Consider the following 144,179-nt stretch of genomic DNA (forward strand, 5'->3'; position numbering starts at 1 on the left):
CCTTTTCCTTTCCTCCTGGCTCCTGACATGTGTCACATTTTGGGCTTCTACTCTCGAGGGATAAATGCCAGATTACACGGTGTAGTATTTTTATCCGTAGTACATTAACCGGCAGAGCTTACAGCATCAAAGCTTGGAGGAGATCATCACACAAGGAGACACACATGCGTTCACATGCATGCAGATAGACACACGAGCACGTGTGTGTAGAAACATTCTCATATGGGGTAAAATGAAGAGTGTAAAATGTCTCCTTTGATCTCTCCTTCTCTCCTATTCCTAATTACCCTAGTGACACACATACATGCTAACTACACACACACAATGCACAGATGTTCTTGCATGTATTCACAAAGAAACGAACACATCTTGGGAAGCCATGAAATCTTAATTTATGCTAAAATGTCAAGTTAGAAGGCACACACACTTTCACCAAAATCTTAATAAAAAAAGTACTTGTAATAACTTATTGTTTCTTATTACCTGAAAGGGTAACTTAAGCCATTATGAAAATTACCTAAAAACACAAACTAAAAAGAGGAGAGTAAAAAAAAAAAAAAAGTCAACAGTCCAGTCCATTCAAGTGCTCAGTACTTTTTCACCAGATCATTGCTTGCCAATGGGACCTGATGTGGTCCATTCAGCCAGCTGAGAATGCTGCCTTGTTGACCTTTGGGTCCGGTCAACCGATCAATGAGGGGGCTTTGCTCGGTTTCCACCACCGTTGCTAGATTTGTGAAGAGCCTCACCCTACTTCATGAGGTCATTTAGGAGAGCTTGGAGTGGTAGGGAGAGGCTTTGTGATGTGTGTATGCACATGAGATGATGCACTGAAGATTGAAACTGTGTATTGGTTTATGTGGTGTGCTTATGGAAGCGGTCAGTTGCTCACTGTGGAGACAGTTTGAGGGAGTTGTTGAGAGGTTGAATTGGCCCTACAATACAGCCCGTTTAGATGAAATCAATAAGGATCTATTCATTGAGAGCCTCACCCCGGGCTTGCGTGCCTCTTCCAATAACAGGTGAAGAAAAGCTTCTCTGTTCATCCTCAGTGTGTATGTTTTTGTCTTTGATAACATTAAAACCCCTGAGAGAGAACTTCGATCTTCTAGTTTGACCTTTCACCCACAGAGGTTGACTCTTGTAAACTCACTTCCAGGCTCTAATAAAATTTGTCTTAATGCAGAAGACACAGTTTGTTTGTCAACACTTCAAATCAATATCGACAAACTTTTGTAAATACAGAGTATTTGTAGATAAAATGCTGTGTAACTGATCAAACTAGCTTCAGTTGAAATAGAGCGATATGTCATTTGATTCAATGACATTTTAAAAGGATTATAGCTTTTTCTCTTGCCGCACATGTGACCTACCTGTTGTCCCTGTCATTACAGTATTTACACTGTAGTTTTGGGTTCTTTGACAAAAAGATTTTGTAGTTTACTATGCCATCCCTTCAATCACTTCTTCTTGAGACATAAAGTCAATTTGAGTAATGTCTTTCTTCTGTTCCTAAATGCTGGTATTTGTGGGTGCTGGAGGACCTCCTTTCTTTTCTTAAATGGTTCCGCTTCTAAGGATGTCAGCATAACAGACAGCCCCAACAACCTCTAATAACGCAGCAATGTGAAATTAGGTAAAAACAGGAGTTTATTTTACAGGTAAATGAGTTTATTAAGCCCCTGGTTCCTAAAAACCTGTCATATGTACAAAGTTAAATGGCCCAGTCAAGACGTGAGAAATCATTGTCAAATCAGAATCGGAATCATTTTTTGTCATTACTAGAGCAAATTGCAATAAAATTAGAGCAGCTCAAGACTGGGAGGTATAGGGATACAGAATACATCAATGTACAAAAGTGAAAGGTAGTCACTGAGCTAAGATAGGGCGGCTGGATAGCTCGAACTGGACTGGCACATGGGAAGTCAGGGTTTGTTTCCCAGGAAATGCAAAGAGCTGAATCCAGAGTGGGTCCTCAAGCAAGACCTTTCACGCTACATAAGTAGCCACAGGGGGGCGCAAGTCTGGGTCCCCCTGTGCCAGTCCCCAGCCTGGATAAAATGCAGGGTTGTGTCAGGAAGGGCATCTGATGTAATGATCTCTGCCAAACCAAATGTGCGAATCAGTGAAAGTTGATTTGCTCGGGATATCCCGAAAGGTGAGCAACCGTCACTGCAATTTATGCAAAGATATTATAAGTGAAGGAGTTTGAGTAAATATATACAAATATGTAAGTAAAAACCAGTAACAAGTAGAAACATTAGATAGAAGGTACAGAGTTCTACTGGGTGTTCAGTAAGGTGATTCCTTAGTGTAACAAGCTTTTCCTCAGTCTGGTAGTCTTTGTCCTGATGGACCGGTAGCGTCTGCCAGGGGTTGAACAGGGGGTAGGCCGGATGGGTGCAGTCTTTGATGATGCTGGTCGTTTGCTGAGGTAGCGTGACCAATAAATATGTAAATCAGTCGTCTCCAAAAGTTCTTTTAAGCACAGAAAACATATCTTTTCACAGGCTCTTCTTTTGTTTTGTTTTTAGAGGTTATTAACACAAAATACACCACCAGTTTTTTAAAAACTTCTTAAAAATCTTTAGTTTTATCATATTGATAAGATAAATAGAAAGACAAGTAACTAATATTCCTTTTTTCCCCCAAATCAACAATTTAAACTAAAAATCACTTCATCATATGCATATAGAAGACGATGCGAGTGTTAGTAGACAATCACTCACAAAATAATGTTAATATAACTAGTTGTCATTCATTTCCAACTTCGTTTACATTGCACCTGCCTGCCTATAACAGTGAAAATCCTTTGCAGCATGTTTTTTGTAAGGGGTACAACTATTAAAAGGAGCTGTGATCGTTTACTGCTGTTTACTGCATGTTTTCTTTCTTCTTTGCATAAATGAGTCATTTGAGGCTGAGCGGAGAGTTAATGCCTGTCTCTGTTGCTCCATGTGAGGTATACTCACCAGGGGTGGCTGACAAGCGATGACTGTGACTTACCACACACTGCGAGTGCCTCTCTTCTTTAATCTCCCTTTCTCTCGTCTTTTGCAGTGTTTCTCTCTCCTCCATCTTAATTTTTTCTCATCTCTGACATGTAAAAGCCTTCCTCTCTATCTTAACTATTGCACTCATCCTTCAGAAGCTTTTTAGGTGGCATCACGCTGTTTGGGGGTTCTATCCACTGACACAACAGTTTGTGTCGTAATGTTGTGCAAACACCTTTCTAATTAGGCTGATTGTGATGCACCTCAAAGTGCTGGACAGATCCTGTGGCGCAGCACAGAGATTTAGTAAATCAGGCTAAAACGCTTCTGCTCTGGAAGCACTTTTGTGACAAATGTCTTTTTGTAAATCCCGGTTTAGTGAGGTAATTGAAGGGACTTCAAGAGTCAACTGTCAGGAAATGACAAACGGGTTTCTGCTAAATTTAAGTTGCAGTGTCAGTCTGCTCTGTCACAAAAACTGAAAGAATTACAGGTTGTCTAGTGTTTATAGGACAGTTAAAGGTTAAATTCAAAGACTGAACTTGGAGTGTTGCACTTACTTTAAGATCCTTCAGGAGGAAAGGGTGACAAGGCATGACACTGACAATAAAAATCACTTTACTGAATCTTGACTTTAAACAGGACAGACCTTACAAATAAATAGCATTTTCAACAATTCCTATACCATATCCTCCAATGGTTTCAGTTTGTTGATGACATGTCAGGCAGTCAATAACCCTTAAAAACACTGTGATATCAATATTGCATGAATTAAGAGGAACATATTTTAAATGTGATAAATATTATACAACTAGTTAAATAATTAGGTAATTTCTTGTTTAAAGCAGGCTCCTATTTAAAATGAAAAAGAAACTAAGAATTCTAAAGCCCATTTAACAGTACTTTGGGGAAAAAAATGAGAAGAAGAAAAAAACGGTCTAGGTCTCATCTGGATGATTAATGTTTTTATTTATTTATAGTTATTTCATTTGTGGCATAAAAAAATGTATGTACTCAATGGATGCTTTGCAATACATCCTATTCAGTTTTTGGATATTATTAGCCTTTTTCTGGGCTTGCAGCTTTTGCTCCGTGGTGAGCTTAATTTATCTTTAAATATTGAGTAAAAAAAAACAACAACTAACAAACAAACAAATAAGAACTTCCTGTTTTTTTATTTTTCAGACTTTGATTGTCAGGTTTTGTGCATTTGGATCTGCAGATGATGCTCCGGTAAGTGTAGAGGTGATGGCTGCAAATTGAGAGCTTGGTTTAGAAAGACCTCATAACATAGGGCAGACTGGTAACAACTCATTGTGCTGAGATCCAGAGATGAGGCCTTTTGAACATCTCTTTTTGTTTTGTCGCACTTGATCACTCTTTTGTGCACTCTTCTTTTCTCTCATTGCATCCATGTACTCTGTTTCTCCCTTCAGCCAAACATATCGTCTTTTTTTTCTTCTCGAATGTGATTAGAAGAAAGCAGTTGTCAAAGAAAGACAGAAAGAGAGATGAATGGAGACATGAAGGGACATGTCATGCCATTTGCACAGCACCAAGGCTGACAGGAACCCTCAGGACATGGTACTTGTATCAAGTGGGGACCAAATGTAGGTGGCACCAGGCTGTCACAGCTCCCTAGTTAATTAGAAAGTGTTGCCATTTTGGTTTGCAGAGGGCAGCTGGAATGGGAGTCAGTTACTTTGAGGTAAGAACATGGGTTTGACACGTCAAGTCAGCTTGTTACACGTTATCTTAAGCTGACCAGAATGACTGCATGCTAAAATGCAGCCGTGATGTCAATGATGGCATGTCTCCACATATTCTACTGAAAAAACTTTGTGTTTATTGTGTGTGTGTAAAAGAATCTAACTGAATGTGTTGTTATTTATGCTCAGCATTTTGGATTTTTAATCAAAAAGGAGGGCAAATGAATTAGTAGTTTAGCATAGCAATAAAATTACAATAATTTAACAAAGAAAGGAGGTTTTACAATACATTTACAAGGCATTTAAATTAAAAAATCAGCTTTTGAAGCAATCAATTGGTGCTTTCTTTTTGGTTTGATTTAGTTTGCTTTGTTTTGTTTGATTTTCCTGGTTTAAGTCATGCTTTTGTTTTTTGTTCATATTCATTTCAGAGCACTTTCTGATATGATCATCCCCAGTTAAGTATGTTTTCATTCATGGTTTTCAGCCGGTTAGTGTCAGGTCTGCTGTTTTCTCAAAAAAGAAAACAGAGAAGTGCTATTAAAAATACAACTTTGTTAATTGTTTGCTGTTTTATTCCTTTTTATTTAAATTTTAAATTTAAAGCAACTCTGTAAAAAAAAAGTTTCTGAAAAGAAAACATTGCTGCACCATCTGGCTCAAATTTTAAATCTTATCCAGTGCTAAAGAACCCCCCCCCCCACCCCCCCTCCCCACCACCACCACCAAATGCACAAAAGCAAAAACTGCCCACATGAGAGTATTTCATTTGCTTTGTTTGGCCACATACAGAAATATACATAAACACGTCTCACATTTGGCCTTTTCAAAATAAGTTCAGGAAAAATACCCCTGGTCTATATGCAGAATCTTTCAACAACACCATCAGCACCGAGCCACTCAGGGCCAGATCTTCCTCCCTAAACACAAAGGAAATGGCTGTCAAGTCTTGAAAGAAATCGTGTACTTGCATTTGAAAATCCATTAGGCAAGGCGTACAAACCGGAGTAACTGAGAGCAGTAGAAGCAGATGAAAGGGGTGACTCATTTGATGGTGCCACTGTGTGTTTTGAAGATGGAATATGGTTTCCACCTTGGCCAAATGAATGGAAACAGATAAGTTTATAGACACATGGTCACACCTCTGTGTGAGCATGCACAAGCTAAAGGCAGGACTGAATGCTTATTCTCTGGTTTGTGGATAGTCTGATGCATGCACATTGCCCTCGAAGCTCATACCCCCTGGTGTTAAAACCAAAAAGCTAAAGGAATGCACACAAATCACAGCTTGTAGGCAGGAAGAGAAAAGTAAGAGGGCAGGGGCTGGGGAGGGGGTAATCAAACTAGAGAGCACTTCAGTAGAAATCGGCAGTGTGTTGTTCGGCTGTCCTCTTCCTCTGTAAAATAATGGCCTGTCCTTCTCTCCATCATCTTTGCTTCTTTCTTCAATCTCCTCATCTTTTAGTCAAACCCATTTACCAGAAAACTGCTATCTCGGATTGAAATAAAAGTACTTTTTTTTTTTACTTTCATGTTCTGGATTGGCAACTCATTTTGCCTTTGAGTGTGCATGTTTGTATATATGCCTCTATGTGTGTGCTTTAAAAAAGAAACGCAAGCTTTTTACCATTTGCAATGACGAAGGAAAGCCTCACTTGTTTGACATCACTATACTTAATATCCTTAAGAGGTACTGGAAATTCTGGGAAACCTTGATTTTAAGTTGGCCTCATCTGGTGTTATTCTCCTCTCAAAACCACTCTGCAGCAAATGAAATCACTCAGGGAAAGACAAGGGAAGCTTGCAAATGACCAGAAACAAGGAGCGGATAATGGAGCCCGTATCCACTTCCTTTTAGCTAGAACAGATGCAATAATGAATAAACCCCTTTGAATCATATTTATTTAGACCCAAAACCTGTAGTTCTATGCTACATAAAAACATTTTTGGTTTTTGTTTAAAAAAATGTATTTTTCTGAATTTTTATCTGCATTGCAATTCTATCCAATAAATGCTATTCAAATATACTTTTGTCTTTACAATTCTAACGACACAGGCTATTAAAATGTTATCCTTTTCTTTAAAACAGCTTTATTATTTAAAACATTTCAAATGCATAGATACACCAAAAAAGGTGCCAACAAATTGTATCTGATTTCTCATAACTAGTTTGGAAAATGCCCCTTTTCTCCAGAATTACAATTTCTAATATTTTATAATAGTTTTAGAATTTTAAAAGTTCAAATAAAGATGTCATCAGAGTTCCAGCTACTTTTCACAGTGATGTGCGCAGGGCTTTAGTGAAAACACAATTGTAAAAGCACTATCAAAAAAGTTGTCATTATATTCATAAAGTGGACATTTTTGCCTAAATTTGTGCACAATGTGCTCTGCAACTTCAGAAGTGATGTCAAGAGTTAAAGACTAAATGATGATTTATTCTTCCTGATAAACACAGTTTTTTTTTTTTTTTTAGCAAACATTCAGTAAAAACCTTTTTTTATCTTTGTCTTACAAAAATTCTAGAAACAAAATTTGTAGTAGGGATTTTCAGAGCTTTTAGCCCATGATCACAATTTTGAGTGTACAGATGAAACGGCGTGATGTCTTTGTGTTTTCTGTCTCTTTCACCTTTCTATCAGCTGTCTTTCTTGGAAAGAAAAACCTTATTTGCTTTACCTACTGGTAGTTCTGAATGATTTCTTGAGAAATGGTTGCATAAAGGGTGTGGAACTGCAAGGGGTACGTCAATTAACACTTATCACAGCTTCCATCAAAGGGACAACAATTACACAGGACTTTAGCAAAGCTAAATGCACCTATTTACCGTGCCCCTGTAATAGAGTACTTTTAGATAAAAGCTTTCAACACATCGTTATATAACCTATTTAATTATTGACTGAGAGTAAGTTTAAGTTTTGTATATCTGAAGTACTGGTTTAATAGAAGCTGATCTGGTGTTTCCAGCGTTCCCACATGCTTTTAAAATGTCTTAAATTCCCAGATCTATAGATAATAACCTAAAATAAATTTGATCCAGCATGTCTTAAATTTTGTTGAACATATTTAGTGGCTTGTTACAATATGTTTGCAAAATGCAGAAGACCAAAAAACGGAAATAATTATAGTATTGGTATTCTTTCTTGGCAAATGACTTTAAAACAACATAATTCTCTTTAGAGGTGGTCTAAAAAACTAAAATACATGTATTTATTGAAAATGTTTTAAATTATATTTATGATTTAATAAGTAAATCTGATCGTAATCATAGATTTAGTTGTAAAGATTGAAGGTTTGCAGTCACCAAATTCACCATTCAATAGCAGCACCTGATGCAACTAGTTTAGCCTAAATTTGAAGACCCAATTCGATCAACCTTTAATCTTTTTTAAAGATCAAAAATGGAGGAAAATGAAGACATAGATGGACCTAGTCTTCGCCAAGTGGATGCATCAGAATGGAGCAGAGCAGGGATCTTATGGCACCGCATATTTTGTACATCATCAATCAGGATATTTTCATCTGGTCCTGTTTCACAATGATTTTAATGAAGAAATACTCAGAAGTGCAAATTTAAGCCTAATATACATTACATATGTCCTCCACCATCAGAAGAGTGCCACAGAAAAATGTTAAAAACACAATTTTAATCAAAGTGATGTTTAGGAATTAAAATACTTTTAGTAAACTCTTACCAATTTTAACTTTGTTTATTATTTAACATTAGTTGTGAATATTATTACTAAGCCCTAAAAATATATGTGTGGTACCAAAGTATTACCAAATTCACCATGAGGGTTTGTTTTCACTTCAACCAAGAATTTGTTATTAAAATATTTGACCATTTTTCTATTTTTTTTTTGTCCTGAGCACAATATTGAGCTAAAATCAAAGCGTGGTGACTTAGGGGGATTGTACGTCTCTTATTTTCAAAACAATCAAAATTACTAAAGATGAGAAGTGTATTCTTAAATCATTATGATGAATTTTGTTAGGATAGGCCATGTACTTCTGAAACCTAAATTTCCCAAAATGCAAAATCAATTAAGTGTGCTTTGTATTTTAGATTTTACAGTTTCTCTAAAAGTGTTTTCAGTTCATCATTTGACGCAAGAACAAGTTAGAGGTTTAAAGTTTTCTGTTTTTTTCTTTTTTTTTAGATTCACTTTGTAGATGATCCTAGGAGTTGCATGTCTTGGCCAGATCAGTGGTAAGACTATTGTTTTGATGAGTATGCAGGAGAATAACTATTTTGGAGCTTGTAAATGATTCATTAGTTTACAATTATTGTTCCTGAAAGTCAGAATCTATTGGTGTGTTACCCATTTTTTGTAGTGATGATGTTTCCTTCACCAAACAAAGATTGTATTTAAGTAAAGATGCTCCACACTTTTCTGATTCTTGGATCAACAATTGTACGTTTAGCCACTTTGTATATGTTTTGTTTTTTAGTGTGTTTATAGGGTAATAGTAATAAGTCCTTGTGCTCATTGTTGTCCCATAAGTATGAAATTGTTAGTCTCTGCTACATTCTCCTTGGACAATGGATTTCTTCTCACTTTAGAAGATTTTTTGCTAATACAGCCTGAGAGCACAGAGTAAAAAATGTGGCTGTGTGGACACGGAAGAGGCAAAAATATGTATACTATAATAAGGAAGGCACTGAAGAGGAGGAAAAGTGTATGGAAGTTGGTCCTCACAACACATTTGCTATTGAAGTGTTAAAAGATCTGGGAGTAGAGTTTCTGACTGGCTCTCCAACAAGACTTTAGATGAGTCACACAATGAAGTTATGTGAAAGAGTAATAGAAACAAGACTGTCAGAAGTGGGCATTTGTGAGCTACAGTATGGTTTTCTACCAAAAAAAAGGAATGGAGGCTTTAAGAAACCTTTTGGAGAAGAACAGAGGAGCTGCTTTGTGTCTGGTGGATCCAGTTAAAATGTGCAGCTGCAGTTAGAGCAGCTACACAATAACTGCAGCAGGACAGTAAACCTTTCATATTTCGGAGTTACCGGTAGTCTTTTTGGAGTGTGTCTTTGTAAAATTTGTTGGAACAAACAATAACATTTATTCAGTTCTAAAAGGAAACTAACCTTCCTCTGTTCAAAACATAAAACCCAAATGAAGCTGTTTTTACCATGAAACTTCCATTTTTGTCAGATTAAATCCTTTGTCACTTTTGTAGGCTGTATTTGTCATGTTGGCAGTGTTTTATCTTGTGGCATAACATTTATAATGGACCTATTCTCATTAATAAATTAGCTACAATTTGTTTCTTTTTACCGGATTTTGTGGATTTTGCTCCCCTTTGGAAATGTTGATGTTAAAATATGCTTTTATATCACAGCATTTTAATGACAAACCATGTGTTCCTTACCATTGGTATTTTATTTAGGTAAAAAGTGGCGGTGTTCTCGTTTACAAGCACCTTCTTCTAAATGTCAACCATATTTTGTTAATGCCTGGTAATTTTACATTATTTACAATTAACTTATTTTGTTTAATTCTTTTTATTGTTGTTCTTTGTTGAGTTCCTGCAGTTTTCACCAAAGGTTTTCATTATATTAAATTAAATGAAGGTGAAAAAAATATTGTTGAATAAAAAACCTCTCAGGGTACACTGTGCCAGTCACACAACTCAGCTGAACAGCATTGTTGGTGTTCATAAAAAATAACTACTGCAATCAAGTCAGATTTGTTGACATATTTAAGACCCTTTTCCCACCAATACCTTTATTTGTATATTTTTTTTAATTCATTTATTTGAATAAATACTCATTTGTAATACTTTTGGCAAAACTGGGTCATCAATTCAGTCCTAAGAGGCCCTTCATTGGCCATGAAAAGTCTTAAATTCCACCTATAAAAACCTGTAGGAGCCCAAGTCTTGTTGTATAGAGCTACTTTTCTTACTTTGTGTCCTTTTACAATTACAAAATTCTTATTATTTGTGTATCAACAGATGTTCTGTGGCCCAATAACCTTTTGTCTGAAATAACATGCTAATTTTTCCTTTGAATCCTCAAATAGTCATTCACAAGAATAGTGTATTAAAAGTACTAACTCCTAAAAAAAAAAAAGTTTTACATTTTTATTATTTTGAGCTGAGTCCAACAATTTATTTAAATCCCAAATTAAGTTATGCTGTGATCCAGGACGTTGTATGACATGCTGTAAGTCATCTATCTATGTAAGTGACCAAGACCTAAGCACTAAAAAATAAAAACCCAGAGGACAAGAAAAGGAATACATAAAACATGTTAATAAATCCAGATTAAAGGTTAGAAAAATACAAAAAATGTATTTTACAGACATATTTAGGCCACATTAACTGCATAAGCAGCACTCTCCAATATAAATGCACATTAGCATATATTATGACTTGTGGGCAATGCTAATAAGATGCATTAATTAGGGATCAAAAGTAATCTTTCGCTCTTAAGGAATTTTTCTCCTGGCAAATGCAGCACATGGGTGTCAACAGGGAATTAGCTAAACAAAAGCTCAGAGGAGAAGTGCAAGTTTTCCTCATCTGACTAATTCTCAATGTTTTTTTAGTTAATGGTGTCATGATTAGTGCCTCCCTCCGTGGTCTCAAAGCTCTGCTGCTGTGGACTTGGGCTTTGAGCAACTTCAAACCCCAACTGAAACAGTAAATATGATGGGACATTTCTGGGTTGACTAGATGGCATGCTGGATTAGTTGCTCTAATAATTATACTTTTAGACAATCAACAGCTAAGACCAAGACTCTGTTTTGATATTAAGCTTCATTTCTACATCGCAGACAGTGTAAGTCCTGCTCGGATATGTGCTGAGCCAGAAATGAGTGTTTTTAAATATAGTACTTCTTTTGCATACCAAAGAGACACATGAAACTTGTCAAATTAGTAAAGTTGGCTTATATGACTTAATTCCTTATAGTTTTCTGGAAGTTCTTCTCTTCAAACACACTTTAGTTCAGAAAAACTCCAGTGAAAATGTTGTTTTTAGGCTGCATTTGATGAAGCGATCAAGATGACTTATTGTACAATTCATTTAATGGCATGTTCGAGTCTTTAAGAAGTTTTAGTCCAGAAAGACAGATTTTAACCACTTATTAGCGCAATAGCTATATTTTATCAGTCGCATTTAATTTATTTGTCACACCTTCAATAATTCCCTGGTTCTATTTAACATGGAACTTAAATTCTTATTCCCACTTTTAGAAAATAAGGGTGCATTCAGACTGAAAAAATCTGTTGGTCCGAACTGAGTTCGCTCAGTTTGGTCTGTATCGAGTCCTGAACCTTGCATTTGGTCTGTAGTCAGACTGCATTTCATCTGGATGATTTTGAACCAAACCTTGTAAACAAAACCACATGACTAAAGATTTCATTGGCCAGAAATTACAAGGGTGGGGCAAAGCAATAAGAGAATGAATAATGGAAGTCCTTATGCAATCCATATTGGAGTAGTACACATATTCAAACTTTATATTTCAATTACCAATTTTGAATGTTTGTATCAATGTGAGGTATAAGACTTTTTCTTGCTCCTTTGCTTCTTAGGAATAGCGGAGGCATGCTGCAAGGTGGTTATTAAGGAGTCAAGGAATAAAGGGGTACGCTGGTAAGTGTTTATGACATAGATTGTTGGGTAAACAGTGTGAGAAGAAATGTGTATCACGTCAAAAGTTGTTTTAATGAGGCTACATTCATCCGACTACATTGGACCTCATCGATTGCTACGTTCCTATTCTGTTACATCCCTTTTGGCGGATCAAATGTGTCCAGTCTGAATACATCCCAAGACTGTCCAAAAGGATTCCAATAACATGATAAAGTTCATCCAAATATCGGAAGTGATAAAGACATTTCTTTGGATTTGAATAGACACCTATTTTTTAAGTCTTCAGAAAATGAAATATAAAAGCTTAACCATCCAGTAAGCTGCAATTCAATGAATCAAATGCCTTGCTACGACCATTGTTGAACAGAAAAGTTAATTTGGGATGACAGGAGAGGAAAAAGTAGCTTTAGCAGCAGCAGACTACAGAAACACAAGAGAATGCAAGGTGTACGTAACATAAGAACATTAGACTGCAGATTGCACAGGCTCATCGTGATCAGATCATGTAAATTTGGGAAAGTTTTGGTCTTAGTGTTCAGCAATCACTTCTGCTACTGAAATGGTGAGTTAAGTTTACAAAGAAGTCCCTCTTGTCATCTTTGGTTCTGGATGGTGCTGATATTGGATACTTTATGCACCTTCAGCCTACTTCATTACCAAAGCTGTTGAGACAAATACGGAACCACTCTAGTTCTGAAATGTAATTTAAAAAAGAGAGTTTGTATGCTATTAGTTGATCTGTGTGTAGATCTATTGCTTGAGTAACGTATTTTCCGCATTATAAGGTGCACTTAACAGCCTGGACTTTTTTCAAAAACGACAAAGCGACAAGACCAGTTTATATTGTGCTTACTGATGTCAAAGTGTTTTGGGAGGAACACGGCGAAGTCTGTTTTTTACGAGTAAAAAAACATGTTTGGGTGTTATTGTGAGTACACTAACTCAGCTAACATGCAGTGCTGTTGGAATCTGTTTTGTCTACGTGGTACGAACAAGGTTGGGAGTTACAGGCATTGTGGATATTCTAAAACGGCCAGCGCTTCTATTGTGGCTAATGTGTAGCATGTTACAAACAAGTTCTATTGTTACTGTGAACGCAGTTAATAAAGTCTGACTGATCGACAGACTTTTCTCTGACCCTTTGTCTCGCCAAATTCACCTTATTATTGTGTGCGCCTAATAAATGTCATAAGATCCAAAATAGACCATTCATTGACAGTGCAGGAAACGCAGTACTCTGATTTGGAGGTTTTGCTTGTTCCACACTTATGAACCACTATAAATGGAATCAAAGCTCAGAGCTAATGGTGAGATACAATGTTATATAGAACATCTAAACTCTGCCTATAATTCACTTTATTTTGGCAGGAATACTGTAACTAACAGATTTCACCATTTTGTTGTTTTCTTACTTTAGCCTTTGTTCAAGCATATTTTGGTCTGGTCACATGGTCATTATTGATTTTTTTTCTTCTTTTTTTATGCCACTGGCTACTGTGCATCACCTGGGAATAAGGAGTTGTGTGCTAGATTTCATGGAGTTATTGTAAAGACACATGGGGGCTGGGGTAGTTTGAGGAGCCCATGAGCACGCACAAATGTACACACACAAGCACATACCCAATTCTGCTTCGTAGGGGCCGATTGTTTCGGATGATGGATGTCACACTTTAACCCGTCAACACAGTCCCCCTGCTGCCTTTAATTGCCCAATCAGAAGGCTGGAACATTCGTTATTGTAGGGCATTTAGGGCCAAATGGCAAACAATACACATGCACACAAGCATGTGCCAACAGCATCTACCTTATTGTAGTCACTTTTTTTTAAAAATTCAAGATAAAAAAGGTCTAATGTTGATGACCGCACCTTTTTGCTGTCATAAAGCATTAAAACACTGTGACACCTGCAAGCAGGTACTCTCCTCAGAACATTCCACTTTAATCTTCAAGAACAGCATTCAATGTTTAGCAATGAAAAGTAACAGAGGGCTGTAATGATGACATGACTTTATGACAAAACAGAGCATTTGTAGACAAAAAGCAGTGACGTACAGAGAAGGATTAAAACCAACGACATTTTCTTCATTGAACTAACTGCCAAGCTCCTTCTTTTTAGATGTCCGTAAGCACGAGTAAATCTAGTTAATGTTGTCAAACTGTGGACTCCGTTAAAAGCTTTGCATGTTGTCTTGGTAGTGTCCCTTTTTGTAATATTTGCTGAAAAGATTTAAGACAGGTCCAATCAAACAAGCAAAACCCAGTGTTTTTCTGTGTATGAACAACAGGGGGCAGTATAATATCAATAAAAAAAACAAATCCAATACTTCTAATGTTCCTTTTTTTCATTTCTACCATTTCCCCCCTTTAATTATGCGTCTTACTTGTGATTTGACTTCTCCTGCTAAACATTCAGCTACTTCTTTTGCGTCTCTTTCGCTGACAACTTTTGCTTTACCTCCCTCACACACACACACACACACACACACACACACACACACACACACACACACACACATATAGACATTCATATCACAATAAAACACACATACACACACATGCATGCGCACAAACATTCACGAGGGTGAAGTAATCTCAAGTCTGATACACCAACTCAATTATGAGCTACAATGCGTGTAATTAGAAAAGAATAAAAAGGCATTTCGGAATTCATTAATGAATTTCATTGATTGTCTCTTTGTCTTTTGTTCTTTGTTTTGATGAAGTTAACTTTTTAAGAATAATAAACTCATCAGAACATTTACCACTATTAGATCAGGAATGGACATGCTGTCACTCAAGTGTGGTGCTGGGGTTTGTTGTGTTCAAGGAAGGATGGTGGTGTATCTTTGAAACATCAATACATGCTGGCACACACCTGACACTGGACACACAATAATAGTTGAATTAAAATGAAAAAAAAAAAAGTAATAATCCTTTAAAAAATGATGTGGGAAGAGATAACATACATTGTTTATGTAACATATGTAGTTTATATTAGTCAAAAATTAGAATAATCTACAACTAAATTGTGTATTATTGTTCACAACTTTTGTTACTTTTTATGTGTGTGTATTTTTGCCACAAGTGTGTGCTTGTGTGTGTGTGTGTGAGTCCAGTCTTCCCGAGTATGTGTGTGTGGGTGCACATGGTGGAACAGAGACTCTGTGTCAGCAGTGGTGTGCCCTCAGTGAGCCTGTCTCTAATTACAGTCTAGGGTTTCAGCGTTTCAGCCCGTCCATCTCCCTGTTTAAACCCAGCTAAGGCAGGCAGGCCCCACTGAGCCAAGGTAAACCATACAGCTAATTAGACAGACTAGCTTCCATCTCTACCAATGGAGAAGGTAGGGGCTGGGAGTTGAATTGGGGGGGGTCAGGAAGGAGAGAAGTGTAAATGGAGGGTGGGAGACACCAGGGCAAGGACTCAAAAAGGGAAGAACGATAAAAATGGAAGGAAAAGAGGTCAAGAGATGGAAAGGAGAAGATTTTTTTTTATTCTATGGTATAAATATTGTCATAAGTGGAAAACCTCAGAATCAATGAGCAGAAAATCTCCCCAACACCTCATCAAACAGGATTTCCTCCTAAGTTGTTTCTGTTTCATTTGCACTTGTTCACTCACGTGCATGAGCAGGAGGAGGCAAGTGATGGGGGGGGGGGGTAGGCCATTTTGTTCTATTACAATGTTAGTCTAAAGGTGTTTTGACACTCTCCACTGTGTTTTTGAACCCAGTGGTAATTTGCATATTGTAAACAAATGTTAACAGGGGGTAGAAGGTCATTGGTCAACCCCGGGGCAAGCTAATCTGCATAATTGGCTCCAGTGGTTCAAATTATAGTATGCTGCCACTCTGCTGAGGGAGTGAAAAAGGAGGAGTTTAAAAAGAAGGGGTACAATTATAGTCATTTTCAGCCAATAGAAAAACTATTTTTTTTATTTTTTCAAGCATTTGCCTCTCCTCTCTGGCTTTTTCTGACCAATAAGATTGCTCTGTTCTGCCCAACAGCAATCAGAAATTCATCTCGCTCAGCGACAGCCAAACCCCCCCCCCCCCCCCCCCGTGCTGAGAGAGACGGAGAGCAAGGGAAAGTGAGGGAGACAGGAAACAAATGAATGAGAGAGAAAAAGAGAAAAGAAGAATAGAATGAAGAGAGTGAAAACGGGATATGGCAACTACATTGGCCAGACTAGGAGGTGCAAAATATAAAAGGGGGAGGCGTGGGGAGGGCCGGGATGGGAGAGTAAGGGTGAGAGGAAGACATTGGCTCCGAAGAAAGAGCTGAAATGAGAAGAGGACAGAGGGAGTGGAGATGGGGAGAAGAAAATAAGATGCTACTGCAGAGGGAGATAGGGTGACAGATCTGTTCTCCTTGTACCAAATGCCATTTTCTTCTGCCCGTCCTGTCCTGAGTGGAAAAAAAAGCCGCATTTGCAGATTTTACCTTATCACTGAAATACTAGAAATCATGTGTCTGTGTGCAGAGAGCTGTGGGATAAGGGCACAGTAAATAAATCATGGGGGACTCATTGGAAGAAGGTCACCGGCTGGACCCCGGTTGCACACACAAACATTTGAAAACACACAAACGCACACATGCACGTGTGTTGACAGGCCCCTGCCCCTCATTTCGGGGTGCTCTGGGTGATTCTCCCAGCGTAATGGCTTCTACCCCATTTCCAGTCTCCTGTCTGAAAGAAATCACATACAGACCCTACAACAGTATAGCTCTCACACTGACATACACACACCTGGCCAGTCGGGCTTTGGGAAAAGGGAACGGATGGAAACAGTCGGGTAAATAAATTCTTTTGTAAAGAATATTTTGGTATTTGCTGGCATGCTGTCATTACAACTAATATTTTTGAAATTCATTGTTCATAGTTTTGCATATTTCCGATCTTACCAGTGTGCTTTTGTTCATCACTGATTGTAAACCTGCTTGCATTAGGTGTGTTTGAAAAAATAAAAATAAAAAAGGCCACGGCCTAACTTTGGCCTGCGAGGATCTCGTTTTTTTTTTTTTGCGGCCGCTGCATCCTCAGATACGGCAGAAATGCAGTTAAATTCAGTGCAGTAAACAGTAAGGTGAGCTCTTCTGTCAATTGTGAGGTAGACAATTCAACCACTGCATGTCACATGTTTGGGCTGAATGTCGAGGAAAGTTGACACTTTGCTGTCTTTTAAATTGTTGCAATGACTTATTGAAAACTCCCATGATCCATTGAGTTCATTTATTCACATTACTTCTGTCCTGAATAGCTGATGGTCCTCTTTACAGCAGGATAGTGCTAAAAACAACCTTTTAGATCTAGCTTCCTCTCATGTGAAGGCAAATGTTCTGACGAAATTTATCTAAAACTGAATATCATACATGTGTTAAGATCTTAAATTACTTAAGCAATAAACATCTGATAACCTGTTGCCTATTTGTGTGTTTTGATGAATTCGGCCAAAAAAGTTAGTTTGAGACGGTGAGAAGTAGAAGAAAAATGTTTTGAAGGAGTTTGAAAGATGCATGTGTCTGGATTTCTGTCTGTCTGTTGTGGGCTGCAAGAGGGAAGGCCTATCAATCATTCCCAATCATTTATATTCAACAGTTCATATAACTTCACCGCAACTGGGAGTGGGTGAGGCCTGAATTATTTGCATAAGATGGAGTTGAGCAAGCTGTCTGTTTTTTTTGTTTTTTTGTTAAAAAAAAAAGAAAAGAAAGCATCAAATGTGCACATCAATACCTGTAGCTATATACATAAATACATACATTTTGGGGTGGGATTTTTGGACGTTTTAAAAACAAATCCTAAGGTCTTTTTGACAGCTTACCTTTATTCTATAGAACATATATGTTCTAACCTTGCACCAACATGCTTCAGCCAAAATGAATTATTCAGGTATGAGTTTTATCATGTCATTCACACTGTCAGATACTCGTAAGCCTTTTTTCCCCCCAATAAACTTAAGTTAAAATAAAAAAATTTTGTGCAAATAAATTATAGAAACAAAACAAAAACAATTGTAAAAGAAAAAGAGGTATTTTAAAAGCAAAATTTTAGAATTTAATGGAATTTATTATCAGTATAAATACAAGCTTTCTACTGGTGACAGGATACAATCTAAGAAAAAAAATGTCTTGAAGGAAAATTAAGCTGCATTGTTAGACTTTTGTAATGTGCTAAGGTTTCCCCAAATACTTTGTTTAATAAAAGAAAATCAATTAATGAAACTACTAAGACCTAGTGGAACATTTTGAAAGACTAGTTTGTCATAGAAATTTAAAGAACTACAAATTTTAAGTAATTAATTAAGATGGTTATTAAAAATAATTTTACAAAGTATTTTGTATTCATTACATTTACAATAGTTTTTTTATTTTTTGGCTAAAAGCACATTGTTTGCATCAAAGCATAAACATTACTATACTGGGCTTTTTGTGTGTCTGTGGTGGTTTTTATGAATATGAAACCACTAGGAGTAAAAACTTTGCAGCCTTTTTCCTCTTTGTTTTATGTATTTTCTTAAAATTTTAATACTCGCTCTCAGGTTTGCTTTATCCTTTTAAATTTGTTTTTTAAAAGAAAACAGTGTGCAACCGCTTCGTATGCTCGACACTTCGGAGACGCTGCATGCAGCTTATCAGTCATCCGTTTTTTTTTTTTTACTGAGTGTCTCAAATAAAAAATGAAGAAAGAAAGAAAACAGAAACGCAAAATGTGGTCATGCTGCACCTTTCCTTACATCTGTATTTCTTTGTCTTTTACTTTTGTCCTTCATTTTAGTCCATTTCTTTCTAACTCTTACTGTGTGACCTTGTGTTCCTTCTGTGTTAGTGTGTGGAAATTGGGCACACCTAACTACAGGGGCTTAAGTATAATCATGTATTTAGCTGCAGAAATGTACTGACATACTGTTCCTCCGTGGAAAAAGAGAACTCCCAATGTTAATTCAGGGATATTACTGTTCGGATCAATTTCCATGTTTCCGACAGTGACATTCATTCCCTTAGACCTGAACAAATATTTATGTCTGGGTATAAAAAAGAGAAAAAGGATTAATCTAAAATGATATCATTATTTCAGGAAAATGAAAGGAAAAAAAAAACTGTAATTGTGCAATTATTTGTTCATGTACTGTCAATTCAACAACCAAAATGTCAGTTTGTTGACTTTTAAATTTCCTTAAGCTCCTTTTTAACCATATATGGTTGGTGAAAAAAAACACACACACAAAAGGATAATATGATTTAAAATGTCACATTTGTACAGACCTTTTGCATATTTTAAAGATTAATTAATTTAAAAACAAGTAACAAGTGGAATCCATCATTTTCTTAAAAGAAAAAAGAAAAAGGACCCTGACCATTAGCATGCATTACTCACATCTGTCCAAGTGGTAAGACTGCCAATAGGGGCCAGTGTGTAACCAAGTATGAGGTCTTACTGAGGCCAGTGTTCAGGTTGTGGAGTGAAGCGGCTTTGAGAGCAAGTGGGGAGGAGGGAAAGGGGTGATTGTTGGAGGGGTTATGGTGAAATAGGAAACGGCAAACAAGGCGGTCTTTACCTCTGCTTATAGAATATGTTAAAGTGATTTTTTTTGCCTTGTTTGAATTGTTTTGCTTTTCATAAAGTGCAGTTACGATGCTCAACCATAAAAATCCATCAGTACAGGTGTTCTCCAAATTGAACCACTTTCCTGCTCTTTTTGTCTTTTTACATTTTTCTTTTGTATGAAGATAACGCCAAACAATATCTTTAAAATGTGATCCTGGACCAGATCTTTCAGAAATATTTTCTTTTCCTTTTTTAGTTGGTCCTCCTCTTCCCCCTTTAAATGTGTTTATGAATAATTGTGTAAAATTGTTTATCAGTCACAAATTAATTAGAAAATTCTGGAAATAAATGAAATAGTACCTCTGATAGTGGTAGAATAAGCTGCCTTCTCACTCAGCTCTTCTCTCCGTCACCTTTGTCACAAAAATCCTATTTCTCATTTAAGGATTTCAGCCTCAACTTGAACATAACATATTCTTAAAACACAGATTAAAATATTTCTTTACAATCTTTGTTTACGGCATGTTAAACTATTGTTGCAGTTGGTCCCAAAAGCCAACCCTACCCCTGCAACTGCAGCCTGACTTCCACAAACATTAGCTGCAGATGCTCTAAATGCACATTCTAACACAGCACACATTCACAAACCTCCTCCAGTTCTCCCTCTTTTGAAAGTAAAAGACTGCAATAAACACGGTCTTGTATTGGAGGACAGTTAATGAAAGTAAGGATTATAGGTAAAGGCAGATTTAAAAAAAGAAAAGGCATAAGATCTTGACAAATACCTCATAAAGCACATACATCTAACAAAAACCCCACCTGCTTGCAAATATATACCGGTACCCTGATTTGTGTCTTTGAAAAACTTTAGAGAGGTGTATGCATATATCTTTGCAGACTAAAACAGGGAACTGTTGTGTGTATCTTGCAGGTGACATCCACTGAAAAACTGCATCTCCAGTGACATATTGTTGCATACAGAACCGATAGTCCAATAGTGAGGGATTTGGCCAAGATTTTGTCATTTAATCTCTTCAGAGGAATCTGGAGACATTAAGCATGAGCCTTTCATGTAATATTGTGTGTGTGTTCTGTGTGTGTGTATGTGGGCTCAAATCCGCACAACAATGCAAAGAAGTTCCAAACACAGGAGGCTATGTTCATCTACGGTCCCAGAATATTTGCTGGCCCAGTTTACAAAATTAAACAGTTCAAATTACACACAGTGATTTTTAAAATAGTGTTGAGGCCGTTCTTTTCAGCCCCCTTCCCCTTGTCCAGAATGAACACCTTGTCTGTCCACCAGCTCTACCTACATCCAGACAGGCATATGGTCTCTTTAAGTAGAGTGATAAGCACTTCGGCCTCAATGCTGAACAGGGAGCAAATTGAAAGTGAAGATTGCCTTCCCATAGACTTTATCTTTTCCCACTAAAACAGGGAACGGGTGGCTACGACTACACCTATTGATTTTGCAATTTCAGCAAATTAAGATGAAGCCAGCCAAGACTATTAGAGATCTGTCTGTGGCTAGGGTTAGCATGGCAGCTGTGGTCTGTGATGGAGAAACTGAAATAGAGAATCCATATACATTTTGCATATTGTTCACTTGGAAGGATATACATATAATAAAATGTCAGTCATTTCTAGATTTAATGATATAAGTCAGTAGAGTGGCTGAATCATCAAGCGTGTATGTATATATATAAAACACAAGACATTAGACGCAATTACCAACATATGGCCTTCTTATGACTTTCAGCAATAGAAGCTAAGGGCCAGTCTAGTGATCTAATATCTGCAGGAATAATCACTGAAATGCAGGAAGAGTAATGAGACAAATGGAAATTTCTAGAAGGGTAAAAAGAAAAGATACAGTTTAATTATATACATCAAACAGAGCAGGTTCCCATAAATGCGCTGGTGGTTTGCCCATCTATAGGAGTTTGATGATGCTTTTGAGTGTTGTGCTGTTTCTGCTTGATTGAGCTTGAATGCAACAAGAGAGAGCACAAGGTTTGCGCATCTTCTAAGAGGTCAACAGATATCCTATTTTTTTTTCCCTCTGGGAAGCAACCATCCAAGTGCACTAATCCGTGATATACATTTATCGGCAGGAGGTGAATTTTTCTCAATTTTCAATCTGATTGTGTTATCAGCCTATATGACTTCCACATTGGAGTTTTAATATGGGAAATTCAATAGGAGAAGTGATGGATGATTTCTCTGGTAAAGGGTGCACATTTTTCATACTGATAGGTTTTTGAATCTTCTAAAAATGATGACATATGAGGTTTTTTTTATTGATCATTAGTCCCAGGATTGCACCTGCTTCACCAATTTGTTTCCAATCAGAATTGACATTAAGATTCATATTTTGGATTACAGCTACAAAATGTTCTCATTATTCATTTGATAACAAGCAGGAATTACAGAGACAAAGAGCAATACAAGAGACCCAATATGTTCAATTTCCTCTATTGTAATTATATATATATTTTTATATTTTTACTCAGCCTATTTTACAATGAATTTTAAAGTGTTGCCTCAAGGCATTAGTGGTAAATAGAAAAGCAGAAATGAAAATCTTGACCACTTTGCTTACACAAGAGGCAAAATTGTTTTACAGCTGGCCTTGGGATGTAAAATAAGCTAATTGAACACAATATAAATGAATTTGTACTTTCCTGTAAGTGTTTGCTCAACGTGTATAAGTTCAGTATGTGCCTGTGCAGCATAGAAGACCAAGGGTAAAGCAAAAGGGTGTGTGAATGGGAAGGCTTTGTAACTCAGCAAGGGAATCGCAAGGCAATTCATTGATTGCCCTTTGGAAGAGATGGCTGCTAATTGTTAAGTAATTAACACGGCAAGCTGTAATTATGTTCGCCTAAGGACCCGATTAGTGTTTCTACATGTTTTATGGACGCTGAGGGGCTGTACGTGTGTGCATATGTGTGTGTGTGTGTGTGTGTGTGTCTAAGCCTATCTGTTGGCTCGAGGACAGATGGCACATTGTCAAAAGCTGACATGTTTTGTTTTCCCTGATGTGTGTGCCTGTGTGCGTACAGAGAGCACTACATGGAGAGAAAACGAGAGAGCGGCGCCCAGGGACTTGTCCTTTTGTTTCAGCTTTGTTAATTAAGTGCTAATTGAGTGTAATTATTTACATCATCACACACAGCAAATGGAGATGTCAAGTGGCAGAGGCACAAAGGCAGTTGGTGGGAGGCTGGCAGCTGAGAGCTTCCAATCTGTTGATGCCCGCTTGGTTGCAACCCACTGGCAAGAGCATAATTAGCAAGAACCACAAATCACATCGTTAACATTGTGCCACAAGAATATGCTTGGATCTTGAGATGTAACAATCATTTCATTTAAATCGCAGCAAGGAGAAAAAGGTCTTTGTGTATCGAAAGCCAACTTCAGAGACAAAGAGAGTATAGAGGAAGTAACGAAGAGGAAAAGGAAGCAAGACAGAGAGTGACATTGATCAGTCAGGAGGAGAATGAGATGAGGCAGTATCTAGTGTGTTAACACCTACAGCTAATCAACATGACAGAGTTTAGACTTGCCCTAGTAACAGCACATAAACACTCGCCAAGGGAGGACGCATTTGTTTTTCGTTAAAACACGCACAGTGACAGCCACAGTTAAATAATGGTCATATTAAATTTTAAATCCTGCTTTTAACAAATTATATTTTTGTTTTGCCTCTATCCAGGCCTCTGTTTATGCTGCAAGTTGGAATCTTTAAAATCACCTCACACCACTTGCATCCTCTATATCTTCATCAGAAAATCACTGAACCCTAACTCAAATTTGGCAGCAGTTAAACTCCACTCTTGTGGTTGGGCTAAGACAAACGAACAGCAATAAATCTCAATCATTTTCTACACTTGTCTGCACATAAATATTTTAAGGGCTGCAGAAGGCAGAGCCTCAGTTGGCTTGATTGTGTGAACCATGAAGAACATGGAAAGTTGAATAGTTGCAAACCTTGATAACAAAGACAAAGTGTGCCCCGAGACAGGAGAATAAATGTCACTTGAGTATGAGTTCACAAAAGGTCACTTAACTACAAACTGGAATAAAACAAAAGTCGTTCATTTCTGCAAACATGCATGCAGCATTTTAAATCATTACTTTTATAATCACTTTGAAACCGCAGTCAAAACTTTGTGACAGATTTCTGTTTTTAGAGTTTAAATGTATTAAGTAGAAGAGAGCTATTATTGATGCTGTGAATCAATATTGCTGTAAAGTGGAGCTTATACTCTGGTGTCAAGTGTTGCTTTGAAAATGTACACATTTTAACAGGCTCAGAAGATGCATACCTTTTCACCAAATGCTACATGTTTTTACCACTTTTAAACTTTCAAAGGAGGCCATTATGTAATTTTTTAGCATATGTTCGATGCAATGTTGGAGCATAAAAAATGAAGAAGAAAATGCTTTGCTTAAATGCATAATAGTTTTGCCAAATGCTGCAGCTTGCGATTGGCTGACAGGCGTGTGATAAAGACTGAATAGTGAGCAGCGAGAGCAAATGAGTACTACTCCATATTCAGATGGTGTGCTTGTGTGCGCACATGCATGAGTCTGCATGTGCATGCAGGCACTTCAGTGTGTGTGTTTATGTGCTTGTGCTGGAGCATGTAAGAGCTTAAGTGTGTGTTTATGGGGGTGTGAGTGTGTAGAGGGGGTTAAGCAGTGGGGTATTCTCGCCTCTGGTCAGAGGTGGAATTAATTTTAGCTGGAAGTCCCACGCTGCGGTCATTTGGTTTAAAGGGAGGTGTTATTATCCTGATTTGCCCGTAACGGCTGGGGATTGGATACCCGACTGGCAGCTAGACACTCTTTTTAAAGACAAAGGAACTGGAGATTGTGTGTTCTTTTATGACTGTAGAATAAATAAAAGTGATAAAAAAACCCAGCTCTGCAGAAGAATTGCAGCCAGGTTAACACAGAAATATGTAACCTGTTAAAAATCTAACATTTGCTTTTTTTCAGCACGTATCTGTAGTATAATAAAGTTTTTGTGATATTAAAAGGTATAATAACTTCATCAAAAAGTCCTAATTTTTATTTATCTGTTTTATACAAATTACTCCCATCAATAGAAAATGAATAATATGATGTTAACGTGTATCAATATTTGTAATAAGATTTTGCACACTGTTATTTAAATATTGTTCCTTTTTTAATATACAATCTTGGATGTAAGGTTTTAACACTAACATTCAGGAAAGCACATGCACAAGCATACACACAGAAAAAGCAATAGACTTAATCAGGGCTGGTAGTTATAAAGTAATTTTATTGTGTATTCTTCAGATCGAGCCTAAGCCGCTATTTCATTTAATCAAAGATCTATCTTCTGACAGCAATACCAAAATGACCACATTTGAAATACCAGCCATCTGCCAAGGACGGGCCTTTTCTGGGGTCCAATCATTTGCATAACCAAAAGATTATTATTTTTCCCCTATGAAAGTTGAAATGACTGAATAATTATAATGTAGTGGATTAGAATGAGGGAAAAAAAAAATATGCCTTGATGTCAGAAAAGATTGCTGAGTAGTCACTATAATCGCTGCTTAGGTTTTTAATCAGAGTGAAATATGGGCCATAAATTATTGCCTTTCATGCAAACTTGTGTTTATGCACCAGCACATCACAAATCTAATTTTTCAGCATTTTTTTAAGAGGCTTAAAAGATAGTTATTTTTTGCTCAGGAACTCTGAATTAAAAATCGTTCGGATATACTTTCACTTGTTGGGATTAAGCTTCATACTGTAAGGTTTTTTTTCTTTTCTTTCCCAGAATTACATTCTAAACTTTAAATAACCTGCCCCTTGCCTCAGCACAACAGCTTGTGTTTCAGGCAACTGAAATGCACACATAATATTCATGCAATAAACCCTTAACTTGCAGGGGGTAGAATCTGGAAACCTTTACCTTAACTTCTGCTCTGCATGCATCGGGGGACTCAAGAATCTAGAATTCCTAAAGGTGTGTGCTGTTAAATCCTATCTTTAATGTACAGTTACTGTATGACAGTCAAAGAGAAACCCATATATTCTATTTATTTAATTTATATCCTTCAGCCAGAGAGTGAAAGATAGTTTTAATATTGCAAAACACCCTAGGATTCTGCTGCAAAGATAAGGTACTCTGAGCTCGGAACAGAAAAACAGCACACATAAGTACAATCAGTTTATCTTTGAGCTCTATTCTTGCTGCTCATGCACTGAACACACCAAAGTCTATGATTCCTGCACACCCCTTATCCTTAACAAAGCAGCAAAGCCAATCCATTGTGCTGGATCCGTGTGTAACAAATTCATACATCCATATCGACACACCAGGAAACAAGACACCCGAGGACAGAGGGATGAAGCGACGGACGGAGATATGGAGGGATATATTCCTCTCTTTTTGTTTCATTGGGGGTATTAGTAATCAGGGCCCCCACTTCCTCACCCCACCCTTTCCAACCACCCCTGGTCTTTACAGCTGCAAATTGCTTTGCCACCTCTTCCCCCAGCAGTGTGTCCTGCCAAATCCGCCCATGATGTATCATTATTGCAACTTTGGGTGGAAATCCATAGAATCAATAGGTTTGTCAGGGAAACTCGTGCCTGGGATTGCTTACATGCTGTGCTGCTTGTTCATCTAGTGCTCCGGCCTATCCCGCCACAGGCAAAGGGAAAGCATTGGTCTGTCCAAGATGCACATAAAAGCTCAAATATACATCAGACAAAAGGTGCATGAAGACTCATCATGGTAGGAGTGCTACCATTGCAGTTTTTTAATCGGTGCATTTGTCTATCTGTCCTTCTTGTCTTTCTGTCTTTGCCTGTCTGTCTGTGTTTTACTTCATTAGTTGAGCTGGTCAGCAGGAGCTGGATGGACGTCTCTTCCCATGTAATTACTGTCCAGTAAACAGGTCAGAAGGGTAGAGTCCAGCCACAGCTGCTGCCGCTTTCAGCAAGTCACACACATACACACAAGCATGCACACATTTGCACCCAACCACACACACCAAGTGTAGATCCTGAGCTTTCAGAGTGGTATTGATTGGTTGGGCTGTGACATCTTCTAAGCCATGTCACCCCTGTGAAAGAAGCCTCCAAATTGACCAATAATAAAGTGGTGGAAGTTGTAGTGGTACTCTCCAGGGAGCTGTCTGTGTGGACTGTGTCACTGTGTTTGTGGGTGAAGCTTGTGCCTATGTATGTGCTTGTGTGCAAAGTGGATATGTATGTGTGGCCTCTGCTTTCTGTTCCCACCAACACCAGTGACCAACACTGTTGCAACATATTCACACATTTTTTGTCATTTGTCATCGCGTGGGCTTCATTTATCAACTGTGTTAAGCTAACAGGACTGTAAAGTTAACAAAAAGGTATTTGCATTCCAGCTTATATATTTTAATAGTTTTAGATTGATCAGGACCGTATGCGATCGATTTTTTGCTCACATACTTATTCTTCTAAATACAAATCTTTGCTCCCTCTATTTAAACCAATAGCAGGATGAAAGCAGAAATGTCTTTGTTAGATTAATGTGAATGTCGTTAATTGAACTAAAAATACCAAACTTCATAATTTTACTACTGAAAAAGAATCTTCATAGTTGTGATGATAAAAAGGAATAAAATTGCATCTCAAAGTTTCTCTCAATGTGAGCTCAAAAATAGCTAAGGATGGACTTAGTATGGTGGCCCTGATGTGCCAATCAGATCAATAAATCAGTCAATACAAAAACATAATCAAAGACCAAACTGACAATCAAAAGAGCAAAACAAATAATAAAAAAGTATCAAAATAAATTACAAAAATCAAAATCTAATAAAAAAACACAACAGTATTCCTGAAAAAAATAAGAAACCAAAAGTAGGCATTAAGGAACATCACTGATTGGATGATTACGTTTGTTTACCTCTCCATCCGGAAATGATTTGGAGTGATGTTCCATAACACCCACCTTTTCCGATGTCTTATTTTTGTTTCATTTTTTTAAAATTTCATTGTGAATACTGGAATTTTTTTTGTTTTTGATGGTAAAATAAGTTTGAGTGGAGCCACAGATGGTGAGCAATCAGCCCTCTGTGGCACTGTCGGTTTGGCACTGCCCTACTGGTGTTCTATGAGTAGGGTTTGAAAGTCTGTTAAGAATGCAGATATGGGCATAGTATGTTTAACCTTCACCCCCTTGCTCATGTGCTAGGTCAGAGTATGATCAAAGGAGATCATGAAAACAAACATGACTGGGCAACTATAGGAGATGGAAGTTACAGGGGAGTGACTCGGAAAGAGTTCCTGCTTCTCTGCACTGAAAGGAGCCAGTTAAATTGATATCAGGATCTGGTCATGATGCCCTTAAAATGCCTGCCAGTAGGGAAGAAGATTCCTGGAAGACCCAGGAGAATTTAGCTCTTAGCAGGTCCCTCGGAAGAGTCAGCAAAAGTGTCGTGGGAGAAGAGGGCATGCAGATCAGCGCTGAAAATGGTAACCCCAATGCCCAGGTATAAATAGCAGCTTAAAAGGAGAGAGAAAATTGAAGTATTTTGAAGTAAAGACAATTTTTTACATTGATTAATGCCAAATTCAACTACAAATTCACTTAGTATGAATTCAGTCTATACACATAATTTACCATAAAAAAACCAATCAAATTTAAAACAAAAGCTGCATTTTTTTATTTTTTAAATGTAGTTTAGGGGACCTCAAAATTCTCAGATGCAAGGTATTGCAAAAAGCCATTTAAATGTAGCCTGCCCTAAATAGACCCTTCATGAACAGACTCATTAATCTTCACTTTGTGAGAAATCAACCTTAATACCAAAACAAGTGTTTGTTGTGTGCGTTTGTCAAAGTGTGTTTAGACGTTCCAACACCAACCTCATTATATTGCCATTTTATGCACAAAGACTTTGGGGTCACATTGATTTGACTCCCTGGAGTGTCAGCATGGGATTACGGCAGTCAACAGGCCTTCATTAATGTGTGTATGTGTGCGTTGGAGGGAGTGAATGACTAGGAGAGATGAGAAAGACGGACCGAGGTAATTAGTACGTAGAATAGCACGATCTTCTGCTTCTCCACGGTGGAGTGTGTGCGTGCGTAAATGTGTGAGCGAGAGGGCAAGTGTTTGTGTGTCCTCATTAATTCTTTGTACTCATACAACCAGCACCCTGCTTTAAGTGCTAGACTCTTAGAGAGCTTCTCATCTTTATGATTTAACACTTTGATCCAAGAGTTTGATTGTGTGTGGGTGGGAGCAAGTTAGTTAATGTTAGCATGTATTCCCCTTTGTATTAACGTGTGTGTGTGTGTTTCTGCTCCTGTGTTCAATAACAGTCAATGAATATGTAAATGTGTGTATTATATCTTCACCTTTGTGTCTCTGCACGACTTCCTACCATAAAGAGAAGTATCCAACAATCACAGCGTGCATGTGTAATGACAGCCATTTCAAATACTTGCCGGATTACTCATCGCCATTTGCATAACTTTGATGCATTCATAGCATTAGTGAGGCAATTACAGTAAATTAACATGGGAATCCATGTCAATGGGCCACAGCCATCAGGCAAGTGCAATTACAGCGATGCTAATTAGGGTTTGATTAAGCTTTTAAAGAACAATCGGCTTATTTAAGTGAACATATTCAAGAGGCTAGAGATCCCCCCCACCCCCAACCCACCCACACTCACTGCTCCATGAACACACGTGAATATCTGTGAGAGAAATATGCATGCAAACACATCATGCACAAGTGAGGTATACCAGGTCAGGTAAAAAAGACCCACATAAGATCGTATACTTCAATAAGCGCACTTACAAACATTCATGCACAGCACACATATCTGCCCCCCTTTCTCTTTGTCTTTGTCCACTGCCAATCTTTCCTTTTTTTTTGTTGTTTTTTCATTGCACAAGAACAATTTGCTGTCTGATGTCGGAAGCCTCATTGTAGTGACGGGGCCTAAATTAAAGTGTGGGCTTATTTAAGCCCGTGTGTTTGCATGCATGTGTGTCTGTGTGCGCATGTGCTTGTGCTCCTGACACTGATCCGCCCAATAAACTCACTGTCTGTGACTAAGAGAGTGCTTGCAGCAAGACAGACACAATTGCCTGTTAAGTCAGCGTTGCTTTTATTGGACCTCTCTGAACAATGCCTTGATGTGTGTCATGGCAAACATCAAGACAAACGGAGATTATTTTAATGAATTAACATGCCATTCTTTTCACTGTGAGGCCATTTTCTGTATCTATGCACACATTTTTTACAGTGCATCATTTTGTGGGGTTCCACATCTTGTTTTGTTTTTTTTTCTCTTCCAAATTTGATTTTTCACAGCTGGAACCAACTGCTCTCAAATAATTTTTATGGCTTGTTTTAACCTGAATGGAAAAGAGATTTGGATTTGTTCTCGCTGGATGGTGCCAGGAGCTTTGGTCTTTTTAGTCCAATGTGCCAAACAGAATAAAATATAAAATAATGTTCCTATATTCAAAATTATTTGACTTTTGTCTTAGCAAAGGTCTCTAAGCCATTTTTCAAAGCACAAATGAGTAATTTAATTTTTTATCATGGGCCTGGGCCTCATTAAAATATATTGCTTCTTTTGTCCAGCAAAGACTTGACAGCTACAGACCAATGACTCATTTCCTGGTATAAACTTATAGCTGATGTCAACTACTTTAAAGAGACTTTATTTTAAGAGATTTTATTTTCCTTTTTGGGACATTTCCTTGTCCCATTTGCTGCTTTGCAAAATTAGGAAAGCTTCAGGTAAAGTCAAATTGTGTTTTACTACAAGTGTGTGTGTTCAGTCAGTCAAGATGTGTCAGTTTTATGCTGGGGTCACCTAAAAACAATCAGATGATGGCTCAGATAGCCTATAGTTACTGTTAAATAAAGCAGTGGTCTCCGACTAACTTTACTGTTATCTAAAGTAGTGGTCTCCGACTAACCGGGCCTGTAACCGGTACCAGTTTGTGGAACAGTTAGTTCAGGGCTGCGGACAAAGAAAAAACACCTGATTTTTCAAATGTTATTTTTTATTATAAACTAATCCTGAAGGAAGTTTTATTATGGTAACTAGTGGATTCCTACCACCACATCTGACTCATTCTTGACGCATGTCAAGTTGCTGTGTCTCGTATCGAACATTCTTCCGCTACTTTCTTGAACCAGTAAACCATAACCTAGCTAGCAAAGTTAACAAAAAGAAACATATTTGGACACATAATTATAATATTGCATAATATCCAGCAACCAGCTGTCTAATGTTACGAGAATGCTGCTAATAAAGTTACTCAAATGGTGGATTTATTATGATATTTAAAAACAAGTTTTACTGACCTCATTATTTTGTTGTTTTATCTTAAAAGTCTAATGAGACAGGCGTCCGATTTTTTTAGCTTCTACTCTGACCCTTCATTCACTTCTTCCCTTTCTCACCAATTGAGAAAGTGCAAAAACACATGTTTTTGGGTGTAATTATTGTTGATAACCTTTATTGGAAACCCCATATACATTATTTGCGTTCAAAAGTGGCCAAATGTGTTGGATTGATGAAAGACGTAGCTTGATGCTTAATTAATTCGCTATATTTATTTTGTATCATCCCTTCATAATGGCATATTTGAATTACTGTAAAGAAGTGTAGGGAAATTGTTAGAAAGCAAATTTGCATCCTCAAATTATACTCCAAAAGCGAGCCATCGGATTCGTTCACAAAGTTAAATAATGAGCACACCAATCCACTTTTTCTTAAAACTTATTATTTAAAATTACAGGATTAGGTAGATTTTAGAACTGCCCAAATTATGTATTAAGCATCAATAAATTATCTGCCAACTAATGTTCAATCTATGTTTCAAAACAGAGATGCTGTTAATAAATAGAAATTGAGATGAACCAACAAATTCTATCAACCTAAAGTAAAGACAACCCTAAACTCGATGTGTATCTCAGTAAAGGGTGTCACACTCTGGAAAAATGTATCTGATGACATGAAAACTTGTTAAAAACTTGTTCATTTTAAAGGTATGTTTAAAAGATACATAATGAATAAGTACCAAGATGCAATGTAACATTGATGAGTATGTGTATTGTTCTGGACTGTTGAATGATCATTAACAATGGGCGGGAGAAAATAAATGGGGGAAGAGAGGAGGGAAAGGGAAAAAGGAAAGAAAGAAGAAGAAACATGTTTATATGTGTTCACACATGTTGTTGGTTTGTTTTGTTTTTTTCCCGTTTCTTTTTTCAGCTGAGCCATCTTGTTTCCTTCTTCCTTTTTTCTAGGGGGTGTGGTGTGTGGTCGGAGTATTGGGGCGTGTCTATCTGTCTTTGTCTTGTGTCTCTCGTATGTTAGCGTTAACAGTCAAATTGTTTAAACTTGTTGTTTTGTTGTTACAAGTGTTGTTGAGTGGGGGATTGGATTTTTATAAGCATAAGCTTCTTCCATTCCCCTTTCAAATCGTATTTTCAAAGTCGTGTATAGACTTATTCTTCATTTAATGTAAATTTTGAGTTGAAATAAATCTTGCACTTACTTCCTACTAAGACATGGGCTAAGAAAAACGCCATCACAATAAATGGTTCCTACACAAAATGTAGAGTACAATAAAGTTTAAAACCAGCTGCAGATATTTTATAGAGGACGCTGATCAACTTTACCCAGAAAAGTTGAGGGAAACTAGATTTTAAAAAAATCGGACACCCCTGAAAATATTGTCTGAACTTAAACTGATTGGTTGGGGACCACCTGTTTTAGAGGAGTACTAAAACATTTCCTTCATGGATGAACATAGAAGTAGGCTCTATAACAAAATTAGAAAAGCCTCAAAATTGAGCTTTAATTTATCTCCTATTCTAAGATATAGTTTAAAACCTGTTTTGTCTGACATCATGTTCCATGAGATGCACATTAATACTGTTTCTGTATGTTTACACAACTGTGCATACACGTGTGCGTGCATGGCTGTGGCTATGTGGTCGTGCAGCTATCATCATTACCTCGGTCAATACCCACATGTCCACATATTGATCAGTCCATCGATGAGCAATGAAGGATCTCAGGCTGCTGCGCAGGGCTTTGTGGATCTGTTTGAATTTTTACTGAGACCACACAGTAAGATCAGCTCAAGTTCAGTTAAGGATCCCCTCCAGGGCAAGATTATTGGCTCCCAGACGGTTTTACAGGCACTATTGAATATACACTTGATTATACAGTTTCAAGTAAAATGCACATTGTTGCATGAGCACTGTCCTTTTGGTTTCTTTTCTGAAAGGAATCTATGATTTTTTTTAAAATCATTATTTTGCTGTGTTATCCTCTGGACATTGATACTTTTTTTCTAATCATTATATGCAAGACACAGGGTTGAATCCTTTATCTACAGGCAATCTGATCAAAAGTTTGATGCATTTCAAAGCATAAATTATAAATCAGTGTTATGTTTGTTTACTTCGTTTTGAAATTTAAGCTCTCTTTATAGATCAACAAGGCTACAGTCAGAATAGTTCATCTGTATAGTATATGCTCACTGATACTCAGCTTCGTTTGACAAGTGCTGAAAGTGATTTGAACTCTACAGACTAAAGGTCAGGGTCTCTGTTCACTTGTAGGTGAATTTTGATTACTACCTTGAATTGAGTCAAACTAAGAGTTAGTGACATGAGCCTTGTGCGCCCTAAGTAAGAAAAAAGAAAGAAAGCCCACATCTTAAATCTATAGGGAACACAAATTAAAAATTATATAAAAAAAAAAAGTTTGGGGCAGATTTGCAGTAGTAAAACTGTTTATAAGTCTATATATATATATATATATATATATATATATATATATATATATATATATATATATATATATATATATATATATATATAAGCAGTTATAGCCTGATAAATTGAGACTTTTAAAGAATTGAAAGTATTGAAATGATCATTGTTAAACATGTTTGACCTTCAGGAACATGAGTTACAAAAGAATTCTGAACAGACAAGCATGCTGTACAAAGCAACAAGCACTAATGTACGTAGCATAGTACATTAACCCTCTGCAGCTAACCCTCTGCCCCTATAAATACAGTGATGAATGTGGGCTTTGCTCTTTCATCATTTCAGAACGGACCTAAAATAAAGGTTTAGTCCCTCGCTTAATAAAGAAGGCTCATTAAAACACATTTATGTTCTTGATTCGTGATAATGCACCAGCATCCCATTTACCTCTAAAACCAGAGTTTATTAAAAACTATAGCGAACTTCTGTGCATAATTAACACACTCGATACACTCTGACTCAGTAGTTTTTTGTTAAACTTCCCAATGAAAGACCTGTGAAATAATGATTATTTAAAAAAAAAAATGTTTTTAAAGCATTTTCCCCGTGTTGCCGTTTTCCAGTTCTCTACCAGAAGTTGTTACGTGTGATGAAACCAATTTTAATGTGACCAGAAATGTTGCATTTTTAGCGAATTCTTGTTTTTTTCATTCACCATTGAAACAAAGTATGTCTTGATAGGATGAAATTATCCAAACTAAGAAAAAAACAGCCACCTCACAGATGCAATAGTGAGATTTCACAAGAAGTTTAATTTTTTAGGAGTTACAAATGTGATCATATGTTTTGGTTGGGAAATTTCTTTTGTATATATTTTTTTGAAAATGTTGAGGGCATTAGAAAACAAGTTGTTTATTTATTTTCTATACCTTTAAAAAACATTAATTGTTACATTCTGTTTATGTTGGTTTTACACAGAGCCATTGGTGTTGTTAGTTTTCTGCTGGAACACTCATATCCATATATCTTAGGGACTTTAAACCAATGGAATTTGGTGTTTGAACCAAAAGTACAGCTTTTCTTTCTGGCCTCTATGTTATTATTATTATGAACCATTGAAATGTTTTGCTTTATTAAATTGTTCACTTCATGGTTAATGATGCATTAACCTTTTTTGGAAAACACATCATGCTTGTTAGTAAAGGCCTACTCCAATCATCTTTCTAGGACATAGTTTCTGCAGATCTGCAGTAGTTCATCAAAAATTTGCCTCTGAGTTGTGGGCAGGACTGTTGGCGAGCAGTGAGATTTCCTTCATTTCCCATCATCCCTTACTCTCTGTCCCGCTAGCTTACAGCCCCTTACAACCCCAACCTAACATGACTTGTGCAACAAAAATGGCGAGCAAAAACAGAGCCATTCAGTCGTACAGTTTTGAGCCAGATACCAGCTCAGACGGGGAAACTAAGACGTACATGGATTTTTTTGCCTGCAAGTGGATGCCTCGGAATGGAGTGGAGTAGGGAACTTGTGGCTCGCTGATTTTAGTTTTTATACAACGACAAGTTGACACAAACTGTATTTTTCCATGTGTTCCTAATACACAATATTAACATTTTTCTTCATCATGAGAAAAATGCCAAAAGAACATGTCCAAAAACATTATTTAAATTGGAGTGGGTCTTTAAAAAAACTTGTTTGATAGAGTGTAAAAAAACAATTTCCGCAGCAACTTTACACACAGCTGCCTTTCTAAACACAAGGGTTCACATGTTATTCTCGCTTACATATATAATGTGTTTTTTTTGCATGAAAAAGAGGTTATGGATCCCTTTTTGGCAAGAATCCAATCTCAACATGCAACTCAGCACTGCTGATGGGTTAACCTACAGGGTTAGGGGCTATTTATGACAGAATGAGGTAAGCTCAGGATTTAAAATTACCTTGACATACATATTTATGATTAGTTATTTCGCAGAAGTACATCCTGTATTCATACTTATATTGGTTTTTACAGTGTTTGTTGAAAATTGCAAGTGGATTTATAAATTAACAGTTGTAGCAATTGTGGGATGTCTGATGTTAACCAGTTTATTTCTGTGACAACATTGTGGCATAATGTGTGTCAACATAGTCTAGAAAACAAGCCTGCAGGCCTCTTACATTTTCATTCTCACCATTTTTCAATTTTGCCCCCCCTCCCCTTACTCTTCACCATTACTTTCGTTTCTCCCTCCTCCACCCTTGCCTGAACCCCTCCTCCTCTGTGCCCCCAGGGTGTCCTGAGACCCTTCATTACTGTAGTCATGGCAACATCTCAACCATTTGACAGTGGTCCTGGACCCTCCTTTTCATTCACCCATCTTTTTTGCTTAACTCACTCTATCCCTCTGTCCCAGTCCTCATCTCCTTCTTTCTCTTCATCCCCCCCCCCCTTTCAATCCAAAAGTCCCTCTTGCTCCTCTCACAACATGGCTTCCGGACAACAAATCACCAAATCACAGCAGCAAGTGGGGCATATGATGATGGGACGACCCCCCGAGGTTTTCTTTCACTCTCCAACCTTTCCTTAAATGGCTGCAGCAATCATAACGTCCTAACACTTTGAAGTCAAGTCTCAATTCCACTCTTCACTTTTTCCATCTGTCTCTCTGTCGACCCGTCTGTCTGTTCGCCTTTTTCGTACAAGCTTTCCTCAACGGCTAAATTGGTGAAACTCGTGGGCCTGTATTGGCATGACAGAGGGATGTCGTGCTGACTATTTCTCAACCAAATCAGCCAGCATCCAATTAAACGTGGGAATATTGATCTCACGCCTCATTTCTGAGGATTAGTATTCCCTTTGAAACATGTTCTGTTTGAAACGCGGCCATGATGAAAACGTGGATGGACAAATGTGCACGCACATCCATAATGTGCAAGCAGAGAAGCACAAGCGCTGTTGGCTCTTTGCCCCCAGGAGTGACATGATGATCAGTTGTCATTATGGATCGCCTTTATGTTGGCGACAGTTGATGATGTCAACATTAGCTTCAAGGCCCCTGTTGCTTGTGCAGTGCCAATCTCATGCATACACACAAGCACTCCATGGCACGAGAACTACACAAATACATATTGGGTGAGTTCAGTTCTCCCTGGCCACTTCTGTACTTTGTATCAATGTTTTAATCATGATCGGGTTTGTTTGTAATTATAAACACTCTGATACGCCCATATCAAAGAGTTTGATGAAATTCAGGCCCATGGGTACTCTTGGTTGCTTTTGAAAAATGCACACACACAGATACATACTAACAAACACACATACTACTATGCTTAACTTCAAAAACGGCCTTCTTTCTGATATGTCTGAGCAGGTTTTGCATACACCTTGAAGGCCTTTGCCAAGTAGCCCAAGGTCAGCGCTAGTAGCTTGTGCTTGTCGTGTTGAGCTGTCCCCAGGGCTCAGCTGCATCACAGGCCTGAGCCTGTTTTATTTTTTTTATTTTTTAACCCACAAATGCATCCTCAGTCAATCATTGAAGAGAAACAACACTTTGATTCTGGGACTGTGCCCGAATTCCCTCCCTACTCCCTTAATGTAAAAAAACGACCGTATATAGTGCAGGACTATCTAGTGGGGTCACCGATTTCCCAAAGAAAAACTTAATAAAAAATAAACATTTTATAAATCCACTGTGTTCTGAAGATGAAAACTTGGTTCTTTTAAAAAAAAATTCACTGTTACATTTTTTTTCAATTTCTTTATTTCTTTTTATTTCCTTAAATCAAGAAAAACAATAGCTCTTACACAAGTTCTTATACATAGCAAAAGGGAACAGAAAGAAGGGAAAATATTTTTATTCCCCTCTTTACATTATTTAAATTAAGAATCCCTTTGTTGAAAAACAACCCCAACGCATGATGTTTCCACCTCCATGCTTTACAGTACGTATGGTGTTCTTTGGATGCAACTCAACATTATTTTGTCCTCCAAATATGAGGAGTAGAGTTCTTACTAAAAAGTTATATTTTGGTTTCATCTGACCATAGGACATTCTCCCAATCCTCTTCTGGATCATCCAAATGCTCTCTAGCAAACTGCAGACGGACCTGGGGCCTCACGGATGAAACATAGGACGTGCGTACGCACAGAAATATTCGGATTTATAAAACTGTGCGCACGCACATCCTACGCATCTTTCCCTTAATAAATCACAACCAATTCTAAATGCAGCGCAGCTTTTGCGGCTTCATGACACGCCCATAGTTGCCCATAAATAGTCCGTGAAACGCCCACAAATGAATATTCATTGATTGCGAAACCATGGCACACACCGAGAGGAAATGAAAAAAACGTAACTTCGCTCAATGTGAAGTAGAAGTTATCGTTGGCGAGGTGGAAAAGAGGAGAAAAGTGTTGTTTGGAGGGCACAGTGTGGGCATTACTAATGCCAAAAAGGCACTTGAGTGGCAAACGGTGGCAGACGCCGTAAATGCTGTAGCCTCACAACCTCGGACCGTGGCCAAAATAAAAAAGAAGTGGTCGGACATTAAAGTTGAGGCAAAAAAACGTCTGGCGCTGCATCGCCAGAGTGTGCCTGCCACGGGTGGGGGGTGGGGGGACTGGCGGCAATAATTGGGGAATCCCTTTTAAGTGGAGTGGTGACCGAGGTGCAGGGAGAACACCGACGCGCCAGATGCACCGGGTGACACATCCCCAAAAGCCCTCAGAGGTCCAACAGGACGGCTCGAGGAAGTCGGAACCGGCTCATAAGAAACTCGTCCTCGTTTGCCAGCAAGTCTTCTTGCTGTCTAAAGATGCGTTCACTCCGAATTCTTCCATTTGCCACATCTTCTAAGAGCGCAAGATCAGCCATTGTGCGTCATTACGCATTGTGATGGGCATGTTATTTCCCTCCATTTAATTACATCTGACAAGCTACAGATGTCGGTAATAATCGACGTGGAAATGGGAAATTGATCAGCGCAAATGTAATTTCTTGTTGCTTTCTGAATGGTTGAGACATACGCCATACATTGTTTTGTCAAAAATAAAACAAACTAAAGGCATATGCATGAATACCATAATTCCGTAGCTTATGAAGAAATGTTTTACTATGAAAACAACTTTCTCCAGTGGACAATTAATATGTCCGTCTGTCTGTCTGTCTGTCTATGTAATTGCACCTATATCTGCTCCACCAGATGGACACATTAACGAGAATGTCAGTTTTGTACATTATTTCGTTCTGTTAACTATATTATTTATGAGGATGAATTGCACAACATGCCAATATTGCAGAACATATTTCACTTTTCTTTCTGCAAATAATTGTTCATTTGAATTTCTGTTGTAATTTCCGTTTAATTTTTTTGTTTGTTTCACTGCTGATCGATCAAACGGGTGTTGGTGTAGGCTGTTAATCGTAAGACTTGTTTTGTGAAGTCTTCATGTTATTTATGAGAGGCAGTATTGTCATATTCACTTTCACGTGTTTCTTCCATCTGCCGACGGTGTCGCCGTTTCTCATTTCACCCGTTTTTGTGCGTACGCCTGGGTCAGAGCTTGCGTGAAGGACCGCACATTTTCCCGTCAAGTTTGCTTTTCATAAATCTCAACTAATGCGTAGAGAGTGGTGTACGGCTTCTTTTGTGCGTACGCAACGTTTATAAATGAAGCCCCTGCCCATGGTCTGGCTTTAGCCGGGGACACGTCTGGCTCTGCAGGATTACAGTCCCTGGCGGCGTAGTGTTACTGAATGTAGCCTTTGTTAGTTTGGTCCCAGCTCCACTGATGATAATGAAGTCACACATTTAGAGGGCAAAAGCACATATGAGTATACTCTGTTAATAAAACTTTGTGATATTGACAAACCTTAAATAAAACTTGTAGTTCCATAATACTTTAAAAGTGATTATTTCTTTTTGGACTTGGCCAAAAACAAAAAGTAGCTTGACTCAACAAAAGTGATCATAGCATTTTTTACCATATTTGTCACATGAAATAAATTACTTTTTATTTTTTAAATATTTTCCAAATAACATTTTCTTCAAAATTATGTCAAACACATTGCCAGAATAACCACAGGAATGTAAGCCATTAAAAAGTAATGGCACAGTCAAAATGCTTTTATTATGTTTTGCAAAAGCTATCCAGCTGTGCTGTCAAGAGTACTGGTAAATAAAATTGTCCGTTCTTTAATGTATCCTCAGATTTAAAAAAAAATCACTCCACATATATGCTGGTTTATAAAATACAATTTAGGAATTTGTTGGGGGGAAGAACTGTATCCAGAATTTACAAAAGAAAATATTGACCTCAGGTTTTTTGAAGTGTTAATTTTATGAAATAAATATTTGATGTTGGACAGGTTAATAGTGCTTGTTTGTTGAGTAACCCTTACAGTTTTTGTGCTCCTTGCACTTAAATGAGGCGTTCTTGCTATTTGTTAATCACAGCATCTACAGAAACAAGGGTTTCTCATGCCTTAAGATATGAACCGTTTGGCTAATGAATCTAAATAAAACATTATGTAAGGCCCTAGGTTCAAGTCGAAGACCTGCATCTTTCTTCACCATGAATTATGAAAATGATATCTTTGAAAGCGACCTTGTGCTTTCACTTTACGTTTTTCCCGCTCTCTATGAAGACCATGAAATGAAAGAAATATGTGTTGTTGTTGGGGCAAAGGAGTGCATGGTGTCTCCAGAGTCATTTTCATTCACAGATAAACACACGGCAGCATCGGTAAACAAGATTCACGGGGAAGGAGTGAGACACATTTGACAGTCATAAAGGATTTTTTCCCCTCAACGAACAGAGATCAAATAAACTATGTGTCTGAGGTGCCGCGTATAGCCTCAAGCAGCGAAGCATAAATTTAGAACAAATATTGTTTCTCTTACAAGAGTATTACTTAAATTTCTGCTTGGGTAAATACGGGGAATGTAGGGGGGGCACATTATGATTAAAAATGAATAAAAAAACTTAAAGAGTTATGCAACATGTCTTCGATCTAACCTTCATATCCAGTAGAAAGCTTGCTGTATCCGTATGAGTTGTCACCTCATATACCACCTGACCCTGCAGCTCCTTTCTAAAATCAGTTTTGTTTCAAAATGAAAAAGCAATTTTCCTTGGGTTTATAATCCTTAGTAATAGTCAACCATCATTTTTAATCTTTAGATGCATTTTAAATCCAAGCTGTAATGTCTTAACTCTCTGCCAAGGTCAAATATCTTAGCAAATAAGGCTTAAGCTTTGTTTTATATGAAAGAATTACATGATTAATACCAAAGAATTAATCACGTACTCTTCAGATCTCCCAGATTGGGTTTGTGCTAAAGGATTATGCTGTCCTACTTTTTCACATGGCATAAATTGACATGGTGGTTTGTTTAGTAAAGTACTTCTAAATACATTCTTTTTAACTCTTTAGCTGGATGGTGTGCCTTGATTGCAGCAGTCTGAGATAAGTTTTAGGATCATCCGAATAATTGAAAAACAGTGGTAGATGATTAAAACCACAAAACTGAAACTTCTTCAATGACTGTTTTAAAAAAAAGTTGTTTTTTTAAAATCTGAATTATCGTATAGATCGCTCCGGAGTATTAGTTGCAGCAGCCAAAAAATGCATAGAAAAGAAGAAAACATCATGAGTCGCACTTTTGGCAGAAAAGTACAACCCTTTTGAACAAATCTGCCAAGCTTGGCATAATGCTGCGTTCCCACTGAATGCAATTTACACATCAAATTTGTATCCGCTGCCTCTTTTGTTGTGTGTCAAACACACAAATGTGTTCATAAACCAGACGCTCTGGTCGCTAGGTAGAAAAGCTACTACCATCAGGTTTTTTGCCCCATCGCTGCAAAGAAGCATTGACCGTATATCTCATTTACAATGCATGAAAGACATAGATAATGCCAACAGGTCAGGTTTCTTTTTTTAAGAGCTCAACAAAAGCGTCGGTAAACACGTCTATGTGTTTGGGTTCATGAGATCACACCTATATGGTAAATGGCGCATACTTATATAGCGCTTTTCTACCTACAAGGCCCAAAGCGCTTTACAGTCACACACACATTCACACACTGATGGCGGCTCCACTGCCGAACACTGGCACCAACCTACCACCAGAGGCAAGGTGGGGTTCAGTGTTTTGCCCAAGGACACTTCGACACATGGGTGTGCAAGGCGGGAATCGAACCTGCAATATTATGATCATGGGTCGACCGCCCTACCGCTGCACCACGGCCGCCCCATAATATATATAAATATATTGCCCTCTAGCATTTACTAATGGGAAACAACTGTCAGAGGACAACTGTATGTAGGAAAACAGTGTATGATTGGTGGTCCTGCGACAGACTGGCGACCTGTCCAGGATGTCCCCTACCTTCGCCCACGAGTGGCTGGGATAGGCTCCGGCAGCCCGGTGACCCCGAAAGGGATAAAACAAGTTTAAAATGGGCCAATATTAATTTAAAAAATGTTTTAAAAAAATAAGTCCCACCCCTGACCAAACTATGCAAAAAGGGTGACACTTAAAAGCTAAACTAATACGTCCTTTACCCATCTCCTTTGAGGACATTATGACTGAAGGATGGTAGCAGTCACTCTCTCATCATCCAATCCGTCTTTAGAACTCCAAACCCAAATCAGCTGCAGTCTTATGTTTTAGTATATACGACCACCCAGGAGGGCACCTTAGACTAACAAACACCGTTGTAAGCTGGACAGCAGTTTCACTTCTCAGTCCCCCACCCTCCCTCTTGTAAGTCCAAACAAACTATGATTTATAATTCACATGATTTATGTTCTATCTGAGTGCTGAAGTACCACCATCTACTCAGCTATTCCTTTATAAATGCACCCACTACAGATAAAGCAAAACTACATGTAGATGCGTTGGATGATTTCATTCAAAACCTGCTCATGTGTTTATTATGCACAATAAATCTAAAACCACTTGGAGTGTCAAAGCAATCTCTCTCCTCCTCTGCACTTTTATTGCTGGGAAAAATGATAAGTTGCTTTGTAAATTGCAGGGATAGCAACACATACATAATAATAAAAGATTTTCAGATGCTGGTGCGATTTGTCAGTGCAAATTAATTATTCATGACTGCTTTGTGACAAAACTTTTGTCAAAATTAAGCAATAGACATTTTAGGTGAAGGGCAGAAGCAGAAAAATGCATTTTGACTTCTAAATAGGGACTTTGAGATTTTATGTACAGTTCAAAGACAATTGATCTCACATTTTAAAAAGACTGACCCTGTTTTTATTTCATTTTACATTTTTATCAAACACTTAACAAAATGTATGCTGCAAATGTTGTTACCATAAGAAAGGTTATTTTTGACACTGCTGATTTTGTTGCAGTTAGCCTCCATCTTTGGACCTTTTTGCTGCAGATTACCTGGCTGTGACTGTGAATCTAATGAATGTTGATGTCTCTATATGTAACATATATTGCACAATAAAAATGTTTCAGTAAAACTCACTATGTGGGGTAATTGATGCTACTTATAAATGCATCAGGTTCCAGCATGCTGATGTGGTCGTCCGCATACACACGCGCAGTTTCACGCTAGGCACTTTCTGATCTGACCCGTCAAAACTCATTAAGGCTTAAAACATATTTCCAACTGACACCCAAAGTCTCCATTAGAGAACCGCCAATTACTGCTGAAAGACATCCCCCCACCTGCCTGCCACATTTGCATATGATTGGAGCGATCAGTTAAAATGAGAGCGTTTTGGCGCTGCTAAAAAATTCACAGTACGCTACCAGATCAATGGAAGGGGGGTTTTGGGGGGCATAGTAATGTGATGTCAGCGCTTTAACTGCAGGTTTAAAAGTTGCTCTGACTGCAGGGGGGGAAGAGTGGGGTTATGTCCTCAAGATTGTGGTTATACAGTAGAAACAAGTTGGACAGCAGTGCCCCATCTTTGTGCAGCTCTCAGCAACAGAGAGCTGCGCAAAGATGCCAGTGCAAAGTGGAACTAAATATCTCTCATTTAAATAAATTTGAATACAAGGACAAGAAATAATAGGCACAGAACATGTATCTTTATTGTCGTGGGAGTAAAGAGCGCTAGCAGTGCAGTTTTGCACAATTATGAATGTTTTAATGGCAAAGTTATGCTGATAGATGTTTTTCTTGGCATGGTTTTGGAACATATGAGGGTTTTGTCTGTGTGAGCGAAAGAGGGAGAGAGAGCAAGGAGAATTTAGAGTCTTTGCATCATGTTTTCAAGGCAAAGTATGGGTCTAAGCAGCACTTAGACCCATTACAATCAAGATCATTCATGTCCTTTCCAAGTCTTTGTCTGTCTCTACTCTTTATTCTTTTGTCTCTTTGTGTCAGTCTGATCCTCTGACCATTAATGCCTAGATAAAGTTGTCTGGAAATGAGAAGTCAAGTCTTCAATCAAGGCAAAAGTAGGCCAATAGATGTGAATCCAAACATATGTCAATCAGGGACATAATCACTAACCCTGTGGACGAGGTGGGGACTGGAACAGGAGACCTCGTGGATACTCAAACACACACAAATATGGCCATTTATTTCTATGCATTGACATGTAAGAAAGTGTGCACGCACTCAGTTATTTAGGGTCACTTAGGGTTTTCATGTAGCTGTTAAGCAGGGTTTCCAAACTTTTTGAAGAGAGGGGTAGATTTTGTGAGGTGGTGAAAATGAAGGCTAACCAATCAACTTGCATTCATTGAACCCTTAAGATTATAAATGCAAATAAACCATTTAATAAGCATAGTTTTGCAATGCTTTTCATTTCTTTACATAGAACAGAAACATTTCTAAAAACATTTTTAGCTGAATTATTGGGATTTGTAGAATACAAAATGTCTGGGGGAAAAAAAAGATCAACATTAGATCTGGGTTTTTATAAAATGTTACACAATATTAAATATTAAATGTTCACTGTAGACTTCTAAATGTAAATTCTGCTAACAGGACAAGAATGCAAATAGTTATGTTATCCAGCACTATATACCAATTTGATTTTGATCTGGTAAACAATTTTGTTTACAATCGACATTTTAGAAAGCGTCACAAAAGGGTCCTGCGACAGTGTTGCCACAGGTTACAATGGATAATGACAGATTTTAGCCAATCACAATCAAGAAATTGTATACCCAAATTTTAGAAAGTGTTGGGGGCAGCATACTATTGATTTTTATGACCAACCCACGGGATGGTAGAATTTTGAATGTGGGCCGGATTTTGGACATGCCTTTATTAAAGGAATTGGAATCCATGAACTGAGTACTTGTCTCTTCTGCTCACTGGATTTGGAAGAACTACCTTTGTGAAACCTTCACTGCATGCAAGTGTGTATTTTTGTGAATAAACTCTGCAACCAAATGAATGTAACTCTAAAAGCTATGAAGAAAATATCCCATAGATGAGATGTGCTGCTGTTGCTCAACTTTGGCAGGAAAAGTTTTTAAGAGAGGATGCCATATGTTGTCACATTTTCAAAATGGCAGTTGTGAATGGAGGCATAACGACATCTAAAAAACAGAAAAGTTTGACTCAATCTGCTCGCAGTCAGCTGCTGTGAAGACTTAATGTGTGAACTGACCTCACATCACACAAAAATGAGGTTTTCAAAAGATGCCAAATTAAAATTAAAACATATAATAGGTTGAAATAATGAAAGTTGTTTTATAACAATCTTGTAGGAGAAAATTGTGATGACATTGATTGTATTTTCTGACATATTTCTTTATATGCAACAGTAATGACTGTACCGATGGCAAAAACGATCCTTATCAACATAATTGTCATTGGTGCAATCAGCACTGTTTTCACTGGGAGATTGCTTTAGGCCTTCTATTGGTTGTTCAGAGGAGGTTATTGACAAGATGAGACAGACACACCCAGGCACTCGCATATATACACACACATGATAAACCCAGCGGCTCTTAACGAGACTCTTCATTGTTTCCCATGTGATTAAAACCAAGACTCTTATATTGTCATCAGCCTGCTTTTGTGATGTGCCGTGCATATGTGTGTTTGCTCTTCCTGCAGTGGCCCTGCTCTAAATGAATGTCAGCTTGCTTTAGTCCAAGCATGGGCCCCGATGCGGCCGATCGATACTTCATTAGGCCTGGATTGTCTTGTGTCCATGCAACCTTGAAGCTGTTCCTTAATTACCCTGGCATTAAGGGCCTGGACAGTGCTACAAACCACGATACACTGAGGATGGCTTGACCCAACAAAGCAATGGGAACCCCACCCCTCCTACACCCCCTGCCTCTCAGCATTAGATGCAAAGATGTCTGGACATACATCGAATCAACACTCTTACAAGGACACGTATAGACATGCTCCCCAGACTACTTTTTTTTCTGCATGCTTCTGTTCCCTTTTCTATTTATTCCTTACATGAAAATACACAGCACCTCCAGGCTACAGAGCAGGAGCTTGATGGGGGGAGGAAGCTTAATGTGGGGAGGACAGGAGGGGAGATGGGGTGAATTGAGGGCAATGAGAGATAAAAACAATCAGCAATAGAAAATGGGATAAATTTTATGTTTTTCAATTGAGGGACTTATCTTTTGTTTGTGCGTTGCCACATTATTTCTCTATTTTCTACTGATAGAAAAGGCTTGGTCTCAGTGTTTCTTGTGCAGCATCCATTGCCAACCTCTCTTTCAAGATCTGAGGCAGACGGCACACAGGATTAAATGAGTAAATGTCACCAGGCTTGACATTTTGACCATGCATTTGTGTTTCTATGCATTTCTAGAAAGTGTGAAAGTGTGCCCTTCATGGCTGTGTGTATATGTGCGTGCTCGCACCAACTATGCAATATATGTCTATGGTGATCCTTTCCATTCACAAATAACCGATTTCTAGGTGGAGACCGGAGAGTTTTTTTTTTTGGGGGGGTGGAAGAAGTGGGAGGGGCAAGTAAAAAATGTTACGTGGAGTCGAGGAGGAGAAAACAAAATGGACTGTAAATAAATCAATTTCCTTTCTCTTCCTGAGCGCTGAGTCAGAAATTGGTGAATTTTTTACAAAGTTAGTAGGAGTGCGGTGCCGTTAATGTAAGCAGCTGGAAAAGTGAAGTAATATTGCAGAGAGTAAGGCGATGTGAGGATGCTCGGGATGGAGGATGAAGAAAGATGAGAGGCAGCCGAATGTGTTCAAATAGATCATTACAATGAAAAGAGAAAAGAAAGGGGAGACAGACAGACAATGAAAGAGGTAGAAGAAGAGGAAGTTAAGGAGTGTTTGGGGGTGGTGGGGGTTTTGTGAGATGAGGAAGAGGAGGCAGATGGGAGGGAGGAGGTGGGGTGCAGTCAAATGGCACTCATGACAAATGACATCCCCTGTCTCCCAGTCCCTTCTCCTCAGCACCATGATTTGTCATCTCCACTTCTGACATTTTTCATCGCACTATCAAATCACCCTGACAGAATGATATTTTCTAATTCTCCCAGCCTTGGAGCACGCCAGAAATAATGGCCTCAGCATGCTATGCACACTCTTTCTCTGTTTCCCTACCGCTCTCTTTATTTTCTTCTGTCTCACATAAACATCCGGTGATTCTGTAATAATGAAAATGCAGAAGCTCAAATATATTGTTGGCAGAGTCATTCACGTTTGCCTTATTTAAGAGGTGGCACGTGTTACTGTCATTTTCTGAAGGTATACCCACTCACTTTTTTTGTGTGGAACATGAATGAGTGATGGAACAACAAATAAAAGAGAGTCTGCTTTTGAGGACGCTGAAAAAAATAATCACTTTTCCATGTAAAAAGAATTTGTTATACACATAAGCAAATATTTTATGCTTGAATTCGAAAACGTTGAATAAAAATCAGCCTTATATTCTGAAGATTTGGTGACATGAAGATAATCGGCACAGTAATCCCTTATCTTTTCCTGTGCTAACAGAACTTAGACGAGTCCCCACCTGCTGAGCCTTGGCTTTCCACTGAACACAGTTCATTGTTTTATTGAATACTAATAAGGACAATGGCAAATCTTCCATGACCCACCTTCTCCATAATCCAGGTCAAGGCCCTGAAAATGAGTTTATGGCTAATTCCACCTCAGCATGAGATCACTATCACTCTAGCCCAAAGGCAAACGGAAGAATATAAATCCCTTAGTCTTTGCTTGACTGCTACTTTAGGAGATTCTTAATAACTCCGATATTTTCCACAAAGCAACATTCAGATAAACTTTTTAAAATGCTACTATAATTAAGCAAATGTTTCCTTTTTTGGGGACAAATATAATTAGTTATGGTTATGACTATAAAAAATTAGTAACAAAAATGTGTAGGGGCTTAACTGACATTTTGTTTTTTTTTCTTGCATACTTTAGGTCCAAATTGTGTTTTTCATAAAAATTTGCATATGTAGCACATTTTTAATATAACACATTTTTATATAAGTAATCAATGTATCTGTCTATATCCACTGGGAATCTGATCTTCGCTGCTTTTCTCTTGCCACTGTTAACAGTGTTACATCAGCTATAATTGCACACCACCCAACAGTGGAATCAGTGTCTTGCTCTAAGCAGCATCCGGGTGTTGTTGTTTAATGTAATAAATGTCATGTATGCATGGCTTCACTTGCGCTTCGTTAGCAGCTTAATGCTAACCATTAAGCATCACCAGTGCCTCCCAGCTATAAGTCAACATCTGTTAATGACACCAGCATTTAGCTGTCCTTATGTGGAGAAAAAGGGGGCTGTTGAAGTGTTGCTACTCAACACAGGTTTTTTTTTTGTCTTTTGCTATAACTTTTTGGAAAATGGGAAACAGTATTTGGCTAGATGATGTGAGAATTTAGGAAATGCATATTATTTTAGGTATCAAAAAACAAAACATTTAACAAGCTCCACTGCTTCACAGCCTTTTAATTTAATCAGATTTTTTTTTTTTTTTTTGGTTATCAGTTTCTGATGTGGAAAATGAAAAAAAAAATGATGAAACGGATATAATAGTAAACTGTATTTTCTTTGAATTTAAATAGCTTGTTTCAAATACTATGATGTCAGGGCCTCATTCAGGGTGTTTCATATGGGAGCAATAATTTTAAAAATCAGGTTAGGGAAAAACTGCAGTTAGAAAACGATCATATTTCTCTTTTTCGATTCAGTTTTTGTCATTGGCCGTTGAGAAGTCTGGCTGCTGTTTTGCTAAACTTTGCCAATGAATACTTAGTTACAAGAGGCCAAAAGATCAGCTTCATAAGTTTAACATTTAGAGTTAACTCGATTCCTTTTCCGGTAAGTCAACTCTTGGACTGCACTGCAGAAATACAAGGTACTATAGTAGCAAGACGTTAAAACTGAGAAAATGTTAAAGCAATTTCAACTCTGCCCGCTTTGAGATTGGGCTAGAGTCAAAAGTGATACCAGAGCAGAAGAGATCAGTTTTCTATCTTCTGTGAATTATCTACAGATGAGATAGGGCTCATAAATGAGTCTCAATGATAACTGATATATGGTAAATGAAAGAGAGACGATAATATAGCAAAATGGACGAGTGTCTAGAGAACAAATCTATTCATTTCAAAGCGGAAATCTACCTTCAGTCTTTCAGAATTTCAGGACAGTTTGTGCTTCACTGTATATTCTTTTCTGAATTTGATTTCATTTACTTACATATGGCCCATATGGTGAACCATGTACCAACAAACACACTATTAAAGGAGCTGGCTCTTTTTCTTTTTTTACTGAGAAAATGGAACAATTGCTCAGTCGAAATCAGTTTTCTGTTGTTAAAAAAAAGGAAGATAAACACCTGACTGCTGATGTACTCTTGCGCAATTACGTTAAAGTCCCACCCTCATCATCTTTTGATCTATTGTAAAAGTGTTCCCAGTGTTCTTTTAATTATGATTATGACGTTTTCAGGCTAAATAAAAATATTAACAATAGTAACAAAAAAGTGTCGTTTTCTAGGACAAAGTTTCTGCAGAGCGGCAGTACTTCTTTAGAAATTCATCTCTGAGTTCTGGGCAGGGCTGTTGAGATGGAGAAACCCCTCCCCCTTCCCATCGTCTATCTCTTTATGTGCTCTCCCACTAGCTTACAGCCCCTCACAACCCTAACCTAACCTCATTGGTGCAACAAAAATGGCGAGCAACATCAGAGCTATCCAGCCGTATAGTTTTGAGCCAGATGCCAGCTTGGACGAGACAAATGAAGGTGTTTTATATTTTTCTGTTTTGATATTTTTCTGCAAGTGCGATGCATCAGAGCATATGGATTGCCGATCCTACAGCCTTGTTCCAATGGCATTTTTTCATCTGCTTCTGATTCACAACAATTTCAATAAACAAATGCAATTTTAATCTTAATTTTCTTTATATATGTCCTCCATCATGAGAAAAATGCTACAAGTACATATTAAAAACACCAAAAATATGACTTTCATTGGAGTGGGTCTTTAAATTATGTCTCTTCATGTTGTGCTTAATAAAACCATTTTATTGAACCTGTGTGTAAAATATGTGGGATTAGTGGAAGAGGGAAACAGTAGATGACATCGGAGGAAAAGATAAGTAAAAAGAAAAGATTGATTTGGGCACCAGGGGACGACAGCAGATGAAGGTTTCTCATAGACAGATGGATACGACGTTGGTTCCCTGCTCCTATAAACCCTCAGCCAAATCCACCTTAAATTTCCCTCTGATTGCCTCAAAATTGCCTTCACCCATAGTTTCCTGCTGGTTTCTCACTGTAAACTCCTTCTCTCCCAGCCTACCTCTTTGAGCCAGTAATGATGTCAAGCCTGGTGAACTGCTTCCTACAGATTGACCATAGAATATGCTAGAGAGCAGTTGGGGTGAGTGTGAGGGGTGATGGCTCCTTCACCCTTGTTGTGTATGTGTATGTGTCTGTCCTCTCATAAAACCAGTCTCAGGCCTCGTCATTAAAATGCATTATCATCTCACAGTGCCAAGAGAGGAGACAAATAGTCCTCCTCTCTGACTTTCTATCTCTGTCTCATTCTTATTCTCTCCTTCATACACTCTCACTTCATCTTTTCAGGTGTGAGGGGGGAGAAAATGGGCATTTGTCTTTTTTTTATTTAATGTTTCTCTGTTTTCATTTGATTTGATAGTTATGGTCTCTCTTTAATATTGTGCCCTGAAGTGTAAATCACCAATAAATCACAATGATGATTAAAAAAGCAAAACAAATAATAATAAAAAAATAAATAAAATAAAATAAAAAGAAGGAAACAAAATAAAAATGAAACGTGTCCGAAAACAAAAGTAATTTCCAGAAATCAAGATGAAATGTTGAACAATGAAACACAACAAGAAAGCAGAAAAAAGTGGCTATATAAATGGGACGTCGCTGATTGGACAATGAAGTTTGATTTTTGACGTTTGATTTTTTTCAAATGTGTCTTCAATGTTCACATACAAATGAAAATGTTCTGTATCGATCCAGTATTGCTTTGTTCCAAATAACCTTTGGTTGAAATGATGGACAAACAGCATCATCCAGTAAGCGATGTCCAACAGTACCCACCTTTTCCATTTTCCAAAAAAAAGGAAAACATTTCAGAAAACAAAAGTAATTTACAGTAATCAAAAAGAAACATTAGAAGAAAAATGAATAGGTTGGTGGGTGGGTTTTCTTTTGTTTTTTTCAAAATTTCTTTTTCATTTCTAAAATGTAATGTTATTTTATTATTATTTCTTTTGCTTTTTTAATTGCCGCTGTGATCTTTAAAATGTTTCTCCATTGAGGAATTGGTTGGATTGATTTGCAATTCAGGGCCACCATACTTTCAATTGTAGAAACATTGATTATTTTCAACCTTGGCAGATTAGGAAAAAAAGAGTCCTATTGTTGTTTTCTAATCCAGTCATATTAGTTAACATTAATAGTTGTCTTATATTGTTTTTTTTCCAATTGTAACAATGAATCTAATTTTAAGTATATTTATTTTTTATAGTAACCTTCCAATTTCTGTCAGGAACATGGACATCTTACATTCATGGATTCAAATTATAGTCACCTTTGCCATTTACATTAACACTTGATGTCATAACTTATTATAATGTATGTAATTAATATTAAATACAAACGTTATGCATTGTAAAATAAAACTGTTTTAAACACTACTTTTGCTAGTTTTTCTCAGGCACAATTGCAGAAAAAACTGCCTGAAACTGAACGTCTAAAACCATTGAAGCCAACAGTCAGAACCATTACAATACTACAAAAGTGTCCTTTTGAAAGATACGTTTGAACTCAAAAATTTTCTGATTTTGGCTGAACTAAAGACAGAAGCTGCTTCTGTTTGCAACAATATCTGGACCTTTTTCCTTTTTTGCTTCGTTATGTTTTTTTTTAAATGTTCCTGCTGTTTTTCTGAGTGGAGCAGACAGAAATGTAATGCGGGATTATCCTGAATTGGGACGCAGTTTTCTGTCAGTTGGTGCCACGAAGTGTGAAAGTAGAACTGCTGTTTAACATGCTCTGATTTGTTTGCCTCTCACTTATCATGTGACCTCTGAAGCTCATTAATACAGTGAGACAGACAGAGATGGATAGAAAGAGGCAGAATGCACATATAGTGAGACAAAACCAGATTTAGAGCAGCTTGGTTTAGAGATGCGGAAGGAAAGGTCAAGCAAAGAGTTGAAGAACAGAGAAGACTTTCAGAAAGAATGGATGCTGAAGAGAGACAGAAAATTGAGAGAGCGAGATAGCAGGGAAGCAGCAGAGAAGATTGTATTTTAGAATTACTGGCCAGCACCTAACAATTTATGCCCTCATGCGGTGCTTGGCAGCAGCTGGAGTCTTCAAAGCCTGCGGCAAGTGTGCATGTGTGTGTTTTTGTGAGAGGGAAGAAGCAGAAGAGAGTAAAGGTAAGCTGCGATACGCCATAGCAGTGAAGTGACATTATCAAGGAGCATTAACGGGATGGTGTATCACTGCCTCCACACGATATATGTTTTCATTCAGTGCCGCAAAGCTCTCATCATGGCAACAGCGATGTCCTGCGGAAAGAGAAGAACACTGGAGCTTTGTTAGATCGCTCTGATCCATCTTCCTTTCATCTTTGGATTATTTTACTAATTTAATCATATTTCTACAGTGAAACAAAGTCTTAATGGACTGTCATATTAAAAATGTTAACATAATTTGTACTTTAACATAAAAAAATCGGTTTTATCAGTCTGCAAAATATTTTCTTTTTCACTTCTGGATTTACTCTGCAACGTCTGGCAAGGAACTTTGTTGAGCCTGAATTGAGCTGTATGAATAGAAGCTAACAAAACATTTGTTATGCTGCCATTTACAAACAGTTTTTCTATTGCAACACGTAAATCCAGTTAAAGACTACTCAGGAGCAAATAAAGATTTCAGTTATTTTGTCTGTTTGTTGCTGGTTTAGAGGATTTAAGTCCCACTGCAATCATCTTTTGATCTATTTTCAAAGCATTCCCAGTGGTCTTATAATTATGATCATAATGTTTTAAACCAAAAAAACAGGTGTTGTTTTCTAGGACATAGTTACTGCAGAGCGGCAGGAATTCATATATGAAAATTTGCCTCTGACTTGTGAGCAGGGCAGTTGGTGTGGAGTACTCATTTCCCATCAACCCTTTGTACTTTCCCAACCTAACATTACTGGTGCAGCAAAAATGTCGAGCAATGTTGGAGCCATCTAGACATACAGTTTAGAGGCAGATGCCAGCTTGGATGAGGAAAACGGAGACGTATATGGATCTATTCGTCTGGAAGCTGATGCATCAGAATGGAGTGGAGCAGGGAGTTTGTGGCCCACCAGTTATAGCACCTACATCCCTGATACAAGCTTTTTCAAAGGGCATTTTTTTGTCTGCTCCTGTTTCACAAAATTTGAATAAAGAAATACTCAGAAACGCAAATGTTGGCTTAAGTTTCCTTATACATGTTCCCCATAATCAGAAAAAAGCCACAAGACCATGTTTAAAACACCAAAAACTTGTTTTTCATCAGAGTAGGTCTTTTACACGATGAGTGCAGCGTTTGATCCTGACTGATCTGCACATAAAAAGTGTTTAAGCAGACGGTGGAAGTTGAGTTAAGCCGAAGAATGTCTTTAAAGGCATATTTAGGCAACTCTGTCGGGCCTTCGTGGGCCTTCACCTCGGGCCTTCACATGAACACAGGCTCCTGCTTTCTGCAATCAGAATGATGTGAGCTTGAGCTTGAAGGGGAGAGACCATCGAGGGTACGGTGGGCAGCAGGGGTGCAAGTAAGAACCCCCCAAAATTAAACCATCTACAGGGAGCTCCACTTTGAGGATATGAACAGAAAAATGAAGGTGACATTTGAAGGAGGTGGTGGTGGTAGTGGGGGGGTTATATACTGGTGTGGCTGGGAGGGGGATTTAATAGGTCCCTGAGACGCGAAGGGTGTGAGATGAGATGATGAAACCAGAGGATAGAGAGAGGGGAGGGTTGGAAGAGAGAAGGAGATTGTGTGTCAAAATGTGGATGTTTGGAGATTGGGCTTCCAACCCTGCCAAATGATTAAAATGTTCCCTCTGACATTCATATTTCCGTATCTAGAATCCTGCCAATGTACGTCGAGCTGCGCTGAATAGGAATTGAGAGATGGCTGTATAGAATGACATGTGAGGAATGTTTATGGTTGGAGATGCAATTTAGGTATGTTGCGTTTGTGGACTGTACTAAAAACAGGACAATAATTTATAATTTGTGGTTTTTCAACATTAGAGACAATTGTCCAACCGCAAGCGACTCCAAGCACTTACCAATAAATATTGGTATTAATGTATAATGAATATTGGTGGGAATTTTATTTTGGTATGTACCGTATTATTTGTATTCTTAATCTAAAAATAGAAATGACTGAAGTTAGATGTGGCCTGCAAATATTAAAATGAATCAGTTTGGACTCCACACACACATTTGTGTAAACTCCCTCATGGACGCACACAAAAAAATTGCACAACAAAAGAAATCGGGGGGGACCTCAGACATCAGAATCTCCCTGAGTGTAAGTCACCATCCCTTCTTTTCCAGCGGTCTCAAGATGAGAGTTGTCATGGTTACAGGGGCAGAAAAATCACCCCATGGCCCACCCCACCCCCCATGATGCACACATACATGCACACATAAACAGATACGCCATTTGTTGTTGTTTTTGTTTCTTTTTCTTGCTGTTGTCCGGACATTGTTGATGTCACTGCTGAAACTGTGAATTTACCATATAGGTCAGAGATGCATATCAGGGCTGTTCTAAGCTGTCTGGAGACTTAAAGGGAGAAAAAAAAATGTGCCTGACAGAGTGCCTGACGGCGTCCAAACGTCCTTGAAATTTAAAAGAGAAAGTAATATAACGGGAGAGGGAAAATCCAAATTCAATCTCAGAGAGATCTGCCATTGAGGGTGCTCTCTTTGTGTTCCTCATTCTCCTTTGTAGGTGCAATTAGACCCCTTTCTCAGAAAAAAAAGGCGGGGAAAGGGCAGAAAGAGAGAAACCAAGAGCTTTGTTGAAGAGATGGATGGTGAAACAAAGCAAAGAAGAGAAAGGGAGGAGATTCTCAGAGAGTTGCTTTTGTTTTTGCTTGTGATTTCTGTGGCATTACAGAAGGGACTTCACTAAGCACTTAGGGGATTACAGTGCACTTGCCTCTGATAAATATCTTAATTTTGATGTGATTTTTAAGCCATCAACATAATTATTATTTTTCATTTTTCTTCCCCCTTCCAACTTGTTTTTAATGAAGTCTCTTTTCAATAAACAAATGGAGATGCATTAAGGGGGATGATGGAGCTTTCAAGTATAAACCTCTCATGTTTATTAAGTGCTGCCATTACACTGTCTTCATCAAAATAATAGTGAAAATACATCACTGAAAAGGAAGCTTTTTTTGTTATTGTGATGGGCTACAACCTTTTGTTTTAGACTAAATATTAAAAAATACACGTGGCAAAAAATTAGTGTTTTTGACTTATATGAATGTACATGTTTATGTAGGCGACTAAATTCTTTTTTTTTCACAGAAAATCTTAAATTTGTTATTTCTATCATGAATGTTCAAATATGGATTTTTCTTTCAAAGCTGAATAGAAATAAAATCCTTTTTAGGAACTTTCAACTACCATTAAAAGTTGCAGCCATTAGAAACATTTGAAAAATAGCCAATTTACTTGATGCAGTGAGTCTAGACACTATGCACTTATAATTGGTGTTTGATATCTCCAATTGACTATTGATCGGCAGTGAGATTTGACCCCAGCAATAAATCCAGACCCCTGGTGGTCAGGACACTGCATCGTTGAATGTGAAATATTCTATCCGGGGCTTCAGAGGAATAGCCACTTATTCTCCTCTTACACAGGTTCTTCCCCTTTTTTATGACAGCAGTGCTCTCATCTTTCCTCTTAAGTTTTACCCTTTTGTGACCTTTTTGAGAGACCAAATGTGTCTGCATTATATATGGACCGTCCAGCAACGACGGGGTGCGGGGCTGCATTAGCAAGTCTCCCTCACCCCAACCCATCCCACCATGGCAGAGTCCCCAGCCCTAACCCCTACTCCGCTTCACTTCATTCATTTTGTTCGTCCCCTGCGGTCGGCCAGCAAGGCCTCTAAATCCTCCCTTTATTGTGCACGGCTCACACAAAGGCTTGGCCTGCTCTCTCATTTCCTTGATGTGCCTTTGGACAGCGGCAGTAGCTTTGTAGGCATCGGTGCAAACATTTGCATGAAGCAGCTCCCGGGGACTGCAGCATCATTTTCCGGTCAATCTGGCTGAGTTGTGACCACATTCTTCACATTTAAGACGCCGAGTTCGCCAACATAAGGTAGTCGGAGATAAATGATCAGACATGGGGAGGAGGTGACCATCTCTGGTGGCATGAACCTTTGGCTTTGACCCCAGCGCTGTGTCCCCCTTTTCGCTCTTCACCTTTCTCTTCACAACCAACAAAAGTAGGATTATCCAGAGAAATAAAGACTAAGTTAAAAAAAGAAAAAAAACAGAAACAAAAGCTTATGTGTTATGGCCGAGTTAAGCTTTTTGAACCAGGGGGTTTCCATGCTAAAATAGACTTGAAGCCGGTTATTATTGACCAGGACAAGAGAGTGCCAAACAACACACTCATTACACATGGAGATTGCTTGCTCACCACTGAACATCAGAATAGCAATGCAAATTTAGGCTGCCCTCTTTTTGTGTGGTCAGAAATGTAGTCATTAGGATTTTGTTGGGCCTTTTTAATGTTCCTGAGATGCATGTGGGAGTCAAGCTGCCTTTGAGGAGGTGGCAGCAGCTATGAGGAGGGAGTCAGTGGCCCTGGCGCCTGCTTCAAAGGCTTCACTCAATCTTTCATGTGTTTCGTGTGAAGTGATGAGAATATACAGAAGAAAATTGAAGTTTCATGTGTGGATGCTTTACCTGTCCAGGAAATGAAACTTGTGTGAAAAGGATTTTTTTTTTTAGAAGTGATGTAATAATTTATATTTTTCTGTTACTGTACTAGTTTTTATTCATTTTCCAAACCAAAATGTTACTTTATTCATCAAAAACGTGAGATGGAAATAAATAAATAAATAAGACCCTAAAACAAACTAACAAAAAACCTTTATTTGTTTATTTCTGATTTAGAAATAAAGTCAATTGAGAAAAAGGATATTTTTGTTCAACCAGGAAACAATGGTTTAATATGAATACAATATGAATTTACTATTATCCTTTATTAAAAGTAGTAAAGTGATATTTATAATTCATTTTTATGAAAATGTATCTGCTAAAATGATTAATGCCAATGTATTAAAAATAATTGATTTTGTAAATTATGAAATAATGGCAAATCAAATTGAAATATACTTTTTTGTAAATCATGCATGTATATTTTTATTTTATGGTGCTTACAATTTTGTGAATCAGTTTCCTACCGTTATTTGATTTTATTCTTCGTCTTGAATTGCTTTACTATAAATATAGTCGTTCCAAGAATACAGAGACATAAATACATTTCTTCAGCAACAGTGCACACTGCACATTTAGTTTATTTTTCTCCTTACTGCAATACTTTAAAATGCCAAAAGCATCTACCTTTATAGCATTTTTCATATGCTAAAAGTTTAACAGTCGAATGAGAATCAGGATATTTGCTAAATTTGTGTTTTTTGATTTTAATTTGAGCTCGGTGGCACGTTCCTCTTCGCTTTTTGCCTGGTTTATTTCTTCCCATCAGGCTTTGGGGGTGTGACAGTGGGGAGGTGACTTTAGGACCAAGGTCTCTATATGTTCCTTGATGTGGACAGACATTGCAAACGACATCACCCAATCAGATGTGAGATGGCGACCGGGGATAGTGGTGTTGGACAGTTGGGTGTGTGTGGTGGGAAAAATAGGAGAAAAAAAGGTAGCAAGGGAGGAGAAGATGAGAAAACATGGGGAGCCTCATTTGATGCAGTTAATGTGCAGATTTATGTAGAGGGACAGTGGTCAACATTCATAAGATCTTTCTGCCTCCCCTCCCTGTCTCTCCGCCCCCGCCTTTTCCCTCCCCTCCTCTTCCTATCCCAATCTGTTTCCCCCCACAGGCTTTCTCCTTTCTTTCTCTCCCCCTCATGCTCTCCCTCATTCTGTCACTCATTATCATACCTCCCTTTTCTCCCCTGTCTTCCCTGTCTCTTATCTATCTCTCCTGACTCCCCCTTCCTCCTTTCTTCTATGTCCTATGAAAGAACTGAGATTGTTGTGGACTGCAGCAATCACACCAATAGGAGGCATAGGTAGACCGCAGAAATACACAGGCCCCAGCACAGACAGAAACCGGCACAGATCATGCCTGTATATTAAATATATTAGTTTTACTGCATGGTTCTGCAAAGCTGGGAGTATTTTTTATTAAGAATTAAAACAAAAAAAAGTTCTATCCATTCTGAGTTTGTGTAGGACAACATGAAAACTAATAATTGTAATTATTTGACAAAATATATATTTTCTCAATAAAGTTTTTTGTAGTTACTCTATTTTAAAATGCGGTTATTTTCTAAAATGTATGAAGAATAAAGAATATATTTAATTTTTTGTGCCAGTTTTTGTGGTATTTATTTATTTCTGTAATCTTCTGTTTTTGTACGTCAGAATTCAGTTCTTTTGTTTTATAATCTTTGCTTGCTGAACACTCTCTGTAGAAGTAACTCTGCAAAAGTAGTTCTTTCTAGCTTCCGTAGCTCTATACAGTTTAAGTTCCAGTAGTTTTTTTAAATATTTCTTTACATTAGGATTTGATTACAAGTGGATATGAAGTATTATTGAAAATGAGAATAAATGTATGAAAAGAAAGATTAAAAAAAACACCCCAGTATCTGGTATTCCTTCATCTCCATTGTGAAATAGAAGCAGAAAAAACAAATCTTGACATCGAAAGTGGCCCTACATTAGTTTAACTGAGATGAGTATCTGTACATATTGAGTACTTTTTGTTTGCATATGCTTGAAGATGCACCTTTTTTGGATAAAAAGCTTAGAAAAGCAATAACATCAGTGCGATTTAAATGGAAGTTTCACTTTCATGCTAGCAATCATTTTGTCACACGTTCTCTAACTGGGAATATCTTGTTTTGGAAGGAAACTCTTCAAGCTCAGTGTTTCTACCGGCAGCAGCAAGCGTCTGTAGTTCTCTCTGTCTGAGAGCCTAAAGCTGCAGCTTTACAAGTGAACCTGCCAGTGTGATCTCAGACTGCCTGCACCCTGGGGCAAGGCAGAGGAGACTATACGTGTGTATGAATGAACACCGAATGTGTGCGTTTTTGTGCTAAAGCTGGCACAACCACCCCTGAAACACGCTCTCAAGACCCTTGATTCCATAGCTCAATATTGTGATCTCTGAGATCTGCCTTATGCCAGGATGGAACTTTTGGATTTTGGGCATTCGCCTTGCAGCACCATTAGCCTTCTATTTCCATATATTTGTCTTTGGCCACAGGAGAAGAGGGGGTTTTATCACAACTGGCTGGCTGTTGGTCACGATTGTCTTGCTAAAAAATGTCCAATTCTCACTGTCCTGATGACAGAAACACTGCTAAAAAACAACAATCTAAAGGATTCTTATGACCTCGAAGTTTAAAGGACATATCTTTTTATTTTCTTGTAGCCATCCCTGTCTTGTTGGTTAGACGTCTCTTAGGGATTAATTGTTTTGGTGTGAATTCCTCCACACTGGATGATTTGGATTACTTCAGCTCATGCTCCCATGTGCCTTCATGGGTTGCACACATCTATTAAAGATGCTTTTACTGAGGGTAAATTTATTCTAACGCAATCTCTTAAAAGTGGAATTACACAGACGGTGAAGTTAGCCCATACTGAACATTGCTGTAAGATGAACAATTACGCTGAAGCTGAAAGTAATGGGTGGAATATTTCGTTTCATTTTTCCACAAATAAAGTTACATTTAACAGGGTTTAGTAAGTAAAGCTTTAGTTGTCATCATGAAGTAAGATTCTGTGGGGGTTTTTTGAGTTAACAGAGAGCCCCCTTTCACTCTAGTTAGGGGAACGATGGCTTGATTGACAGAGAAACACTTGAAGGGTGGTACAAAGATAGCTTGCTGGGATGGTTAGAGATAGTGAGAGTGAGTTGTGCTTGCTAATTAAAAGAGAAGAAGCTGTCTTTCTTTTTTTTGTTATTCCCTTGTTCCTGGGAGTATTAATGTTTTATTCAGGAGAAACATAACTACAGATGAAATTAATAAAATCAGGCTCTTCCTTTCCCGCGCCATCTCTTGGGGGGGTGGGATATTCAAACGCTCGTTTCTGCCGGCTTTGAAAGTGCAAACTGAAATGCTCCATGTTCTGCAGTTTTCATTTCTTCATTTCCTGCATATTAAGTTTCTATTCCCTTTTTGTTTCAAAGTGCATTGCCCTGAAAATAAAAATCAATTTTTCAGTGAAAGAGGCTTTAAAATCACAGTAATGTTTTCCACACTAGCAGGATGATTTACTGTACTTACTACATTATTTTTCATGGACTGTGTTATGCGTATGCATAGATCTTTTTTTTCCCCTTCGCCTTCCTCAAAAATTTCGCTTCACAAATAACAAATAACAGTCTGTGGAGCTTTTAGTCCTATTTATGCAAGTCTACATGAAAAAGAGAGAAGCGAAGTGTTATTACACATTTGTGTGCCTTGTCTGCGTTGCTGTATTAAGTCGGCCTGTGCACTTTTGTTTGTGCGAGTGTGTACGTGTGCATACGAGTGTGTTTCATTTGACTATACATCTAGGCCCTGGGAGTATTTGCCTGTCTGATCACCTCATGTGAGTCTAAGCAGGGAAGCCATGCGAGACTAACACGCACTTCAGAGTTGAACTAATTGTGTCATTTTTAACATGAATCTGTGCTTGCCCACATTTTATTCACTCCCTTTCCTCTCTTTCTCCCCTGAGCCACGCAATGAATGCAGCGCGGAGCAGGCACTTGCATCCATCCAGCATCCAGAAGAATTTTCAATGCCGCATGCAGGTGCATCATTTATTTTTCCCAATGCTGGTGCTGATGTGTGTGTTTGTGAAAGATTTTGAACCTTTATGAAGACCAAATGACATCACAGAATCAGATTAGGAGAAGTCACATATTTATATTCTGGTGGTGAAGTGTGAGATATTTCTGAGGTTCTATTAAGATTGTAACTTAGGTTATGCTTGGATTTCAAATTTGCTTGGTGTAAGAGCCTGTGAGCATTGATGGAGACTTTTATAAAAAAAAAACTGCAATCACTCACAAAATGATTGTTTTTTATCTAACTGTAGCAAAAATGTACACACAACTGCAAGGATTTTGACTAAATGCAGATTTATTACAGATATTTATGATTTTTTTTATTGGATGGATCAGGGAGAAATAAGTTTTTTTTTTTTTTAAGTTTGAAACAAGTTTGCATCTTTGCATTTCTTTGCTCTTTATCATTGACATAAAAAAGGCCTTCTGTCTGTCCATTCTAAAATCCCAAGCAGGATGTTGATGCCATCAGGCTTTATGTAGTTTTGTTAATTGCCACTTTATTATGAGTGGCCAAGTTTTCCTTTGCAGTATATGTCACCAAAAAGGCCTCTAACTGCTTCAGAAATGGTGAGTTTTCTTGTCTGCATCTGCTGTGAAGCTTCTCTCACAGCCATTTATTCAAGTATTGATTAGCAGCTTTGACCTATTATTTATAAATACTATATTTAAATTGAGATGTACTGCACTAAATGTATACATTAAGACATACATATGAATTTGAAAAGATTATATTAGGATTTTTTGATTGTTACATATTTTTAATTTTAGGTTAAAACACTTGTTTTGGGGGGAAACAAGTAATTAAAAATGAATTTTCAATTTTTCATGACACTAATTAAACTAGACGTACCCCCCTACTACTAAAGATACTATTTTTACATGTTTTATTGAGACAATTTTTTTTAACCCTTTTCTTTTTTAACTTTTATGTTTGAACTTTGCGCCCTTGCTTATACTTATGTAGTGTCATTTTATTCACCTAAATATGTCTTCATCTTTATACCCAGACAGTGAAAGAGAGGTGATGATGTGTGTTCTCCAAATATCAGTCTTCATCTTCGGAACCAAATAACATCTGATTGTGTGCTAAAAATGAAAAATGTAAATTTCAAGCTGATTCACTATCTGATTTGTAATTGGAAATCTAGAACCACAGGCCTCAAAACCCTTAAACCATTTTCTCTTTTTGTCAACCTAGAAATACTGGATCTAAATACTGGATAGTAGTAAGGAGTGGTTAGATTAAATAAAATTAGGATTAACTAGTTTTTTTTAAAGCAGTAAAATGAAAAAAATCTATAAGTTTATACATTTACTCCTATTAATATGTACATTGACATGACATATTATTTCGTTTTCAGATTTTAATCAGTTGTGTTACAAACTTTGACATTTGGACAAAGTCTTATTCTTGCTAAACAATGATCTCTTCAGAAATGTTTCCATAAAGTTTAGTTTTAGCAAAGATTACAGTCATTTGCTGTGAATAAGCAGCTTTCCCCTCAGTATTCTATTACTGTTTGAATATCCTTTCTGACATCTATTTAGAATGTCGCAAAACACCACAAATGTCTGGGCTATCATCTGTCGTTACCCAGGACTGAAAGTTTAATAATCAAATATCTACTTGCTGACCATGCAAACTGTGCAATTTCACCACGTCACAACATATTCTCTCTGGGCAAAGAAAGGAACATCCATCACTTTTTCTATTTCAGGACCTATGGAAAATTGATGGATGATATTTCTTGGCAGTAAGTAAGCCAGCTACAAGAGTTAGAGAAAAAGCAAGAGGCGATGAAGGAAGAAGTTCCTCGGAAATACAATTAACTTTCCCATACCTGAGGCACTGGAAGTGGCCAAACAAAAACTCTGTTCCTTTAAGAAGAAAGGTTTGTGAAGATGCACCAAAGAAGCAGAAGTCATGAGAAGAAATGTCATGTTTAACCTTTGACAATGGAGGATTATTCCTGTAAAAGCATCAGAATCGATTCAGCAGTTGCAGAGACTTAAATGAAAAATAAACTCAACAATGCTAACACCATTTGGCTTGTGAGAGCTAACAAGAGAAATGTATAAAAACAAAAACCAGTGACCATGGCGATGGCAGACAGCCAATAAGGTTTCACAGGTATGAAAAGTGGGCCATGACCCAAAGCTTCATATATAGAGTTACTGGTTTCAAAGTGAAGCAATTATGAGTCACTTCTTCTAGATTGATGACATCAGGCTGTGTTCCAGAGCTGAGTGGGACGTTGACTCTCTGACCTTACAGGATTGTAAAATGTTTGACTAAACCCAGGTAGCCTCTTGAATCCATAACAACAGGATTTTCAAAATCAACCTGCAGTCCAAAAGAATACACCACTCTTACAACAGCATGCCCACAAGGAGACAGGAAGACTTTTAATGTTAATAAAAGGAAGTAAATCACGATATATTTAGGGGTTTCTCCAATACTTCCACCCCTTACAGTGTACAGTGAGCACAAGAAGACAAGTGAACATCAAAACAGCTGTTCTAGAAGAATCTATAAAGATTCAGTAGAACATCTGGGAGCCAGACACCAGGGATGAACTGCTAAGTGAATGCCTCAGGCAGCAGAAACCCAAAAAGAACAGGAGAGAAAAGTCATCACGGAAGGATAAACCAATGAACACTTGGAAACTTAAGGTGGGGCTGATGGAAAGAAGTCCTGACATTTCCGATCCTGACAAGTGGATCCAAAATAGTTGAGAACAACATGGTCTTCAAGTGGATGGAAAACTTCACTTGAGTATTTGCACCAGGGAGGGGTTCTAAGTTTAGAAGTGGAATAAGACTTCATGTGCAGAATTTAAAAAAATAAATAAAAAAAAGTCCTGCACATATTTGTGATGCACCTATGCACTGGTTACAGTTCATTTGGTGTTCATTTACCTGCTTGAGTAGACTGTGGAAAAATTACTGATAAATATTTCCACTATTACCTATATTTAATTAAATGACAAAAGAGGGAGGAGCTAAAACCTTTAGTCTGTGAAGATGTTCTTCACATCATAGAGAGTATAGGGCCTGTTACTTAGCCATTAGATCTGTCTCACTCATCTAAATTTACAGAAATGTAATAAACTTCCTGTTTCACTTGAAATAAAATACGGTAAGATGTCATTGAGAGACACAAAGATGTTATAAACAATGTCAAAGGTAATACTTTAATGGCTAATTCTACGTTCAGTTTATGGAGATTATGTTATTTAAATACCCACTCAAATGAAAATCGTGTTTTTTTAGCATGTTCTTGTGGTATTTTTCTCATGATGGAGGACATATATGAAGAATTAATTAATTAAGATTAAAATTGCATTTCCGAGTATTTCTTTTTTCAAGTGATAGCACATCAGGAGCAGATGAAAAAAGGCTGTTGAAAAAGGCTTATTGCTGTGCTACAATCTGCTCCCTGCTCCGCTCTATTTTGATGCATCCACTTGTAGACGGTTAGATCCATATACATCCAAACTGACATCTGGCGCCAAACTGTACGCCTGGAGAGCTCCAATATTGCTTGCCATTTTTGTTGCACCAGTACTGTTAGGTTAGGGTTGTGAGGAGCTGTAAGTCAGTGGGAGAGAGTAAACAAAGGCCTGACTGGAACTTTGCTCCAACAGTCCCGCCCACAACTCAGAGGGGAATTTCTAATGACCTACTGATGCTCAGCAGAAACTATATTCTAGATAACAACAGGACATTTTTATTTAGCCTAAAAACAACATAATAATAATAATTAAAAGACCACTTAGAATGTTTTACAATAGATCAACAGATGATCGGAGTGGGACTTTTAACTGTTCGTCCATACTCACACACAGACCAAATGCACACATTGTTACCCACTTGTCAGCAAAGCTGACACCAATGTGCACAGTCTGTCTCTCGCACACACACAAACAAGTGAAGGTAGTGCTGTCTGGTTGATCAATAGTTTCCTTTCCTGGGGAGGGGTGATGAGTGTAGAAAGCAGTCAAAGCCCCGAGGACCAGAGGGTGACACCCCTTATCAACTGAGCAAGGTGAAATGTCAAACACTGGATCTGGTGCTCTCTCCCTCTCTTTCTGCAATCTTTCTCTGCCTCTTTTTTTTTCTTTTCTGTCAGAGACTAAGCTCCTTACGATTCCATTATTTGCCATTCTCTTTTTCTCTACCTGAATTTTAACGGTGCCCCGCTGCACTGCATCAGCTTTATCATTGTGTGCTTTATCATTGTGTGATGCTGTTATTAACAGTATCCCCCATTTCTAGCGTGTATTTTTCTTTATTTTTCCCAGCATGCACTTTGAGCATCTCCTAGAAATGCTTTTACGCATCTTTTTTCCCAAACCTTTTCATATGTAGCTGTGACTTCATCTAATTTGTTCTTTTTTCCCTTCATATTTACACAAAGACAGTAAACGGCTGAATAGCACATTCAGTGAAGCATATATATAAATAGACTATGAATGTATGGACAATGTTTGTAAGGGTGTGTCAGTGCTAATCTGGTTTATGAGCACTCTGCATATCTTACATGCTGTCCATTTCCAGAGCCTTGAGCTTAATAACAACATAGTAGGATTAGTGCAGGGTGACTTCACACAATAAAGAAGAGAGCACAAAAATGCTGCTTTTATCCAGAAAAAAAGAACAACAATTTTGGCAGCTGGAGGACAGAAACTTAAAAGTGTTGTCATTTTTTATTGAATACCTCCAAAACCAATTTGATAAATGTATTAATTGCTAAATTTGTTGGTCAATCACTAAAAAAAACCCGTAGTTATTGGTAAACATCTCATCTCCTTTTACTATACCGTCACAAACATGTCATCTCATTTCGACAACTGCATTACATTTGACATTAATTCTTCATATGGCAAAAGGATTATCATCGATAGATTGGATTCAGTATCCCAGTGCTTAAGCAGGTTTTGCAGCCACCATATGTAGAATTATCATTAGTGCTGTAATCCTGTGCAGTGTACTCTCTCTCACAAAACAACACTCACTGCCGCTAAATGTGCAGAGATGATTGTGATTGGCAGTTGTCATGACTTCTGCCTTTTTTTTTTTTACAACGTGCATGAACATGTGTTTTTGCTAGGTTAAGCCGGTGATGTAAAATAAAACAAAAAGATAAACAGGGATTAAAAAAATACTCAGATTTTGTGTCAAAAGATGAAATTTGGGAATAAAAACCTGTTTTTAATATGGTTGTTTTTCTCTATTTTGTTTTTTCCTCTGTCTTTACCAGTTACTCACCCGGTGAGTCATTACTTATACCTTTTTGCATGTCTTTACCGCCTTCATGTCTTATTCTATGACATTTTTCTATTTTACCACCTATTCTTGAACTAGTTTTTAATACTTGAAATGAACATTTCACCTTTGAAGGTTTATATAATAGAAATAACAGCCTTCCTTTTCCCTGTACTTTTTTCTAACACATAAACTGGTTTTTAAGGCACACCAGCATTATGTCCTTAGTTACCATTATTACTTGACAAACCTGAGTGAATCTTAATAATATGGATATGTTGCCACCCCACTGAGGCAATCAGAGTAAATCCAGATGAGACTGCTGAGCAAATATGGTTTTTCTGTTATGTTTAAAAGTGGCTATTAAAAAAAGGAAAAAAAAAAAGTTGCATTAAGTTTAGAGGTACTAATTTTGACTAATAAACATGAAACACCAGAGAAAATTGAGGCAAATACTGATGGCATGTCAGCAGGGTGCACAACTCCCACCCATAAGACCAGTATTTACTTTCAGTCTTAAAACTTAATATAAAATATGGTTTGAAGGGCTTAAATAATCATCTAAACAGGTCATATCACAGCACTTTTCCCCCCCACAAAATTTCAGAAAAGCTATAACACTTAAAGGGCGTGTCACACAGCCACTTTGTTCATTTTGCGCATTTATCATGCATAAAAATTGGTCATACATTAATATACATAGAAAAACTGAGAAAAGTTGTGGTCTTTACGTGAAATTTTAACGGATCTATCACAAATGAACCATGTTAAAACCACGGAATAAGTATGAATGAAACGTAAATCAACATAGAACATGAACCGTGTGTGATACCCAATACAAAAGTTGTACATCCGTTTTACATATGTTAAACACGTACGTGGACATACTTTGAACAGTCTTGGAAAGCTACAAATTTGCATATTCATCTTGCAAAAATCACGCATTATTGCGTAAGATTTAGGTAACAATTGCATAGAAACTACCGGTACTTAAAATAAGCGTACATTTTCAACCGACCAAAAATTCTGTGCAGCTCAAACCCTAGTTTATGTAAAGCAGCATCTGCGCGCACCGATGAATGAAGAACGCACGAAACACTTATGAATTACATATATCACTCATGTATCACGACTGACCTACATTTCCCATGTGAAAAATGCGCAAAATGTACATAGTGGCTGTATGACATGACCTTTACTAAAGGCACTAGTATTAGTTACACATAATGAACAGATGGACCGAACAGACTGAAGAAAGATAAAAAAAAACTTCTGTTTTCTGTATCTTCTGTCTGCAACTCATGCAATAAACATAGTCAATCTACGATTAGGACATTTACTTTGAGCTTTAACCACCAGCCGACCTAAAGACAGGAACCTGCGATCTGTCATGCAGGAAAGAACATCAGTACTGATTCATTCTCCTGACAATTCTTTTGATAAGTCATCATCATTACACCCCTGCTTCCCCCTCCCCTGTCCCCTAGGCTTCACCATCTCTAATCAAGGCCTAATGAGCCTAATTGGTCGTTAAAACTTGCCAGGGTATGACACAGCGGCACTACAGCGTCTGCCATATGGTAGAGGTTGGCCTGAGGCCCCCAAGCTGCCAACTGTTCTCCCATCATTGCATGAATGGTGTTGCTCAAGCTGACTCGCTGTAGTGGGAGTTTCTTTGCCACTGACAATTCTGCACAGGATTATACTTATTAGACGTTTAGAAGTTGACTGCTGGTGTCAACCAGTTTTAAAGTGATATAAAACTCGGGGTAAATAAATATTTAATTGGTGAAGGGTGTTAAAATGTTGACCCCAGAGTTAAATGACTTTTTTCATTATTTTTAATTACATTCTAATTTAAAATTAGATGTAAAAATATCTAAAGTTAAATGTAATAAATCTGTTGTTTTTAGGATATAGATAAAAAAAATTGAACTTGCTTGACAATAAGGTAAAAATAAATAAATGATAAACAAAAATGTAGGTAAATTTGGTTGAAATACACTGTCAACATTTTTCTTTAGCATCTTCACCTTCAGACTGCACCCCTTTCCCCATCATTGACCCCTGCTCCAAGGCAGAAAAATGGGTAGCAGTAATATAATATTAAGTCATTTTCACATCCTATTGGTATAAATATGAGCTGCATTTCTAATCTGTTGACTTCCCAGTGCTGCATGGTTTACTAATTAATTTGTCTCTATAAACTTGGAGCTGTGAGGCCTTCTGCCTCCAGTCAATTTACTTGTGACCTTAGCACTACCCAAGCACAGTGTTATGTGGATTTGCTTTTTGTGTGTGCTCATGGATTGTGGTGTGTGCAGGCGCGTGTGTGTGAGCGTCTGCGTGTGAAGAGGTTAAGCATATTTTACTCAAACAAGGGAGCCCAGCTTCTAACAAGAACTGATTATGTAAATGATGTGTTGGCAGCAGTTTCAAACCCACTGGGGTTTGAAGTGTGTCTGTAGGTGTATGCGTGTCTGTGTTTGTGTACATGAATGCTTGTGTGTGGCAGTCAGATTTCAACCGATCTCATCACTTGAGTTTGAAAGGCAGCTCACTCTAGTTTGCAGTCAGTGGCTGACAGACTTAACCTGTACCTTTTTTTTAATTGTAAAACTAACAGGGTAAAACATTATTTGAAAAAAATAATGCTATAAAAACAGCATTGATATTTTTTATCAACTCTAAAAAGTATCTTAAGATATATATTAGAGAAAAGGGAGGTATCAGCAGTCCTTTACAGTTAAAACAAAATGATTCAGTTGTACATTGCTTTTTTTCCCCAAAGACCTACTCCAATAAAACTGGTGTTTTTGAGGGTTTTTAACATTTTTTTGTTGCATATTTCTCATTATAGAAAATTAAGCCAAAAAGTGCACTTCTGATCATTTTTCAATCCATATTATTGAGAATCAGGAGCAGGTTACAATGCTATTTAAAAACAATAATAAAAAAATAAAAATAAAATAAAGATGCTTATTAGTGACATTAAAAAAAATACGCTGGATGGGCAACAAGCTCCCTGCACTGCTCTGCTTTGCAACACGGAGGGGGGCGGGGTTGCTCTGTGTCAAATGTCCCACCCACAACTCAGAGGCAAACTACTGCCAAAATGATGTGCTATAAGAAAAGGGGTTTAAAAAAATGTTGGCTTAAAAAAAAAGCAAAATTATTATTAAAGAAAACACAGGTGACCCTTTTAAAATAGATCAAAAGATTATTGGAGTGGGACTTTAAGACAACACTGCAGCAGGACATTTGGTTTGAAACATGACACAAAGGGAACACAAACAATCTTAATGAAAATTAGTAGAAGGCACACACTCCAGTTTTGTTTGCTAATTCAATTACTGATTTTTGAGTGCAGATTTTACTAATTCAAGTTGTAGATGACATCATGCAAAAGCAAAAATCTGCCTTTTTATTAAAAAAAAAGTTTTATTTTCAAAATAAAAGAGTGTATATTCAGTTTCAAGTGCAGTGTTTTTCTCTTTCACTGACGTTTCTTTCAAAGTAAAGTACTGTTCAATTTAAACAGCTCTGTAGAACAAAAGAAAACATCGTGGGACAGGAAAACCTTTTTCACATCTTAGTCATGTTTCTCCTGTTTTTATCTTTTTTTTCAAAAAAAAATTGGATTTATGTATTGCTTTCTGATTTATTAATTTCAGTTTCCATTTAATTTAACTTCCACATTTCATTTAATACATACTTGAAATCAGGTTATCTTCCTGCTGATCTACTGTGTTTGAGCTGTAGTTTGTATTTTATTACAAACGAGTGTGTATGGCAAAATTTCAGATAAATCAAGTTATTATGTCTGTAAACTAAAGTTTTTTGCACAAAGGAAAATACTTTAAAAGACTGCTACAACAAATGACTTTGTGAAACTCATTGCAATAAATTTGTGTTTGAAAACTCTATTAGACATTATTGGTTTTCATATTTCAAACTAATTGAATTGACAAAAGACTTTGCAGTGCACTTTTGTTTGCATTTTTCTCTTCTGCAAACTCATCGGTCATTCTTCCCACTCCAAGAGGTGCCACTCTTCTTGACAGGCTTAAGAAAGAAATGTTCCAAATTTCTTTAAATAAGTGCCAGCTTTAAAAAAAGATTTATTGCCTGTTTACAGAATCCACCCACACGCACACGTCTGACGTCTCTTTTTTTCAGCTGATGAAGACATCAGTGATCACTCAGAGTCCATGCAGAGTGCAGCCGATTTCCCTGTCAGTGCATGGAACCTGATTGAAAACAACCAGCAGCTGTCAATATCACATGCTTGTATTTGCCCACGTCCCTCCTGCTTCCAACCCAGCTGATTATTGGAGACCTCTCATAGCCGTATTGAGCTGCTGTCCCCACTCTTGTTACCTAGCTGATAGTTTCATTGTTTAAATGTAGATAGAGGTAAGCTATTGAACAAGCAACACACTCGGCTGTAATAGCAAACAAACAACCGGAGAGGCATGCAGAAAGAAAGTGAGGTCAATAGACTTGATTAATACATGAAAGGGGACATATTATGGATAATACAATCCATATTTTCTTGGCCAGATCATATGTGATTTTCAGAAGAGTAAAAGAAAAGTGATCAAATGTTTGACATGGTTGTTCCAATGCTGGATATAAATGAGGATCAACAAGTTTGCTTTCAGAATTTAGTTCTTTTTTTGTTTGTTTTTATGAATATAACTATAGTTTAGTGCAGAAACCAAAAAGAGTAGAATTTAAGTGCATGACGTCAATGGACTTTCAAGGACACAAAATGCTGCAACGCTTTAACATGCCAATAAAAGTGAGGCATGCCTTTTTTCAAAATATTTTTCAAATTGTGAGGACTAATATTTATTGTACTGACTCCTCTATTCCATGTTTTTTTCATTCCTCTTCTTCTCTCTTTTCTGTTCATCTAAACGAATTTTCATTTGGTTATACATTAAGTCACATTTTCCATAAATATGATATGATAATCCAACAGAAGCCCTAAAGTGCAAAACATCAGAATTTGAAGACACTATTTTCCCACATCTCTCTATTTGGAAGGCTAAATTTAGGGGGAGAGAGACACCAGAGAGGGAGGGGAAATTTCCAGAAACCAAAACTCAATTCCAATAAAATGTAACAAATGAAAATCAAACTTCTAGAAAAAAAACCCAGAAATTTCTAGAAACTAAAAAGAAATGTTAAAAAAATGAAACGCAAAAAATAAACCAGAAAAGGTAGATACTATGGGACACCACTGACTGGATGATGATATTTGATTTATTTTCAAATCCGTCTTCAATGTCTGGATGCTTATAAAAAGTTTATTATTAATTTGGAGCATATCCAGTATTGGTTCATGCCAAATAACTTTTGAACTGATGGACAAACGTCATCATCTTTTTAACAATGGTACCTACCTTTTCCGATTTCTTATTGTGTTTGGATTACTCAACATTTCATTTGGATTTCTGGAAATGAATGTTGTTTTCTGAATCCTTTCATTTTTATTAAATTTAATTTATTTTAGGAATTTTTCTTTTTTAATGTTTTTTTTCTCTTTTTTTTACATGCTTTGTTTTTCAAATTGCCGTTGTGATCTTTAATATATTTTTGCGTTGACTCATTTGTTGCTGTGATTTGTACTTCAAGGCCAACTTATGAAGCAGTCAACCTAAACCATTTCTCTGATTGAAAACCTGTGCTATGAAGGATTTAAAAAGAAACCTATATCAAATCCAGCCGTTTCACAAAATTCCAAGCAAATGCGGATGAATGGAGAATCAGTCTAAGCTGAGAAGTGTGAAGTTTGAAGAGCATAGACTTTTCTTTTCCACCTGAGTACATGCTGACCCATACATCAAGGTGTATCAAAGGAAATTTTTTGATAGAACTTTAAAGTGAAAGGAGACATGTGATTGGACATGTGATGTACTGAAACTGAAAAGCATTGATGTTTCAGTGCCTTTGAGTTTTGTCCACAAAATATTGAGAAGAAAGCATCGATACTCACAATGTCTCTGTGAACATATAGCTTACATAAACCAATTTAAAGGCTAAGAGTTGTGTTTCATGTGCTTTGTCTGTTTTTTTTTCCTTTTTGAATCGTACTAAGGTTAGAGGTTTTGTCGACACAAAAATTGGACACAGCAGAAACGAAATGTGCACAGAGAAGTATTTTCCTGCAGTTTCAAAAGATGTAAAGTACTTTAGAATATCTTTCTTTTTGTTTGTGTTTGCATTTTCCTGAATTCCGATAAAAAGGAAGGCCCACTTATTATTTATAAATTAAGTGCTGAAAAAAGATTATTTTATGCCACATCTGGAAGAGTAATATTTTGCCCTCTCTTGGGTGATTTAAAAAAGGCCAGTATTAATTATGTTTTTTTTTTTAGCAAACTCGTAAGTTCTTTACTGTAAAGGTTGATGTGTAAAGGAGGGTTGTCTCTGTTCAACACATCTAACCTTTTTTTATGTGAATATAGCCTATAGTCTGTGTTGTTTGACAATTTTTTAACCCCCGGCGTTGTTTCTGTTTACTCAAAACTCAATATAAATTGCATCTTGCGTCATATAGTGTTGGTTTTGGAGTGGCCATGATGCAGAAGTATAGAGCGGTTGACCTCTGTTCAGAAGATTGCAGGTTTGATTCCCGCCCTGCCCGTCCATGTTTCAAGGTGTCCTTAGGTAAGACACTGAACCCCACATTGCCTCCGACCGGTGGTTATAGGTTGGCACTAGTCTTCGGCACCTGAGCTGTCATCAGTGTGTTAATGTGTGTGTGCGTGACTGTGACTTTAAACACTTTGGGCCTTCTAAGAAGGTAGTAAAACACTATACACAGTAAGTATACACCATTTACCATTTGTTCAAGATTCCATCCATTTCATTTCTTTTTTCTAAACTTGTCCTGTCCAACAGCCGAGCAAGCAGATCAGAGCTGAAGGCCTCTTATGTTGTACAGTTTTTACTGTTACAGTACAACAGGGGTTTATGGACGTACGGTGTATATTTGTATAAAGCCTGTTTGTATTTGAGGCTAAGCTTTATTTATAATAATTATATTTATATGCAAGAGAGAGAGAGAGAGAGAGAGAGTGGGATGTTAGAGATGGGGAACAAGGGGTTAAGATGGGGGAGATAGAGGGGGGGCAGTCGATAATTCAGAGTCATAACATAAGATTGTCATAAGTAAATTGCATGACTTAGTTCTCTTTCACATACACACACCAACAAATAGTCTGGACACAGCTATTTTTTAAGTATATTCATACATTAATGATGGAAGATTTATCTCACAAGACTTATCTCACGTTGACTTATGCACACAGAAAGGTACACACAAGATTTTCATAACCAATATTCTTGGAGAGGGGTGTAAAAACAGTACGCACGCCCATTTTGTGCAAAAGTGAATAAGCAGGTGGGTTCAACGAATGTGTGAGTTTACCTTGATCACATTGAATGCTCCAGCAAAGGCAGGAGGCCCAGCACCCCACACCCCACAGCCACCGGCAAACAAATACCCGGAAATAACCACCCTCATCCATTTCAATTCTAATTTATGTAGTTGGTATATGATTGAGATCATTTTCAGACTGTGGGATTATCAATTGTCACAGGATTTTATGTCAATTTAGGTTTGACAAGCCTCGTGATTACAGGGAGTGAGATGCCACCTCAGCATCATATTCCATCCAGCAAAAGATTATAGAGTGCATGTTGCAATTATAACGAATTTGTCTTTCTTTAAGCCAATGATTTGATTGCTGGTGGCAAAATATAGACAAACCTGTCTGTGTTTGTCTAACTTAATTTGCCCTATTCAAATCAGTTCAGTATTTCTGCCATTTCTTAACCACTGTAGTGGTGCCCTATTCTTACACACTGGACAATTCTCACAGTTGAAGCAGGGCACATAGAAACATCGCAAAACAATGTCACGGCATGGGTGAAAAGACCTGGAAACATTTGGAGATGGGTTAGACACATAATTATCTTCTTTTGATGGTATAACATGTTTTTACTGATGTACCACCATCTTAAAGAATAATAACAAAAAAGTATTTATATGGCATTCCAGATACCTTTTGCACAAACACATAGTTGGAATAAAGAAAGCATCTTTCTGTGTGCCGAATAAGAAAAAGGCATCCAACACAAAGCATCATGTTGCTCACAGAAGTTTTTGCCCAGGTTAAAAATATTTTAAAAAAATGGAGAAATATACTTAAACTTACTTTCTGTAGGTTTTTACATCCCCCCCCCCCCCCCCCCCCCATATGCATTCTCAATGCGCTTAGTTTTATCATAAAGCCCTTATTTTCTGTTCTTGTTCTAACAAAAGAAGATTCAACCATCAAAATCACTTTTACATGTAAGCTTTCAAAAGAGCTTGATTTTCACAAACAGCTGAAGCAGCTTTGATCTGTTTGCCAGACATGCAAGAGTTGATTAATTCTAACAATAAAAACAGAACCTCCCTTTTAACTCATTAACCCTCCATAGCCTGCTGTAATGTTCTTAGTGCCACATTTCCGTTTTCATTTAGCTCATTACTGCTTAAGTGGTGCCACAAATGGTCAGAATGATGTCACTGATATGAACAAAAACCATGGGAGTGATTGGTTTAAATGTCTCTGTGTAATTGAATCATGTTTGCCAGATATGCAGTTAAATTATGTTTTCTTCACTGGATGGGCTTGTGAACGGGAGGGTATTCAGTGTCGGCTGTGTGTGCATGTTTATGTGTTGGCAACAGAGAAAGGACGGGGTATGCAGCAGAGGTAAGTCGTGCATTCACCTCATAGCACGACTAGGCAATTAAGGGCAAAATTGGCAACATCAAAGTAAACTTAATTTCAGCTGAAAACAATTTCTCACTCATTACAGCAGTTGACATGCAGACAGCACTCCACCCCCCCCCCCCCCCCCCTCCATCACTAACCCCCTTTGTGTAACCACAACCTCATGGATTATACACGACGGAACACGAGCACATGGTGCCCTATCTGACTTACCAGGCCCAAACTGTGACTAATCACTCTGTGTAGAGCGTGGACTGTCGGATAATCACAGAACACAAGCTTTATCTATTCTGGTCTCCATACTGTTGTTTCAGTCTCTCATTAGAATAACAATAGCCACAATAGGCACACTGCCATAAGGTGACATACATCCAGGATCCTTTAGCGGCAGTGGCAAAGTCAGAGAACACAGATTTGTGTGCACATGAAAGCGTATCTTTGTCTGTACCGCTGGATGAATATTATATTAATGAAATCCATCTTTATTGACTATAATCTTTCAAAATGCCCATAATTGTGCGTTTTCATTTGTGCGTGTGTGTTTGATTGTGTGTCACTCTCTAATGATGCAGTTGCAATGATGGCGGCGCGTGGCGTCCCTTTCATGTGCCGAGAAAATTGATTAGCTAAGGGTCACATACAGCAGACCCTGACGTGTGCGTGTTTATGTGTATCTCGGTGCCTTAATGTGCGATGCTTGAGGGTTTGTGAGTGTGTGCATAAAACGTACGCAGCATTGTGAGACCTCCTAAGCTGAATATTGATGTATTGATCAGCCGCTTGTGTTGCTTAAAGCCATTTGATCCTTAGGGAGTCCTTCTAACACACACACATTTACTCTTACATGTGTGTGTACGCACACACACAAAGAGCATTGGGTATTGACAACTATGTCATCTTTTCTATGAGTACAATTGCTGCCAACCAGCGTTGGTTCTCGTCATATTGTGTCATTGTCTTATCAGACAGAAGCAGTGTGCTGCTACAAAGCACACCTGCCACACTTCCTTTCACTGGCATGCTAATTCAAAATCAAGACCGTAATTCCATTATGCAACATAATAGCATTGAGTCTCATCTTTTTGGCCCTCTACACAAGCTACCGCTTTGCTATTATGGAGTCGCATATCTTTGATAATGATTTTTTTTTCAATAAAAGATTACATGATTAAATGAACATGGCCATATCATCTAAATATTGTGTCTCTTCTGGGTAATGTTGATGTCTTTTACATCTGAAAGGTGTGTAGTTTTTTTTTTTTCTTTAAATTTAAGTGCCCATATAAACAAAAAAACAAACAAAAAAAACAATATTCAAACACTAGAAAACAACTTAAGGGGAAAATAAATATCTTCACATTGAATTTTAACCCTTGAAATAAATCCACTTGAATCAAACTTTTTTTTTGAAAACTTAAATTATTTAAATTTATTAAAATGGGAAATGTTATTGACCTTTCCTTTTTACAGTCTATTCAGATTTTACACACTTTATATTTCCCTATACTTGACTGTTTAAACTACCATATTTTTCATACTATGAGGAGCGCTTAAAAAGCCTTTGTTTTTTTCCAAAAAATGTCAGTGCGCTTTAAAATCTGGAATGCCTTATATGGATCAACTCTGATTGTGTTTACTGATGTCAAAGGGATTTTGAGAGGTACACGGTGCTCTGTCGAAATGTTTGGTTGGATGTTACTGTACATAAATGCAGCTAACGTGTAGCGGTGTTGTTCAGTTTATTTGTCACTTGTTCCTATTAACTTGGGAGTTGGCGTAGTCACAGTAACCTTTGTTTCAGCTGAATCAAACTGCTTTGTTATTTTGCAAACAAGGTTGGATGTTAGGGGTATTGTGAATATGTTAATGCTTCCAATGTGGCTTACGTGTAGTGCGTTACTGACAAGTTCTAGAATTACTGTGAAGACTTACTGAAGACTTGCCAGTTAATAAAGTCTGACTGGCGGACTCTTATTTTATTTTTTTTCTTACATAATGCGCCTTATAGTTCGGTGTGCCATATAGACATAAGCCCTGTCATGTCAACAAATTTATTATTTTTTGCCCAGTATAACAGAAACTTGACAATTGGACTTAATAGCAACAATCATTAAATGAAGCATCTGTTACTATTTTTAAATTTCTGGTAGTAATTAAACAGGACAGAATATAAACAGTTAGTTTTTTTAAATAAATTTTAACAAGATTAGAAATTGTTCCTAGCATTAATCACACTGTCATTTTTGCCTCACTCTGTGTATATCTCTATGTTTATTTGCACTGTCAGGTAGATAAATGACCCACAAACTTTTTAATGATTCAGCATCATATGCACTTTATCAATCAAGCAGTGTCTGAGCAGCACAAATGTAATTAGCTAATGTGTTTGCCTGAACTCATCAGCGGAAACAATTAGCAAGGGGAAATTGATAACCTCTCTTTATCTGTCAGAGGTGGGAGAGATGGCTACAAGAGTGAACAGGAGGGTAGATAGGTGAGGAAAAAGTGGGAACAAGGTGAGAATGATGCATATCTGAGATTCAAAAGCAATGCTTTGTAAATGGAACAAAGGCTTGAAGTCTAGTTAACAAAAACATGTCTTATCTATTACACCTAACAATCCATCTCTCGCCCTGGCCTCCTCCCCATCTCCTCCCCGTCTCTCTTTTACTAATTGCAGCAGATGGCATTGAAGTGGCAGTCAGAGCATATTTCATCGGCAGGGAATAAAGGTAATTAGACATTCAATTTGGAGTGTAATTAATCCTACATCAAAGCCTTTGTTAGTGATCGCTCGTTACTGAAACATGCCTTTCTGAGAGGCTCAATAATAGCCTCTTCGTCAGGGGATCAGCGCTAAGAGGGAAATCAAACAGGGTTAAACAAAAGCCATTGTTCCATTGGAAGAGGGACGAAGACAAATGAGGTGTTGAATCTCGGGTTTGACTCAGTCCTTTTTCCAACTTAAAGCTGTTTTTCCGGTTAAAGGTCTTAACTGTTCAAACTGTGGCTTAATGTGATTGCCTCCTGTGTCAGTGCTTTAGCACTTCAATTCCCTCCAAGTCCAGGGTTGGCATTAAAAGAATCTAAATGTGGAACTCTGTTGATGGCATATCCAGTCCATGTGTTTTAGTCTCATCATCTCTGCATCCTTTATTGCCACTGCAGAATACATATATGAGCAATCAATTTGAATTTATGGTGAGTATTTTATATGATTTTCAGTTTACACACCAGCCAACAGTTTACCCTTTTTTAATGGAATTTGAATGGGAACTATGTTTTTCAGTGGTCTTAACATATGGGTTAGATCAGAGGTGGGCAAACTATGGCCCGGGGGCCGTATGCAGCCTGTTAAAGTATTTAATGTGGCCCGCCAAACTGGAATAAATTAAATTGATATTCCTTGTTATTGTTTTATTTTCCCTGTAATTCTGATGCACTACAAATAAATTGACCTTTTAGGAACAGGAAAATATTCTGCATCCATGTGATGTTGCTTTACTGACGTTCTTGTGTGTTTCACAAGTCGCACAGGCAATTTACAATCATTCCAACACCAAACGAATGCAACATTTCTCTAAAATGTGTGTTTTTCACTGTGGGACATCAACCCTTTGGCACTTTAATAAGAAAAAAAGCCACAAACTTTGATTAAAAAAAGAACATCCCAAATATTTTGTTTTAAAATATTCATATTCATTTTGTATATATTCTTCTGTCAAAATATAGAACTCTTTTTGGCCCACGAGTCAAAAAGTTTGCCCACCCCTGGGTTAGTTACAATCACTTCACTGACTATCCATGACCGATGCAACTAAGCAACAGAGCAGCTTTTGACTTAATCCTCCCAATAAACCTGTCCTACTTTGTCAGAGTTTCACCACATCAGTGCTTAATATTATGTACTGTTTGACCTTGCACACTGAGGTACTTTGCAAATCCTTCTGTATACCCACTATTTATGCACTAAAAACGGGTTTACCCCTTCTTTTTTCAACAATGTTCTAGAGCACTGGTCATTTAGATATTTGTAGAACATAGTTGAAGTTGCTCTCTTTAATGGGCACAAGTGCTTTTGTTTTCTGAACGATGCTCACACTAGGATAGTTGTGTTTTAAGTTTTTATGTAAAACAAAAAAGAAAATGTCATTTTTATTTGCATAATATAAGAATGAACATGACCAACTTTAGTTTCACAATTCAAACTAATGACAACATATCCTTACAGATAGAGTTGCATTGCTGTCCACTGTGGGATTTATACCAAATCAAACATTCAAAACCCACAAACATCAAGTGATTCTACGGTATGATATGATGAAATTGGTTGTAACAGTCTTCAGGTGTACTGTATCCTGTTTCGTAGTTGTGAAATTTGTACTTTGAGATGACCCCAAGAGGGGATTCAAATTCAGCTGTCGAGAGGTGTTACTTGAGAAATTCTCGTAGCATAAATGATTGCATGCAGAATTGAGGTGAGGGATTGAGAAGACAAACAAAAACTTTTCTTTCAACGTTTATTTACTTTTTAGGCTGATTTTTTGTTTTTGTATTATTTTCCAATCCATTAAAGTGTGTACATGGTCTCTGAAAACATAGAGAACCCAACTTCCAATTCAAATCACCTTTTTACTTTGTAAAGTAAAACAAGACCCTTCACATTCAGATATTTTCTAAAGGGCCTATATATTATGCAAAATTAACTTTTTTGAACTTTTAAGTGAATTAAATTGTTATTTTGGGATGAAAAACAAAGCGTTGTTTTGCTCCATTAAAGCATTTCTCAGTATTCCTTTAAAAAACCTTCATTCTGAGCACCAGCCCCTTCAAGCTCTAGGTTGACGTCATGAAATGGACCAAAAAAAGATCAAGTCATCTTACTTTCGGGTAGAAAAATGAGCTTGTGAAAATAACTTATTTTTCATAAAACATTGTTCTTTACTCTGCCAAAGGTAATATATTACCATATGGACATAGTTTACCTCTTGGTTCAATATATGATTTATGTATTATAAAATGACAACAAAGAACTAAAAAATAAATAAAACATATTTTTTAAAATTTGCTACTTTGCAACAGAAAAATAAGACCAATATTATAGAATGAAAATGAAGGTCTCCTCACGATTGAAGACAGATATAACTCTGGCTAACTAAGAGACATTGTACGGAGGAAATTGATTGACAGGATCATCAGCCAATCAGGATGCTGAATATAGTGCACTGTATAAAAAAAAACAAAAACATGCAAAACTGCCCTATAAATGTGCAAAACAGCGAGATCACGAAAGGTGAATTGTGTTATATAAGAGACCATTGTTCTTACTGTAGATTTTCATCTTTCCATTGAAAGGTTTTTATTCAGTGTGATGACAAAGTCATTGCATATTTTGTAAAATAATCAACAAGATACATTAACAATAGGGAATTCTGTTTATTATTACACAAAAAGGTATTGAGCACAAAAATACACACTCTAGCAAGACAGTAAACAGTCATAGTCTATTCTAATGTTTCCCTTCTTTTCATATCTTAAAATTGCCTTTTCTTTCTTTCCTTGTTGTTAAATTTACTTTTTATCCTTTAATCATAGAAGTACATTTGGGGCAACAGGCATGGCATAAACTGAGCTCTGCAAGTATATTAATTTACTTTTGTGCACGGACAACACATAGACACAAACCCAGATATTTTACAAGGTACACTGACATGTACACTCTCGCACAGCCCATCCTGTCAACTAAATTATGTTGGAAAGGCACCTCCAGTCAGAGACAAACCTTATTTCATAAATCCCTCATTGCCTCATTCTTTTATTCCTCACCTCATCGTGTCAGTTTTGCATGTGAGTTCTGTTCTTTTCTGGATTCTCTCACCTGACTCTCCCTACCACTCAGAACTGAATTTAAATCCCCTCTCGAGGACATACGGAAGTACACCTGAAGCATATTTCAGCCAGTTTCATCATGCACACCACAACACTGCTAGATGTTTATGGGTCCAGCATGTTTGGTTAGAATTGTATGCATTTGTATATCCCAGTGTGACGACATTGCACCACTTTCTTTCCACTTACTTAGAAAAGTTGTCATTAGCCTCTCAAACTGTGTCATGAAATATTTAAAAGGAAAAGTTAGGGAAAATGTCTCAGAAATGCCTGCCATGGGATAAAAAGTACATGAGCAACCCAAACAGTGTGGCTCAAGCAAGTTGTTTTTTTTTTAAAGCTCACATTCTAAAGTGTTTTGCCAGATAGTTGGAATTCATTTTGATAATAAATGCTATTTTCTGTAAATATGCTCCTGAAGATGAAGAATAAACAAATGCCTATAAAAATGTTACTTTCAAATGATTTCATAGTTTTGCAAGTCATTAAAAAAAAAAAACGTAGAAGTTTTTTTGATAATAGCAAGATCACAAAATTATTGAAAAAAAATGTGATAACCTGAAATGTGTAGGCAAAGTCAAATATTTCTCCAGACCAATTATTTCATTTTATTTTAGAAAAAAAAAAATCCATTTTGGGAATTGTTCTCTCTGTCATTTTCTCTCAGTTGCAGCCTGTTTAGTAGGAGTGAGAATTGAGGAGATGTGCAGTTTGTCATTTGGCCACTGAGACAGATACTAAGAGTTTTGGCTATGACTTATTTGAGCTAATGGTCCAGAACATTGTGAGCACCCTCACACCCAGAGGCAATTTCATAGAGGCATTGGGCCGGTGCAAAAGGCCCAAAGTCTACCTCCGTGGTCAACACACATCCCAGGCCAACAGGAGTGCACACCGCAGCATTCACCTCATACATCTACACATGTGCAAAGAAGTTACAAAAACGCACTTCTGGCTGGATGTGTTTGTGTTGCACAAAAAGTTTGCAGGTTAAAACTGATAAATTCCACAAATAAAAGAAGAATGCTAAAGAAAGGGAGGAGTAATAAGACTGTCAGACATAAGCAGAGACTGTGTGCGATTCCTATAATGAAAAAAGAACATGGGAAATATAGAGGAGGAAAAAGATGGACAGGCATATCAAGAGAAGGGAAATGAATACAAAAGGAAAGACGAGGACTGCTGCAGGCAGGCCAGGTGATGCGGAAAAAACATCAAGACAGAGATCTGTGATTAGATTGTCTGACTACATTTCTGCATTGATTTGGTGGGGGAGAAACAAGCTAATTCTTTTGAAACCCTCAGACAGTTTAGCACAACATTTAGATGGTGCAAAATCTCAGCAAGAGGGTGACTAGTCAGTTCTTTAGTCCTAGGGTGACCGAATAAAAAAGGAAGTTTAAAAAAGGTTATCACCATCAAAACACATGTAATCTGTCTAATTGCAATCATCAGCATCATAAAACCAAGTATTTCAAATAAGAAAAAAACTTTTAATTTGGTTGATTGAGATGGTATTTCAGTTCCAAGAGGTGGAGTGCCCACCCGTTGTGCAGGAGTAAACAGAGTAGGATGACATTATCATACATTAATATTAGAATAAATTAAAACCTAAAGAAAAGGCTAATAAAAAACTGCTTGGTAAAGAAAATTAGTGATGAGACGTTAAAATTGCAAAAAAAGATTCTGTTTTATAACCGATTTATAAAGCTATATAGAAGTTTAGGCAAGTATGTTTTTTATGTTTTATGTTTTTTATGTTTTTTATTTAATTATTTTTTACTAAACGTTCTCGATTTTAGAAACTTGGCACTCTCTTTTTCAGAAAATGCATAGGGTCAATTGTGTTTCTTTAATACATTTTCTAATTGAATAACTGCTATTGTTCAACAATTGTATTTCTTGGGGAACACACAAACCTTCACAGAGAAAATCCAGCTGCTTGACCCTGGACCAAGTCCGACAATGTCTGTCACTATTGTAATGATGTCAAAGTGCTTCAAGGTTTTTGTGTACAGGCAGATTTTTGTTCATTGTATTAAGAAGTCGAAGAAAATAGGTGAAAATGGCATTCAATATAAAAGCTTCTGTTTTTGTTGTTGTTTGGTTTAGTGTTCAGCTGTTCATCCTCATTTCTTTCAATAGTATACGTATTTCTTATTGCTGCACAATTATGTTTGACAAAAAACATCTTATAAGTACACAGTTTCAAAGGACAAACAAAACTTCTTAAAGTTAAATTCTAAAACAGTCTAAGATGGTCAGTTAAGGGCTTCTCTGTTGTCATTGCTAATGTCATCACACACAATGTTGAGTGAGGTCTTCCTAATACAACCAGACTTCTCTGATGGGAAACAAAAAAACACCGAAACAGGCAATTTCAAAAACAATAGATTTTGTAAGCTGGTATGAGAGGAAATAAACAGGGATATATTAGGTCTGCTTAGTTTACCGTTCTTCTCATTTTGTTCTGGTCTGCACATTATAAGATTTAATTAGATGGTTTTGAAACACTGCAGGGCATGTCCTTGCAGTGGTCAGAACAGTGTCCACTGGAGCCACAGAATGCATTCATTTTTATTTTTAGTTATTAGCACAAATCTCCTAGAAGTATTTACACTAATGAGGTTTCACAAAACCCTGGTTGACTTATATGTACCCGTAACCTATATAGGCTGGTAACTGAACAAAAGACAGTTTGGGGTTTTAGTTTTCATAAGTGCCCTATGGCCTAAATGGAAATGATTACACAGAGAGTTTTATTGGGTGTTGTTGAAAATTATTTAGATGCTTTTAAAGACAAAAAAAGGAACAACATGTCTTTAAGAAGGCTGATTTTAAGGAACAACAATTACCCTGAATCAATGTATTATCAATGACACAAAACAATGTTGTTTTGCTTTTGAGTATTTATTAAAGCTATTATGCAATTTTGTTGTGCAACCTAAAGTTCTTGTGCTACATTTCCAGGAATTGTCTTTTAAATAGAAACACCTAATATACACTTTTGCAGCTTTCTGTCAGTTTTATGCAGTAGTATTTTAAGGTAACGTTTCCACAGTTGAGTTGCATCACAAAGAAAAACAAGCAAACACAATTAAAACAATTAGCATGTGGTGATGTGGTTAGGCAGGTTTAAAATTAAGCATTAATAAACAATGTAAACTACACCAGGAACCCACTCACATATCTTGTATAAAAGTTTACATTAACCTTTGCTTGGCCTATAAACTCTCTATTGTCTTTTATCGTAATGTTTGCTGCTCAAAACAAACATGCCCTCCATTGAATGTAGTCTCTTACCTTGTATGCACTTGCCTTTACAAATACAAACAGCGGCGTGCAATACGAACCATACATATGACCCTTGAGCCAGCTTTGTACAGGATTTGTGTGTGCCTATCAAAGCTAAGGCCACTCGAGATACTGAGAAAAAAGCCTATACACACAGCCGCAAACACACTTCAGCAGACTTTTTCCACTGAACAACAACAACTCAATCAAAAGGTCAAAGGACAGATATACCCTAGGTTCATGTAAAGGTTATAGCACCTATGTGTTTTTTTATTTTTATTTTGAAACTTCATAAATAAAGATTTTATCTATGAAGGTTGCACACAACTCTTGATCTGAAATATTAAACATCTTCTGTTTTCATTTGATTATGTGTGTCTTGAAGTCCTACTTGATCATCTTTTGATCCATTTTAAAAGGGTTCCCAGTGGTCTTTTATTTATGATTATGCCGCTTTTAGCCATATAAAAAAAAAAAAAAAAAAAAGCTGTGTTGTTTTCTTGGACATAGTTTCTGCAGAGCAGCAGATTCAATATCAGAAATTCCCCTCTAAGTTGTGGGCAAGGCTATTGGCGCTGAGTAATTCGTTTTACCCATCGGATTGCACATTCTCCCAGTAGCCCCTCACACCCCCAAACTAACATGACTGGTGCAACAAGAATAGCGAGCAATATCAGAGCTATCCAGCTGCATAGTTTTAAGCCAGATGCCCCAAAACTGAGATTTACATGAGTCTGTTTGTCTGCAAGTGGACTCATCAGAATGGAGTGGAGCAGGGAGCTTGTGGCTTGCTGTAGCAGCTTCTGTGTCACACCTACAAGCTTTTTTCACCTGCATTTTTTTCACAATAAGTTGCATACAAAAATACTTAAAAAAGCAATTTTAAGCTTAATATTACTTACAAACATCCTCCATCATGAGAAGAAATGCCCCAAAAATATGTTAGAACCAAATTTTAATTGCAGTGGTTCTGTAAGTGTTTCCAACTTATGGGTTTTGCAATATTACCAGTTGTAGCCAGTGCAACACTATTAAAAATGTGTCATTCAGTGAATCACATGAGATTCACAAAGATGAGCAGAGATGAAATGTCATTTCTTCAGAAAAAAAAAAAAAAGCTCACCGTTTCGGAACAATATGGTATCTTAAAGCGTTTTAACAGTAGGGTAAGGGTAGAGTTTTTTTGGCCAATAATACACAGACATTAGGGTTTCCTTTGTTTTCCTACATAATTCTGTCAAATGGGGATCTATGTTTTTAACAGAGATTTGTTTCCTTATCCTTGGCCTACAACAACACACCAACTATACGGATTTCATGATAATAAGTTAGTGGAAAAAATAACATTGCTTTTAAGCATAGAGTAGTTGCTAACCTATAGAGTAACAGAAAGCCCAACACAATAGTGAATTGTTTTTATTTTCATACAGTATTTTAATTGGCAAACTCAAAATTCTTTTATAAGTTTATACTGGAGAAATGGAAGAAAAACTTTGCTCATGGCATCTATTAACTTTTGATATCAGTCACTGAGCTACTGCAAAAAATGAATTAATCCTACCAGGCATTCCATGTTGCATTAGAATGATTGTTTCTTTGTGCATTTTGGGGTTTATCTTCATGTTTTTTTACCCTCAGCCTGGAAAGGTCATAGTACCTCATCCTGCTGACATTTAGAGCATTGATAATATTCCCTCACATATCAATTTCACCTATTTTCTCATCATTCTCGTTTCCCCCTAGCAGAAAATGGAATCATTTGTGCTTTCAGCAATTTGTTATTGATTGGGAGAGCTCTGGAAATAGAGGGTTGCCATTATGGCAATGCTGCAGCTACAGTTAAATTGAGTTTTAAGCAGGTCTGCAAATGTATCATTTCACAGCCATAACACAAAAGCTTTCAAATCCATGAACCTCAGGATGGATCAAATGCCTAAAAATACGAGAATCCTCCTAATATTAAGAGCTATTAGAATTTTTTGTTGTTAAGAGGTTTTTCTGTAAAATGTGACATCATGTGGCTTCATTTAAAAGAAACCATAGTTAGGATTGATTGGTCGACCAGCATCAGGCTTATTTAAACCGTGACAAAGTGTGAAAGAAAAAAAATCAAGCACTTCATGTTATTTTCTTTGTCTGGAAGGGCATTGAGTAACGAAATACATTTTTGAAACCATAGTAATATCCTAATATAGTAACGATGTCCAAAGATACGATGGAAACATTTGCGTTTATACAAAAGTGCCATGACTAGTTAGTTACCTGTATAAAACATACTACAAGTACAGTTCATGGTCACATAGAACTACTGTAGTATTGCCCCCCCCCAACACACACACACACATGCACACTCAGGGGACAGAGACAGTATAACTGCTCCAGGCTTGGTCTTCACCGCATCATCCCAGCTCTTCTGCAGTTGGGATACTAAAGAAGCCAAGAGTGTTCGCCACTTCTTCTCTCCACCTATAAATAATGCTGCCCTAATCCTAATAATGAATTAATAATTACCCCTCTTTTTTCTCTTTCTTTTTCGGCTTCCTTTTGTTGTTGTTGACCAAGGAGCTGGAAAGCTTGTAAATTAGTAAGAGTCCTACAGGCCTCCCTTACCGGAGCACAGTCCTACTGTTAATTCCTTGGAGAAGAGTTGCTGGCTTTTTATGGTTTGTAAAATAACAACTGACCCCCCGCTGCCTTATGGTCAGATGGCCCTGAATCCTTCTACTCTGGCTGCTGTCAGTGGTCTGAAGAGGAGAGGCAGCATTGACTGTCAGACACAGACAAAGTTCATTCATTCATTTCTCCTCTAAACCTGCTTAGTCCTGGTTAGGGTCACAGGGATGCTGAAGCCTTCTCAGCTATTGACAGGCAGAGAGGGGGTCCATTCCTTGGTGTATCGCAGGGCCATAGGTAAAGATCATAATCTATTTTTTTTATTGCCTAAAATACTACTTGTACACAAAGATTGTCCTCAAAGTATCACACAGCATTAGAAATTATCATTATTTTTTTTTTAAACTACTCCATGCAAGTGGGGATCAAACGGTTACATCGACAAACAAGTAAAACTAAAGTACAGTTTTATTCTCTCTACTCATAACAGACAAGAAAATGATTAAACGAAACAACTGTCAATGTTTCAAAGGGTTTACACAGTTGCATCTGGTTATAAAGCTAAAGCCATTCAATGTCATCAAACAAATTACAGTCACAGTTTGCAGAAAAATATGATGATACCTCACATTTGTCCTGGGTTTACAAAGTCTGAAAAATATGCTGCTCTTTGCATATAACAGCTCTACTAAATAGATACAAGAGTCCTTACAGAAAATCTATTTTAATGACAAAATAGCAACACAAACTCCACTCTGCAGAGAAACATAATTTACAACAATACTTCAACTTGTGATGAGTAAGTAGTACTGCCCAAGATTTCTTCAGCAAAGCATGACATTTAACTGAATGACACACTAGTGTTCTCTGTTTCCTAAAGTCTAACAATTGTCTGCTCTAGATGCTGTGAAACTTATGTTGAAGTTGTTATCGTTGCTTATGAAGGGCTTGGCCGTCCGTTCTCCTGAGATAAGAGAAGCCTGAATTATGGAAAACCTTATGTCTCCAAGAGCCCAAACCTTGATGGTAAGACGAACCAGTTGTTGGAGGTTTATTTTCTCTTTCAGGTCTCGTCAGGCCTATCTACCAATCTATTTATTTATTTATCTATCTATTGATCATTTGATCCATCTAGTCATCTATTCATCTGTCCATCCATCCAGACAGACAAAGAGATGTACACAAAAACATATTGATTCATTTCAATGTTATTTATATATCTCAATATTCCAACAAAAGTTGTTTCAACCTGCTTCAATTTTATAAGAACATGAAATCAGTCATAAAATTCATTTGGTAATTACTAAACTAAAGTAAACAAACTAGGCTAAAATGAGCATCCCTGGCCTTTGACCCTCCTTCTCAGTAAGGATAACCCCTTAAAAAAAGGATTCCAGGGAAAAAAAGGGAAATAACTGTGGGATGTCCATATGAAGGAGGGATCCTGTCCCAGGACGAACAGGCAATGTACCAGAACTCTAAGAGAAGAATTAGCTTACAGTATCTAACTACAACTACATGTTTGAATATTCCAGGAGATGGACTATATCCAGACATTAAGGGTGTAATGATTAATCAGCTTAGTTTATGAATTATTTAATCTCCTAGGATTTAACCAGATCGATCAGTCTGAGATTAGTTGTTAATTATATTGTTATGTACTTTTTATACAATTGTTTCAATTTGAAAAAAAATGATTATGGCAAGATGGAAAAATCCCATATAGATTAGGGCACAGTAGGTTTATTTTACTTTAACACATATGTGTATTTGTGTTTTATGTGTATAATATTGTTCTGATTAGTGAAAATTAGCTTATTGAGATGGTTTTTATGTACTGTCCGTTTTCTTATCTACCTCGTCATACTTTTATCTAAAGGTGTGTTGTGGGTGTTTGGATGTTGACTGCCTTCAAAGTGTGTGTGTGTGTGTGTGTGGGAGAGAGAGAATTCATGAAAGAAAGAGAATACCAGACTCTTAATGATCCCTCACGGGAGGGTTTGCTCTGTGTGTGTGTACGTGTGTGTGTTAGTGCGCAACACTGAGGCCTGGACAGGGAAACATGGGGACATTAGCTATCTCTCTCAATAACCTCCGATGAAAGTCTGCCTCCTACCCACTATTCTGTCACTGGCTCCTCAAGACAATAGGCCAATTAGACCGAACCCAGCTAAGGGCCAATGCCCTGTGTGTGAGTGTGTTTGGGTATGTGGAACTGAGAGTTAGGGTGAAGTAGAAACAGAACTGCTAACATGGATTCCTACTCCTTGGTTTTTTGATACATGTCATTTTTTCTTCACTTCAAGAGTTAATGAAAAAAGTTTATATTTAAAACCAATACTTTAACATCATGTTAAGTGAATATGAACAGACATGATGAGTTTGGAAAGTCTCTGTGTTAACTAACGGAGTGAACACTGTTTTATGTTACAAGGAATGTTTCTGAAACAGCAACATTAAAGCTAAAAATGTTCTGGTGGCATTAACAAACACAAAGCAAAAAATAAATCTGACCTGAAATGATTTCTCTTAACTTCATAAGATTAATTTTTTTATACTTCTTTTTAAGGAATACATTGAAATGAAAAAAATCAAATTGCCCTGGTTTCATTTTTTGTTGCAATGACTAAGGAGACCTTTCAATATTCTCAAAGTTTTTAAAGAAAAAAAAATGTCTTCTTTCTTTTCCTCTTTTTTTTTCTTTTTGTTAGATTAGTAGCACTAATTTAAATTTATTCAAGATTTGACATGAAAGACCTCAGACAGACCATTTTAGGAATAAACAGACACTAAATAAACTACTATCATAATAGTCTTAATTAGGTTTGGCCAAAACAAATTGGCATTCAAATATTAGTGGGTAATTTATACCTAAAAGGAAAAAATAAGGAAAATTTTAAATTAAAGGTAGCACTTTTGGTATGAAGCCTATTGAGACTACTATTTTTGTAATATTGGGCTATATAAAAACAATTGAATTGAATTGAATTGAAGTAGCCCCTACAGAAGCAGAATTGATTTTTTTTTTTTTAATTCAAGTTAGTTTATAATACTAGATTTGTAGCATCAACACAAAATTATATGTGCTACTAACCACAGAGAATTTTAAAGTTCATTTTTGGGCTTTATAATAACATTTTTATGTTTTCATTCAAGGTCAAAAAAAGGGATTGACAACAAGTGCCTTAACTCAGACCTGATAATGACACAGAGAAGGGGATCAGGTTATAGTCTGATAAGGAGAGCTCAGCTTTGAGGGTCTTCACAGCCATACTATTTAAGCTGTTTTTCAACTTTTTGGACTGAGGCTGCTAAAGCAGCTAAACTACAGCAACAGGGGACCAGTGGATTAAGTTTATCCTTGATATCCAAAGTTGTTGTTGGATTCTCTGTTTAACACACCTGTGCAACATCACAAAATGTAGAGGAAATGGGGCAGTGCTTTTATATTGAAATAAACTATGATACTGATTAGAATTATGAAATATTCTGACACTACTTAAATGGTGTGGTAAAATTGTTGAAAGAGTTTTAAACATTAGTTTGGCCATTATATCAAATTGGCTTTATGCAGCAAAACATTCGTATTGGATTTAGAGGAGATGATTACATTTTTGTGTTCTGTCATTTAGTACAGTCTAAATTGAGCAGGTGCATGATGCTGCTGCTGGTGGCTGATCTCGTTTTCAGTAGATCTAAACTTACAAGTCTGCTATTTCTAAATGAAAAAATCTGTAAAAGAAGAAAGCACCACATTTTAAAACTGTTTTTATTTTACAATAACTTTATTTCAAAGATTTGATTGGTTATTTATATATACCACTATTTATATTTATTAAAAATAAGCTAATTTACTGAATGTAACAAAGTCCAATTCTACGATATAAACTTTACAACTAACTCTCTGTCAGTAGGACAGGATATCAATTTGACATCAGCTAATATCCACTCAGGGTTTACATATAAATACATATATATATCTCACCGCAGGCTTTACAAAAGCCCAAATCATGCATCATTAGTGGCCTGCCATGTTTAAAAAAGCCAAATTGAAGATTGAGTATACCTGTTTGTTCACACTCTCTCCACTATGGTCATGAAATGCAAGTATTTATAAAAATGAAGTTAGGTTTGGGGCCTGCATCAGAAAAAGGGCAACTAATCAAAGTTAGTTTAGAACATTGGTAACCCGATGACAGATCAGAAGTCGAAGAGGAACAGATGAATGGATAGGCACCTGGATGTGTGATGAGTGTTCAAACATGAAAAATCAAAATATGGGAAAAATTGCAGTTTTATGTAACTAGAATTATTAATGTTAATCTGTAAGGATTGCAATATGTCTGATTAATATTAAAACCATTTCCTGCTTGTTCTATTTATTTCAAACTCTAATTGCCAACTACAATTGCAACAAATCTGCTTTCTATTTTTAATACTATAAAGGTTGTTGAGTTTCTTTCTCAAATCCACACAGATCTTTAGATGATCATTTAAACAGATTTGGAAGTTTTATGACCCTTTTTTGAGAGGTAAACCTATTAGTAATAAAATAACTAAGATGTCGCCTAGATTTCTTTCAATTGGAAAAATGAAAAGAAATCAAATGGGCAACGACGATGCAGATAATGATGCTTTTAGCATTTTATAACTATCTGATTACTATGCTAAAAGGTGAAGACCATGTTTAATTTCAAACCAGCATCAAAGTTGTGCAATTATTTTAGTTGAAGGACATCAACTGTTTCTTGTTTTCTCTCTTTTTATTAGTTGCACCCCCATCTTCTTCTCCGAGAATCTTTGCTTCTCTATTCATTTCGAAACTCATACTTTGCTTGAGATGCTCAATTAAACGGCATACATAGGGGAGTCGACGGCAAGGTAGGACATTTGTAATCAAGCATATTTATTTTCTTTAATCACTCTGGGGACCTAGAGACCTCAGGAGGCACATTAACAGGGAGACATGCAAATGTATTCGTGCAGATGTGCATAAACTCTCAAATACAAGTTGGCAACAATCATTTCCTTATGCATGCAATGCAGAGACACACACACAAATGAGATTCTGTTGTTGAACTCAATCAAACCTTGACCTTGATACCCTGTTACATCACTTTTATCTTCACCTATTGTCCTCTGACTTTAATCCCCAATATGAATAAGTTTACAGTTATGGTTACCCTTATGCTGCTCAGTAGATCAACCAAAGCAAAAATACTAATACTTAGTTTCTTTAAAGGCATTTTAAAATATACGGGACACTTTAGACCTGTATGTACAATGCAATTTTTTTGTGGATGCATTTCGAATGTAGAGTGCAGTGTACTTGGATATAACCTCTTCTTGATTGATGCTTTTATCTAAAAATAAGAATAAAATGCAACATATTCCAGTTCAATCTTCACTTCTTTTCTTTTGGTGTTTGACATAAAGGCTCCACACACAAGCAGGCACACACACACTTTCAGTCACACTTGTGTTTTAGAGCAGGAGTTATTTCTCCCAACTTGGACGAGAGGTAGTCACACGCAAATACACCCCTCAGTCACTTAATCTCCGGTCGCTGTCAGTAATCATATATATGAGTGAACAAGACTGAAAGGTAAGAAATAATTAGAAATATTCCCAGTGGCTGCTTTGTGACTGAGGCTCAGTGGAACTTCACTTTTAATTAAGACAACGAGAAGGACACACCAAGGCCCGTGCAAGTACACACACACCAGCAAAGTTCACATTCACACTCTGCTTTATGTATACGCAGCCGTTTCCACATATATGGACACACACACTAGTGGCACGCTATTGCATGTTCTCAGTGAGCAACAGGGGAAATAAAAGCTTGGTTAAACAGGGTTTAGTGCCATCCAGTACCAGGAATGAGTCTTTATTCTGCAAAAGCTGAGTGTGTTAGGGGTGGGTGTGTATTTGGACGTACTAGGGATCCAGTCCATGTTTCATAAGAAATGAAATTATTAACAAGCATGATTTGAAAAGTGGGAGAAAACACGATGGTTAATGTCATTATGACAGCGACCCATCTTATTATTTTTTAGTAAAAGTACGGTAATCTGTATTCGCGGCTTGGCTTCTCTAATATCTTATATGACATCTTCTGCACTTGCATGGAGCAACTATATGTGAACATTTGTGGGAAAGTCTCTTATGTGTGTTTTGATGTCCAGAGACTAGAACACATACATGTTCACACATGTGCAAAATCTCCAGCTCATTTAGTGCCATTATGAGAAGGATTCTCCCACATTTTCTTTTGTATGATGGCTGTTAACTCTCCAGTACATTATCTTGCTCCCATCTGCTAATGACAAAGTAGACAAAGAGAATAATCAACACTCTTCTTCATATCTGCTGCCTTCTTCCTTCTCTCTATTGTGTATGTGCTCTTCCATCTCTGTTACTCCCGAGTCATTTGGACAAAACCAAGGGATTTTTCTTTTCTTTTTTTTTACGTCTGTGTGTTTGTGCATATGTGTGTATGTTTGAGTGGAGGGAAGGAAAGCTTATGCTCTTTTCAAGTGTATATACCAGCTATCTGGCAAGTCTGCCTCTGTGCATATTTTCCTTTATGAGTGTGTGCCAATGTGTGTGTGCATCTGTGTGTGTGTGTTTCTGTGCATGAAGTTCACAGACAAGATGCAATAATTGAAGGCCCTCCTGCCGATTTCACACAATCAACATGGCCACACTGAAGGTGATGAAAGTGAATCAAGGATTGAAGAGAGAGTTGGTTTGAAAAAGCCTTTCAGAGAACCGCCCTCTTTCCCCCACACACCTCAATTATCCCCACAATAGCTTATTAATGCTATACCCATCCTTACTGCATTCAATGCTTTTTATTTCCTTTCTTTTGCCACTTTCCACATCACAGGACCACACAGCGTTATACTCGTTTTACTTTATGCTTCATATCTTAATATCAAACTCCATCATTGCTCTTACCTCAGTGTTTCTCTTGCGTTCTATCTTTGTCCTTCATATTTTTTTAAAACCTAGTGTTGTTTGCCTATATAAATATCTGCCTAAATCTCCGCCATTGTCACCCTCTGTCTCTTCTTTCCCCCCACCTCACACTTCTGGTCATCCCATCTCTCCTTCTTTTTATTTTTTTTAATCCTTTTTAATGAAACTGAAGACCCTGCTGCCTGTGGAGGTGATCCTCATTCGCTAGTCCCAGTGTGCTCTGATTGTCTCCCTTCAGAATGGCTCAGGAGGGAGATGAGCAGGATAGATGAGTCTGAATGGGCACAGTTGCTGTGATTCATATAATGGTTCTGTTACCCTATTGCCATGGCCTTCTTGCCCTCTATCTTTTGCATAGATGATATGGTTTAGATAACTGAGCCTTGCAGTAAATAGAATCGTATTGTCTAAAACAGAAGAGGCGATGGGTCAATATTTGTATTTGATGTGATCACGACATATATAAAGCCAATTTGTATATGTTTAGGCCTTTGTAAGTAAATGAAATGAGGAACACAGCACATTGTTGTGGAGAAAGGAAAAAAAACAGGAATAGAAGAATGTTCTGTATGTTACTATCCACGACACGTTTGTCTGCATTCAGCTGGAGAGAAGTTTCAGAATCCCAGCAACAAGGGGGCGAAAATATTGAATCAGTGCTTTTGCCGACTCTTGGAAGCGGGGTTAGCGTTTGATGCTGCAAAATCGGATGTAAGTGAAAGGAAAAGGAAAATATGTACAAGGAAACTATTACACTCTCCCTCCAACCCCTCCCTTTCATTCTCCCCCTACCCTTTGCTTTCCGTCTGTTTGTCTTTCTTTCCCCTCTCTTTTGGCTGCTTACCGCTGTCATTGTCTCATTTAGCCTGTCTAAAAATATAGTCTTCCTCCCAAGATGTAAAAGGGGGAGAATTTGACACGTGTGTTACCTTTTCATCTGAGAAAGCAGGGAGAGGAATCTTGGGGGAAATCAGGTGTCTTAATGACAGCCGAGTGTGCACTATGGGTAATGCCGAGTGCCGGCATTTGCAGTACATGCATTAAATTATTCACATCAAAAACTCATTGTTTGTTACCTGACAGAGCTGCAGAGAGAGGTGGAAGGATGATGGAAAAGCATGATGAATTAAACATCAGGAGAATGGAGTGCCTTCGAGAGAAAGAGAAGCAAACGGAGTGAGGAGAAACGAGTAGAACATAAGATGCATTCAAATTGGATGTTTGGAATCTAAAGATGTACTCTTGTCTTTTGAGAGTAGCGAGGGAAAGTTAAAAGAATGTGTATGTATTTACATCTGCGATTTTATGATAATGGGATAGACTATTTGTACTACCCGCCTATTATCCTTGCCACCAATGAAAGGCGGGTAAAAATGTAAATCAGGAAGTCAAAACAGGAAATGTGAGTTAGGAAAGCTTCTCAGACATTCACAAATTCAAATATGATCCATTGAAAACACAACAGAATGAGTTTCTGATCCAATAGAGACCCAGGATAGAAACTACTGTTGTAACACACTCAAATATTAACCAAAAGATATTTTTCCAACTTGTCTTAACTTGTTGGTGATGGTGGTTAGCAGGGTGAAAAAAAATGTACAATAAAATTTCAACAATAGTAGTGGTTAAAAAAAAGTAATCAAAAAAAGATAAAGGTGGAAAAAAGTTAAAAGCTATATAATGACAGCAAATTAATGAATAACACAAGGCATTTTTTTTTAAATTATTGGTTTAAATTTATTTTTGCCAAGGAAACTTGACACCAGAGGAGTAAAAAATGCCATGTTGTTTTTGGATGAATTGAATAAATACAAGACTGTGTTTCAATTTAGGAAGCATGTGACTTACGTTTGGTTTGGAGTTTCCATAGACAATCGACGTGTCTGTTGGTCTTTGTGCCAAGATTTTCTCGGTTTAAAGGCATATAGGTCATGTCAATAAGATCTTGAAGATTTTTTGTGTGAAGGGTTGTGTGGTGGACTGAACATCTGACAAGTTTACAGCTTTTTCTGTCCCACGTTAGGGCCGGTTTAAACTTCATAACTAATTGTAATCACTTAGGTCTCATTGGAAAGGAATTGTCCTGATCTTGCAATTATTCACGATTGAAATGTTACGTCTGTTGTACAGTCGCGGGCATGTTGTGCCATTTAACCTGAACCATTAGAAGACGCAATGGCAGAGCAAACTCGATCCAGAAAATTGCTGTTTCCACGTCCCAGGATTTCAAACACAAGACCACTATTACTGCATTCTAAATACAAGAGGTATGAGACATTATTTCATTCTGACTCAATTCCAAGATATGGAGGTGGCAAATTATTTCAAATGTACCCTTTTTTTTGTTTTATTTTTTTTAAGTAGAGTTATTTGTTATGTTAAGGTTTTAAAATACAAGATAAAATTTATATACCACCCACCTCCTCTTTTCTGCACCATTAATTAACCACAAACGTATTTAAATAGATATGTGCACCTTCAGAAAACCTTTGCATATTAAAAAAAAATAGATAAAAACAGAATCTCAAATATATTACTATAAATATAATACCAAACCATTGAAACGCTGGAGACAATTACATCATCAGGCTTGACAAAGAAATTTGTCAGACAGTCGCAAGCAAAACCAGCCAACCTTGTAGGAACTAGACCAAAGGATTGCGATAGGGATGCAGTACAAGTGATGCAATGGCCGATCGCTATGAAGTACATATTTTTGATTTGATTATGTTCAGTTGCTTGCAACCTCCTACAGGATAAATAGTGTTGCGTAAAGGGAAGTCATTAAAAATATGCCGTTAAAATGACTTTCCTTGTCTATTATAATTAAGATTTTAGTACATGACAATCAGCCATTTGCACTTCTCTCAAAAGTGTAAATGGAACAAACAATACTTTGCAATGTTTAAAGGAAGTCCATATGTAATCAAAAAACGTGCAAAGTTGGTGCTATAGTTAGCAGCTGTGGGAGAATTGATTGTGATGAGAAAAGACGTTAGCACCAAGTCTAACAAATTAATGTTTAAGTATTCTTTAAAAATAGATTAGATTTAATACTTCATGAAGTACAATGATAATAGCTTGTTTCACAGAAACATAATGTAGCACTTAGCCATGTTCTGTAATTAATACATTATGCTAAACTGTGTTATGTTAATTTCTGCTGGAAAAATTAAAAATACATTATACAACTAGTTGGAATGTGTTTTCTCTTGATTGGAGAGCAGAAAGCAAGATGGTTAGAGCAAGGGGGGAAAAAACACATGCATTTATCAAAGGGTGATTAAGTTTAAGGCAATGATTCACTAAATATTTAACAGCTTTGCTTGGTGCAAAGTATATCATGAATTATAGATGGTGAGGATGAGCATGTCTTAGCGTAAGACAGTATTTAAAGACTTAAGCTACAATGAAGGAAGAGCAATTACCATTGTAATAAATGAGAGTGGAGGGAAAAAAAAGGCGGTCTATTCGTTATTTCTAATTAATTTCTGAGAACGGTCAAAGGGGGTGGGGGAATCAGAGGATGGGACCATGTCCATTAGTCTCTGACACTTTGGGGCTCTTTTGCTCTTGATAAATTGACTTTAAGCTTCAGAATGACACAGACCAAAGCACACAACCATAAGCACAAAGACATGTATGCACGAGAACTGTAGGTGCTTTTTGGAAATGCATCCACCTCACAGTATTTTTTCTCAATTGTTACCGTGACTTGTTTCTCCTTGGGTGGGCTTCCATCATCTTAAAGATATTGTGAGCTGTAAGTTTAACATAATAAATCTTTTGGTTTCTATGAGTGCATCCAAACACAGCAATTTTAAGTAACTTTGAATGTGGTTAGCTTTACTTATGTCAATTTTTTTAATGATTTTATAGGAATCTTACTAAAATCTCAGTTTAAAAAAAACTCCTTTCACATGTTTATTTTTTTCCTATACTCCTACAGATTGCATTAGATAAGCAGGAAAGAAGTTGATGCAAGGGCCTTTCAACTTTCACTGCTCCTTTCTTGATGTTATATCACTAAGGAAGAGGGAGGAGGTGTGTACACTAGCCTTATATTTAAAATCACTGGAGCATCCCATGTGTAGTGCTCTGAAATATTGATGAGTAAGCAAAAAACACACTGCGTCCTGTCACTTTCTGGAACACAGAGGCAAATAGAATTCACAAGGAAGAAGGATGGTGCCACCCCCCTCCTTTTTTTCAGAGCTAAAGCCAGTCTACCTTACATTATGAGAAATTCCGAGTTTAAAGTCCTGAAAAGAGAGCACTGCATGAAACAAATAGGCCATTAAGTACAAGAAGACAGAGATCCATTAATTACATACTTAATTGTCTCATCTCTATCTGTCAATCAGGCAAATCAATGTATTTTATGCCTAAAATGGATGCATGTTAATCTGCTGCATTGATCTCCCAACACCTCTGATCTGCATTATTTAATGTTTTATTCCATCTGATGCCTTGAATATATTCACTATCAAATTTTCACTTTTGAAAAAAGAAAAAAAAAACTCTTTTCCCAGTGCTTGTTTGCATCCAAAGAAACCTTTCTTTTATTCATCCCTCTGCTCTTGTTTAATTGATTATTTGTCTTTTTCATTTTATTTCACATCCTTCCCTTTTTTTTTTTTTTTTTTTTCATCTGCGTCCACCAGAGTGGAAGGATGCAGGGGGGAGGGGGGGTTCGGTTTCAGTGGCTTGTGGGGCAACACTGATGTAGAGCCTATCTGGTTTGTCTGTGTAGTCTTATTGATCCCCGGCGAAGACATTAGATCTGAACGTCATGTCAAGGGTTTGGTGACCTCTAGAAGTCTCTCTCCAAATGATAGCTTTGATAAGCCTCATCCCTCTCTCTGTTCTATATGGAGCTGTGCCATAACCTTTAGCCTAACTCCACGCTTCAGCCTGACCTTTCTTTGATGTGTAATACATACCACGTGCCGTCCCACTGTTGAGCACATTCATTCAGACAAGAGATACACACACCCGTTCCAATATGCACACACACCGTTAGTCAACACCCTGAAGCACCAACTCCCATGGAACCTTATTAAAACCACCTTCAGTAGAAGCAGGGGAAGTTCTCAAAGTCTCTATAACTTGTATAATGTGTTGTATGAATAATGTTTTCTTCTCCTCATTTCCCCCACTTCAATCGTTAATGCAGAAAAGCAAAGGCTCCACTCACACAAAAGACAAATACCAAAGTCCGCACACCATTGATGAGCATGTGTTATTTACTAAAGGCAACGAGTATGTCTGGCCTGAAACAAATGCACACACACTTCAAGTCAAATTCATGCAATCACACTCTGGATGCATGTGTACAGAGTGTCTCAGATACACACAGCGTTTTTGTTTGATGTTTGCCAGTCATCCAAGATCCCTTACAGCTTGCCCTGCCTCCTACCAAAATAACAGTGTTCATTAATTAAAAAATAAAAAGGCAGTGTTATTATAATTCTCTTTGCTTTCCCCTTGATGTAAAGGAGGGGTGTGCGTGGTGTTTTGTGGCTTTTCAAGACTTTGCTTTCATCATTGTCTTAGATTCCCCACGGCTTAGCCTTCCTTCCATCAAACTCTCTTTCCTTCTTTTTGTCTTTTCATCCAATGAGATGAAGTTTGGCAAAGTTGCTCCTGCCCAACAGGATCCTTTTTAGCAGTTAATACCCTTCCCAGTTGGCAGGCTTCTAACAACCCACTAGCGGGCCACTGGTGGCAAAGTCGGACAATGTTATTAGCTCTGCAGCTTTTTCCATACCCATAGCTAATGGCTTAAAATTACAGTTGGTTAAAGCAGTCAAATGTAGAATGACTGCTTGCTTCCCAGACTGTGACTATTTACTTGATTTGGTTTAGTGATATAAACAAAATGAATGCCATGTACACACTGGGCATGTGTTTCATGATCAAGAACGCACTATTCCAGGTTTCACGGATGTGCTTTTAGCATACGGTGGTCACACTGGAAAATCAGAGAGGGGCTTCTTCTTTTGTTTTTTACTGTTTACTAGTGCATGTCAAGCCAAGAGACTTGGTGTGAAATGTCAAAGCGGTGCAAATTTTGCTAATATTGCTCCAGGCTTTTTCTTTCATAGCTGTGATCTGATATATGAATCACTTACCGTCATATAATTCTGGCTGGACACAAACCGCAATAATTAATTTCTCCTTTGTGATCGAATTTTAACCGGTTGGCACTTCCATGTTTTTAAAAAGACACTACCCAAAAGTCACTGCCAAATCTGAGTCTCTGATTGGTCAAAGTTCAACTGGTTTGACTTTCAATGCATGCCCAATCGACATGGGCTTTGTATGTAGAGCCAGAAAAATGACTTAAACGCAAGAGTTTTGAACGCGGAAGTCCAAAACGCGCATATCTGTGTGTTTACATTGACCTTTTATTGAAAATGGTCACTCAAATGTCCACACATTTCCAAGCCAAGAGTGAACGTAGCTTAAGAAGAAATGCCCACTGACAGAGTTGTGTTTTGTTTATTTCTTTTCTGCTCTAAAGGTTGGATGTTAGAAAACCAAATGCCATGTAATATCATGTTTGCTATGACAGGCATCTGGGCCTTGACTGATGTACAAACACTAAAAGATGAACAAACAAAAGACAAACTTCCAAGTTTCAAAAGTTGATGAGAAGAGGAAGTGGAAAGAGTGGGAAAGTGGAGCACGCTGCTGCGCCCTGTTTGCAAGGGCTAAACTTATTAGTCTGTTCTTAATGCCTCTCAGTGCAGATTGCATTAAGAAATTCAAGGTAATGATGATTTGTGTTCTTCTCGGCCAACAGGAAAAGAAGCCCACTTATTCCACATGAGTGTTATAATTGGCACCTTATTGCATTAGGCCAAAATGCACTGTGTGATTTCCTGGGTGTCATTTTTGACTAATGGATTCTTAAGAATAGTAATCTAATCAGGGTCATTATTTCATCCTTACTGCTCTCAGAAAAAGCTGTCTTGATTTTGGGGGGTTGTGGGGTAGTTTTAGTGGATGTGTTGGGGCATGTTGCAAATTAATCCACACACCTTGTAAACAGAACGCGAGCAAACAGATATCAATTTGGATGAGTGTGGAACTACACTCTCAGGGCTTTTAGAGTCTGCATGCAGCTTAAGCTGTTTGCCTTACAGTTTGTTGATATTTGCTAATCATATAGACGACTTTGTCATATGAGTCCACTTATGTTATGGTGCTTCCAAATTCTGTATCCATTTCATTTCAAGCCAAATTGACTGTACATGTAAACAGCAAATTTGATTTCACTCACACTAGCTGCAGCAAGGCATGCTTATTATTTGCTGCTTTTTTTTCTCAATGATCCCTGACTCCATTACTTCATGTTCAGTAATCACACAGCTTCAATACCCACCATGGCATCTCATTCTGCCTAAAAAATCTGAAGCCTCTGCAGAGCTACCTGCCTCTCTGTTTCCATTTCCACATACCTTGATCCCGGTGTTGTGTCACTAATAGAGGTGATGTGCTGTTTATTTTATTGATCATGTGTTTTATCCGAGCATCAATGCTGGGTTCACTCACTGGCATGCTCATTCCCTTTATCAAAACAGACACCGGACCTCTGCTTTGAGACTTTCATCAAGCAGAAACACCCATTATGGTCTCTGACTGGCTGGCTTGCTTAAAAAAAAAAAGAAAAGAAAAAATATGCTGGTGTTCCCCTGACACGCAACATCCCAATTATTCCACACACATGTGAATACACACATACACAGGTCGCATAGCAGACAAGACACTCTCCCTTCATACGTAAGCTCTTATCATTTTGTTTCAAGCTCTGACACACATAGACTGATATTTTTGTTTTTGCACACACATTTTTTTTTGTTATATGCCCAGACACACTTGCATTCCAGCATTTATAGAGTATGTGGTTGTCTTTTCACAACGAGGAAGTACTGGAATGCCAGAGTGCAGGCTGATCTGATGGTTGTAAGTGTGTCCTACTGAATAGCCCTTGACAAACACACACACATATACACTCACTGCACAAAAATACATTTTGCAGCTCAACACACCACACCTTCCTGGCCTGACAAACCCCTCCTGCAGCTCTTTTCCTCTGCCTGCCCCTTCACCCCCACCACTACTGTCCTGCCTCACTGCTCATCCCACCCCTTTTAGCCACCCCACCCTCTAGAGAGGAAAAAAAAACGGACATGCATTCAGCATCATCTAGCAGGAAAGAAGAAATGAATAAAAGAAAGGAGACATCCCGTTGACAGTCAATGTCTGTGCTGCCAGAAGCCAAAATAACTGTCAGCAGTTGCTCGGAACTGCCCAGAATACCATGAAGACCCCCCAAAAAAAGGAAAAACCTAATATATAAACACAAGAAATATTCTAAATTCTACCAGCTAAATTCTACTGTAGTCCTTGGAATAAAGCAAAAATAATGGGTGTAGAGGTAAGTTGAGAATTACTGTTAAGGATCTATAATAGAGAACAAAGCAATTCAACTGCTAACATATAAGATTTCTTTTTCTTTTTGCTACCTGGCTGCATTGTTTACATTTTGTCTTACATGCAACTTAAGGATCCATCAACAACTGTAAATAATGTTCATTAATTTAAGAACTTTGAACAAATGTCCGCACTGATAGTTTAATTTGGATTCTAATAAAAATAATGAGTACAATTTACCTAATATTTTTATTATTCAACATTTACTGCATTCCTAAGGAAATAACACTTGAAATCACTTTTATTCCAAAGCACAGGACATCCACATTCAGTGTTGGCTTAACTGACCTGTAAGCTGCTGACAAAGCCAAAGTCTATCCACCTTAGTTTTACTCTAATGATCATTAATTGCAGTGGGTGTTAAAAAACCTAAATGACCTTATATGTCAGCATCATACCTTCTACTCCAGACATCCTAATCGAGCGTGTGTCTAATTTATAGGGCTGGAGTTTGCTGTTAAAGGCCCGATCTGTGGAATTAAATAACCAAGTGGAGCTTCTCTGGTTCTGGATGCTGAGTGGAGGAGGATGGGAGATACCATGATGAATTGCCAACCCCTCCTTTACCTCTGCCTTGACTTTGAAAAATACTGTCTCTGTGTTTTAGGTCAGCTTCTGACAACAATTAGGCAGAACGAAATAGATAGACTATGACCCCCACCTCCACTCTCATCCTATCTCCTACCCCGTACTTCCTTTAATTTATTTCCTTTTTTCCTTTTTTGAGAGGATTAAAACTGAGAATATTTAAGATATACATATATGAAACAATGAAACATTAAGATAGAAATGACATTGCATGTAAAAATCAACTCAAATTTGTGAGAATGAATAACATTTTGGGGGTAAAAAATAGTTTTTTTGTTAATTTCATTTTGACCTGAATGTTTTCATGAATGTTGCTATTGATCTTGCAATGTGAAGGAGGTCGATCCAGCTAATTCTCCTTTTTCATTAGAGCAAAGCCCCCCCAAATTCTCTTAGTAGATCTGCCGCTTAGAGGCATCCAATTTCTAGCCTCACCCAATGACATGAATATAAGCCTGTGCTGATGGGGCCCAGTGTAAATGTATTAGCCCTGCGCCTGTGCCCCTAGCATAGCCAGCCATAATTATGTTAGGAACCAATGAGACAGCTGGGAAATCAATATGCTAAGACAGATTGAGTGGAGATGTGTGGCCAGTGGAGTGGGAATAGAGAGGTCTGGCAGCTCCCCGCAGTGTGAAGGAGCTAGAGTCAACGATTAAGCCATAGTCTTAGCATTTACTACTAGGATTCACTGCCTGAATCTAGTTAGCATTTAGGGAAAGATCCCTGAGAGAAGACTGTGTTTCTATTAGGTACAAGCATAACTTCTGAGCAGAGTGGTCCATCATCTTTGGTGGCCATGAAGTGGCATAAGGGATTCAACATAACATTTACTGACCATGCTGACCATGCTGTTTTTCATCAATATGCTGCAGAATGTTGCTGGAAGATTGGAATTCAGATGACATTTGCAATAAAAAAAGGGTTGCCAAAGGTCATGTTATCTCAGTTGCTGTTATTCTGAACTGGTTTATCAATTCATCATAATTACCTGAATCTGGGAAGCATAGAAAATGCCTATCATTGATTTCAGTGATAGTTTCCTAAGGATATATTTTATTCACTTGAGTATAAATTTAGAGAAAGAAAAGATGCCTTCACTGAGGTATTTCATTCTACTGACAGACTCCAAACCAGAAAAAAAAGCTTATTGCCTTAATCTTTATATTTTCAAAATAAAATCCAAGCCACAGTGACCAGAGCAGAATGTAAATGACGTGCTACAGCGGAGGACAAGTGGAGGTGGGTTAAATTAATTATCCATCAAAGGAGATGGTAGTATGTATTAACTTTGATGATAGTCCACATAAAAAGACACATTAGTGTAAATTATATCAAAGTTAGGGAGAAAGACAGGTGCTTATTGTTGGGGGGGTGTCTTATCAAGACAAAGGCTTGGTGCATTGTGAAAGGAGAGTGTTGGACTAAGAAAGAGACTATAGATCAACAACAGGGGTACAGAGGGTATGGGTTGGGAGCATGCATCTGCTCTCAGCCCCAATCAGTGGGCTCGAAGGCACCATCCCCTAACAATGGACCCCATCAGTGCAGAGAGCAGAGTCACAGGCATAAGTGCACCCAATAAGTGTACAATTTCTGCCCATATGACCATCCTGACACAATTGCTCTAATTTTCCTCCTTTGAAATGACTGATAAAAGACTTAGGTAATTGCAACACCACAAAATTTCTTCCATGATCAGAAGGAAGGAGGAGGGAGCCATGGAGGGAAGGGGAACAACAGAGGGAGACTTAGGGGTGTGTGTGTGTGTTTGTGCCAGTATGGGTAAGAAGTGACACTGCCCCAGGGCCTGAGGATGGAGACTTCAGTGTCAGTTTGTGAGAAATCCCAAATTAATACTTGTCATTTTGTCTCCTCCTCTCTGAGTCGCCGTTCTTTGCTTCCACCAAGGATCTTATTAAGTGGAGGTAATTTGTCCTGACAATGTATTGAAAATCAGTCAGTGAGACAAACTCTTGAAAAATGTATTCAAAACATGGCAGTTCCGAGCTTTGGTGGCAGCTTATTCCAATACTTGTCTGACCCTTAATGATTTAGTTTTAGTGTTTGTTTATCAGTGAAGGGTCAGAAAGTGATTTGTGTTTGTGCTCCTCGACTCTGAAAGCTTGGTCCAAACATGTGTCGCTCCTGTGATGCCCTTTTCCTCTGTAATCTAGCGTCTTTTAGGTGATGCTTCCCCTTTGTTTCGGTGTGTGTGCCTGTGTGTGCGAATGCTATAGTCTCGCCCTTCTCATTGAAACAGCATGTATTCTGGACAGTGGACCTGCTTGATTGGAGTTGAGTTACGGGGATAGATAGAGTGGTAGAAGATGCGTAGGGGGGGCAGAGGGAAACAGACAAGAGAGTAGTAGTTTAGTCGGCTCAGTAACTAACTGACTTCCCAACAGACCCAATCAGCCTCTAAAACTGGTGTGTGTGTGTGTGTGTGTGGAGGTGTCCTTGTGTACGTGTCTGTGACATGGTGTGACAGACTCCTGAGGTGCCGATTCTAAACACAGTCTCTGCCAGTGCCTGGGTAATGTTGGCTAATAGCTTAATCAATACTTATTATGGGCCTATTGGTTCACTAAAGTGAGAACAGAATCTCTCCACGCACAGTGCCTCAGTGGAGGGAATGAAAGACAGCAGAGAGGGAGAGGAGAAGAAATATCTTCTGCTGATCCAGATAGACAGCCTAACCTCCCTCATGGGATTTCCTTATTCAGGAATTCAATTTTCCCAATGTGATTGACTCGGATTGGATCACATGGAACAATACTAACCGTTTTAGCATTTTAGATGAAGCTGTAAGGGTTGGTCCTGTGTTTTTCAAGGTGTTTTTCTGTGTCCACGAAATTAAAAAAAACAATTCTCATATGTGATGATCATATCTGTGTGGAAGAGTAAATGTGTGAACATGTAAAAGAAAGAAATCATAGAAATTTAGTCATTACCTCAACTTCGCTTTCAAAGATCATTAACAAAATAAAAAGTACCCTAAACTGTTCCCTGAACAGTGTTTACAGATTTGTTTTTATATTCATTTTTAATAAATATCTGTTTTTTTCTTTTGTGTTAAAACATGTTTTTAACCGTGTTTATGGCTACAGGAATGTAATTGGTAATAATTTTGATGCGATAAGACCAAAAATAATATAAAGTTTTTAATATTACATTAATATTCTAAACAAAGCAATAGTTGTCTTTTTTAAAGCAGTATTAACTACAGTAGAAGTATATGGAAATTACTGGTTTTGCGGTCATATTAACTATATCTATAGCACTTATAAATGCACTGTAAAATGATCATCACAAAAGGGAAATGTTAACTAAGCCATTTTATGCTCTGGCATCTTATGAATTTTAAGGTTCAACCGTATTAACATTGATTTAATTGGTTTCTTGATATATTTAGCTTGCAAAATAATAAATCAAATAATAAAATAAAATCAGTAATAGTGAAAGTTGACTTTTCTTTTAATTTGCCCTATTTTAATTAGGGCAACAAGCTTTTAATAATGGAAAAAAGCATAAAAATTTGTTGATATGTTGGATTAAAAATTTTTTTTCCCCCAAATTTTAACAAATTGAATATTGGTGATTCTTTTTTTCCCCCCTTCAATTGAAAAATAGAAAACTTCTGTTTGACATCAGAAATATTGGTTGAACATAAGGTAGATTTTTGGCTCATTTGCAAAATTAGAATCAAATCAAATTCAGGTACGGGGCTTAACAAATAAAATGCCAACTACTATATAGAAATTTTGATTTATTTTTAAACATGTCTTAATTTAAGGTGTTTTTTTAATACAGATGAGTGAGGCTATAGTTTTGTGACTCCAGTTCTAATACGGTGTTTTTGTGGCCCATTAGATATTCGTTTACTAACTGTCTAATGCAGAGGATGGTGGATATCAAAGTGCAGTGTTCTACATTTTAGTTGTGAAGGAAGTACATTCAATGGTCTCTAATTGCAGGAATCAAACACACATTTTAAAAACGTGAAACACACACACACATGCATCCAAGCAAGCTCTAATTTCTGTTCGTGTGAATTTCTTGGGGTAAAGAGGAGGGCTCACTGTAGGAAATGGGAACAATGATTGACAGATTAATCATTCTGGTGCTTGGTGCCCGTGTGCATGTGTGTTGATATGTTTCTGGATATCTGGGAGCTAGAGTAAGTGTGTGTGCATGTGCTGACCTTGACAGCTTCACAGCAGCCACCTTGGAGACTCAGTCATTCAGACACAGCTGGTGGCTTGTGGCCGCTAAAGTCTGCAGCTCATAGTTAACACGGTCTGTGCCCTAAAATTATCTGCAGAGACCACTTAACAAGCACATGCTTTGCAATTGAATTGAATTAACATAATTCTTCAGAAAATGTTTAAACAACTTGCTGTATAATTAACAGCTTAAGATAGACCCTCATTAATAGTTCTAAGGAACTTTTATAGCCTAGTTTGCCTCCTTAAGTATAAGCCATTGCAGTCTTTTCTTCCAAGACAATACCGTATGCATTCATTAAGCTCTTTTTATGAATTACAAGATAATTGGGACCATAGCAGCATTGTTATTTTTCTTACTTTAAATTAGGTTCTTCATGGTTGAATCCCACCCCACACCTCCAGGGGCCCTGACCCTGAACCCAGTCACCTCTAATAGTTCCTCAATATCATCTTCATCCCTGGAGCTACTGATCCCAGAACAGATACTTTCTTATCCGTCTAATGGTTAAGGTTAAGGAGCCAGTCTGGGGTAATCTGACTCTGAATCTGTGGTTAGAGACAAGTTATTCCTCGGGCATCTTTGCTGCTCCACAAACAGAGGGAGGTGAGGTAGGCCAGGGGGCAGTATGGGTCTAGCAAGTTGCCCAACAGCAAGGTTTTACAGCTTGTGTGTGCTTGTTTATATTTACAAGTAGACGCAGATGTTTTGGTTTCTTGTAGTTTTTGAGCATTGAATTAACATTTGCATATTTCAGATGAATTCATTAGCTTCTTTTAACATGCACAGTCTTTGGACTTGCAGGTTTTTGCATGAATGTGTGTCTCGAAGGGCTGAGGGAGATGTCATGTTCAGTTTGTGTTTAGCTAACCCCACTGTCTCCTCCCCTAATAGCAAGGTCTATGGGGTGTAGACACATGCCAATATTCATTGGCAGCTGAATCAAGCCACTTAGATACCATCTGTAAACAGGAGTCAGAGGGCCTTGAATTAAACTGAAGGCTGGAAACATTGTAGCCCACTGTAGAGATTACCAGAGGTTCATCCAGGTTAATGGGCTCTGTGGTCATAGATCAGTTATATAGATATTGGCACGGCTCTGCTGAAAATCTAAAAAATGATTGTTGCAATTGCTAAGAATCTAATGTGACTACTATTTGAACAGTCTGTGAACGTCAACACTGAATCATTATTTAAATATAATAAAACTAGTCGCTTTTTCAAGTTTCATGATTTTCAGTCAAATTGCAATTGAAGCAGCTCTCTCGTTTTGATAAAAGAACAAACAATATAAGTTAATAGATCTTCATGTTTACATTCATACATAAGGATATGTGTATTTAAAAGCTACTTGATGATTGGTAGTTCCACCTATGTCTGCTTTTTTTCTTTTCCTCTCTCTTTGCTCTCTTTTTATTTCCTTTTGCCACTATGGCACTCTGCTCACCAACACTGATTCATAATCTATAGCTGTGCCTGGGAGACCAGCAGCTATTGATTTAACGCCTACAGTAATCCAGCACTGTATCCGTTGCTTGTTAGAGATGTGGGGTCTTGGAACTGGGGCTTGCAGAGGGCACCTGACAGGGACTAGGCCAAGTAAAAAAAAAAAAGATAATTTGTTTATTTGATTTATTTAAATTATTTCTTAGACACACAGTTTCTTCTAAGAAAATATTCAGTTACTGGTAGAGTGTTTTTCAGTTTTTCTTTAATTGAGATACATGGTGACATCATTCCAAATGTTTGTCAGTTCTATTAACCAAACTTACATGAAACGTTTAATTGAAAATTGTCACAGCATACTAATTAACTTAAGAAAGATGTGGATGCAAAATGTTTTCCCTAGACCAAGATCATTTATATATTCTGCATTCAAAGAAATCTATCTATCTCTATCTCTACCTCTCTCTCTCTCCCTCTCTCTCTCTCTCTCTCTCTCTCTCTGTATCACTTAAAATGCTGATCCTATAAGAAAAAAGAGCTTCAATTCATTAGGTGTCCATGTAAGTAATTGTTATTCAAAAGTTATCATTAGGTGTGGTAAATGCAGTTTAGCCTGACTCCTGTATAAATTGCCCTGCTCTGTACAGTTTAGAATTTTGACATGGCCATTCTCGTGTGCGTATTTATTGTTGCCCTCTGAAGTAACATAGACTCATAATTCATCAAACTAGTTGCCTTCCACCCTATACCATCACACTTCCTCCTCTACGAATAGTTAATTTCACACAGTGTGAAACCAGTTTTTCAGAGTGCAGAGTCCAGCGGTGGTGTTTCTTGACCCTAGCAAGCCTATTTGTCTTCAGCTGCGTTCACACCAAACACAATTTGCACAGTAAATTTGCATTGCCCACCTCTTGTTCGCTGTGCGATTTTAAGGAGCTCTACAAAAACACCGGTTATCACTTTTCCTGAGTTCATGAGATCATTCAGAGATTCTCCTAGTACAAAGAGGTTCGGTCCTGCTGCTGTGTCTAATGATGGTCACCCGCTTCCACCGTCTTTGTCTGTCTCTCTCTGACCGAGTTTGAAGGCTTGCTGTCCCATATTAACCAGAGAGGGTAAAAATAAAAAACAAGAATAATAACTGTCTCAATGAAAATAAGAAAGATGTCATGGAGTTCAGGAGGCCAGAGCTGGCTGGCTCCCCATCCCACAGCGGTTCTCTGCCTGGCCACCAGCTCGCCTCCCTTGAGCCGGAGAGGTGATCGCGATTGCTCCAGCTTCGTGGGCCCTGCGACAGACTGTCCATTGTATTTCCGACCCCAACAAACTGATTTAGCGGTGAAAGCTGTTGTCCCATAAGTTGCCTTTCATGCAAGATTCAATTCCCAGAATTTTGTCTTATGATTTAGTTGTGACTTTGGGTCTGCCAGTCTCCCCCCATTTTTGGCATTGAAAACTGTACGTACTGACACCTTGATTGTCTTTGCATTTTTTCTTTAGGAATGACATACATTGTCAATATGGTCTTTCTTTCTTCCATGGTGTATTGGCTTACTTACAATACGGTTTAGATAAAGCTCTGGAGGGTATGGTAACACAGTGTGTTCCATGTTTAATGTAGACAAACAAGGTTTTAAGTAATAAAGAAAAGTTGATTCCTCTTGTCGATTCCTTCACTTGTAGCAATGACTTCAGGCTTGGTGAATCTCCATTGCAGCAGCCTTTGATTTCTTTTTTTTATCTTCCCTAGAAAGGTATTTTTTGTGTACTTTAGAAATGTAAAAATATTTCAGTTTTAGTAACTATATCTTAAATTTACAGATAGACAAACAGATGGATAAATACTTTGAAACCTCTGTCCAAAGGACTAATTTTTACATCATTTAATTCAAGTATTACACAAAACATGCCCACGTAAATTAAGATTTTGAAAAACTCACAGTTTAAATATGTGGATATGCTGTCACTTATGTGAGTTTCCATAATCAGTTTGATGGATGACAGAATGTATGAAGTGGAATACTTATCTCAATCAGGTGCAGACTGTTGTCACAAAGACAGACAAGCACAATGACCTTCACTCATCTGGTTGAATAATTAGCTGACTTCAGTTAATAAGCCCTGCAGACACTAATGGACACACACTTTGTTTCTATAATGAAAACAAGACTGATGCACAAAGCTGATTGCGTTTCTCTGATGAGCTTCTGGCTTGAGTGGTCCACTTGATTGATAGATGCAAGAATGGTTGAACACAAAATGGAAAAAAGGAGATTGACATGAGTGCTAATGTTTGGTAAAATGTGCACAAAAAGGGCAAAAATGTATACATGTTTTATTTGGAAAAACTGCATCATAATTTTGATTCATTAATTTTTATTTGCAGGTTAAAGCCTTAAACAAACAAAAATGTGTATGCATAAATATAATCCTTTCAAATAAATAACCAAACAAATAGTGGCTAATTCTGGAGTTCATAAGAAGCTGCCATATGGAAATTTTTGCCAATGCAGGTGAGTTTTGCTATGTGCTGTATGTGCAGTCATTTCAGCATGACCAAAACTCTAATCCTTGTCATTTTCCTCTGGCTACAATGAGCTGAAGAAGGTTAACTTCACCTTCCAGGGTAAAGGAAAAAAAGTGAGGCACAATGGCTGTCTGAGGTTATAAACATTTGTTCATTAACTCTGGAACTTGCTGGCACTCAAGGGAACCTGTCAAAGGTCGCAACTATGAAGTTAGTTTTGTTGCAGTAAAGAATACCAAAACAGCTAAAGACAATTGTTAATTTGTTCTCTTAGGAATGCCTGGGATACTACTGGGAAATTAACTAGTTTAATTATTTTGAAAAGTCTGCCCCAGATTAAACCAACTTCATTTACATGTCACCAGTTAGATTGATGCCATTTCCAAAGGCATTTTTGACAGACCAAGATGGACATAGTCTCTAGGTGTAAATGATGGAATCAGCATTAAACTGTTGATGTTAATGTTAAAATGGGCTCAAAGTAAACAGAGTTTCTTTAAAGATGAGCACATCCACATTACATTAAAGAACCACTCTGAAGAAAATTGTGTTTTTGGTGTTTTTATGACATTCTTGTGGCATTTTTCTCATAATGGAGGACGTACGTAAAGAAAATTAAGCATAAAATTGTATTTCTGAGGATTTCTTTATTCAGATTGTGGTGAATGAGGAGCAGACGTGAAAAGCTTTTGGAAAAAGCTTGAAGCTGTGACATAAAAATTACGGCGGCAAGCCACAAGCTCCATTCTGCCAGACAGTTCCATGTAATGTACGTCTTCGTTTTCCTTGTTGCTGGCATCTGGCTCAAAAACTGCACGGCTGGATAGCTCCAATATTGATTACCTTTGTTGTTGCACTGCTAAAGTTAGGTTGTGGAGAGGTGCTGTAAGGTACTTGGAGAGCATATAAACAGAGGGATGATGGGAAATGGGGGAAGGCTTACTCTGCTCTAACAGTCCTGCCCACAACTCTGAGGTGAATGCGTAATGAACTCCTGTCGTCCTGCAGAAATTATATCCTAGAAAACACAGGTGTTTTGGGGGTTTTTTTGCCTAAAAATTGCATTATCACAAGGAAAAGACAGCTGGGAAAACTTTGAAAATTGATCAAAAGATAAGTGGAGTGGGACTTTAAGGATTGTCAACAAGGTGTAAAACATTTAAAATACTCTAAGAGTCTCCATGTTCTAAAGTCCATTTATGGGTCTTAGTTATAGAACAGTGTTAATATATTCTGACACCAGGTCCAAAAACATATAGGTAAAATAGTTGCTTTCTTATCTAAATTTGTCTTTCTGCACAATTTAATCTTAATGCAATCCAATCTGAAACCATTTGAGCAAATAAAATCTTATTTACTTCATCTTCTGTTACAAGCTTTCCAAATTACAGGCTCCAGTAATAAATCAAGGCAGAATCCCAGTTTAGCAGGAGACATATGCTCTGTAAAAAATGCTAACTTTCCCTTCTAATGTCTGCACACTTTCAGACAAAGGTAGAGGGAGGGACAGGAAAAAGCCACTCCTCACCAACTACTGGAAGGAGGGACATTGTGGTAGATGTTTATAAACTACTTGTGCTTGCAGGCCGAATGCACGATTGTCTTGTCCAAGACGCTAACCTTTAGCATCTCGCTGCGCTTCGGCGCATCTTACAAAGTTCACTGTGAGAAGGGAGTCTTGACCCTGCGGATGATTTGGAGGACTGAAATACCACTTTCATTTATTATTTATCCAGGCTGGCCGAGGGGAACGCAAGCCATGGCGCTGTCATACCTGACTGGCTAATGTAAGAAGTGGCCATCTCACTGCAACCCTGGGGAATCAAAGCCCATTACTGGTCTGAGAGATTGCCTAATGTCCACTGTGAACACACACCGAACACACAGACTAGATCAAAACATTAGGATGGGAGTAGGATGCACATACACACTAATGCACAAACTGCAAACAAGATGCCATGCAGTCTAAGATAAGAGGTAAGCATCATTCCAAATTCTGCAGTAACAGGAGGGAGACATTTATAATTCACATCCTACCTTGTAAGACTTCTTGTAACTCTTTTATTATCATATGTTGTTGTCATTTCTTCCTCAGGACTCCAACACCAGACCATCATATCATCAATCCCCTTAAAATGATGGTCAGCCAGGTCTAAAGCAACAAAAATGATTCAAAATGACTTTAAATATGTTTCCTGAACATAAATTTCCTCATTAAAAAATTAAAATCCTTTAGAAAAGGCTGTAAATTGTTCACAGTGAAATAATGTTGATTTCTTGCTGTTAATGTCATACTCATTAGCACAAAGAAAGCAAAATAAATTGTTTTACACCTTTTAGCAGGTTGAGGAGTATAGTGGCAATTTCTCTGAGCTTTTATTGCGTGTGGGAGTGTAATTGTCCGGATGGAAGCTTAATGACCCCTTGGATCAGCAGCCGATGTGAGGCTAATGAAGCATGTGTGTATGAAGTACAGGCGTCTGCTTTTTTAATGGGAGATTCCCATCAATACCAAAAATCAGATTAATATTTCAAAGTTAATGTTTTTGTTCAGGAATTTGCAAAACAAACGCATGATGAGGCTGCTCAGTTGCTTGGGCAGGAAAATGCAATTTTCTTAGACTTAGCTGCTCATCTTTTTAATTACAGACTTAATAGCTTTATAGATTTTTGAAAGATGAATTCTTATTGGCATTTTTATAATTACTGCTCTTTATTGCCTTTTATGAAAATAATCGTCAAGGCTCATTTACCGCACAGACTCAATGATGTGGGCAAATAACCTTCAAAACATCAGTTCCCATTTTTCAATTCTGAATTCTAAACTAAGTCAGCAATTCTTTGTATATTCCTCTTATTTCTTCAAAATGGAAATGTATTTTGCATGCACACAGCATCCTTCTTTCCCAGATGCAGTAGTTCCAGAGATGAATGTATACAGACAACAGATGTCATCTTTGCAGACATTAACTGGATGCCATAATAAAACATACCATGAACTCCGGAGTCAACTAAAACCAGAACAGTCTGTACTGTGGTGACGCAGCATTTGGCCAGAATAGCACATATGTCAACATGCTATCAAATGCGTCACAGAAATAACTGGACCTCTTCAGCATTAACACATGTACAGAGTCCAAGTGAGCCAAGGCTGTTTCAGAGCTCTGACCGTGGAGAAAATATAACCGGACAGTTTAGTAAAAACATATTTAGAAAAGTTGGCCAAGGTTTCCTCACGTAGTCTGCAAAAGCCTTTGAGAGCAGCAGCCTTAGACAAACAGTGGCTCAGAGTCCTGCCTCGCCAACAAGTTAGACAGCCAGTTTAGCCAAACAAAAAAAAACAACCATCTGAGTTTTTGGACAGCAGTTATCTTTTGCGAAAAAGAACCCTCTGGATGTTAAGCTACCCTGTTGCATAAAGGGAAGACTGTACATTTGGCTAGCTAGCCTCTTCCCCACTTAAAGAGAACTATGCATTGATTTAGCCTTGAACTCCCTGTTGAACTTGGCCAGCACTGCATCAATGTGGTTTCCCAGTACATTCCCATTCCCTCTTCTGTTGTCCAGGATCCAGAGTGGATAAAGGAAATAACCGGAAAGCATATTTAGAACATTTTGGAATGAACTGGCTGACAATTTCATCCCTTACCGAGAAACATGTGTTTGATCCGTAAATGCAGGGCTCCTATAAGTCTAAACTGTATTACCTCAACCTGTTCTTTATTTAACTGATCAAGTGGCAGAAAAACACAGTAAGAACTTAATTTTTTTTTTCGATAAGCAGGCTTAACTTCTTTATGCAGATATTCAAATATAAACATTTTACTTAAAAATGTCATCACAGGAAATGTGCCAGCCAAGAGTAAACCCAGTATGTTCAAAAAACTAAGCAAGCAGTAGGCTTAAATGTTGAACATAAACTAGTTAGAAACTCATCATAATTGCACAAGTAAAGCAAAAGTCTATTTTGCCCTGAGGGTGGAAATTGGGTTTTTTCTCATGGTGTGAATGAGTGTTGGCGTAGTCTGTCTGGCATTGGCTGTGTCTGTTTAAACTAAAAACACTCTCTGTTTTGTTTCCAACATTTTTGGTCTCTGTGGCGCGGTGTAGTGTGGAGTCCGTGTGGTCTGAAGAGGCTCTCTCTGTGTCTGCTACACATGTGAATATGCTTGACAGATGTTTGCCAACTTCCAGGCAGACAGGCTCTCCTCCCCCTGGCCTTTTTGGCTATGTTTGTGACACAGTGACACACAGAAGCACCGGGAGTTCAGACAAGGTCACCCAGGGCAAACGTGATACCAAGCCGTACATCACCCAGTCTTTCAGGACCTCCCACATCTTTGAAATGGATAATTGCGAAAGGCTCTTGAAAATATGTTGGCTTTCTTTCCTACAGTATAAACAAATACTTTATAGTATTTTTCCCTTTTTGACTACTAAACTTTGCGTATATTGGCACATTGGAACATAGAAGAGGTAGTTGCGGCTGGTAAGACTGAGATGTGTTAACAACATTTGCTCGGTGAGGTTTTTATTTTTCACTTGAGGCTACCACCAAAAACATCCAACACACACTTTATGGAATAGACCCTAAGGAGAAGAAATCAGCTGTACCTTATTGATTGTACAGCTACTTGGGAGCAAACTGTCTGGAGAAAGAATTTCCAGTCTTCACTGCTTTAAGGTATGAACGGAATGGACCCAAAATTAAAAGTCTGCACAATGTGATAAGTTTTGAAAAGATCATTCAAAAGTTTGGGTGCGCATCCAAAATGTAATTTTCAGTATATACCGGTATATATATATATTATTTGAAGGAGCATTCTGTCAAGGAAAATGGCAAAATTCATTTAAAGTCAGATGTATAGAAACAGAACTTTAACCCTTGATGCATCTGTATGTAAATGAAGTTAAACCCAGTAAAATTTGAAGAGTTAAAGGTTCCTAAAATGTGTATTGCCTGTAGAAAGGAGAAAAAGACGACTAAACAAACAATACAAAAGCTTGGTTGCCTCAAAACACATTTTTTTTTACCCAACAAAAAACTGGATAATTTCAGATAATCCAAATGTTAACATATTGTCCTTTATAGTGATCTGCGTGGTAATGTTTTTGCAATCTTATGAAAAAATATTTCAAGGTTTGTACAGACTGTAAAAAAGGAAAAATAAAACAACAACATTCTTGTGTAAGATTTGATACATTTATTGTAATATTTCATTTCCGTCGTTAGCTGACTGTCAACCATGCTGAGAGACAGTGAAGCGTCAGCTCATGAAACAAACATTTAGCAAGCGCACAACAACAAAGCTGCCAGTTGACGTGCACCCGTTCAAATCCATCCCGTCATGTAAATAACTTGTTTCAGTGTGCTTTCAATTAAAGCGGAGGACGAAGTGCCATTGCTGCCTTTGATGGATGAGCTTAGATATTGGAGTGTACTGTTGGATGACAAAACGTTCCCGCACTCCACCTCAGCTCCTCTTCCCTATTGATTCTGCTGGCGGTTATTCATCAGGGCGGTGGCCACTGTCAGATCAGCTGCTCCTTCTCCTCGCAAAACACATTTTCCATAGTTATTGATAAAGCTATTTGACCTTTTATTCAAATGTCTCTGTGTATATGTGTCTGTGTAACATTCACACATCTGTGTTTTTCCTCTCTCCACTCTTGCCAGAGGCATGCATAACACTGCAGTTACACGAATAAAGTCAGGCTGTTTTGATTAACGCCAAATGAGTAGGTCTATTCTTTGCAGATGTCTGTTTCAGCTGTGGTGAGCCTTGCTTTCACACAACAAAAATAAACCACCAACCTGTTTTACGATTTGGCAAAGGAAAGGACACAGCTACAGTACATAGATTTTCAGCACACATCTACACAAACACGCATACACACCAATGGTCTGACACACGTACTGTGACTTGCTTCATGTATCCTTTTTCAGTGTTTTGAGGGAAAAATGCTCTTTTGTCAAAGGGTGTTGACAGGCTGTCTTGGCTGCAAGTCCAATAATAATGTGTCCTATGCCATAGAAGCTAACAGCAGAGCCTTTGCTTGCACAGTTTCTGATCAATGGATGGGGTAACTACTTTAAAGGGATTTCTTAGAGGTTGGTGATTTTTTAAAACTTTAGAATTTGGCCAAACCAATGCAAAAACAGACAATTTATAAATGAGATGCTATGTCCAGCATCCTCATAAATACATCCGCATTCTTCACTATATATACCGTAATTTCCGGACTTTTGTCACGCTTTCAACGCTGCGGCTCATTCAATGATGCGGCTAATTTATGCATTTTTTCTAAAGGCCGCTGGGGGCGCCCGAGCAGAAAAGGTTAGCGTGAGACAGGGGGAATATGGTATATGTGTTGAAGAAGACGCAAGTTTTATGTTACTTTCCGCTTTGTGATTAGCGGGGAGAACGAGAGCCAAACCGACAGTCAACTGAGCTGCCAATCAACTGGCTGTCCTGGAGAGCTGTCTGTGTCCCATACATAAACTGGCTGTTTGGAAAAGCCGGTCTGCTGCGTGACGGAGAGGACAGCTCAAGCTCAGGAGTGAATTTGAATTTGCCTCAGGATGAGAGTGACACTGATGGCGACAACGAAGGAGACACTGAGTGTGAGGCGAAGAATCTCTGACGCTGAGGAGCACACCCATAAGTTACTGCTGGACACCACTGTGAACTCTGATATAGGCACTCTTTGGAAAGAGAAGCTCAGGTATATCATTAAAACTTTGAATACTCTTTCTGTGTACCATCTTACTTTGTAAATATATCATGTGTTGAACTTTCCTGCGATTACTTTTTTTCTTTCTTTCCTCTCTGCTGAAGGCGGATCTTCCTTTGGTTGTTCACTTCCCCGTTCGGACCATTAGAGCCTTCAGAGTGGGTTAATAAAGAATCATTCATCGTTCTTCTGGGGGAAACCTTCTTTTATTAAACTTCTCTTTCAGATAATAGCGCACTCCCAACACACTTTCACTGCTCTTACTCACCCCCTCTCACTCCCTTTCTGTCTCACTCCTTCTTGCGCTGCACACGCGCTCTCCCCTCCTTCCGCTTCCTCCTCCTCCTTACACACGCTCGCGTTTCAGCACATACACATCCTCATTCTACAACACATGTTTCAATGTGGGCACAAACGGCTTACAGACCGGTGCGGCTTATGTATGTACAAAATGGTTTATCCTTTAAAAATGTAATGGGTGCGGCTTGTAATCAGGTGTGCTCTATAGCCTGGAAATGATGGTATATATTTTTTTTTTCAATCGACACCTGATGATAGAAATACTGGAATGTTTTGGCCTTACAGTGAAGTTTATATTTAAAGTAGCACCATAAACAACATCTGTTATGCTTGTTTTTTTTTAGACCAAAATCTCTCTGGACAATCAACAGGAGACTAAAAGACAAAAAAAAACAAAGATAATCTTGGAAAAATGAAAAAAAAAGAGATTCTTCATTGATTTTAATTTTTAACATTTTCCTAATTAATCATTATTATGATGAAATATGTGTTAAAACTACTTCTCAAAAATGGTGAATACTGGAAAAAAAAATAAGACAATTACATAACTAATCTTTTTTTAGAACACAAGAAACTTGTGTTCAGGTGAATGGATGGAAGGGCGAATGATGGATAGGTAAAACTTTAATTGATTGCACATTTGGGAAATTGAATTGTTACCATTCAAAAAACAAAAGATAATAATGATAAAGATCAATGTTTTAGAACATGAAGAAGCTCTCTAAATGTACAGAAGATTTAGGAAACGTACAAAAGATAAAGGTTTGCATTTAAAAATGCCATTAATCTATGTTTTTTAGAAAAGGTACAGTATGAACTCATAGACACAGACAGGTGTTTGTTATATTTAAGATATTGAAAAGGTATCCTGATCAGCGACCTGTACTTCTTTTGTTTTTAACTTATCACACATCTGTTTTGTACTTGATATGTTTGCCTGAGTTGTGTTTTATTTGTAGTATTTTTGCTCTTAACAAAGTTTGTTCTTTTACATCCATCCCTGCTTTTTTGCACTTTTATTCTATTCTAGTATTTAAGGAAATTTAAGGGTTTGATACAAATATTTATTTAGGTGACTTACAAATGTTTTGTTTATTCTAATACATTTTTTTCCTAACTTTTTTGTTGTGAAACCGGATTCTGTGATGCAGGTTTTGTTAAGACAATTCCACTCATAAAAGTGTGATTTTTGTTTATTTCGCTATGTGTGACTCTTTTATTAATAATTAGAAAGCTAAAGGACTTTTTTTTACTCAAGAAAATGTGGAGTGAGGTTGCCCAATAAAATCAACACATTTTTCAAAATATTTTTTAATGGAAATGTATTACAAAAAACATCAAATATAAGATTTTTGTTCTTCTTTTTTTAAAATTTGGAAGAACATTGTGATTATTTCATTCTAACCTAAAAACAATAAAAGCCCTTTTATTGTTATTTTTCTTTTACTTGTTACTTAATTGAAAACTCACTACAGCTTTAAATTGTTGTGATTTTGAAAACTGAAAACATTTAAGCCCAGCACTTTTACCCCAGGAAAGTGTTTCGTTTGGTATCAATAATTAAGACTGGATCTTGAAGTGGAAAAAGTAATTTCCCATGAAAGAACCAAACAGAATCGACACAAAGCCTTTCCCTTAAAACAGAGCTCAGGTAGAATCTATCAGCTCAATGGTGCCAATAAAAGTGGAAAAACTGTTATCTTTCGAGCAAAACACAACAAGAACTACAACTAAGAAGAGAAGTAAAAAACAAGAGAGACTTAAGGTGATTCTCATCTTCTACTCCAAAGCCTGGGCCCTTCCCAAAAAAAAAAGAAAAAAAAAAGTGGGAATGCAATTTCCCAGACTAGGAACATAAGGCAGGAGTAATCTGGCCTGTAATACCTCCTAGTCCTTAAATAAAAGCCCTCCATTTTAAGTCTTCAACCTCGTTTTTCCCCTCCTTTTCCCGCCTTTAATAGGATTTGGTAGAAAATGGCTTTGTGAATCGCCTCTCTTCGTCTTACTCAAGGAAGAACGAGCTATTCTCATTGAGAAGTGCTTAATTGCTTTAAATGACTGATGATACATCTAAAGAAAAGGGCCTTGAGGTAGGGGCCACGACCAAACACACACCAGACTGCACCACTGGATGAAGGGAGTACCGTGGCATATATTTACTTTTATGAGCAGGGTTTTTTAACAAAAAAGGGGAGAGATGGACGCTTTTTTGTGAAGCTCTGATGATTGTCTATTCCGTGCACAGTTGTCGGTAAAAATGCACCTTCCTGGCTGCATTATTGCATGTGTGGGTGCGTGCATGTGACAGTGAAAGAGAGAAAAGGGGTCGGCAGCCAGTGCTCTTCCTATTGACACCCCAGTAACATACTAAATTAAAGCTGTGATGAATTGTGGCTGTCATGGCAGGAGAGAGGGCAGATTCAGCCCTGTATTCTACCTCTGATTAGGTGGGGATAGAAAGATACGGAATATCATTATCAATATGTAGCACTATATTTTCATTAGGTTTTCCTCTCAGCAATGGACAGCTTAATGGCCAGATCATTTTTCATTTAAAAAAAGAGATTAAACATTTTCATGGATGTCAGTGAAGAGTTCAGATAAATTTCACAGTGATGGGGGATCAAAGTTAAGCGTTTCTAGGATTGTTCAGTTTCACACACTTCAAAAAGTTAGTAAAGGTAAAACATGTGCAAATAAAATGTAAAAATCCTGAAGGTCTTTTTCATCACTGCAGCACGCTGCTGGCCCCCTTTTGGCTTTTGGCTGTTTACAAAAAGAAATGGGAAGTCACAGCAGATGCAGGGATTGAGGGGTATTCTGTGTTTGTGCACTCTGTGCTTTGAAGGTTGCATCCCTTGGGTGGACCACAAGGGTTGTTTTTTTTTTTTTTTGTTTTTTTTATATGTCAACTGCAACACTATTTCTGAAGAAGCTACATCTCACAAACAAATGAACATTTTTTTTTTTAAAGAGAAAAAAACTAAAACGTGTATCTATGTTTAATAAGGCAGTAAGAATCTTTTCAAAATTCAAATTACTTAAACTTTATTAACACATCCATCCAATTTCTAACCTCGCTTTATTTCCATTCAGGGTCACAGGGACACTGGAGCCAACACAGCTACTGAAGGGCAAAATTTATAGCACATTTATGGTTTAATTGAAAAGAAATAGATCTGAGTAAGGCTTATATTTGTGAAGCATTATTTCAGAGAGATATGTTAAATAGATATAGCCTATACAGTGAGAGATTTAGGACTAAAGATTCATGGGAAATATGCTGCATTTTCTTCTGTCCTCTTCATCATGTCCTTCAACTGGTTACTGTTAAAGAACGAGCAAATCAAAGACTGATAAACGGACAAGAAAAGTAATAGAGTGAAAAAACATTGGTGCATTAAGAAAGAGAAATGTTTGAGACTTTCAATTATTTTAAGTGATAGAAAAATACATCAATTTTTTCGAAATCAAAATTGGAGTTTGTACATCTCTTCAAATTTAATATAACAGCAAATTATGGTTACTACTCTTGCAAAAAAGAAAATAAAAGGTGGGCATTTGTTGTACTGTTTGTTTCTAATATTTGTTTTGTTAAAAAACGTATTTATCTATTAGCCACATTTCTGTCATCTCTGAACTATTACACACTACATATTCTGGAAAACATTAATTCCATTTACTATACATTTAATTATTTTGCAATTTATTTTTAAACTTTACTTGACATTTACTTTAAGGCATGTATTCTATTTTCAATGTTATTTTGATTTTTTTTCATGTTTGAATGATGCATACATGACATTTTTAAAGTTTTAAGTATTTATTATTTTTCTTTGAACATTACCATGGTCTGATGGGTCCAAAGTACTTTGTAAATAAAAATGGATGCATAAAAAAATAAACTCTTATTTAGGTGAACAAAGGAGTTATTCTTCTATTTAATAAAAAGTGGGGGGTATGTTTTTTAAACCCTCACAACAAAATAAAAGTCTCAGATTATCAAAGGGCTTTGTGGACTTAAATGTGACTCCTTAAGATTTCCGTTTTGCTGCCCCATTGCACATCTTTACATGAAGGATTGTTTTGTGCAGATGCATCTTTCTGTTTTGGAGGGGAAAAAAGCGGAATTGCACAATCTGCGCTGGGAAATAATTGAAGCCTCAAGTGGAGGACATCTCAATCTTTATCACAACAGGAAGTTAAACAGAGGTCAAAATTGGCAGGCAGAATGGGATGCTTCCACAGGGTGGATGCTGTGCCTCTTTGATGGGTTGATGGGTTCTAGTGCAGCAAAGCTTGATGTTTTTACATCCCCAAACCCTTTGCTTTGGACAACAGATGATGCCATTCACCAAAGACATGAACACGCAAATGGAAGTAGATCAAATGGGCTCTTTCTGACCACTCCATTGGCTTAGCATTAAGAATAGGATGAGGAGATAAGAGTCAATCCTAGGTATTGGTGGATAGCTGATTTATGATTTATCAATGGACCTTGTCGAAGTGCCAAGGCATTTGTTCTGAAGGACATCCAGCCAGCGACTACGGTTGTTGTTTTTCAGACAATGTCCCTTAAGGGCAATTTTTAGGTCTCAGTGGAAAGATGAAACGAAACCCATCCGTGACCCTCCAGAAGAGCTTGAAGAGTTACTTGGATTTGCCAAGTTTGAGTCCAAGAAAAAAATGGATGATAGATTCATGTACAATTAATAATTCAAGAAATGCTTAATATATTATTGTCTTCTTCAAAATGCTTTTACATTTACTGAAAATCAAATTATAAGAAAAAAAAATTAATTGAATACTACTATTAAATGTGAGCACTGGTTGGTTCGATCCTTGTTAAGCCTGTCAGTGTGTTTGACAGACACTCATCGCGGCAGACTACTATGTCCTGCTAAAAATCTTAATAAAAAAATAAAAAATAAATCACGTAGAGAAAACTATTTTAGGTGACCCAAACAGAGTGTTCAGTGGTTAGGGGGATACACATCTATCCTCCCATGGTGGTAGGCAGTGTGTGTGTATATACTGTTTTATCAGTGACCCGTATCCTGTTTACCTGATAGAGGCAAAAGCTCAGTGTCGAAGCTCCTTAAAAGTCAAAGCCAAAGGGGTATGGGGGTGGAGGAGCGCATCCAAACATATACCACATGTTATCGCACACGTACACACACAGTGTGATGTCCACACACAAGCACACACACTCCACCAGCCGCAGGGCGCCATGGTTACCTTGGAACTTTAACGTGGACCAGCTGGTGTACTTGGGTTGTGAAATTGCATTGCACTCGCAGACGCACCGGCGTGCAAACACACACACACATGTTAACAGAGGATCAAAGGGAGTTGGAGCGCTGCACAGCAGCCCTTCTGCTCCTGCCCTTGGCTAAATGGATGACCAAACATTCCAGGCTGTCCAGCCCAGTAATATCTGGCCTGCAGCCTAATGAAGATCGACTGTGTTTATAATTCTCATGTTTGCTCTGATCACTAACATAATCTTTTCTATACACAAAACATGTGGTCAGAAAACACTCTTTGTTTCTTTAGATTAAGTCCAAGCTCAGAAGGAGAACAGACGTATGAGAGAACCATCTTAAGATGAAATACAAACCCTTGTTTCAGTAGCTCTTTGCATTTTCACACATGATCTCAAACAAAGGAGAAGGCACCAAGGGATGTTTTTCTGCCTGCTTGAGACTTTGACACCTGCCTCGCCGCAGCAAATTGGAATGGCTCACTCTCAAATGAGATTTCTGCCGGCTGCACGGGGAGAGAAAAAAAGGTTACCCATTACAACTATTCTACATGATTCACAGAGTTATCACATCTCTGCTCGCCTACCTTCCCTTTAATTAGCTTCTGGGACCTGGGCAAGGTGTATGTGCATGTCTGTGTGTATTAGAGTGTGCATGTCTGCATGACATACACAGAGAAACTCTCCTGCTTTCTCTCACATCATCTGTATTGTGCCAAAATTAAAATCCCATGTCGCTTTTCAGGGACATAGACTATTTCTTAAAGAACAAATCTACTGACCCGTGAAATCTGCCCTTATTTAGCCTACACTGTGAAGCAGAGATTACTCTTATCACTGAGATGCATGCTACACTGAGTGCAGAATTGTGGTTCAAGTTAATGCTTGTATAAAGGTGGTCTTTTTGTGATTTTCCACCCCTTTTCTTTATATTTTTCATTGGCTAAATAAATGATATGATGCAGCACAGTTCATGTTGGCATTTAAGAGCTACTGCATTTAATAAAGTTGAGACAGAATGTTTGTCTCACAGTTCTAGGCCAGTCATAAGCTATATATTAAGGTGTTGAAATATATTACTACATACCTGATGATTCCGGTTCTGCTAATCTGACATACTACCATAGATGGAGTTGTAAACTAGGAGGTTTTTAGTTCTTTCTGGTGGGACATTCAACAGTAGCTGGACTCTTCTGCTCAAGAAAACATTTTCTTAAGATTAGAATTTTCCTTTTTTGCAGATATACATGCAAACTTAACATCATATCGCCTTGTAATGCATGGGATCAGTTTGATGTAAGGTGAAGGAGATGATACGGATAATTACCACAGAAAATTGAGTTATCATAAACATCATCCATCAGTGGCAGTTCCTTATTTTTCACAAGGGGCTGTAACCCAATGCCATGTTGAGAATGATAATGACTTTGCAATTCAGTCTGAGTTCTGGAAGCATGTGGAGTGCAACTATAAACAACTACAAGATAATCAAACAAACAGCACACAATGGCAAGATGCTTATCAATTTTCTTCTTAAAACTCTTTGACTTCCTTATGCACTTTATTAAAGCATTACAGTTTCTTGATAAAACTGTTAAAGAAACATTTTGAGAATTGTGTGTTTATAAATGTTTGTCTGCAAGAAGCTCACAGGTTAAAGACCCACTCCAATATAAATTATATTATTGGTAGTTTCAACATGTCCTTGTAGCTTTTTTCTTATGATCAAGAACATTTATAAAATAATTTAAGTTTGAAATTCTGAGTACTATTATGAGTATTTCTTTATTGAAAATGTAGTGAATCAGGGGCAGGTGAAAAAAGTTGTTTGAAAAATCTTGTAGTTGTGACAGAAACAAGTCTCCCTGCTTCGCTCCATTCCGATGCAGCTATCCGGCTGAATAGCTCTTATATTGCTCGCCAGTTTTGTTCCACCGCAAATGTTAGTTTGGGGTTGTGAGGGGCTGTAAGCTAGTGAGAGAGAGTGTACACAAAGAGATCATGGTAAACAAGTTAAGCCGTACTTCTGCGGCAATAGCCCCGCCCACAACTCAGAGGCAAAATTGTGATGAACTCCTGCCGGTCTGCAGAAATTATTTCCTAGAACACAACAGTTGTTTTATTATTTTTTTTTATTTTATTTGGCTAAAAAAACTGGATAATCAAAATTAAAAGGCCACAGGGAAGGCTTATACAATATCAAAAGATGATCGGAGTGTGACTTTAATGAGATCAGGGAAGGTTGCCTTAAACCACATAAAAAAAATAAAAAAAACCTATTTGTTTCCTTTTTTACCCTTTTATAATATTTGCTCAAAACAAACATAGAAGAGTCATGTCTTAAATAATTATCAAATTTCTTTCTTGTTAAGAAGAGTTGCTTTGGTTCTGCAAATAGACCATCCAGAATGAAAATTGGATTGAGCTGCACTGTTGACAGGTTGTATTTTCCTTTTGCATGGATCTGTGTTTTAATTAAAACCTTGATGGAATTTTGAATGTTTAAGTGCTCAGTAACAGTAGATTTGAGGAGTTTCTGGCAATCTTCTTAGTTATATTTTATCTTTCTAGTTACATTGTTTTTTTATGACAAAATAAAAGTAAACAATTTCTCTTTTTATGAGGATATAATATTATTTTTTTGCCTAACATACAGACAGAAATGTGTCTTGAGTTGAAATTTCTACTAAGACAGGATCTCAAATAGTACACTTATCCCCCAAACTGTATTTTCTTTCTGGGAAGAATCATGGAAGCACAGATGCAACCTACGCCATTTTGCTTGATTAAGGATATATATATATACCTTGAAAAAATTGCCCAAATACACAAAACCTCCACAGTTGGGTTGTCGCTCTGATCGTTTTTTACTGCATCCACTGCTTAGTATAAATGTCCTTTGGCAGCTAGAAACTGTTGGAAATTGATATTTAAAAATAAGCATATTCAGTGGTTTATTGTTAAATATTTGCATTTTAGCTAGCTCAGTAACATAACAGCACTGCTACCATTCTTAACCTTCCTGAAGGATAACTAAACTTTGCTCTGTGCCTCACGGGACTTTTTGTAAAGCAAAGGCTATATATATATATATTTTTTTATGAATGCATACATGGACACAAACTATACTTATATTATATACCCTGTACCCCCACACATATGCACACAGTCGGGGGGAGGGCAGTGCATCAATACCAAAAGACTTTAATCAGCTCTCATAGGAAGGCATCATTGCATTTAGAAATCAAACCTATAGAATCAATACCTGAGTTACACTTAAAATGACAAAGTGCTTAGATGGTGCTCATGCAGGCACACTGCCCCAGGGTAGCTCTGCCGTGTTAAGATGGATGTGTAGATATTTTACGGTTGTGATTTTGGTTATGCAGATAGATGGACCCTAGCAAATTTTAACCCCATGGGCATTGGTATTTCCAGCAACAAAACACCTGAACATACCACGAAGAAGAGACAACCAGTAAAATAAAGCTACCTTTAAGAGATACACTGTGGATTTGAGCATCTATCTGCTCATGAGATGCAATTACATTATCAATGATGCGATCAATCTTTTTGTGCGTGCTGATATTACACTTTGGATTTTAATTACTTTACACTCTTTCAATATACAGTATTAGAGGCAGCCTGAAAAAGTCAATGTAATTGCCATTGTGACAACCTGCTAAGCAAAGCAACTCATGGAGAATTACCGGACAACAGAGTGTAGATGACATGAATTACCCTATATTTTTATGTGTTCTGTATTGCTAGTGTTGCAAAAATTAAAAAGTGTACCAAAAAGTCATACAATGACACCAAATTTCTTATTTCTTTATTTTATTTCGTTGTTGTTATTTACTATCAATACATGTAAACATACCAGTACTAGCTTAGGCTTGTATTATTTCACCAATATGTATTAGCTACAAATGGTGAATAACATATATATAAATTTATTGTGGATTTGTTTAACTATGTTGATTCTATCATTTTTGATTTATTTGATTCTATCATCTTAACATTCCTATCAGCTTTGATTTACCTACAGCACACACTGTATGTAATTACAATAAATACCACCAATTTGCATGGACAGAATCATTAAAAGTCAACCCCAGAAAACAAAGTAAAACTTCACATTTGGTCAAGAATAAGTTTACAATTATTAACTTTACAAAAATGTAAACATGAAATATTATCACAATTGTTAAATAAAGTATATTAAAAACTTTGTTTAAGAACAAATGTTATATTTAGTCAAAAATGTATTTATAACATAAAATATTGAAACCTTTCCTTTTAAAATCTACATCACATATATTTTTAGCACAAACTACTTTGGTTTACATGGAATAACAGAAAAATCAGAGGTTAGGAAGCTAAACTTTATTCTGTTAAGAGAAAATAAACATCACAAGGACGTTATTCTTCTAAACTGCCTTCGTCCACTTTTTGTGTGAATCTATATAATGATATAAATGTATGTAAAGTTTATACAATGACAAAGAGGGTGGGCAAGCCCAGAAGAATGAGACTGATATATAATTTCAGTCACGCTGACCGCGTCTGAAAACATTTCACAGGCAGAGCAAGGGAAATGTAAATCTGAGTTTGTTGAATCTCACACACAAACACATGCCCACAAAAAAAAAACCTCATTTTCCCTTTTTCCCCTACACACACATAATACATTAAAATGGAAAACAGCTAACGTTCATCCCTGCATGGAAGGGGGCCCTAATATTTGTTTTTCCCTCCCCTGCAGTGTCCACGTTGCCAATGACCAAATTTATAATAATCTCTGGCTCTGAGTCCAGTGGTGCTTCCAGAATCCATAATCAACCCTGCAATGGTTACTTTAGCCTGGTCACATCCAGCCACAGAGACGGAGCTCATAGGCTGGATTGTCTGCATGTTCATAGGGACAGACACATTGAGGAATTGCATGCCATTGTTAATTTGCTTTGTTTCAGTCACACATAGTTACTTACAGGTCATAGTGCATGTTTAAGAGATTAATGCCCTTGATTGAGGCTTTCTTTTTTATTGGCCCCAGTAGCTGTAATTTTTTGTTTTGTTTTTTGCTCTTCTTTTTAGACATCTTTTTGTCATATTGACATATTTTTCTTAACTTTAGGTAATAGAAAGCAAAATAGCATTCCTAAATATTTCCTTTTTTATGTTACCGATCCCTTTTAATGAAAGTTGCAACAAATTGTTTAAACTGTATGCCCCTTGTCTTTGCACCGCTCAAAATTCACATTTAACTTTATGATTTTTGTCATTTGGATCCATTGTCAATTGAAAGAAAAATGTTTAGATATTATGTCTGTCAAATGTGTATATTTAAATGTATGTCACAGTTTTCTTCCCAAATGTATTTGTTTTTTCTATGTTTGAACTGACCTTGATCATAGCTGATTCACTCATCTCCTCTAACTGAAGCTCTGCTGTTAATCTTTATGGTCATGCAGTTCTTGCGTGTACAATTAGTTTTTTAAAGCCCGTTCTTAGTTTGCATTGATTAGACTAACAATATTTTACTTAAAAACAAAAAATATGTCTGAAAACTGTGCCTTAAGGTCATGTTTCTTAGCCACGATGTACATTTTGGGCATATTGCAGGATTAAAATTGGTCATGTTTAGGTTCATGGAAAAAGTCAGAAAGGTTGTGGTTCTTTCTTTGAAATTTTCACAGATCTATCATGAATGAACCACGTTAAACCATAGAAGTAAGGGTAAAGCGCACAAAGAATACGTAAATCAATGTAGAATATGAACTCTGCGTGATTATTGTGCTGTTTATATGCAATTCGCTAGTAATTAGTGCATCAATAATGAAATCTTAACGTTATATGTGTGCCCTATGCGCAATATAAAAGACACACATTGATGCTACATGCGTGAAAATTCCGTTAGACATACTTCAACATTCATTTATTCAACAGTCTTGGAAAGCCACAAATTTGTATATGCATCTCACAAAAATCACACACAATTGTGTACAATTGATGTCCTAATGCTTATAAACAATGTACAATACGCGTTAACTGCCTGATTCTCAACTGTCCAAAAATTTTGAACAGTTCAAAACCAAACACGTACAAACCCATCGTCCGAAATCCTCGACTGACATCTGCAGACATTGACAAATGACGAACGCAAGAAACACTTCTGCATTACGTATATCACGCGTGTATCACAAAAGACAAAAATTTCATACGTGCAAAATGTGCAAAATGTAAGTTGTGGCTGTGTGACATGGCCTTTAGAATAAAGTACTCATTGCAGAACACTGAAAGGGTCAATTTCTACAGGAATCGCCTATTTAAGTTCTTATTGTTGCATACTGCAACAGACATGCTCAAGCTAAAAGTGATGACATGAACTATTTTAAACTTCTTTGTCTTATTAGTGAAGTTGATTCATGGCATTTAGACTTTAAATCTTCATTAAGCCATCACATAATGATTTTTGACATCGCCTGTCACGTGTTTTCATAGGTCTGCAGTAAATTTTGTTCTGGATTTTCTTAAGACATTTTAAATTAGTTCAGTGATAAGCAGAAATTACACAAGCAGCTTAACACCAACATTTTATTCTTTATAAGTCTGTATTTTACCAGGGAAAGCACAGTCTAAAGTCACAAGATGATAGAAAAAGACATAATATGACCAGAAGTACTGCAGCAGGGTGCCATTAGTGCTGTGCCATTTTGTATCCCATGCTGACCTGCAGCAGAATGAGCAGACTGCAGCTGGGGTGGGTTTAATAATTTGGTATCCTTTGGGCTCTGCCAGGACATCTTGCTTTACTCATATATCTGATGCTCTGTAGATGGGTATCACTTTTATTTGGAGCGGTTTTAATCACCCTCTGCAGTGTTTCCTGCTGGGGTCAAGCACATCTTATTCCTGTTTGTGATGTTTCCAGTTACAATGCTTTGTGAACTCATGTGAAATGCTTCACAAGAATTCAACCCCTGATTTTTTTGTTATGTTGTTTCATAAAAAGTTTTGCTAATATTATTTTCAAAATAAGATTTTACCCCAAACTCTGCAAGTATTAGTAGTTTTATTCTCTTTATTTCTTATGAGGCCACAAATCCTTCCTTTTTTAGTGGTTGTATCACTAAATTAGTTTTTCCATCGCCCCTGTAATAATATGGACCAATGGTAAACATACATTTGTAAGTGATGTAGTGGTTGGCATTCTCGCCTCACATCGAGAAGGCCTTGGTTGAAATCCTTGCCGGGTCCTTTTAGTGTAGATTTGTCCTGTTCTCCCTGTGCGTTCATGTTTACTCCAGGAAATCCAGCTGTCCAAAAGCAGGTGTAATAGGTTGACTGGGGCCTTGTTTCCACTGAGCAATATGCTACGGTCTGACCCAGACCAGTGCGGTGAATGAAATGGCCCGGTTGGGGCGGAGCTATTGAAACCTGTTTATTGGCGGAAAGTAATTATGACAAAAGAAAGCGCCAAGAAAGCAGCTGTATTTCTATTTACCAACCGAAATCTTCTCTCAAACAAAATTAAATACTTTGTAAATACGAAGTACTAAAAGCCAAGCGGAAAAAAAATGAACTGTGCTGGATGACCTCCATTTTTGTTGTTGTTAGATTCACCCGCATGTGCTGAAACGCTCACCTAAATTGCCTGGACCATTCTAAGCTGGAGCGGACCGGACCATACTGCTCAGTAGAAACAAGACTTAAATGCGTTTCCCTGTGATGGACAAGGTAACTTTCAGGGTGTACCCTGCGTTTACCCTGAAGCAATTGGGACTGGCAACCCCCATGCCCCACATGAGACTAAGAAGATGCATGGATGGATTGATATATAAAAACAATCCCCCACAAATAAGCCTGGTCTTGATATATTAATTGGCTAAAAAAAAATTTTTAATCTGTCCTGGGGTGTTACCTCTGGCAAAAAGCTGTCTGCATTAATAAAACCAATGTAATGATTAAGGCAGTGATACCTCTGCCTCTGTCAGTTGTAATGTTTTCAATCAGGACCAAAATGCAATAATATTAAAATACGCATACAAAATGCATCTCATAAGTACCAGGGCTCAATCTCACTAAGTACAGTCTTTTCTAAAGATGCTACCTTATACAAAAAAAAGGACAGCGTTGCTGTGTTGTATTTACGATTTTAACCCTGTGCATATTTGTCAACCCATTGTGCTTGAAGGATGACTTCAAGAAACACTGACCCCTCACATCACCTTAAATGCATATAAAAACAGCCAACTCTTTTAATACCCTCGTTTAATGACCACCCCCAGTGAAATACCATTAACGAAATGACATCACGTAAGACCATCTAATCCACCCTCTCAGCAAACACAAAAGCATGTTTGGACTGACATGCTTTTCGTGCACAAAGCCCTTTTTAATATGTAATACTTAATAAAATATATCCACATTGTCATGGTGATCTTATTAAACAATATTTGTTCTTGTTTATATTTGGCTTTGTGCATAAAAAAGGTTTCAGTATTGTTAGGAGGGGTTTTCCATTTCATCTTATTAATTCAAGGACAGTTCCTAATCATGCAGAGTGAATTCATGGAGACATTACAGGAACATATGCATTAACCTCTTGAATATTTCTGTCATGGGCCACAAACACCAGAGGGAACATTTGCTGACTACCCTAGCAATTTGTAATATTGAATAGCTGACAGAGTGTGATTTCATAATCTATTGACAGTGCCATAGTACACTCATGCAAGATGGTGGAATATTGACAAACATGGTATTGGACAGTCACCCGTTCTCCCTAATTCGGGTCCATGTAAGAGTCGAGAGCTGATGACGTCATTGTAACCACTGTCAGTGTGGGGATTGTTCTGCTGCAGTGGGGTGGTATCCACACAAAGTTCTTTTTTATTAATTTCCAATAACAAAATATAGCACGCATCAAAATAAAAAGATGTAAAAAAATGTTTATTTACAGAAAACATAACAGTGGTCAAATTACAAGGTTATAAAATGCTTAAATAAAGTACTTTTAAGTTGTAATGTAATCACAATGTAAACAAAATAAAATAGAAAGCATTTGCAACAATTATTTTTCTACTGTGCATCTACACAAACATTTTCAGCCATACTTTATCTACAGTCAGTTGAATGCACATTATCATAAAAGTCAGTATTCAAAGCATATTCTCTAAGTTTAGGACACAGTCATTGCAACACTGTTCTAATTCAAGTTCAAAGAGAAATGTACTGCAGGAAGATAAATTCAATATTAGTTTGGAGGGATCGCATTCCCAATCACAGTCGAGACATGATACCTGCAAATGCAATCCCCACAAGTTGGCAATTATAACAAAACTCCCAAGACCACCACACATTTGCACACCATCCACATAATTTTTGTCCGTCCAATTAGAATTTTTAATATCCCGGTTCGTGCGTTAATGGAGATTAATGGTCGATCGCCATGGAGAAATCCAATGTCATCTATTATGATTCCAGCCTTGGTCCCAGTCCGCTCTAATTACATCCTCAAAATGCCCTCTGCTTCACAACCCCCAGCATCTTAAGATCAATCAATAATTTTAATTTTCGGATGCCCCCCAACCCCGCTGCAGTCCTTACATTCGTCCCATGCTTTTTCCTCGTTTCTTCTCCTCAGCGCGAATCGATTTGTTTCCAAAGAAAATCAAATGCTGTTGAATAAAGCCTGATAGGGAATTAATTACCCATCTCATTTGTAGCTCCCTTTGATTCCTTCGTTTGTTTGTCCGTTTGTTGGGTCCCTCGTCCCCCTTCTTTCTCTCTGTTATGTCTTTCCTCCCTCAGTCGCTATCTGTCTGGAGCTTGTGGGGCGCTTTCCACTCTTTTCCCTCTTCTTGTAACGTAATTAGCATGCAGATATGCATCTGCTGATTCGCAAGTCAAATCGCCTCGCTGTTTCTCCCTCTTGTGCATCTCAGCCCCATTTTGGGGACTCTGATTGTTCTTATTTAAATGAGCTATTTGATTTGGTTGACAACCGCCCGCCCCCTCACAGCCAAACCTAAACAAAGACCCGTATGATAACACTTAATGTATGACATTTCTCTTTATCTGCAACAAACTGAGCTCTTCTTTGTCTTCCACTTGACTTTGTTATTTATCACACATATGTAAAACCTGATACATTAAATCCAATCTCCCAACAACCATTTAAAAATAAAAAAGCTATTTATATCCAATAACCTTTAAAAAATAACCTTTTTCTGTAGGCGTCATGTACATTAAGCAAACCTATGCAATCTAAATGTGATTCTTGCTTTGCCTTTTGATATTTAAACTTTTTCTTCCTGTTGTACGTCCTCCAGACAAGACGACAGCTCAGTGTGCGTTTTGTGCAACACAAGGGCAATCCTCTCGCCCCCTCTTTCCTTCTCTCACATGCACTGAGCATGTCTGCTGGTGCAGGAAAATGTTTGCTCAGCACATTTCAATATGAACATCATAATACTCTATCTAGCTGCCGTCCGTTTACCTGTCATAAACTAACAGAGGCAAGCAATTTTTATTCATGAAGCCTGCTAAGAAAAAGATAAAAAAATCAAGCCTTCCTGAACCATTATCAAAAAAGATACATAGTGTAGATGGGTTGCAACATCTACTTTTGATGGTCAAGAAAAAAAGAAGAGCTAATGATTGTACCTTGTCTAGATAAATAGATAGAAGTAGCATTTGTGGGCTGTACTGCATCCTTTACCTCATATTTGGTGCAAGGCTAACATATCATATAGATTTACGCAAACCCCCTAACCCTACATTAAATACTACCTTAGTAGTGAAATGGTAAATCACATGGATAAAAGATGAGTTCCTTGCCTTCCTTTAACCAACATTGGTTAGATGATATAAACTAGAGTTTTCTGGTGGACTTGTAGAATCGTGAAGTGTCTCCTAAGCATAAACGGCAACAAGTGTCAGAGCAGATTGCACAGGGGAGGGTTGTTGGCATAAGGCCAGCTGAATCCCCCATTTTCCTGTCTGTCCTCCTTCAAAGCCAATCTGCTGTACACTTGCCATCATTACGTGACTGCCATTCATATGCCATATCAGAGGCAGGCGCCAGGCGCCCTTTACCCATCTCTCCTCCTCCTTGCACCCTTCTTTTCACCCCCCCCCCCCCCCCCCCCCCTATTTTCCGCACCCACCATGTCAGAGTTCTCTAAAGGGTCCGGATGGCATCTTGCCCTGGTTGCCTCATGAAGACAGGACTGAAGACAAAGAAATGCATAGAAAGAAAAAAGCCTTAAAAAGGAGGATCCAGTCCCTTCTACATGCTTCTTGGAGCCCACTGAGCTTCCTATGTTCACATGGAAGTTGTTGTTGTTGTTGTTGTGGTTGCTTATTTCCATCTCTCCTCTTCTATGGATAGATCCTGCTGTTTGGGGAAAAATGCAAAGAAGTAAACCACCTTTAAATCCTGGAACTTTCCTGGTTCGTTCTATTGACGGGACCTTGGTACGTCTCCTATGCCCACACACTCTTACACACACTCACACACACTCACTCACATACAGGCATGCACTGAGATGCTGCAGAGTTTTTCTCTCAGAGCTCCCTGCCGCCTCGTCCGCCTGCTGCCTCGAAAGAACTGGGAATACAATGGGATCTACTAGGAACTCACTCACACATACAAGCAGACACAGGCTGGATTTAATTCACACGTGCACTCACCAGTCATTTGAGGCTGCAGGAAAGTGAATAATCAATTGAGTATTGATTTCTTGTAAGATTTTGTAAATTTCAAAGGCAGAGACAAAGAGGGTAGCTTAAGAAGAGTCGCCGCGAGCGAGACGAGACGCAAATTAGCCAATAAACACAGACAGTGGAATAAACGAAGGTGAATGAGCGAACCGGTCTTCACCGCAATATGCTACCGTTTTTTTCTCATTTCTTTATTGTTTCTACGCCGCCCTCCAGATGAATTAAAACTGAGTGCGACAATTGTTTTCCATGGAGACGAAGAGATGGCGAACGGGCAAATAAGGGTTAAAAGGAAAAGCTGCAAGAGGAGATATAGTGACTGGAGGACATGGTAATTAGGGAGTCTGCAAAACACATCTCATCATTATGGGGAGTATGCAAATGAACTGACTGGCTGTTTTTTTCCTCCTTGTTATGGATCAGAAAGAAAAAGCTGAAGAGAAGAATTAAGGCATATTATTCTACCCAAGGAGCTGCTGGTGTATGCAAACGAGAGAGAGACGAGAGAGAGGAGGAGAGTAAAGAACACTCTGTAGCCACGGAGATTTGCATTGGAGTCCACTGCAATCATACAAATACAGTCTTACTCTTCTTTACTGGCTGGGAGATGGTTCTACATTTGTTCAGCAAAAGAGAGAACGACAATCAGACATGCACTTTTTTCCGTATTATGCCAATCTGCGCATATTGATAGGCTGCTCCGTGGATGATAATTACCTGCTGGAATATCGAAATCGCGAAACGAGCCTTGGAATGAAGAAACGAGAAGAAAGGACAAAAAAGAAAAAGAGCGGAGGTATGCAAAGGCGCTAATGATATTCAGAGCGCTGACTGTGTGTCATCTGCATGATGACAACGGCCAATTATAATGAGCCATGGACTCTCTGCCACAGATAAGTAGGAGAGCAAAGAACATGGCTGAAGAGGAGGGGTAAGCGAAAAAGAACTTCCCCGTTTCTTTCTTCTTAATTTGCCGCTGAAATGTTCTGATTCCGCCCTGTTTGGATTTACAAAAATGATGCAAAGGATGGCAGTCACAAAGCAAGTAAAAAAAACAAGAAAGTGTCCATTAAGTGTAAAAAAGGCCAAAAAAAAGAGGGATCCTTCCACGTTGGATGTAAGGCAGCGTGATTCCATCACCATGTTGTTCAACTTCGCTTTTGTTCGGATGGTACCCACTCCCACCATCGCTCCTATTACCAAAGACTCTTGTTAAAAAAAGACAAAAACACAAGCACATGCACACACAGCGGCATCATTCCCAATGCCGCCCTCTCCCCTTCCTCATCACTCTACAAAATGCCTCCCCATCATCGTTTTGCATATTTGCATGCCGCCCCGCCTGCCACAAAGGACTAAACAGCGTTATGCAAAACAGTCTGGCATCCCCACTTACATAGTGATGAGATGCACAGTGTGAGGAAAGTGAAAAAGGGGGTGAAAGCTGTGAGGCGGGGGGCAAAGACGACGACGTGTGTGTAGGGGGGCTTGTTGGTACTAAAAGGGGGCACGTGCGGGGATACCACTCCTACTGTGTGATGACAGAAAGGCGTGGGAAAAACAGAGATGGGGAGGGGAGAGTAAGGAGCTTGGGAATGAGGGCATGTTGGCACTAAGAGAGGGCACGTGTTGCAGGAGGAGGAGGAGGAGGAGGAGGAGGACTGACATGGGTGGGCAAAGTGCAGTGGGAGGTGCAAGGAAATGAGAGGTTGGATGGGGACACGGTGGGGGGTGGTACTAAACATGCACGGGCTAAAGAGGAAGGGATTTCATTTCGAGGGACCACCTGCGTTAAAGAGAAATGCTGTACTGTTAAAAAGTCAGGACACACACCTCTTATCAGATCTCAGCAGAGTATGCCAGGAGGTGTGTCTGCCATGACGGTGACAACACATGGTAACTTCAACATGGAATACCCGTGTGCTTCAGCAGACCTGCAGGGGTGCCAGAGATGTATCTAATGCCATTTGGGATTTTTTGTCTCCGTCTAAACTCTAACTCAGCAATTCATGCTAAAAAGATATCATTTCCCCAGACATTTATGTACTATCAAAGTGTTGTAGGTGTTAACCTTTTTAAGACTTCGGTGCACCTAGTTATTGTTTAGATCTTAACCTTGGTGTAAAAGATTTTAGCAGTTTGAAATCTAAAATTCCGATATGTTCTTTATCCCTTTAACCACTTTGCAGTTTCTGTTTGTTTTTGTAACGTTTCTTCAGCTATAATTTGTTACCCAACATGTCATTAAAGACCCACTCTGATCATCTTTTCATCTATTTTCAAAGTGTTCCCAGAGGTCTTTCATCCAAAATAAAAAAGAAAACCTGTGTCATTTTCCAGGACATAGGCTGAAACCAAAAATTCTTCCCTACCCCTACGGCTTGTTCCTACACCTACAGAAAGCCCTCCGAATGGAGAATTATAGAAAAATAGTGTCTTCTAATTCAGATGTCACTCCCACTCGATGACGTCATCAATAGCCGCAAATCATCCACATTACCGAGTATCTGCCGGCGCTCGAAAAATGCATAACATCAGTTTTAGAACTTTAAAAAGTCACGCTAAAACAAAAATTCATTACACGTAAACTTGTGTGCATCGGAGAACACACACAGGAAGAAATGTGTTTCTCTTCCGCAGGGCAACGCAAAGCGGATTACCCTCGTGGCAGATGAATATAGAGCCGGGTTTCCCATTCAAAAAAACTATTTTGGATCCCCCATCCCTCCAAATTGCCCATACAATTGGAGGGATAAGGAGAAATCGGAGGGTTAGGGGAAAAATTTGGATTTGGACATAGTTTCTGTAGAGCGCAGTAGGTTATCAGAAATTCGTCTCAAAGTTGTGGGCAGGACTGGTGGTGAGGAGCATCTACGTCCCCCCCTTCCCTTTACCACTCACTGAGCTATCTGTTTACATGTTCTCCCAAAAATGGCAAGCGAAATAGGAGCTATCCATTCATACAGTTTTGAGCCACATGTCAGTTTGGACGTACGTGGTACTCGTAGTCTATGAGTGGATGTATCAGAATGAAGCAGAGAAGTGACCTTAAGGCCCACCCAAAAGTTTTTCAAAATGAACTCTTTTTCAAAAGGTATCTTGGTCCTGATTCTCAATGGTTAGAGTAAAGAATTACCCAGAAATGCATTTTTAAAACTTTATTTTTTTCCTCCATCATTAGGAAAATGCCACAAGAACATATTACTAACACCAAAAACACAACTTTCATCAGAGTGGGTCTTTAAACAATTTATTCTTTTCATATAGCACATTGTCTTTTGCTGTTTTATATCTTCTAAAAGCACAGTTAAGCTTTAGACAATGTTTTGTCCAATGTTAAATATAGCATTCTGATCTTGTAATTTAATGTATACTGCAAGACTTCATACGAGTCGATTTGTTTCTGGGAAACTGTTTATTTGTTGCACACTACATGTAAGGACACTTACCTATAAAGAATGCCTCCGACAGACTAACAGATTATCCATCCATCTAATACTTTAAATGTTTCAGTTTTTTTGTCCTTTTACCTTAGCTTTTTATTGAAGGGGCAGAAGACCTTCAGCATAAAAAGCTCATCACAGCCTTCATATTGATGTGCTCCAAGAAAGTACTGTAAATTCTTTTTTTTTTGTGCATTTCTAAGATAAATTTGAGTCATATCTTTTGTAGATTGCATTCCTTATGCTTTTTTATCAAATACATTTTTGAGATTTTTAAATGAATTTTTTAATTATCAGAGTCTGATTTAGAAATGTTCTGTTATGTTTGTTGCGCACGTCTCTGCTTGCCTGTGTGTGTTTTATTCTTATTTATTCTTTGGTGATAAAAGTTGAAGCTAAACAAAAGGAAAAGAAAAATTTTCAAAAAAAGTGTTTCAAATTGTCTGTTTTGCTTTAACCTACTAGAATCCTTATCTTGCTGTTTGATAAATAAAATAAACCTATATATATTCACTGTTTTATGGGTTTTCTCTACTTTAGTGCTACTCAGTCTTTTCCAAAAAAATACAGGTGGTTTTTACATCATCTTGATTTTAAACAAATGTCAAAATCACTCCATATGCACAAAACAACACAAAATATCCCCAACTATTAGCATGTGCTGCATTCTTTGTATGTACCGGTACATTTCGCTATAAGCAAATGCAAAAAGACTAAATTTAAAGCCAAAAGGGAACGAGCTGGACATGAAAATTTTCTGTTGACTTTGGTGACAAAAAGGCCAAATTAGTTTGACTATGGTGAGGAGTTCACATTCATTGTCTGAAAGTTATCCAGTGGCGAGTCAATTTGATTAAACTGGCATTCTCCTCTTGTTTAAGAGCGATAGTAGTTTCACATGTCCTTCTTCAAATGCAAGACTATAGCTTTTAGACGCCCTAAGTGAATCATCAGTGGCACTATCAAATTACCCTTAACAAAGACCAAAGGTTACTTAAAGGCCTTTTAGTCATCCACGCTGGCATGCCAGCTAATTTACAGCAGACTCATTAGAACAGCATTAAACACAATTTCCTGCCGACAAATTTCATTTGGCAGAAAAATCATTACCATAGCAATAATAAACAACCTTATATAGCAGTGGCTAATGGCAATTTGAGTAACCTAATGTTGTTAGCAAACCCCAGAAATAGCAATGGTGGCTCGGACAAGGATGATCAAAGCTTTGTTTAAGGTAGATGTTGACATGATGTGTGTGCTAATATAACTTTGGAGTTTTTATTTCTTTCTGTTTTCTTTCACTTTTTGGTCCTTAAGCTTTGTCTTGGGTCTGGACAATGACAGTGGAAATATAATGTTTCATAACTGTCAGTGCACAGGGTTGTGTGTAGCCTGCGGTTACTGTGCTGAACAATAAACCATAATTTGATAGATGAGAAATTACAGTGGTCCATCTACTGTGCAGGGCCTTAACCCCGGGCAACACAATACAGCTTTAGATGATGTGTCACATTTCTCAGAGAAAGGGAGAAAAATGAAATTAAATTTTCTTATACTTTGTTAATAATGGCTTGCTGTGGCTTCGAGTCCTTGTTTGTTTTATGCAGATGCTCTAATGCAGCAGATAAATGTGAGGTATTTAATTGCCACTGATGATTATTAATGGCCCTCTGTCCATTACAGCACCTCAGAATGTGGCATGAGACATGCTGGGAGGAATAATACCTTTCATATGTTGGCGAATACGCTGATGATTTATATTTAACAGTCGCTGAGCACAATCCTCCTCCTCTCTCCCACATGTGCAGAGTTACCGTTGATGGGAGGTATACATCATAGGTAGCAAATCCACCTCTTTAAGCCAATGCATTCACCATTAGCAAATGTATATCTCTTGGAGTGTAGCATGGGTTTGTAATAGAGCAGGTTGGAAATGATGTGTTTCCTATGACATTGTGGCTGAGAACTACTCAGACCAACCATTAGTACCCCCTAGAGCATGCTGCAGTGCTGTATCATTTATGTCAAGCAAACAGGACTGATTTGACTTGGTCTCATAGTGAGTGACTGACAGCCATGCACACATAATGGCTGTGATCTTAAGTGAAAATTAGTGGGCAGCACTAATAGCATGCATACGATGGAATGTTGTAAGTGCAAGTATTTAACTGGAAAGGTACTGCAGTCCATAGAGGCAGTTTGTTGGGTGATGAACAGCTATTTATCATCCCTGTTGTGTAAGCAGTTGCTTTGTGATTTCACCACTAGGGTCACAGTGAGGTTTGTGTTAAGTTTTACAGTGCCCACAACTAACAAGTAAGAAATCCATTTAAATCTGCCTCAAGCAAAGTTCTTTGCTTTGTGATCATGTATACATATAGTGCTGCTAAGAATATTACATTTTTATTGCAACTCTGAAAAAGTACTTCATGCAGCAGGGAGGATAATCCTGCTCCATTTAAATGTTGTGTTGTCCCATCAGACGACAGCGGCGATGATGTTAACGATAGAAACATTTGCTCCTTTTTCTTTTTGTCTGCAATATTACATCTTCAAAAATCTCTGTGATGTCATGTGGAATAAATTCCTTTTATTTTTAATTTTATGATCTTGAAATGAAACTCTATACCCTACCCCATTCCCGGTTAGGAACACCCCCCCTTTTTTTTTTTTACAGGAATGAGAGAGAAGTTCCCCCTTTGTTCTGGTCAGTAGTCTCATGCAATGTTTATTAGATTAAAAGTCAGTCACCGCAACGAAAGAAAAGGTGAAAAAATTCAAAACACAAAAGAGAAGTCTGTTGCGAGTGCTGCTTCTTTTTTTTTCCTTCTCTGTCTTTTTATTACAAATTGAGACCAAATCACTGTGGAAGGCACCAGAGAGCAGGGGGTGGGGGGCACAGGGGTAGATTTGTCTGTGATTTAAAGCAGCAGTATATAGCACAGCGTTTATGATCAGAACCGTGTCTGTGTCTGACAATTAACGTGACTCCAGTCAGTTTTATGACCGGATTCAAGCAGGGAACTGCATTTCATAGAGATGATAGAAGACAGAGCGAACATAAATAAGAATCTACATATGTGAAATCCATAAAGGGTTACCGCCTGGATGTGGAAGGGAAGCTTAGGTGGAAGAGTTCATCCTTAAAATCTGAATTGCCAACTTTGGTTGAGCACAGCGGAGGGAGAGGTTACATGTTTTGTGCTGTAGATCTGTCTGGCAGACCAAAATTATTCATACTTATTAAAAAAAACGTGTTTCTGCTTTTTTTTCCCCTCTTTAAATCATATTCCAGACTGAATCTTATCTGATCTAACACACAAATGGAAGACAATAGAAAAAAAAAAAAAAAAACTGTTTTACAACTGTGTTTATTCAGTAAGCTCTCAGTAATTACTATATTGATTTTTATAAGCTTGGGATTTTTGCTGCAGTTATTACTCCATAAAATACGTACCATTGTTTGATTGAAGTCTTTATTTCCCTGTTTAGCATATGTGCACCTTCACCCTGAAAATAACTACACTTTCTCTCTTCCTGTCATGAATTCTTTATTTGTTTTTATCACATAATGTTCATAACTGTGTATAAATCTAGAACAGTTAAGAATACGCTGTTTAAGAGTAACTTAAAGACTTTTGTGACACTTTTAAGTACCAGAATTTCTGATAAAAATTAAAAATAAAAAGTGATGTGTTTACCTAAATGTCTGTGTGAATTAGCTTGCAGTAATCACATCCTGTTTAGAGTGTATTTTTAAAGCAATTTAATTAATTAATTAGGAGGGCAGATTTTGTGGAGTATTTATCAATATTATGAGTTTTGCTTGAAGTATTAGGCTCATTTAAAAAAAAGAAAAAAGCTTTTTTTTAAAACTTCATATAGGAGTTTAAACCAATGTGCCTTTTAAGATTGTGCTATAGCATCAATTTTCACAATAAAATATTTTTCCATTTACTAAATTATTTCGTTTTCTCATTTGACCATTGTTGTGTAAATATGCAGCAACCTACCAGGAAATCTGGATAACCACAGGAAAAAACCTGACAGGAAAGAAAAACTATTGTATGTAAAAAAAGTATTGTGGTCGTCTGCCCCAAAACAGTTGTGAAATATGTAACTCTTGTAATTTCTTTTTTTTTTTTGAGAGCTGTGACTGCTCCCTACTACAGGTAAGACACTAACTACTCATCACTACTTCAAACATCCCTCCTAAAAAATAACATCCCTTCAAGATGATTTTGAAGTTTCTGTCTGGTAGCTTCTGACACTATTTCATTGACTGTGTGTTCAAGCTCTTTGAAGTTTTCAGAAGTCATTTTTGCCTCAAACCCAGTTTTTCTGACACAGGGTAACGCATTGCGTTGTAAAATGCCTTGGTAATCTTTCGACTTCCTCATTCCTTTTGATATATTAAGTGCCACTGGTACCAGAGGCAGCAAAACCATCTCATCGTTGTAAAACTTCAACTATGTTTTCCTGTTCTCTACCTTGGGAGCATAATTTCATCACCTGTTAGCAAACTGCTGCACTGCTGCAAGTACTTCCGCTGTGATTTCCTCTGTCGAGTTAATATTTCTGCAGGAGGCTCTATTTTATGTTTTCCATGAGAAATCACTTGTTTGCATTTTTGATTTTGACTTTGGATACAGGTGTGCACCACATGGTGGTCCCATTTTATTAAAGTATGTATTGGATTACAGTGCATTTGCACTTTTTAGGAGCAGCTGGATGTGTTTCTAATTTGGCTGACCAAACACCTGAAAAAGAGTTATTTCATAAAACTTATCAAGTGTCAACCAGTTTTTATGAAGTGAATAAAATAAAAACAAATTGAAAGTTGGAAACATTTGAAAATTCCAAGGCCCTATGTCAAAAAATATATATACAAACACTTTACATGCATTATTACTAAGAAAAATGTCTATTTTACATTTCTGTTTGGCTGATTTTGTTTTTCAGGGGTCACCACAGCAAATCATCCAGCTAGCTCCATTAAACCCTTTCCTCTACAACCTTCTTACTCACACCAGACACCATCATGTCCTTCATGTGCCTCCTCATTTGCCTTCCTCGAGGCCTCCTTCCTAAACTGAAGTGATTGTTAAATGAACTAAAAATGTGTTCCCTCAAAACATAAAACAGCAAAATGAGTCCAAAAAAGCATTTGATAAGCAGATGATTAGCAGAAGTATCTCCTAAATGTTAACAGTTGAACTGAGTAAAATGAACAGAGGAAAGTCAAAAAGATGATGATATTGAGGTCAAAAATACATAATTTTAGTGAGGTGATGACTTTCTTGTATAAGTGTGACTCCTTATCAAATGTTCACTACCTGTCCCCTTTTTATCTAGAA

At 37.6% G+C, this 144,179-nt stretch overlaps 3 long non-coding RNA genes across 3 annotated transcripts; 2 read left to right on the forward strand and 1 right to left on the reverse strand.

Annotated features, from left to right (window-relative positions):
- The first annotated feature begins 4,464 nt into the window (after positions 1-4,464).
- LOC144988507 (uncharacterized) lies at positions 4,465-113,591 on the forward strand. The gene is made up of 3 exons (XR_013652433.1): positions 4,465-4,701; positions 113,088-113,328; positions 113,447-113,591. It is a non-coding gene; the product is annotated as an uncharacterized LOC144988507 (long non-coding RNA).
- An 18,914-nt stretch (positions 113,592-132,505) lies between these two features.
- On the reverse strand, positions 132,506-136,856 carry LOC111946663 (uncharacterized). Its single transcript, XR_002872386.2, has 2 exons — positions 136,097-136,856; positions 132,506-135,053 (listed from the first exon to the last, which is right to left on the reverse strand). It is a non-coding gene; the product is annotated as an uncharacterized LOC111946663 (long non-coding RNA).
- Positions 135,047-139,335, forward strand: LOC144988104 (uncharacterized). The gene is made up of 2 exons (XR_013651891.1): positions 135,047-135,710; positions 135,803-139,335. It is a non-coding gene; the product is annotated as an uncharacterized LOC144988104 (long non-coding RNA).
- Positions 139,336-144,179: the final 4,844 nt, after the last annotated feature.

This window comes from Oryzias latipes, chromosome 20 (assembly GCF_053564925.1).
Source record: "Oryzias latipes strain Hd-rR chromosome 20, Olatipes_Hd-rR_3.1".
Lineage (NCBI taxonomy): Eukaryota > Metazoa > Chordata > Actinopteri > Beloniformes > Adrianichthyidae > Oryzias > Oryzias latipes.